At 41.1% G+C, this 144,179-nt stretch overlaps 2 protein-coding genes across 3 annotated transcripts in view; both read left to right on the plus strand.

Annotated features, from left to right (window-relative positions):
• The first annotated feature begins 13,938 nt into the window (after positions 1-13,938).
• Positions 13,939-71,686, plus strand: abcc12 (ATP-binding cassette, sub-family C (CFTR/MRP), member 12). Of its 2 annotated transcripts, XM_034233757.1 has the most exons (33): positions 13,939-13,961; positions 27,209-27,352; positions 27,885-27,945; positions 31,377-31,439; positions 31,674-31,825; positions 34,716-34,862; positions 35,249-35,396; positions 36,282-36,518; positions 45,692-45,865; positions 46,305-46,452; positions 48,615-48,763; positions 51,048-51,155; positions 51,494-51,724; positions 51,810-51,881; positions 53,277-53,401; positions 54,249-54,321; positions 54,814-55,017; positions 56,898-57,032; positions 57,294-57,390; positions 59,339-59,386; positions 59,646-59,738; positions 59,943-60,046; positions 61,203-61,385; positions 61,526-61,752; positions 63,613-63,750; positions 63,900-64,089; positions 64,178-64,267; positions 64,414-64,603; positions 65,193-65,352; positions 65,463-65,541; positions 65,669-65,782; positions 70,088-70,252; positions 70,333-71,686. In XM_034233757.1, the coding sequence occupies exons 2-33, from the start codon at positions 27,267-27,269 to the stop codon at positions 70,423-70,425; spliced, it is 4,284 nt and encodes a 1,427-aa protein (XP_034089648.1). In that variant the 5' UTR covers positions 13,939-13,961; positions 27,209-27,266; the 3' UTR covers positions 70,426-71,686. The 2 variants fall into 2 exon arrangements, with proteins under 2 accessions (XP_034089648.1, XP_034089649.1); XM_034233758.1 differs by lacking the exons at positions 13,939-13,961; positions 27,885-27,945 and having other exon boundaries at positions 27,269-27,352; positions 70,333-71,685.
• An 11,228-nt stretch (positions 71,687-82,914) lies between these two features.
• LOC117557817 (myocyte-specific enhancer factor 2A-like) overlaps positions 82,915-144,179 on the plus strand; it is a 66,635-nt gene continuing 5,370 nt past the window's right edge. Inside the window, 8 exon segments of the mRNA XM_034233762.1 lie at positions 82,915-83,039; positions 97,573-97,637; positions 111,272-111,459; positions 116,226-116,429; positions 137,045-137,179; positions 139,256-139,481; positions 140,066-140,098; positions 140,927-141,066. Coding sequence (XP_034089653.1) covers positions 111,406-111,459; positions 116,226-116,429; positions 137,045-137,179; positions 139,256-139,481; positions 140,066-140,098; positions 140,927-141,066 — 792 coding nt within the window. The 5' untranslated portion in view covers positions 82,915-83,039; positions 97,573-97,637; positions 111,272-111,405.

The raw sequence follows: 144,179 nt of genomic DNA on the forward strand, positions 1-144,179 counted from the left end.
TCAGCTAAAGAGACTGCTCAGGCGTTATTGACTCATGTTGTCCGTATTCATGGTATTCCCAGAGACATTGTGTCGGATCGAGGTCCTCAGTTTTCCTCCAAGTTCTGAAAGGAGTTTTTCACCCTCCTGGGAGAGTCCGTCAGCCTCACCTCAGGTTATCATCCCCAGTCCAACGGACAGACGGAACGGCTGAATCAGGAGCTGGAGACGTGCCTGCGCTGCCTGGTTTCTCAGAACCCTGCAACCTGGAGCGAGCATCTGACATGGGTGGAGTATGCACGCAACTCTTTGCCCACCTCTGCTACCGGTCTGTCTCCCTTTCACTGTGTCTTTGGCTATCAGCCTCCTCTATTCTCAGAAACTGAGAAGGAGGTGGTGGTGCCATCTGCTCACGCCTTAGTCAGAAGATGCCACCGTGTCTGGGCTGCAGCTCGTCGGGTCCTCCTGAGGAATTCGGCTCGGATGAAGACAGTGGCGGATCAACGGTGGCGGGCGGCACCTACATACAGACCGGGGCAGCGGGTGTGGTTGTCCACAAAGGATCTGCCACTCAGGGTCTTGTCAAAGAAGCTCGCTCCAAGGTTTGTGGGTCCATTTCCTGTCAATAAAATAATCAATCCTGTATCTGTCCGTCTCCGTCTGCCCAGGTCACTACGGGTTCATCCAACGTTCCACGTCAGTCGAATCAAACCGGTTCTGGACAGTCCCCTGGTTCCACCCTCCAAACCCCCCCCGTGTTGTTGATGGCGGTCCGGTGTACTCTGTCATACGTCTCCTGTCACTGAGAAATCGAGGCCGAGCTCGTCAATTTCTGGTTGATTGGGAGGGCTACGGTCCTGAAGAACGGTCCCGGGTCCCGTCCAGTTTTATCGTGGGCAAAGACTTAATCAAGGACTAGGCCTACTACAGGTGTCATCCGGAGGTCCCAGGGCCGTCAGGTGTCGTCCCTAGAGGGGAGGGTACTGTTGTGCGTAGACGGCTCTGCTAAGATTGTTCCCTAGTTTAGGTTTCATGTTATGTGTTTAGATAGGTTCCTGTTTTATTTTGATAGTCTTGTCTACCCTCATGTGTCTAAAGTACGTTTCCTGCCTTGTCTGTTTTCCCACGGTTGTGATTGTCTAATTGTCTTCACCTGGTGTTGTCTGTCTAGTATATATAGTTCTCGTCTTCCCCTGTCTCGTTGCCAGATTGTCTTGTGTGTTCCAAGCCTTCCAGCGTAAGATCCTTTTGTCATTGTCCATAGAGTTATCGTCCATAGAGTTAGATTAGTGTATTAGTAGTTTTTGTTTTGTTGCTTTATGTATTCAGTGTGTTATGACCTGTCTACATTAAAACACTTTATTTTGATACTTTGTTTGTCTCTGCATCGTGCATTTGATTCCACACCCTTGTACAGCCCTAACATTATGTTTGGTGATACTTTATAGATTGACTTCTAATAAATGGTGACATGCAAATATTTGTTTATTGTAAGTACTCTGATAAATTGCATATAAAGTACTATTTACAAGTATTTGACAATGAGATTTAAAAAAAATGTATATTTTTATAAATCAAAGCTTTATATCTCCTTATTTACAGTATTGTCATATATCGCTCTATACAGAGGGCGGCTGGTGGACTTTTTTCTAGGTAGGGCTGTGCCACATGCAATCAATTTCAGAAAACATCCCAGTATGACTTAATGCAAAAAAAACAGGAGTTTTCCGTGTTAATTTACCAGTCTTAAATTGTAATGGCTCCATAAACAATTTAAGCATTTGAGACTGAGGACTATTGAAGAAGATTGAAGATTCAACTTATTGTCATTACGTAGTACAGGTACTATGTAACGAAACGGTTTCTCTGCATTTGACCCATCCTAGTGTTAGGAGCAGTGGGCTGCCATTATGAACGGCACCTGGGGATTATGTACAACAACTTAAAAACAATGGCATTAGCAATACTGTGGTGAGAAAACGTGGATGTTTTTTTGACAGGAATGTTGTTCTTCTCTCCTTCTGGGTGGCAAACCTCTCAATGACCTTCTTATTAAAGTCAGGAATGTCCCTGACAAGTTTCTTCTCCATGGAGAGCATAGCCAGAGCATTGAGGCGATCCTGTGACATGGTGTTTCTCAGGAAGGTCTTGATCCTCTTCAAAGTAGAGAAGCACCTCTCAGATTCAGCTGTTGTCAGGGGTGTGGTGATGAGGATCCTGAGAAGACTGACAGTCTCTGTGAAAGTGCTCTGAAGGTTGTTCTCCATGAAAAACTGGCACAGCCTTGAACTCGCTGTTATCATAGATGACGATGAGGGAGGGACAGTTCCGTTTTGAGCTTGGCCTTGTTCAACATGGGGTACGCCTGCACTGTCGTTTCAAGTGCTGCATCAGGGAACTTCACACTGTGTTGTTGGAACAACTCTCCATGCTGATGAAGTGCTGGGTGAAGGAGAACCATCAGGATGGTATCACATACCTGTAAAAGATATATCATTATCTCAAATTGAAATAAAGCTGTGAAAGTAATGCTGAACACATATTTCCAAGTCAAGTATATGACTAGGTTTTAACACCATTACTCCTAATTGTACTTCACAGCATGTTTCCTTCTCCTGATCTTTAACTCTAGTGCTTTCCACAACAAAACAAGGTTTACAGTGGCATTTCAATAAATAAACCACATATTTTCTGTTACATGTGAGGATGCCTTATCCTTTTTGTGACTGCTCTGACATAAACCTGGAATCTACAAAAATATTAAACAAAAATATGAATGCCAATATATAAATTGCAGACTGCCTGCTGCATCATTCGATCATTGTGGCAATATGCCATCCTGTGCGCAGTGTATATATATATATGTATATATATATATATATATATATATGTATGTATGTATGTATATATGTATATGTATATATGTATATGTATGTGTGTATGTGTATATGTATGTATGTAGGACTATATGTATGTATATATATGTATGTATATATATATATATGTGTGTATATGTATGTATGTATATATGTATATGTATATGTATGTGTGTATGTGTATATGTGTATATGTATATGTATGTATGTAGGCCTATATGTATGTATATATATATATATATATGTATACAGTATGTATGTGTATGTATATATATATTAGGGCCGGGACTTTAACGCGTTAATTAAGATTAATTAATTACACAAAAATTAACGCGTTAAAAAAATTAACGCATTTTAATCGCACTTATTTTTGCACCGTGGAACGTTTCTCACTGGATGAGTTTCAGGCGTACCGATTATACTGGAGCACCAACTAACGTTCATGACTTCAGACAACAACAAACCACAGTGAACAACAGTGGGAAATGTTGTTTTAAAAAACGGACGGATGGAAGCGTCGATAAGAGCACGGTTGTGTGCAAATTATGCAAAAAGGAATTCGCATATCACCGCAGCACATCAAGCCTCAAGTATCACCTCAATGCAAAACATATAGCAGCTAGCGTGGAAGCTAGCGTGGACGTTAGCCTCTTTTATCGCGTTCGCACCAAAAAGAGCCGGTACTAAAATTAGTTAATGAGAACCTTTTTACCCCCACGAAAGTCCCTGCTAGAGAGCAGAGAGCTGCTAGAGAGCAGGGACTTTCGTACGGCTCTCTTGTGAGAAAAGAGCTATATTTCTGATTGGCTGGGCGGATTGCAAACCACGCCCCGTAAAACTCCCAAAAAGTTTTGTGAAGCCGCCATTTTATTATCCTCGCATTAGCATTATTAGCATTAGCATTAGCCCAGTGCAGAAACGCAGAGAGACTAACTTATGGCAACACAAAATAAAACATGGGAGCGGTGGAGATGAGGAGGTGTCGGCGTTCTGGCGATTTACTCGGAAGGCTTCAGTAGAAGCTGCTGGGACTCCCAGCAGCTTCTACTGAAACTCCGGGGACTTCCGGCCGGGGACTTTGGGCGGCAGTATACGCCGTGAAGTGGTTTGCGGCCTGCCAGTAAACCCAAAGCAGAAGAAGAAGAAGTGACGTCAGTGGCTTCATTTACCTAATCCACCCCCAGGTTCAAAGAGTTCTCATGAACTAAATTCTCATGAACCTTTGTGGGAAAAGTACTGCGGTGTGAATGCGCCTAATGGTATACTAAAATCCATGTGAAAAAAATTGCTTCTCACTGTTCTTAGGTCAAATATGTATATGCGATTAAAAATGAGATTAATTTCGATTAATTAATTACAAAGCCTCTAATTAATTAGATTAATTTTTTTAATCGAGTCCGGGCCCTAATATATATATATATATGTGTATATGTATATATATATAGGGCAAACACTGACATATCACAATTTACCTCCGTAGCCAGCCTCTGTTGTTCTCCTGCTCCCAGCGTCCTCCGTCTCTTGACGGGCTCCTGCGGCCGGTCAGATGCACTGTCCACACTTAGAGAGGAAATGGAGGCCCTGATCCAAAACATAAAGTTTAGGTTGCTAACTTGCCATGAAACTCATTAATGTGCAATTATATTCATTGTGTGCAATATAGTCATTGTTGTTTACAGTATAAATTATGTATATCATTAATTATAAACTATTTATTTTTGACTTTTGTCTGTTTAAAAACAAAACATATTATATAACATTCATGAGCCAGATGCAATGTAATTTCGTTCTGCAGTGCACTTGTCCTGTGTGTAGTATGTATAACAACTAGGCCTAAATTAACCTAGAATCAATAACAACTAGGCCTCCTCTAGAAATTGACCTGGTGGACACCTGAATAAGCCTGTTATTACAAACTTTGTTTATTAACTACTTTACCTGCATTATTATCCAAATCTGAGTGTCTTCTCTTTCCTTTTTAAATACTAAAACAAAATTGTGATGTGATACATGATGTTCATTCACTTTGATGACATGGCACATTTAGACATTTGGAAGTGAGGAACTGATCTTTTCTAAACGTTTTCTCAGCCAAAATATAGTTATTTACCTGAGCGTCGGCGTAGCGTAGTAGAAGCACCAGCTGGCAGTAGATGGAGACGTCCGTCGTCTCGTTGACTTGAATGGCGATACAATCAGCGCTGTTTACCTCCTCCATGTAATCCCTCCGCACTGACAACATGCAGTCCAACAGCTCGTTTTGTACCGTCTTTGAAGTGCCTTTAAAAATGGTGGAGGTCTTTAGGTGCTCCTCCAGCACATTGTCCAGGGAGCAAACAAAATCCACCAATCCCCTGAAAATTCCAGGGTTGACTGAAGAGTGATTGATTGATTGATTGAAAAGTTTATTAACAGCTTGTATATTGAGTAAAAGACTTCACACAATTGATTATTTTGCATAGAATATTCCTGTTTTTGTCCACCTCCTCATTGTGTTTCCTGACCGCAATCCTGTGGCGCTCATCCAGCTGCGTATGCAATGTTCACTCTGCCTAGCGTGGCTAGCTTCATAGCATTGTCCATGTGGGCGCTGGTGTTCTCATGCTTCCTCACTTTCTCAGACAGCCAGGTGCTTCATATCCCTCACTCCAGTTGTTGTCCATGCTGCATCTGTCCCTGTTGTTTTAAAAACCAAGCAAGGAAAGCAAAATAAGGCATTAGCATGACTGCATCCAGCTAGCCAGCTAGCCTTTCTCACTATCCTGCTGTTTAATGACAATATCAGGTTGATCTGGGCCCAGCTCTTTCACCTGAAGTTTGTCCGCCAAACTTCTTCTCTCAAACGACTCTTGGATGAGAGATTTCACAGAGTTAGGGTTGAGTCTTGGGGTAGTGCTCACGCTCACCATTGTCTTTGTTGTTAAAATGGCGCCCACAGAGACTGGTCCTGGTTATATCAGTTACTTGGGGCGATACAAGAATCGCCACTCCGGAAGAAGTTTTGAGGACGCTGATTGGCTACATTTTATGACACTCGTTAATATCTTGAATCAACAATTGGCTAACATGTTACAGAGACCCACCTCCGTGGGGCGATTTCTCCATAGCCCCAGCAAAGTACTTCAGTCATACTATACAGTGTATAGGAAAAGCAATTTAAATAAAGTTAAAAAAAAATAGAAAAGCATTTCCTTGTGTGTGGTTTAGGGAGGGCGGTGCCCTATCACCCCCTATGGGCCAGCCGCCATTGGCTCTATATAGAATCGGAACTCCAGCTCATAACGTATTGTCATATGCTAATTGCTAACTTGCTAATAGCCCTATAATATAACTGATTACCTGGAGCTAACAATGAAACGTTACTTAAACTTCCACCCAGATTTGTTGAGCAAAATCACACAAGTTATATATGTTCTAGATCTGTGTACAAAAGTGAAATGCAGGTATTGTTGGACTGGAGATGTTTTTATACTACTTTGACTTTGAGTTATGACACAGGCCCATCTGCATTGAAAGGTCAGCATAATTTACAGCAATAGTGCAAACACAATCAAACCAAATCATCCTCCAGACTCAGGTGTAAGAAATGTATTTCTAATGTGAGGTAGTGTGAGTCAAAAACATCAGAACTGTTCTGAATCAATAACACATTCTCCCATTTAACTTGAATGATGGGAATAAGGAACCTGTCTAAGTTGTCTGATTCCTTAATAGCGCATCCAACTTGTTCCCATGTGCAGTATTGTATATTCATGTGGTATCTTTTACCAGTTTATATGGGACCAGATCCACCCTGTAGATTTAAAGAAACACTTAAAAAATGCTTTTGATAATTAAGGATTTATAATGGTTTACACTGACTGCGGTTTAAAAAAAAAAAAAAGGTTTGCAGCTGCACCCAAAGATTTCTCAGGAGATCATAAGTAAATCAACTTTTAAGAGGAATTGATAATGGAGTCAGTATTGTTAAATGTTATCAATTTCCATTCCTATTCATGTTTGCCTTACAGTTCCTGCATATTTCCAGTTAATGTTACTATTATGATAACTGCACCTAAAATATAACACATGTTTAGCTAGTGGTTTAGGGTGTTATGAATGTGTTGACTGATGTGTCATTTCCTTTTTATTTATTGTAGGCAGGGCCCTGTCTGTGTAGTGTGTGTTTTTGTAATTACTACAAGTGAGCATTTCAATGAGTCAAATTTAAAAAAGAAAATGTATGCAGTAATACATGTGATAAGACGATTATGATAAATTGATATTATTCATTACATGACTTTACTTATTAAAGATTAGTATATTTCTCCTTTTCTAGTAGACCTGTGCCTTTCTTAAACTCAAAGTATCTACAGTGAAAAATGTTTTTGATGTGGAAATCCATGGTATGGATCAGATGTATAATTAGTTATCATTTGTAATGTGCTCTATCGTGCATGCTGTGATCTGCTTTCTGGACCTTGTTGCATGTTTTATTTTTTTAAACTTCAGCAGGAGCAGTTGTGAGCTTTTGTTTTTATAAGGGCACATACAAAAGCATAAAGAGATAAAGTTACCGTCTTAAGTCTTCCGTAATTCGACCCAGAAGATTTTTTTTATGATCATCTTCATTCCAGAAGACTATTGATGTTAGATAAAGATTATTTCCTCCCTCCCTGTCTTCCTTCTTCCTTTTAGTTCTATTGATTTGGTTCCAAAAGCTGACAATAGTTTAAATATTTGAAAACATGAAACTAGTGCCCCTCCTCCACTGACTGCTTGATGTAGCTTCACATTGAAGGACTGATATGGAAAAGGTCCTTTTCATCTAGCTTTGGTGAAATAACTTGTATTTCTGCACTGTCCCTGCAAAAGTAAACAATAAAGTTGTGCATTCATATTAAATAATGCCAGTTACTTTGGGCCAACAGAAGGATGTGTGAGTCTGAATGACAGTTTCCCAGCCAATTGTGATAAAGTGAGAACTTTTAGCAGACACTGAATTTCCACTCTTGGATGAGAGATTTCACAGAGTTAGGGTTGAGTCTTGGGGTAGTGCTCACGCTCGCCATTGTCTTTGTTGTTAAAATGGCGCCCGCAGAGACTGGTCCTGGTTATATCAGTTACTTGGGGCGATACAAGAATCGCCCCTCCGGAAGAAGTTTGAGGTAGCTGATTATGACACTCGTTAATATCTTAAATCAACAATTGGCTAACAGAGACCCACCTCCGTGGGGCGATTTCTCCATCGCCCCAGCACAGTACTTCAGTCATACGTATGCAGTGTATACGAAAAGCAATTTAAATAAAGTTTAAAAAAATAGAAAAATCATTTCCTTGTGTGTGGTTTAGGGAGGGCGGCGCCCTATCGCCCCCTATGGGCCAGCATTCATTGGCTCTATATAGAATCGGAACTCCAGCTCATAACGTATTGTCATATGCTAATTGCTAACTTGCTAATAGCCCTATAATATAACTGATTACCTGGAGCTAACAATGAAACGTTACTTTAACGTGGGTTTGCTATCCTGGCTCCAAAATGGTGGAATGAGCTCCCCATTGACATCAGGACAGCAGAAAGCCTGCACATCTTCCGGCGCAGACTGAAAACTCATCTCTTTCGACTCCACTTCGAGCGAGAGAATTACTAACAAAGAATTACTAACAAAGCACTTATATACTAATAAAGGACTGGCTTATCTATAGCCAGTTGAGTAGCACTTGAAATGTTTGGCTCTATGAAACCTGATGTACTTATATGATTCTGTTTTCTTCAAGGTTGTGTCTTCCTGGTCGAATGTACTTATTGTAAGTCGCTTTGGATAAAAGCGTCAGCTAAATGCAATGTAATGTTAACTTCCCCCCAGATTTGTTGAGCAAAATCACACAAGTTATATATTTTCTAGATCTGTGTACAAAAGTGAAATGCGGGTATTGTTGGACTGGAGATGTTTTGATACTACTTTGATTTTGAGTTATGACACAGGCCCATCTGCATTAAAGAGATAAAGTTACCGTCTTAAATCTTCCGTAATTCGACCCAGAAGATTTGTTTTATGATCATCTTGGGGAAATTCCAGAAGACTATGTTAGATAAAGATTATTTCCTCCCTCCCTGTCTTCATTCTTCCTTTTAGTTCTATTGATTTGGTTCCAAAAGCTGACAATAGTTTAAATATTTGAAAACATGAAACTAGTGCCCCTCCTCCACTGACTGCTTGCTGTAGCTTCACATTGAAGGACTGATATGGAAAAGGTCCTTCTCATCTAGCTTTGGTGAAATAACTTGTATTTCTGCACTGTCCCTGCAAAAGTAAACAATAAAATAATCGGAAAGTGTGCATTCATATGAAATAACGCCAGTTACTTTGGGCCAACAGAAGGATGTGTGAGTCTGAATGACAGTTTCCCAGCCAGTTGTGATAAAGTGAGAACTTTTGGCAGACACTGAATTTCCACTCATCGCTTCAAATATGAAAGTGACTCCTCTCTGTCTGTGATATGGCAGAGATCCATAAAGCACCAGCTAGCTTTGACTGCTCCACTGTCAACAACGGCACCGAGGTAAAGCCTAGAAATCCTGTATTTAAAAAAACACTGTTGCACAAAAAGGTTTCAAACAGTGAATCAAGCTAAACTAGTGTTGGATCCTCGGTGCAAGCCGAAGGGACTATTCAGTGGACATTTAAATTTCCGCAGCATCTGCAATAAACATGAACAACTAGAAGATCTCCTCCTTGAGTCCAATATTGACAGTCGTCACCATCCACTCTTGTATCAAATCAAATCAATCAAATCAAGTTTTATTTATATAGCACATTTATAAACGATTTTTGGTCGAGCCAAAGTGCTGTACATAAAATAAAAATAGCCTACAGTAGAGACACTTTACAGCAAATACAACAGCACAGATTGTTCAGAATATCATTATGAGGGCGACTGTGGCTGCGAGGGAGTGCGGTCGTCTTTCAACCAGAAGGTTGTAGGTTCGATCCCAGCCCGTGCAGCCAACATGTCGATGGGCAAGATACTTAACCCTGAGTTGCTCCCGATGGCATGGCCAACGGTGTGTGAATGTGTGTGAATGTTAGTTCCTAGAGCAAGTGGTACTGCTCTGTATGAATGGGTGTGAATGGGTGAATGACATGTAGTATGTAAAGCGCTTTGAGGGGTCGTAAAGATTGGATAAAGCGCTATATAAGTACGGTCCATTTACCATTTATGAGAAAAACGACACCCTCTATCCTTAGACCCTCACATCGTACAAGGAAAAACTTCCAGAGAAAACCCACAGTTTAAGGGGAAAAAATGGGAGAAACCTCAGGGAGAGCAACAGAGGAGGGATCCCTCTCCCAGGACGGACAGACGTGCAATAGATGCCGTGTGTAAATCGAAGAGATAATACATTTTACAGCATATAGACCGAATGTTAGGAAATGCATGTGTCTGTAATAAGAAGATGAATCCACGAGGATGTCAGCTACAATCCTGTGGAAGCCATCAGGGAAGCAGCATGACGAGACCCAAGGCAGGACCGCAGAGACAGGTTCAGCCACGACCCGAAGTCCACGACTTAATCCAGAACTCAGGATAGAGGATCCAAGACACAGGACTACAGCAAGAGGATCAGCCTCGACTCCGGATCCCGGCGTAGATATAGATACAAAACAAGAAAAAAGATTTGGCTGGGTTAATCGGAACAAGAGAATACACAGACACAGACAGAGAGGGAAAAGGTCATTGGATAAAAGTTATTCTTGATAACCCTCTAGAAAGATCTCATGAACTTCCCCACTCAATCTATCAAGACCCGAGCAGTTCTATTAGATATAGGATAAGAAACAGAGATAGGTATCTATGTCAGCCAGGATATAATGTGTTTAGGAAGGACAGACTGAAGGGAAAAGGAGGGTGTGTGTTGCTTTATGTGAGAAATAACTTTACCTGTAGGGAGATTGCACTCCCAGCTAATATTGAATTTGATTGTGTTGGTGTGGAAATCAAACTATCTGAGGAAATGTCCCTCACCATGATTTGCCTGTATCGACAACCCACCGCTAAGGTGGATTTCTATGACCAGGTAAAACTCCTGCTGAATTCCTGTGACTCCAACAATGAGCTAATTATTGTAGGAGACTTTAATATCAACTGGAATGACAAACAAAATAGAGCTTAAAACGGATCATGGATAAACACAACTTAATACAACTAATGGATCAACCGACTAGAATAACCAAAACCTCTAAGACTATTATAGATTTATTATTTACATCACACTACTCAGCCTCCCCGGGAAAGTTTACTCTAAGGTACTCGAAAGGAGGGTCAGGCCGATTGTCGAACCTCAGATTGAGGAGGAACAATGCGGATTCCGTCCTGGTCGTGGAACGACGGATCAGCTTTTTACTCTCGCAAGGATCCTGGAGTGGGGCCTGGGAGTACGCTTATCCGGTCTACATGTGTTTTGTAGACTTGGAGAAGGCGTATGACCGAGTTCCCAGGGAGTTACTGTGGGAGGTGCTGCGGGAGTATGGGGTGAGGGGGTCTCTACTCAGGGCCATCCAATCTCTGTACTCCCAAAGCGAGAGCTGTGTCCAGGTCCTCGGCAGTAAGTCGGACCCATTTCCGGTGAGGGTTGGCCTCCGCCAGGGCTGCGCTTTGTCACCAATCCTGTTTGTAATATACATGGATCGGATTTCGAGGCGTAGTCATGGGGGAGGGGGTCTGCAGTTCGGTGGACTAAGGATTGCACCACTGCTTTTTGCAGATGATGTGGTTCTAATGGCTTCATCGGTCTGCGACCTTCAGCACTCACTGGATCGGTTCGCAACCAAGTGTGAAGCAGCTGGGATGAGGATCAGCACCTCCAAATCTGAGGCCATGGTTCTCAGCAGGAACCCGATGGACTGTCCACTCCAAGTAAGGAATGAGTCCTTACCCCAAGTGAAGGAGTTCAAGTATCTCGGGGTCTTGTTCTCGAGTGAGGGAACAATGGAGCGTGAGATGGGCCGGAGAATCGGAGCAGCGGGAGCGGTACTGCAGTCGCCTTACCGCACCGTTGTGACGAAAAGGGAGCTGAGCCAGAAGGCAAAGCTCTCTGTTTACCGGGCCATTTTCGTTCCTACCCTCACCTATGGTCATGAAGGATGGGTCATGACCGAAAGAACGAGATCGCGGATACAAGCGGCCGAGATGGGTTTTCTCCGCAGGGTGGCTGGTGTCTCCCTTAGGGATAAGGTGAGAAGTTCGGTCATCAGGGAGGGACTCGGAGTTTAGCCGCTCCTCCTTCGCGTCGAAAGGAGCCAGTTGAGGTGGTTCGGGCACCTAGTTAGGATGCCACCTGGGCGCCTCCCTAGGGAGGTTTTCCAGGCACGTCCAGCTGGGAAGAGACCAAGGGGTAGACCTAGGACCAGGTGGAGGGATTATATCTCTTCGCTGGCCTGGGAGCGCCTTGGGATCCCCCAGTCAGAGCTGGTTGATGTCGCCAGGGAAAAGAAAGTTTGGAACTGCTGCTACCCCCGCGACCCGACCACGGATAAGCGGGAGAAGATGGATAGATGGACAAACAAAGCTGACAGAATAGTTCAAACCTACAACTTGCTGACTGGTCTTTCTGACCATAATCTTGTTCTTTTTGCCAGGAAACTCACAAAAAAAAGGTTCATGGCCATCCCTAAAACCCCTGCCTTCGGTTCTCGCTTCATCCCCAAAAACCTGCAACAACGTTTTATGGTGGCAGTGAAAATAATTGATTGGGGAGACACACTGTCCTCTGACGATATTGGTGAAAACGGTAATCTTTTTATATCCAAAATTAATGATGCAATGTCTTCCTTCTCAAGGAAAGAGTGCCTTAGGGACAGGAAGGAACATTATCTTCCCTGGCTGAATCTACAGTGCAGGAATCTCATGAAATCTAGAGACCAACTATTAAAGCAGAGCTTGAAATCCGGACTATCCACTGATAGACAGACAGTTCTCTCATGCACGTAACAAGGTAACACAAACAATAAGACAGGCCAAAGCAACGTTTTTCATCAACATAATTGAAGGTGCGAAAGGTAACAGTAAAAACGTTTGGCAAATCCTAAATAAACTATTAGGTAAACCAAACAGGAAAATAATGTTTTAGAATTAAAAATCAACGATGCCCTGATAAAAGACCCTGCAGTGTTGGCCAGCTCTCTAAATTAGTATTTTATAAATAGTGCTCTGGACATTACAAAGCTCTTCCCGCCATCTGAGGTCTCACCTAGCCCGACTGTGGATACATACCCCGTTATTGACCTGGAGGAAATCACAGAGGTGGAGGTAAAACATATAATCTTAGGGTTAAGAGGTTCTAAGGCTAGGGATGCAGATGATTTCGACACCAACTTTATAAAAACACATATTGATGGTCTAATAAAACCAATTAGTATGCTAGTAAATCAATCTATCAGCACGAGGGAAGTTCCATCATCCTGGAAAGTGGCCACGGTGACACCAATTTTTAAATCTGGGAATAAGGCAATGATGTCCAATTACAGACCATCAGCGTCTCTAAGATAGCTGTTAGAAAAATACCATTACTGTTTTCTCTGTACATTAATGACTTGCCTAATGTATGTCCTGAGTTGAATGTGCAAATGCATGCCGATGATGCGGTCATCTTTGTACGTGGGAAAAACACTGAAATGATCTCATCATGTCTCTCAAATGCTTTGGACAAGGTTCACCACTGGCTGAACAACATTTGCTTACAGTTAAATGCAAAGAAAACAGTATGCATGATGTTCAGTAAACGACCAGTCAAAATCGAAGGATCCAATGTGTCACGATCTGTCTGTGTTGTGTTTTGTCTTGTCTAGATCTGTCTTTGGTTTTCTGTCTACGTTGTGTCTTGTCTAGATCTGTCTTTGGTTTTCTGTCTGCGTTGTGTTTTGTCTGGTTTAGATCTGTCTGTGGTTCCCTGTCGTTAGTTTCCCTGGTGTGTCTAATTTACCCGATTGTGTTCACCTGGTCTCCCTGTGTTTTCTCCTCCCTCCTCACCTGTGTCTTGTTTGTATGATTAGTCTTGTGTGTATTTAAGTTCTGGTTTTTCTGTCTGTATTTTTCGGTTCGTCTGGTGTAATGACTTGGTCTGCGGTGAGTGTTCTGTTCAGTCTTTGTTAAATCGTTTAGCCTTGAAATAAATTAGATATTTTTGTCACTTGAATCTGCATTTGGGTCCTGCTTCCTACACACATCGTAACACAATGTGTTTTTAAACGGAGCAGCAATAGAACTAGTCCCCCACTCCAAGTATCTTGGAGTGATACTGGAGTCGAACTTGACTTTTAAGAAAGTATCCAATACCATTAAATTCAACTTGCAACATTTTAAACAAATTAGACCTTTCTTAACTGTCAATGCTGCAAAGTCATACCTCCACTGTATGATTCTATCCCACATTGAATGCTGTTTTACAAACTGGTCGTTTGCTTGTGCCACAAACCTGAAACCCATAGAACAGCTGTACAAGAGAGCTATCAAGGTTTTTGACAGAGCCAAATTCATACCACCACTGTACCATCCTGGAGAAACACAATTTCTTGAGTTGTGACCATTTTAAGTCTTTTAAAAGCATGTGCTTTATTTATAAATTTTTACATGGACTGCCCCTCCCTTAGGGGAATTCATCCACAAAAAACACACTGGACGCTGCACTAGGTCAGAAACCAGAGGAGACTGTGAAGTCCACCGCAGACGGACCACTTTTGGACAAAATGTCCTCTCCATTAAAGGCAGCTCTTTCTGGAATAGCCTCCCAACTGAGATATGGGATTGTCCCACTCTCAATAGTTTTAAAGGTCAACTCAAAGAATGGTTGAGAAACAAACAGACGTGCGATCACCGCTGCACTTTAACACAGGGGTATCTTCTCTTGCACTTTAATCTTCTCTTGCACTTTATATATCGTAGCTGCTATAGTGTACTGCCATGTGGTTAATGCTTGTATATGCTGCTCTTGCTCTTCCTGCATGTCATGTATTTATTTTTGCTATGCAGGGTTTCCCACACATAGACTATACTTGGGCGGGCCGCCCAGGTATATTAACGGCCCCCCAAGTATATTTCGCGACCCTTTCTTTTTTTTAATAATTTTTTTTTGTATTTATTCGTCCGTGACCACGACGCCATCTGCGATCGATTAACTTGTGGACAATGATCCCTCGCTCCCTTGCTCTGATCTCGCCTCGTTAAGTGGCCTGCCTCACACAGGGTGACTGGCTGTCTACATGATGTGGCCTGCCAACATGGCCACTGTCATACAGATCATAAATCAAAGCCCTTGATTGGTCTCTGTGTGTCATTCAAGCTCGGGATAACCTCAGCTCAGGTGAGGTAAAGGACTCTCTGAGTGTTTAGATAGTTAACTTAGTTTAAGTTCTCAGTGGGTCTCAAACGGTGTGGTCACCATTTATGTAAACACATATTTCCATTTGAGAGGGTAGTGATTGATCTAATGGATAGTGAGGTGGGCTGAAGATCGGAAGGCTGTGAGTTCAAATCCCGCCAGGAACACCTCCACTAGTGTGCCCTTGAGTGCCATCTTTACGCAAAATGATTATACAAAATGAAAACTTTTTTTTGCACACCCCTCTCATGAGTCATTCAACAGCCTGTGTGGGGAGGAGAATAGCTCTCCAGAGGCTAAACACATAGCACCTGGGGTCATGGAGCCTGAGGAGCTGGGTCTGCCCGAGATGATGACCGTGTACAGCCCGGAGCCTCCGCCACACACACACACACACACACACACACGCTCATTCAGCAAGTTATTTGTTTACAAAAGATTGCTCTTACTTTGGATGTCTTTTTAATATTCAAGGCTTCTGTTGAAACATTTCCAGTTAGCTTGACAGAAAAAAAGTTTGATGTTGGTTTATTTTTTTGTTTAATAGAAACAGATAGCATGGCAGTAGTAAAGATAGTATAGTATTACTTTGGTTCCTTTTTTCATATTTATGGCTTTTGTAGAATCATTAGCAGTTAGCATGACAGCAGTAAACATCATATATATATATATATATTCATTTGATATTAAAGGCTTTTGTTGAATCATTAGCAGTTTGGGGGAGAGTAGTAGAGTTTGTGTATTGTGTTTTTTTTTGTTTCCTTGTTGCCTCAAAGATAAAAAGATAGCACATTTATCATGAATTGGCTTGTGGAGTTTAATTTGGCTGGTGAGAGGTGTCAGGTGTATTTGCACAGGACTATGAATCCTGGATGAGCTGGTTAAAGTTGACATTTGACCTGTGTCTATATTCATTTGTCTGCAGCAGCACTGTGCAAACTCTGGCAGTATTTGTTTTATCTGCGTCTCACAACATAGGTGCCAACCTGGCATGCTCATATCACATTATGCACTTACACCTGATCATGAATTGTATGCTGTGCTCTTAAAGGAAGAAAACACAATGCCTCATTGGGAATTTGAGGAGCTTCTCTATAAGGAGGAGGGTTGTTCAAGATGTGCTGATGTACAACTATTCATTTATAAACAATGTTATCTTGTTAGTTGTCAGTATCAACAGGTATCATAACAAAAAGGTTTCTGTTCCTAAAGATGGTCAATCGTCCAAGACTCCCTGCATTGTCCTGAAACACTCCAAAAGTTGCACAGTTCACACAAAGTTTGGAAAATGTTTTAGTTGAAATATACTCCTTAAAGGTCCCATGTCATGCTTTTCCGGTTATTACCCGTGCCCTTGTGTGTTATGAAGGTTTTTCTGCATGTAAACGGTCTGCAAAGTCACAAACCCTCAAATTACACCCTGTAGAGAGTAAAACTCTAACCTAAGACCTGCCCAGAACGCCTCGTTGGAGATTTCTCTTTTTCCATTGTTTGCTTCCTGGGTTCTGTGATGTGTGAACACCCAGATCAACAACAAATGACCGGATTGGCCCAAATGGACCAATCCGCGGAGCACCTCACACACCAGGATCCCTTGGCTAACTAACAGGGAGTCCCCATTGACTTGCATAGAGCTCCCTGAACGCTGGTAATAGACAAGTTGGGATCGCAGAGAAATGCTCTCCGCAGACCCATGCTCACAGCGTTATAAACAGGGGTGCACATAACTTTTTTAGTGAGTTACTCAGATGAGTACCAGGAGACAGCGTTTGGTACTCACCCCACACGAAGTGTGGTCCTCCTCAGCGTCTCCTTCACTGTCCTCTATTTACACTTCTTGCATGCTAGATGATGAAGATGATGAAGATGCACCTCCCTGTCTCTTTTTAAGCCTCCGATATGCTTTCTCCAAAACTTGTTGCCAAAACTGTGAAGTCCTTGCATTTCCTGAGGTCAAATACTAAGAAATTATCACATGACTTGAAGTCATATCTGATTTCAGATGTGGGAACTGGGAAGTTACTAAGTACACTTCTTCAAGTACTCTACTTAAGTACAATTTTTAGATATTTGTACTTTACTTTGATCTAATTTGTAAAATTAGCTGCACCTTTACCAGCTTTGAGAACACTTTAATGATCAATCATTACAAAACATATCATATATATTATTCTGAAATGGACCAATCTGCACAATGACTACTTTTACTTTTGGTACTTTAACTATATTTTGATGATAATACTTTTCCTAATTTTACTTGAGTAACATTTTAAATGCAGGACTTTTACTGTAACAGAGTAACACTCTGGTACTTCTACTTTTACTCAAGTACAATATCTGAGTACTTCTTCCACCTCTGTCTGATTTCAAACTCTTCCATTAACATCCTGAGGAAGTTTGCAACTGTGTGTTTTACTCCACTTTGGTGTAAATCAAACTGCAGCAGCTTGACCACAGAGCGTGAACCTTGTGATCAGCTGATTTTGCGTAGTTCTCCAGTGTGTGCGCGGGGCACAGAATGTGCACAGGGGAGTCTCCCACTGCAGCCAGTTGGCGGAGTTTTGGCACAATTCTGTTCATACCGACGTTAACCCTAGGAGCTCCAACAAGCCGTGTAGGACCCACCCTCTGGAACTCTCTCCCCCCCGAAATCCGCAGCGCCCCAACCCTGGACATTTTCCAAAAAGCCCTCAAAACGCACCTTTTTACCAAGGCTTTCGCCACTGTATAGTTAGTTTAATAGGTTTATTTGTCCGCTACTTCCCCCCCCCCCACCCCCTTAACCTGTCTGCCTTTTTTTCCCCTACTCCCCCCCCCCCCCTTACCCGACTTGTAAAGCGACCTTGGGTTTCCTGAAAGGCGCTATAAAAATATTATTTATTATTATTATTAGAGAGAGTGAATACCTGGTAAATACACATACTAGAGATGCTGTATGAGAAACCAATGTGATTTTGGAAAATTGCACAATTTAAATCTATTCTAGTAGACCTCAACAATGGAAATATGATCAGTAGAAATGGCCATGACATGGGACCTTTAAAATGCTTGATTTTTAGCATAATCTTGCATTACATTAACAGAACACAATGCTACAAAAAATACATGATATTGTGTTCACTCGTATTTGATTTCTCTGTTCATCCCTTGCTATAGAAATTAGCAAGCAGTAAATAACCATGATTATGACTTGGTTTTAAAAAAATAGATTTTCCTATTCAAATCCATCCTCATATAAATGATCCAATAGCAATTCATAAAATCCAGAGATTGATCTCTTCAAATTGTATCCTTTTTCTGTTCTTTTGTCAAGCATTATTGGTATTGTAACTAAAATGACTATGATCAAACCAATAAAGATTTGTTTATGTTTAATTGAATTTTTACCTTATAAATCTGAATCAAATGGCTTCAGGAAATCTGTGGGGACACCCAGCCCTACAGTATGTATACTGCTGTGGTTACAATTCTGTAAACCTTATTTATTCATATTTATAATAATTTAGATGTGATGACGAATGTTTTGTGAGTTCTTGAATTGAACTTGTGAAGCGGCTGTTCAAACCGTGTTATTAAAGATAACATTTTCTGTGACGTTGCATTTTAACATAAGAGCACACCAACAAAACTGTCTAAACAGAGGTAATCCAGCAGACCTGTCAACAGTCTTTCTCACTTACAAATAGCAATGTCTAAACTAAAGTGTTGCTGAACAATGACGGCAAACAGTTAATGTCTTATGACACGCTCTACACCCTTGATATTCCTACTGTGGTGACATGACATTTAGTACAGTAAGCTCTTTATGTACACAATATTGGAAAGTAATCCTAAATGTCTCACTTAGCGAATGCAAATGATCAACTGCTGTTGGAATGTTGAAGTTGTCGTCATGACGAATTGTTATAGGCTCTTCATTTTACCACATATACATTTTATAATTCAATCAAATGTAGCCCTGTTTTGACTAATGATTTATATACACATATATCACTTAAATTATTCAATACATCCTTTGTACCGAAGTATTCAAAAGTAAAAAATAAAATGTTAATATAAATGATTTGCTGTGGCCAAATGTTTTCATTGCATTTACAGACCCTTGTTCAGGGTTCGTACGGTCATTGAAAACCTGGAAAAGTCATGGAAATTTAAAATGCAAATTCTAGGCCCTGGAAAAGTTATGGAAAACAATATTTTTCCCAAAGTCATGGAAATGTAACTAAAGTTGCCATCCATCCATCCATCCATCCCTGGCCACATCAACCAGCTCTGACTGGGGGATCCCAAGGCGCTCCCAGGCCAGCGAAGAGATATAATCCCTCCACCTGGTCCTAGGTCTACCCCTTGGTCTCTTCCCAGCTGGACGTGCCTGGAACACCTCCCTAGGGAGGCGCCCAGGTGGCATCTTTACTAGGTGCCCGAACCACCTCAACTGGCTCCTTTCGACGCGAAGGAGGAGCGGTTCAACTCCGAGTCCCTCCCGGATGACTGAACTTCTCACCTTATCCCTAAGGGAGACACCAGCCACCCTGCGGAACCCATCTCGGCCACTTGTATCCGCAATCTCCTTCTTTCGGTCATGACCCATCCTTCATGACCATAGGTGAGGGTAGGAATGAAAATGGCCCGGAAGACAGAGAGCTTTGCCTTCTGGCTCAGCTCCCTTTTTGTCACAACGGTGCGGTAAAGCGACTGCAGTACCGCTCCCGCTGCTCCGATTATCCGGCACATCTCACGCTCCATTGTTCCCTCACTCGAGAACAAGACCCCGAGATACTTGAACTCCTTCACTTGGGGTAAGAACTCATTTCCTACTTGGAGTGGACAGTCCATCGGTTTCCTGCTGAGAACCATGGCCTCAGATTTGGTGGTGCTGATCCTCATCCCAGCCGCTTCACACTCGGTTGCGAACCGATCCAGTGAGTGCTGAAGGTCGCAGACCGATGAAGCCATTAGAACCACATCATCTGCAAAAAGCAGTGGTTCAATCCTTAGTCCACCGAACTGCAGATCTCCTCCCCCACGACTACACCTCGAAATCCGATCCATGTATATTACAAACAGGATTGGTGACAAAGCGCAGCCCTGGCGGAGGCCAACCCTCACCGGAAATGGGTCCGACTTACTGCCGAGGACCCGGACACAGCTCGCTTTGGGAGTACAGAGATTGGATGGCCCTGAGTAGAGACCCCCTCACCTCATACTCCCGCAGCATCTCCCACAGTAACTCCCTGGGAACTCGGTCATACGCCTTCTCCAAGTCTACAAAACACATGCAGACCGGATAAGCGTACTCCCAGGCCCCCTCCAGGATCCTTGCGAGAGTAAACGGCTGATCCGTCATTCCACGACCAGGACGGAATCCGCATTGTTCCTTTTCAATCTGAGGTTCGACAATCGGCCTTACCCTCCTTTCGAGTACCTTAGAGTAAACTTTCCCGGGGAGAATGAGTAGTGTGATGCCTCTGTAATTGGCACACACCCTCTGATCCTCCTTTTTAAAAAGGGTAACCACCACCCCGGTATGCCACTCCTTCGGTACTGTTTCCGACTTCCACGCAATGTTGATGAGATGTGTCAACCATGACAGTCCCTCAACACCCAGAGCCTTCAGCATTTCTGGGCGGATCTCATCCACCCCCGGGGCTTTGCCACTGTGGAGTTGTTTGACGACCTCAGTGACCTCCCCCCAGGAGATTGGTGTTGATCCCCTGTCATACTCCAGCTCTGCCTCTAACATAGAGGGCGGAGTTGTCGGGTTCAGGAGTTCCTCAAAGTGTTCCTTCCAACGCCCTAACACTCCATCAGTTGAGGTCAACAACGTCCCATCCTTACTGTACACAGCTTGGATGGTCCCCTGCTTCCCCCTCCTGAGGTGTCGGACAGTTTTCCAGAACAACTTTGGTGCCGCCCGAAAGTCCTTTTCCATGTCTTCTCCGAACTTCTCCCACACCCGCTGCTTAGCCTCGGCCACGGCTGAGGCTGCTGCCCTTCGGGCCTGTCGGTACCTTGCAACTGCCTCGGGAGTCCCCCGGGATAACAAATCCCTGAAGTCCTCCTTCTTCAGTCGGACGGCTTCCCTGACCACCGGTGTCCACCAGGAGGTTCGAGGGTTACCGCCCCTTGAGGCACCTAAGACCTTGAGACCACAGCTCCCCGCCGCGGCTTCTGCAATAGAGGCTTTGAACACCGACCACTCTGGTTCAACGTCCCCAACCTCCACAGGAATGCCCGAAAAGCTCCGCCGGAGGTGTGAGTTGAAGGCCTCCTGAACTTAGGCCTCCTCCAGACGTTCTCAGTTCACCCGAACTACACGTTTGGGCTTACCAGGTCTATCCAGAGGCTTCCCCCGCCACTCGACCCAACTCACCACCAGATGGTGATCAGTTGACAACTCCGCCCCTCTCTTTACCCGAGTGTCCAAAACATATGGCCTCAGGTCCGATAATAGATAACAAAATCGATCATGGATCACTGACCCTGTTTTTTTTCTTCACAACACTGTGTCTCAGGGCATCTTAATATTTAAAAACCTATCAATGCGTTATACCAGATTAACGAGAAGAATCTCAGCTAACTGACGATACGAATCATTTTTACCGAAACAAAACACAACTCTCACAAGAAGCGTTAGCATTAGCCCTTAGCTAAAACGGGCAGATGCTACTTCCGGTGCTAACTATTCAAAACGATCTTTAAAACTTAATATTTTCTGCACAAACTACATATCACCTGAAAGCTGATACTCCACAGATTATTTTTGTTATAAGTATCATCACTGTAGGACACAAACTCACTGAGCTAGCAGCCAGAACAGAGAAGAAAAAAAACAACAGTTTTCAAAACCATAACAATAATTATGTTTTACCGTTGCTGTTTTGTGATCAAAGCTCTTGTTCAAGGGAATAAAAACGCTGTTTAAGGTTAATCCAATGTCTCTTAGTCACTTTAGAATTGTTCCTGATAATCTATCATTACATTCATGGCAGCAGAGTAGGTATAAAGTTTCGCAGTCCCGAGCTAATGCTGTCTCACGTGCTGTTTACGCAAACCTCTCTCTACTTGACGTAAGTGTTTAGCGGGATTTACTAACTGTCACTCGATTCTATTGGCTCTAACGGTTCAGAAAAGGTGTCAATCACCCAAATCGACCAATGGGTTCCAATATATGATCCTGCGTAGTATAAACTACGCCCGCTCCGGCTCCATTACGCATTACGCAGCCAGAAGGGAGAGCTTCACCACCGAGCACCTGTGCTAGAGATGCTAGCTGACGATAGCGGGGCTATGATCATACTAGATGACTCTTCGTCGGATGATGAAGATCTCCTCCAGCCAGACCTGGATCCGGACAGTAGTGACTCGGATGTTGAACTTCCACCACGGGAAAGGCATGTAATCTCTCTGTTTTTATATATTACTTATGTGTTTGGTGGAACTGCGTCACAGTGCTAGCTTAGCCAAGAAGCTACAGGAATGATTAGGCAAAATGCTAAATAGTGTTACTTGTCTTTTTGGAGTTACATTTTCTAAATGAATGGCCAGTGAATGAATATATACATGTGTTTACTTATTTATTTAGTGTAATATTATTCATTTATAGTCCAATATTATCCTATAAATATAAGCCAGTGAATTAATCTAATCTCTTTGTTTTTCCACATTTATTAGATGAGGAGTGACCCCAGCAGTACAAAGCCACACACCCAGAAGACTTTCAGGGAGCAGCTTGCTGCAGAATTGTTGGAGTTTGCTGAAGGCCCTGCTGAAGGCAGGGTTCGTACGGGTGCTTGATATCCTTGAAAATGCTTGAAATTTGACGTGGTGTTTTCAAGGTTGGGAAAGTGCTTGAATTTTGGGAATGGTGCCTGCAATTGAGATAAAGTGCTTGAAAATGTAAATGCTTTACTTTTATAATAAATTGCTGTCTGACTGAATAGTTCGCTTTTTAGATTAAAAGAAAAGAATTGCTTCGCTTCTACATAAAACAGCTCCGCTGCTGCCTTCCCGCGCTATGCGCGCGACCTGCAAGTGTTTGTGTTACGTGTGACCTAGGCATTCTGATGAGAGTGATAGATGACTGTGTGCCAGGAGGTTGCCGTTTCAACGAGCGTTGGCTAGTAGAAGACAAATACAAGCCATGGCTAAGACGAGGGTTAAGCCCACGAGTAGCCTCCTGCAAAGTTTGCAAAAATAACGATGCGAGAATCTGCGCTGACGAGCCACATGAAAGGTACGCCGTAGTAGAGCATTTTAGATTAGGCTAACGTTGCATGTTATGTTTGTTTAAGCTAACGTTAGCGAGCTGAATAGCGAACTCGATAGAGGGATAATAATAATTGCAGGGGACAATCATTTCAGAGGAGCGTACCTATGTTAATATGTGCGTTACAGTCGCCATCGTGTGGTGTTCAGAGGATGAAGCACTCACGGCATTTCGTGTTATAGTCACGAAATATAATCTATTGATTTGACACAGAGCGATTTTGAAAGCAATGTATTTCTACTGGTGTAAGGGAAACTTCTGTGTAGCAATGCAGTGGGAGTCACCGACTCAGGAAGGAGACACGGGAAGAGCAGGAGCTTTGATGTCAAACACTAATGGTTTATTTGGAGTTAACGGCCGGAGAGATTCACATCACAAGTCCAAGAGCCAGAGGTTCTGACTTCACGGTAGAGTTGCCACGTCAATTCTCAAGAACTCTACCTCAGACCCATGTATTTAACTAGTTCTGAGAGCATCATCAATCTGCTGCATAACAAGATAAAATCATAACACCTCTATCAGCTGACGTCAACAGGCAGGAACATAGAATCATAACACCTCTATCAGCTGACGCCAACAGGCAGGAACAGGGAGACAGAACACTGAGAGCACAGCAGCCAAGGTTTACGAGGTGCGTGTGCTCAGTCAGGACAGTTTGAACTGATAAACTGGGTCAAAGTTATGGGCCTTGGAAAATATTTCCACAACAACTGGTAGTATGTTTCGTGCCTAAACCAAATGTGACTTGCTCTATCGAAATCAGTCACATTGACCCGAAGACACATTTGTATTACTGGTCTGGGGGAAGGTCGCGAGTGTGTGCGTGTGTTTGTGTACCGGGGAAACACTCACAAGAAACACCGGCTGTTGTTATGCTTGCTGTGATGTTACATTAGTCCGTTCTCTGCTTGTAATTATGCCGTTACAAGTTTCAAAGTTGTATTTATCATCTGAATTTGCCGAAACAAGTTTAATATCCTTCGCGTCGAAAGGAGCCAGTTGAGGTGGTTCGGGCACCTAGTTAGGATGCCACCTGGGCGCCTCCCTAGGGAGGTTTTCCAGGCACGTCCAGCTGGGAAGAGACCAAGGGGTAGACCTAGGACCAGGTGGAGGGATTATATCTCTTCGCTGGCCTGGGAGCGCCTTGGGATCCCCCAGTCAGAGCTGGTTGATGTCGCCAGGGAAAAGAAAGTTTGGGGCTCTCTGCTGGAACTGCTACCCCCGCGACCCGACCACGGATAAGCGGGAGAAGATGGATGGATGGATGGAAGTTTAATATTCTGAAAGCCAATACTTTGTTTATTTGAAAACAGATGAAAACAAACTGTCTTTTATATCAAATTGAAGTATTATACAAGTAAAACTACATTTTGCTTTAATCCCATGTAATTGTAGAATGAACACAGTCTTCCTTTGCAGATGTATAAGTCAGGTGTCTTGAGTAGTCAGCATTACCTACAAATCATTGTACACATTTGTAAATATTATTTTCCTATTTTGTGGCTACAATTCAGACTAATACGCTACTAGAGGTGGAATAAGTACTCAGATCTTGTACTTGAGTAAAAGTACAAGTACTCAGATCTTGTACTTGAGTAAAAGTAGAAGTACCAGAGTGTAGGAATACTCTGTTACAGTAAAAGTCCTGCATTCAAAATGTTCCTCAAGTAAAAGTAGAAAAGTATTATCATCAAAATATAGTTAAAGTAGCGACAGTAAAAGTAGTCGTTGTGCAGATTGGTCCATTTCAGAATAATATATATGATGTGTTTTATAATGATTGATCATGAAAGTGTTCTCAAAGCTGGTAAAGGTGCAATTTGAATGACTTTGTATACTGCAGGGTAGCTAGTGGATTTACTCCAGGTGGAACTAAAGTCTGATTTAACACTTGGTTATATTTCACACCATTCATCCACATCTGTGAAGTAACTAAAGGTATTAAATACATGTAGTGGAGGAAAAGTACACCATGTACCTCTGAACTGTAGTGGAGTAGAAGTACACCATGTACCTCTGACTTATGTTCACTTCCAACCTAAAAGTACCTCAAAAATAGTAATCAATAATGTATTGAAAAGTTATTTGGCTGATTGTTTTATATTGGCTCAGCCAGGTTATATGGGATGTCCAGTCTACGTACAGGTCACTCATTTTGAAATATTAAACTTTGTTTTCTTTTCTTTAATTTTTCATCCTCGTGTAGAATGCTATCACGAAACACACATTTGGTTGTTTATAGCATAAAGAACATCTGATTTAATGTGAGGTAGGGAAATAATCATTTGAGTATGTGTATATTAATATGTAATTTACAACAGCTGTAAGCTGCTTGAAAATGCACCTTGAAAATGCTTGAAAAGTGCTTGAATTTGACTTTGGAAAAGGTGTAAGAACCCTGTGAAGGCCCTGCATCTCCACCACCCCCTCCTCCACCACTCACATGCATGCCCGAGTATTATGGGGAAGATGCCACCAAGGTCAGGAAGAACTGCAGGAGGTGCCTAGATGCTGGACTCAAAAGGGTGAAGACACCTGTGTACTGCAGGAAGTGCCAGGTCCCTCTGTGCTTCACTGTCAAAAAGAACTGTTTCAGGGAGTGGCACGACCTAAATACTGGAACATTCAGGTAGATATAAAGTTCAGGTAGGTATAACGTTTTGCGAGTGTTTATTTAAAAAAATAAAAAAACTTGTTGTTTTTATATACCTAGTGTGATTTTATTGTATAGTGTGTTGGTAAAATATTTGTTGTTTTTACAAACCTACAGTGTGGTTTTATTGTATAGTACGTTGGTAAAATGTTTGTTTTTACATGCCTATAGTGTGTTGGTAAAATGTTTGAAATAAATCTGCCCCAGTTGGAGTCAAATGTTACTTATGTTTCCGTTTTTTTTATTGTGCAAGTACACCTACACACAATGACCTACAGTGTAGTTTTATTGTATAGTGAGTTGGTACAGTTACATACACACAGTGCTTATAACTAGTATTTTATTGCATTCTATAATTGTTCATGATTCATTATAGATATGACATTTTTTAGGATAAAAAATATGACATTAGTGAACATAGGTAAGTGGCTCTGTGACTTTGCCTTGCTCTGGGTCAGGGGCTGTTCTGGATCACCCTTCTGGACTCTTCTTGACCTCTCACAGGTGAAGATAACACGTGAGGCCATATTGACTACATATTACCCAGCTGCTCCAGATTTTCCCAATTTGTTACGTATCACAACTCAAAACTGGCTGGTCAGAGGCTCCAATACTGACACGGGATGACTTTGCAAAGTGTAAAAGCTACAGAGAATATATGAACCGCAATTTTAACAAATCTAATGTATTTTGTACTGGTTTTACACATTTACAAGGCAGGGGGATAACTTCACCTTTTTCATGTATAGCTCCCACTTTAGTATATGGTGGTGTTTCAGGATGACTACACATTATGTGGAAATTAATGTCAAATAATTCAATTTGTAAAAAGTTGGTTAATTGAATGTGAGAATTTTCAGAATGTACTTTTTTGCATGTTGTTGTTATTTATAGGTTATTATGCTATGATTTTACTGGTCTGGCCCACTTGAGATCATATTTGGCTGTATGTGGCCCCTGGACTAAAAGGATTTTGACACCCCTAACCTGTCAGGCTCACCTCGCCGTCTTCAACGCTAATGTGTCTTCACAGCTGGCTGTAACTGTATGATTTGCGATAAGGCCAATCATAGGCCTTGTTGTTGTTCTTCTTCTTCTTGTTATCTTTAAAGGTATAGCCAAAGATCAGGCATGGGGGACAGAAACAGGATGACATGCGGCAAAGGACCACGGGTCAGAGTGGAACCCCACCCCACTGCACAGAGGACTGAGCCTTGGTTAGAACCGTTTTATATCCTTCTTTCTACCTGCACATTAAGCATAAACTTTGGCTTGATATTCCAAGCGAACAGTTACAGTAAGTACAGTAGGAATTAAACTAAAATAAAACATCTTAAGTGTATGCCCATCTGTAAGGGATAATCTACCCACTTCTTCTAAAGTTATAGGACAGCATATTTTTCACCTAATAAAACACACACCATTGTAGATTTTCCCAAATTAGACATAAAAGTCTCTGTTGACCCCCCTACAGACCGTGTGTAGACTGGGCTGGCTAGAGGCTCCCTGAAATGACATCAAATGGAATGCTTGTGCACTTTTATTTGTTTTATTATTATTATTAGGATTTCAACAAATAATATCACCCCACTCGTCTTGATCACTAAGAATCATTTTGCTGACTTGAAGAGGTGTTAGCAGGTTAACTGCATTGTCCTCCAACGTTAAAAGGAAGTTTACCTCTGAACAGGCAGACCTTTGATCCCATAAAAATACACTTATGTAACACAGGGTAACATGTTGCTGCAGTGTTCGATTTAGGTCCAGTCTCAACAAGCTGCCGAGGGTCTCCCTTCTCCTCCACACAGAGGTACTGTCTGCTACTTTATACTTTCACTAGACTCAGGTAGGCTATAATTAGTGTGAAAGACTTTTGAGTTGTTTAGTGTGTTTTGTATTTTAGTTAGCTGATATCAATGTAAGCTTTAGATGTGTCATTGAACTCCAGCTATAGCTGATATTCAGTTTAGTTTGAATCAAGCCTTATAAGAAATAAGTTGTTTTATTTACATACAATGTATTGCCGCAAAAGCTTGATTTTGTCAAATATCTTAACGGGTTTACTTTATATTTGATGATCTTGCCTGTTTTTGGGTTGTAAAAAGTCCTCTTTGCCAAATATGTTATGCGACAGCCAGGGATTTTGGGCCCCATGAAAAGATAATCACATTGGTTACTTAAACATTTTTTTCTTAATGTTCTAAAATAGTTTGGGCCCCTGTCAGTCACGGGCCCTTAGAATCGTCCTAACTTTTCACCCAGCGGTAACCGGCCAAGCGCCGGGTAAAAAACAATCTTCAAATAAAATAAAGTCACCGGATGAGTTAAAGGTGAGTGACAGGGAGTATGAGAAAAAGAGGGAGAGGAAGTTTCAGCCACACCGGCTTGATCGATGGATTTGGCTTCAATATGATTATGAACAAGGTCTTTTGTAAGAGTAACAAGTAAGTGAAGAGTAGAAAATATAAAGGTATATTCACTATAGGGAAATGTCCCAGCAGTTTAGGATAATCTACAGTAGGCTATTACATAGCCATTACATTTCTAACTCCTAATGACAGGAAGGCAGAAAGCGCATTATACAAATAATAATATACTCGTAATAATGATAATAGCAGATTTTAACAATGACCACAATATAATAATTTTAATAAACCAAATATGAACAATTGAGGAAAATTAGGAAGAACTGATGATTCAAATGTTGTAGTACAAGTAGTAATGTAGTTTGTGCATACATTACTATTGCAATAAATGTATTCATTTTCTTCATTATTAGAGTCGATTTTTTTGGACGAATGTTCTTGGGCTAGTGGTTACAATGGTGGGGCCGGTGATAATGAAAATCTACTGGCCCGGAGTGCCAGTGGAATTGTACCCTTAATGTCTACCCCTGAATTAAGGATTAGTACCTATGATTAGTAGATGGAGAGCCATTGGTTAAAACACTGGGAACTAAATATTACAATGTAAATATATTTAGCCCAGTTGTAAATTGTGGTTTACAAATAAATGGAGTTTCCTGGACTGCAAACAAATACAAAAAAAGGCACTTGGGGGAAATATAGCCCTTACAGTATTCACCCATCATGCAACACTGTAGCTAGTTTAGTACTAAATCTATATTATAAATGGACGTTTAAATAGTATAATTGTTTTTCTTTTGGAGGCTAAATTAGCTTAATATTAACAAAACACTTGGTGTGAATGATATTTTTTCACCTGTGAAAGTGATTGTTTGGTGGGAAAAAAAACAGTAATGTGCTTTAACTATTTTGTATTATTTCATCATTTACCTAATTATCTAATAGTATAAAGTAGTATCATCTGTATATATGTGGACGTCATGTGTTTCAAATATAGTGATGAAATATTTGATCAACATGGAGTGAAGTATTTCTGGAGTGGAGATTTAATATTTGAAAATGCACAGTAATGTGTTCTAAAGAAATGTCCCTAACAGATGTACTCTTCAATTTGAACTTGTTTTCAAGTGTTCACTGGACTTTATTCCCTGACTAAAAAGTATTAAGACACCTCTGCCTTCACTTGACCGTTGATAGTCAGTCATCTCAGGACTAAAAAAGCTGTGACCCCTACACATCCCTACAGTATAAATAGTACTGTCTGTGGCTTTGTGTGTTTAAGATTTGGTGCGTTTAGGTGTGACATAAATCTAACACACACAGCTGTTACACCTGATCAGAAATCCTTTATAAATGTTTCCTGTTTGTAAGGGATTCAGTATCATCAGCATGTTGTGGGTTTTACTGTGCAAGGGTCACACGGACTCATCTTCATGGAAATGCATTTCATTTTGCGGTGGGAACTTTGACACAGTGTTTATGGGGGGGGGGGCTCTGTAATTCATTGACACAATTGCATCAAAGACATGGCTTTTTGTCTTCGTTATGAATTCACAAGAAATATATAGAAGCATTCTTAACAATCTTTAAAAAAAATACTTATATAATACACAATGCAAATACAAAAAGGGAATATAAGACATAAAATAGTGCACATTTTAAATAAAGGAGTAAAATATAAAATGAATACAATATAAATTGTAAAAAGGTAAAGGCTGCTTTATTTGTGAAGCATGTATTATACACAGAGGTAGACTGGGGCTATACAGTTAGTACAAAAAACAACTCAACATAAGATCATACTTCATAAGTGACACAGTAGAGACAATGGCGGTGCTACAGCAGCAAAGGGACAGTACACCAGCAGGAAGAACATCTAAATATTATGAATAAGTAAACTAAATCAGCCGAGGTTATTGACCTGCTCTTTTGTTTTGAAGTGCCTTGTAAAGGTAAAGTGATGAACTGCAGAGCTCGAAATGCTCATGGCCTGCAGCCAAATGATTGGTCGCCGTACTATTGAGCAGTGATGGAAGAAGTATACTCGACTCAGATTCTTTACTTTTTTTTTAAATAACATTGCTAAATAGTAACATACAGAAGTAAGAGTCCTGCTTTAAAAAGTGTAATGTTTAGATACATTATGTGGAGTAAGTCAAAAGTAAAATATTGGCATCCAAAATGTAGTCGATTAGAAGTGTGCTACAAAGTAACATAAACTGAAAATACTCGTAAAGTATGAATAACTGAACATTTTATTTAGGTATTGAACTTTGGTAAATGTGGTATTTGTGGTATGTGCTTTTGGCAGTTCACTAAAAGTCTCAAACAGATACTGCTACAATAAAATGTTGTTCAGCAACTCCAAAAATCAGCCTATAGTATACGTTACGGTTTCATAGTCAACAAATACCTTCATTACATGGATCACTATCAGAACATAGCGCTATCAAAGCGCTACCTCTGTTTAAAAAGTGGCAGCATTTGTGTGCAGCTAATGTTATCTGCCAACTCGACGTATACTTCTTCACCTCTGTGTGCTACAGCTAGCAGGACGTATTAGCAGGGTGTTTGTATATTTGCACAGCATAACCATCGTCATAGGTTAAGGCAACAGTAGTTAGTACATCCATAGATACTTTCTGTGGTGAGATTTGTGCTGTCTCTAAATGCAGATACTTCCCTTAGCTTAACAGAGGAATATTAGCCCGCCATTGTTGAATCTCGTTCAACTGATCCAGCCCCCTGTAGCTCCTGTGCGTTATTCTTGGTCATCCAGTGCATAGCATTTCTATTACCAGCATTAATGCTTTTAGAAATATGTTAGGCTAGCAATGTTTCTGGTGACTTTACATGCTTACTGCCCTCAAAACAGGGAAAAATGAAGAATGACTATACTCTGGAGAAGGACATTAGGCCTGCTGGAAAAGGCTCTTCTGTAAGTAAACAAACAGAGCCCTCCTGGCCTCTTCAAATATTGCTTCCTTTGCCGGAGACCTTTTTCTCTCCTATTGTTTCTCCTGCATCCTGTGTTTGTGTGGCAGATTTGTTTGATCCACCTTCTGAGACTTTTTAGCCGAAATATTGACAAAAGGTCCCCTCTCTTTCTGTCTGTCTCTCCCCACCATCTCTGTTTCTCTCTCTCTGTCTCTTCGTATCCATGACTCTGAAGACAGAAGATGGTTTCCGACGGAGAAATGAATCTTCAGCCTCCAGTCAAGAACATCCTGTTGTGGACAACAGACAAAGAGCCCACCCCACCTTGTTTGGAAAATACAACCAAAGCATGCAGACCTTCAAGCCCTTCCGCTGGTCCTCTTCGCAGTAAGTGTTTTTGATTACATCATCCTGTTTTGATGCTCTTATATATCGTTTGATTCATTTTGCTAACCCTTTTTGTCAGGGTTGAGTGAAGCAGGCAGGACCCAAATGCAGATTTCAAAGAAAAACCTTTATTTCAAGGAGCTAAAAAAATACCTTTCTTTCAAGGCCAAAGTGTAAAAAACAGAACCCTACCCCGTGACACAGTCAAAGACAAACAATGAACCAACAATGACAGACAGAAAAACCAGAACTTAAATATATATACACAAGACTAATCACACAAACAAGACACAGGTGAGGAGGGAGGAGAAAACACAGGGGCACCAGGTGAACACAATCAGGTAATCAGGTAGGAGGGAAAACAGACAGACAGCAACAGGCAAGACAGGGGGTGAACACAATAAAACATGAAACCAAAGACAGAAAAAGACAAGACAAAACACAACACAGACAGATCGTGACACTTTTATTCATGGCACCTACGTTTGACCAACTAGTAACCTCAGAGTTTAAAAAGTGAAGTGCCTTAAACCTGCAGTCTCTCTTAAATTAACCAATGGTGCAAAAAATAATGACGAAACGATTGTATAGAAGTCTATGAGAAAATGACCGAACTTCTCACTTGATTTATTACCTCAGTAAACATTTTCCTGGTGAGTTTATGGTCTTCATGACTAGTTTAAAATCCTCTTTAATATACACTGAACACAAATATAAATGCAACACTTTTGTTTTTGCTCCCATTTTACATGAGATGAACTCAAAGATCTAAAACATTTTCTATATACAAAAAATAACCATTTCTCTCAAATATTGTTCACAAATCTGAAAAATCTGTGATACGTGCAGTTTTGCTTTATTGGGGGGGTCTGGGGGAGTCCGAAAACCAGTCAGTATCTGGTGTGACCACCATTTGCCTCACGCAGTGCAACACATCTCCTTCGCATAGAGTTGATCAGGTTGTTGATTGTGGCCTGTGGAATGTTGGTCCACTCCTCTTCAATGGCTGTGCGAAGTTGCTGGATATTGGCAGGAACTGGAACACGCTGTCGTATACGCCGATCCAGAGCATCCCAAACATGCTCAATGGGTGACATGTCCGGTGAGTATGCTGGCCATGCAAGAAGTGGGATGTTTTCAGCCTCCAGGAATTGTGTACAGATCCTTGCAACATGGGGCCGTGCATTATCTATCATGCTGCAACATGAGGTGATGGTCGTGGATGAATGGCACAACAATGGGCCTCAGGATCTCGTCACGGTATCTCTGTGCATTCACAATGCCATCAATAAAATGCACCTGTGTTCGTCGTCCATAACATACGCCTGCCCATACCATAACCCCACCACCACCATGGGCCACTCGATTCACAACATTGACATCAGAAAAGCGCTCACCCACACGACGCCACACACGCTGTCTGCCATCTGCCCTGAACAGTGAAAACCGGGATTCATCCGTGAAGAGAACACCTCTCCAACGTGCCAGACGCCATCGAATGTGAGCATTTGCCCACTCAAGTCGGTTACGACGACGAACCGGAGTCAGGTCGAGACCCCGATGAGGATGACGAGCATGCAGATGAGCTTCCCTGAGACGGTTTCTGACAGTTGGTGCAGAAATTCTTTGGTTATGCAAACCGATTGTTGCAGCAGCTGTCCGAGTGGCTGGTCTCAGACGATCTTGGAGGTGAACATGCTGGATGTGGAGGTCCTGGGCTGGTGTGGTTACACGTGGTCTGCGGTTGTGAGGCCGGTTGGATGTACTGCCAAATTCTCTGAAACGCCTTTGGAGACGGCTTATGGTAGAAATGAACATTCAATTCACGGGCAACAGCTCTGGTGGACATTCCTGCTGTCAGCATGCCAATTGCACGCTCCCTCAAAACTTGCGACATCTGTGGCATTGTGCTGTGTGATAAAACTGAACATTTTAGAGTGGCCTTTTATTGTGGCCAGCCTAAGGCACACCTGTGCAATAATCATGCTGTCTAATCAGCATCTTGATATGCCACACCTGTGAGGTGGGATGGATTATCTCGGCAAAGGAGAAGTGCTCACTATCACAGAGTTTTTCAGATTTGTGAACAATATTTGAGAGAAATGGTTATTTTGTATATAAAGAAAATGTTTTAGATCTTTGAGTTCATCCCATGAAAAATGGGAGTAAAAACAAAAGTGTTGCATTTATATTTTTGTTCAATGTAGATGGATAGATAGATAGAATCGGGAGGGATGAAACCCTCTTTAATGGTGACACATGCAGAGCACACAGCACACACAGTGAAATGTGTTCTCTGTATTTAACCCATCCTAGTAGTAGGAGCAGTGGGCAGCTATTGCACTTAGTAAATTATGTTACCATTTAGAAGAAAACATACAGAAAAGCAGAGTATGTTTCAGGGCGGGGCTACCTTGTAATTGAGAGTTCACTACCAGGGTATTTTCAGGTTTTTGTGCTCTCTTGTTTTCATCTTATAACGGCAACCCTTTCTGTGTGTTTTCAGTTCATAAAAAGTTAATTCTAACACGTTGGTCACCTTAAAATGTCTTTATTGTTTGGTTGTACTCAGCTCCACCCTTTTGTGACAATATGTCGGGTCAAAAATACAAAATGTCAGCAGTCAAAACTCTAGTCCACAGCCACTTCTTTTATACAGTTGCCATTTATGCATGATGTCTGCTAAAGTGGACAGATGAGTAACTCCTTCAAAATAAGGTATAAAAGAAGTAAATGACATCATTGTTTACTTTCACCAAACAAATTACAGTATGATTTAATAATCCAATAGAGGATACACGGTACAAATACAGTATTGGGCTAGTTGAGTTGGCCATGCAGTTCTACATATTTTAACCCATTTCCTCATGGATGGTGTGTCAATGTGCAGGTCCCACCCTATAGACAATGCAGGCTTCTTCTCCTTCACGACCTTCCTCTGGATGACCCCCATGATGTGGGCCTTGTTCAGGAATAAGCTGGATATGAGCTCTCTCAAGCTGTCTCCTTTGGATGTAGCCCACAGCAGCGGAGAAAGGTCAGACACTCTTCTAACTGATTGGGGGTTGGGGGGACGAGGGGAGACACTTCATGTAGATAGGGTAACGTATGCATATATATCAGATATCACCATTGTTTTGGATTACAAATTAAATATGATGTTTATATATGCAAATAATTCATTATCTGAGGAAAATTCAAGGCACAAATAGAAAAAGTTTGTAAAATAAACACTAATTTGTGTATTCTTTCCACAAGTCCAGAATGTTTTGGAATCAGAAAAGACCAAACCCCAAATTTGATCAATGTTTTTGTCTGAAGTCTCTCTCCAAAATAACAGGGAACCTCCACTACGTTGAGTGTTCCACAACTGTTTTAACTTGGTATAGAATCAACAAGGCTGATTGTTTGCATTGTGCTCAGGCTCCAGAGACTCTGGGAGGAAGAAGTGGCCAAGGTGGGCCTGGAGAAGGCCTCTTTGATCCGAGTTGTCCTCCGCTTTCAAAGAACCAGGATGATTATGTCTGTTTCTGTCGGCATCCTTTCCATGATAGCAGCATTTATTGGCCCGGTAATTTTCTTTACATTTTAAATATGAGCAGTACCAGTGCCTCCTCTATTTGCCATTGTCGCCTTCTTTAGAGTTTTCCCTAACATTACTCTAATTGTTAATGTGTTGGAAAGAAGCTCCGATCTTCTTCTGAAATACAAATACCAGTGAACACTGTAAAAAATACTCCACTATAAGTAAAGTCATTACAAACTTACCAAGTAAAAAGTATTATCTGTGGATTGAGTATAATTTGTCAAATGTTGGTTAATTGAGCCTTAAAGATTATATAAAATGTGAAAAGTTTGGAAAGTGGTCATGCTAGCAACACATAGACATCTTAAACATGAGAAGTATGGTGTGTCACATATGACAAACAATTTTAATAAATCACTGGTTTAATCTTAAAAAGCTGAAAATTAAAAATTAACTTCAGCTGCCAGAGTAAAGTCCAAATTCCTCTGACATTAAAGTTCAGAAAAACAAAAAGCTCAACAACAAAGTACCTCAAAATTGTGCTTAACGCCTTAAACAGGTATTTACATTTACATATTTTGAAAAAAAACGGATTTTCTTTTTGTTTTTTCAACATTACACCATTACTACCTTTACTCCTCTGTAACCACACGCTTATTACACATTAATACACCCAGGTTATACACATATTACAATGTTATTTGGCCCATATTACACCAATATTCCACCCATACTACACCGCCATTTTACAGAATATCACACCCATGTTACTCATGGACACAGCCTGTGAAATGACTTTCCCTAGGATACGGAAACACATTAAGTACAGTTCTTGAGTCAATCTATTTTTTTTTACCTTCCATAAAATATTCGATGTATATTCTTTGTCATGCTCTTATTCACTGTTACTTACCCTGTCTGTCCTCTCAGGCTGTCTTGATCTATGCGATCCTGAACTACACCGAGGCCCCAGAGAAACACCCAGTACTCTATGGGATTGGTCTTTGCTTCGCTCTATTCACCTCCGAGTTCTTCAAAAGCTTCTTCATATCCACGCTGTGGGCCCTGAATTTGCGCACTGCAGTCAGACTGAAGGGGGCCTTCTCTACGTTAGCCTTTCAGAAAGTCATCTCTCTGCGGGGGCACAGCGGCATTTCAACGGGAGAGGTAATGGCTGAGTTACACTGTAAAATATTACCATGATTTCACAATATTTAGCTGTAATATTTTACAATAAATTACTGTTTTACCACTTTACAGTCTTTACCTGTAGGCCTAATGTTCACAATATAATACTGTAATTTTCAATTTCACAGTGAAATCAATGCAGGCACAGTTAATTACTGTGAATGTATTACGAGTATTTTAGATAATAAGCAGAGTTGTGCAGCTCTATTTGTTGACCTATCCAAAGCTTTTGATACTGTCGATCATCGCATTTTGAAGCAAAGGCTGGTCAGTATAGGCATGTCCAGCCATGCAGTAGGGTGGTTTGTAAACTACCTCTCTGAAAGATCCCAATGTGTTCAGTTTGATGGGCTGTCTTCTGAGTGGTTAAACATCACTAATGGTGTTCCTCAAGGTTCAGTTTTAGGTCCGCTATTATTCTCTATCTATATTAATAGTTTAGGTGAAAATGTCGAAGGAGCAACCTTACATTTTTATGCGGACGAAACCGTTATGTACTGTGCAGGTCCCTCGATTAACGAGGCTGTTGTTAAATTACAGGCTGTTTTTAACATTATTCAGGCTCAGCTCTCTGAGCTTAAGCTTCTTTTAAATGTGGATAAAACCAAGGTAATGCTCTTTTCTAAAAACTAAAGCTAAAAATACACCAGACACTGCTTTGGATATTGTAACTACGCAAGAAATACAACTTGAAGTGGTTACCTGTTACAAATACTTGGGTATCTGGCTTGATGACTGTCTCACTTTTAAACTTCATGTCAATAACCTGCTTAAAAAGCTGAGGGTTAGGCTAGGTTTCTTTTACAGAAATAAGTCCTGTTTCTCGCTTGAGGCCAGGAAAAGGCTAGTCACTGTGACCTTTTTACCTGTGCTGGATTATGGTGATTTGTTATATATGAATGCACCTGCCAATTACCTGAGCAAGTTAGATGCTGCGTATCACAGTGCACTGAGATTTTTGACAAATTGTAAAGCACTTACGCATCACTGTACCCTGTATACCAAGGCGGTTATGCCATCACTTACTGTACGGAGGCTCAGTCACTGGTACTTTTTCATTTACAAAGCCATGTTGGATAAACTACCATCTTATATCTGCTCCCTGATCTCTCTGCGAATTGAAAGTACTTATTGCCTGAGATCGCATGCTGTGGTTTTATTAAATGTGCCAAGTGCTAGGACTGTCTTAGGGAAGAAAGCTTTTAGATGTGCAGCTCCACTAACATGGAACAGTCTGCAAAAAGAATGGAAAATTACCAAGCTAGTACCACTACATGTTTTTAAAGCTCGTCGTAAATCGATCGTAAAATACTGTATTCAGACCATCCTCTGTGATAACACAACAAATTAAGTGATTTTCTTGCTTTCATCGCTCTTGCTTGGCTTTAAATACTAATTTATTTCTTTGGTGCAGGTTTTACTTAAAGGAAGGCTCCAGTCATTAGATAGTTAATAACAACTTCAGTATTTAGTGAAACATTATGTTTAAACCATACCCTGAAGAAATCAGCGATATTCCCCGGTAAATAATGATTTTATAGCTCTTTTTTATCAAAACCTGTATATTCCGTCAGGCAGCTGCCATTTTGGCCATTTTCAGTAGTCACATGATCCGAAAAACTAGGTCGTGACGTCATCTATGCGTTCACTTTGTAAACACACGAACAGCTCATTCGACGAAAACATGGCGGAGTATTTGAGTTCGGACCATAGACTGTATGGACGTAGTGTCCGTGACGTCACCCATAGGATTCTGCAGAGTTGCCGAGAAGCCCTTAGAAGGCGGAGTCGGCCACTAACGGCTCGACTGTGACGTCAGAGTCTAATCCTGCCTGCTCCAAATAAGGGCAAAGAGGCGGAGCCGAGGCGGGACCTGCTGCCTCCGAACTGGAAGTAAACAGAGCTAGCTCAGGCTAAGAAGCTAAGCTAACATGAAATACATGCATACCTAGTTACTGCTAACAGTGTAGTTCCCCTATATAAACGTTACATTCCTAATCAAATGAGACAATCTGCAAGAGAATTAGCTATATTTTGTTATTCTTAATGCTTGTCATTCACAGGTTGAGAAAAGACGGACTCCACCGCCCGGACCTAACGGAGCCGCAGTGGGCTAGCTCCGGGACGCCGGCTGGAGCTAGCCCCCTGCGGCTCCGTTAGCTCCGACGGCCACCACTGGGATAATTGGGTCCCCTATTAACATTTGCTCCCGTTTAGCATTATGGGCGTCATAGCCATAGACTATAAAAGTCGTACCCAAGGCTGAATCATAAACTAAAATGTATATGTATGTATAAAGGGTTATGTCCTTAGCTGGCTAATAAGTAGCAAGCTAAGCTACCAAGCACACAAACACCTGCGAATTTTAGACTTCTTGGAAGTTCTGTTCGTACCAAGGGGCAAACTCTGGGGAATAGCCGGTACGCCAATACGGAAGTGCCACACACTGCAGTTCATATATTGGCCGATAGGCGAAGGCTGCAGAAAGGAGCAATTTCCATAGACCCCCATGTTAAAATGCCCAATTTTACAGCAGAAAAAAACATGTTTCTACCCCTGGCTCCATACATTTTATTATCGATATAGTGAGTGAATTGTTTTCTAACGCGACCCTTTTATTTATATTAGGTCTTAACGTTTTTGCATAAATTAGGGCGTGGTCACATTGAGTGACGGCTCTGTCAAGTGACTGCTGCTGCTAGCTTCTCGTCTCTCTGCTAGCTGCTCCGTGAAGCTAGCTACAGGGACTCTGCCTGCTCAGTTCATCCAGGAAACACAACTTGAAGCCGGCCGTGGTTGTTTGTTCTTCATGCTTATATATCAGACTATTTTGACTCGCTCTGCGGTTAAAACAGACGGTGAATGAATGCGGTTTTGCGGTAAGTGAAATTCGAGTGCTTTATTTATGTGTTAATGATTTTAATCAGCTACGTAATGAATGTTAAGGCTTGGGTTAGCGTGTGGTAGCTACATCGGTGCTAACGATGCTAATCGTAGCCTCCAAGTTAAAATAATAGACTGTATATATAAAGGTTAAAACGAAATAGACGTTAAGTGGGATAATACTGTTGAACAAACGGCTTCTGTTTGAGGTTGATAAAATAAGGTCATCCTTGTAAGGTAGAGAGATATTTTATTATGTAGGTAGGAGGAACTGTATGCATCGCTAAGGTTAATTTAAATTGGCTATGCTCAAGTATAGCCAATAGTTAACGTCGAAGTAGTGTATGTGAAATCAACCTCACAATAAGATGTTTATATTACAATTATTAATGTCATATTTCAAGATGATTACTTAGATGTTACAATATGGTTGGTTGAGCTGGAGTTCATTATTGAGCTTACACGTTAACGTCACAGTCATCTGAAGAACGAACCCAAACCTTGTTGTTTTTATTAATTGCATTACCAAATGGGTATCAAATAAACAGTAAGCATTGGTAACACAACTTCCAAAGTTACAGTAAAATAAAAAGGACCCTGACTCGGACAATACACAATCCAACATGTTCAACAGAAGATAATCAGTTATATTGTTTGTACACATGGTACTTTACATATATATCTGTTTGTTTAAGGTGTCCAGGTGATGCAGACAGGCTGGACCAGAGAGTGAGAGACAGAACTGGACTCCTCACAGCAGTGAACTTCAGCACAGGTACAAAGACTCTTTTTTTCATACTGTACAATAAATCAAGAAAAATATTGGTTTAAATGAATGAAGTATTGACTTGAATACACTGATATACATTCCATTAAACAATACTAAATACTAGATCACCTACACATCAGTTAAGTTGAGGGTTTTTTCCATGCAAAAAGTTACATTTTGATGTTAACAAGCACTATGATTTTGTCAGCTTTCTATTAATGTATTGAAGGCAAAGATATTTAACACATAGTGAGAACTGCTACTATTTATCTCTCAATATTGTCTGTAAAAAACGTGGTAAAAGTTATTCTTTCAGTGAGACAACAGAGCAAGCTTCAGTTGCACTACGTTTTGTAACAGTTCAATATTATTTTGATAATAACATATATTTCAATGTTGATGAACTTCATACTGTTCATACATAATCTGATTGTCTTTATAGCTCACTGTTGAAATAAAAAAAAAACCATTACAATTACAAAATAATTATATCTACAGCCCCTAAACACACAAACACCCCGCTTTCATAAATAACACACTTGTTCTGCAATAATGTGTTTTATGTTTCCTGTCATTTTTGTTAGGAAAGGACATGCCTGAAAGACACGACATTTTCTCCTTCTCTGAGGGTCAAGAAGAACATCCAAGAGGAACATTAAAAGCTGATGTTATGAGATTTTAAGACCAGTACACTAAGAAACTACTTTTATTGTAAAAACAGTCAGCTGATCGAATGCAGCTATTTCCACATCTACACTCCATCAGCTGATTATTTATATTTGCCTCACTTTATGAGCTTCACATCACTTGTGCCTTGTACCGCAGAGTTTGCAACGTCACAAATAAATGAGGCCAATCTTCAGTCAGATGTGAATGTGTAATCTAACATTTTCAGTAAGAATAATGGACAAAAGGAGTGCAAATACAAATACAATTTATTGAAATGTGAACCAAAAGTTAATCAAATGTTTTAAATAAAAAGCACATATGGACAGAAGGTGTAAACCTATTAAATGTATAAGTAAACACATTTAGTCAAATAAAGTGACAGACTAGGCCTGTGCAGTTGGTATCAGCTATGCCCAGCATGGGTCCTCCATCAGGCCTGGTCCTCCTCGCTGAGGAAAGACCCTCAGTCCTCTCCAAACCAACAGACTGGACGTCCATCACACGGAGGTTTCTCCCTGAAGTCTCTGCAGCTCTCTGGACACCATGCTGTCTCAATCCGTCCATACTGAATATGAGATTGGGAAAATGAAAATAATAAATGCTTTAGACAATAAGAAACATAAAGTTGACTGAGTTGCTCAGTTTTTTTAGATTGTCAATACGATTACTGTATAACTAATATCTCAGGTTAAGAGGCACATTCAAATAAAGATTGGTCTTTAAATACATGTTGTCTTTTGAATTGTTTGTCTAAAGTCAAGGATCTAGAACTGGTACTTAGTTTTAATGATACAGTCTGGTTATTATGCTGTTTGGAGGAGGCCTCACAGGTAAGAGCACTAACTAGCTACCATCACATGTACCTTAGCTTGACTTAAATGTATTAAACGTATCGTTAAGTGATGTCAAAATACAAATAACTAATGTCATGCAAACATATTAATATTTGCTTGATTCCAGTGTTGAATTTAGCACAATTGCATACAAACATTAAGGGGTTTTAAGATTCTGAAGTATTATGCTAAAAACTCAATAACTTAGATTATTATTTATAGTTTTGCTGAATAGTTTCATGTCCGCTTACCTTAGAAACGTAAAATGCGACGGCAGATCGGTGGCAGCAGGTCCCGCCTCGGCTCCGCCTCTTTGCCCTTATTTGGAGCAGGCGGGAGTTGAACTCTGACGTCACTGTCGAGCCGTTAGTGGCCAACTCCGCCTACTAAGGGCTTCTCGGCAACTCTGCAGAATCCTATGGGTGAAGTCACGGACCCTACGTCCATTTATATATACAGTCTATGGTTCGTACATTCAAGCGCACAGCACAACATTTTAATCGTCTGGTATTTGTAACAATATTCCCTAAAAGGCACAATCGCCACGAACACGGCTAAAGGGTCAAGTACAGTAATTACAACTAACTAACGTTGTAGCCTCTATGGTTGTAGCCTAGCAGAGTGGACAAGTTGCTGTTAGCTGACAGTGAGGCATGTACATGTCCATCAAAGTGACCACGCCCTAATTTATGCAAAAGCTTTAAGGCTTAATATTAATTAAACAGAAGGGGTGAAAAAAAATTCACCCCCCACACAGTAGTCATGAAGGGGGAATCTAACTATACAGAGAATATGGTTTTTTGAACCACGATGTAAACATGTTTATTTCTGCTGTAAAGTTGGGCATTTTAACATGGGGGGTCTATGGAAATTGCTCCCTTCTGCAGCCTGCTCCTACTGGCCACTAGATGAACTGCAGTGTGTGGCACTTCCGTATTGGCGTCCCGGCTCTTCCCCAGAGAAAAATAAAGTCCAGGCGGACTCACCTCTGGGTAATTTGGGAACCATCAGTTCCATTTGACCTTTTTCACTGTAAAAATCATTTTATTACTTTGAATTATCACTATAGGTATTCATTCCATCCAAATACAACGCGGTTCCGGGGCCGAAATCGCGTCATTTGCAGGAAACAACGTCTAAGGAACCTTAATATTGAATAAACTATGAATATTTTATATCCATATAACAGGAAAAAAACTAATTTAACTGATCTTTTTCATTTTTTTCTTCAAAAAAAACACACAATGCTAACAGTGAGCCTCTGAATTAGCCCCGAGCTAAAAATGCTAACCTATTACTGCACCGAAAATCAATCCTAGCTCCCTTATTACTTATCCTAGCTGCACATCCAACACATAGTTTATGATCGTAAAGACACAGAATCTAACGGTGCTCACCTCAACACTGAAAGATACAAACTCGCGACGTTATCAACAAAAACGTACATCAAAACAAGTGGCGCTAGGTACTAACATGAGCTAGGCTAACATGGCTTACCTTCGTCTTTGCCTGGTCTAAACTGGTCTTCAATGGCATTACAACGATAAAAACGATGATGTAGTTAATCCATAGTTTAATATCCAATGTGACTGTGTCCCCTTTGAAATGTTCTGATAATCTATAAACAATAAAACTGCAATTCTGTTATCTGCTGTCCGCTCTGTGCTCCGTGCGCTCTGGGTCCTGCAATTCCTGCTTCCTTACGTAGTAAACAATAAGTAAAGTCTGCTGCGTAATGTGCTTACGCTGGCTGGCATTGGCAGTGCACTGCATCCCCATTAAGTAATGGTTGATTAATAAATCCCATTTTATGTTTCATCATACTCTCAGAGTAGTCGTCCGGAAACTTGAAATGTTCGCTGCATACATGCGCCTGTGGATCTTTCGGTTCGGGCCGAGCACATTTCGCTAGCCACTGCCTCCGAACGTACTTCCTACGCTTACCCGTTGGCAATAGATGGAACCGAGCATTCCGTGGATTGTTCCTATCCGAATTGTGGCAATGTTTCGCGATACAATGAGGCATATTTCAATATAATTGTGAGAGTAACTAGAGTAAACAACATGAACAAAGCACATACGTCAATTTGTCCTCGACACTAAACGCATAGTTCACGTCACTTCCGGTAAAATAAGTCATGCGACTCGTCAAAAGGGCGCCGCCCACAGGGTTGATGTTGTTTCGGTAATTAATCAGCTTAAAATCACTGATAACGTCATCGGATTAAAAAATTAAATAAAAAGACTGGCAGAGACTGGTCTGTTTTATCGGATGATAATTATTTAAAAATGCGTGTCATGAGGATTGCCTCCCTTTAAATTGAAAGGGGCATCGCTGCATGTGCCTTAAAATAAACGATGCAACATATAAATCTATGTAAAATTGAAATGGTTGTCTTGGCTTATTGTTTTCAGGTGCTTCCTGGGCATTAATCCTGAGACGGGCTCGAAAGCCAAAAAGAGGCATGGCAATTTAAACCCCCATGTCAGCACATTCTTCAGAAAAATTGTTGACTTCGAGTGGATGTCTGTATACAAGTTACGTGCTCCCCTCCTTGTTTTCTTTCTGTCTCCCTGCTGCAGGTGCACCTGGTCTGCCCCTGGCTCCGCCTCTGCCCAGGTGCACCTGGTCTGCCCCTGGCTCCGCCTCTGCCCAGGTGTTCCAAATTCCACTCAGCCGTGTGTATATATAAAGAGAAGCTGGAGGAGAAGGATGTCTCGTCTGTCCTAACGCCGGGAGACACTCTCCTTAGAATACCTCTTTGCCATTTTGAGCTGTAGGCCATATTTTTGCAGTGTGTTTATGTTTAGCCTGGAGGACCCGGTAGTCCAGTTTTTGCGGCTTTATTTTGTTTCCCATAGGATTTATAATTGATTTCTGGTTAGGAGAGGGAAGTTCTGGGTCCTACGGCCCGTGGTGTCGCTGGCTCAGGTTCCCTCCTTCTGTTTGTTCCTTTTGGCCAGTCCTCCAGACCTCTTTTTGTTTCCCGTTTCGCTTGTGTGAGCAAACGGCTGATTATCAATAAATGCTCGTTACCAAGTACCGGTTATTGCGTGTATTCTTTCATGTTGCGGGTCTCAGCACGAGCCACTACCGTGGAGTAGAGGTTGGGGCCGTAACAACATGTCCAAGACACTGTGAAATATACTTTGCACTTCAATGGAGTAATACAAAGTAAAAATGGGCATTTTCTTTGTTTTTCTTTGTTGATTGAGCTGATTGAATTGTGGTAAAATCCCAGTGAACTAGTCAGATTTACAATATATTATCGTATTATTTACATTTTTATATTTACAGTAAATTACTGGCTACTGTGTTTTCTTTTTGTCGCTGCTTTTAATTGAACTATTCATATCTTAGACTGCACTATAACTTTTATCCATGTACTTTTTTCTTTTAATGTTTAATTGACTGCCATGTATTTTTTTCTTTTAATGTTTATTTTATTAGCTTTTCTTTTTAATGACTGATTTTAAATGCCATTTTCTTAATCTCTTTCATTTTTTGTAAAGCACTTTGAATTGCCTTGTGTTGAAAAGTGCTATATAAATAAACTTGCCTTGCCTTGCATTACTTCTACAGTAATAGTGTGAAAATAGAGGTAATTACTGTAATTGATGTACATCAAGGTACCATAATACCACAGCTCTGTACTGCTATATCACAGTAATTCCATTGGCATGGCAACTGTAAAGTCACAGTATTTAGTTGTACTTTTATTCTAATTTACTGTAAAATATCTACAGTAAATTACTGTGAAATATTCACAGTCAATTACTGTGAAATCCACGCAACTAGTAGCCAGTAATTTACTGTAATTTTACAGTCAAACATTTTATAGTGTACCGGTTTTCCGCCTAATTTAGTTTAAATCCTACTTTTTGTATCATTGTCATAACTATGTTTGACTCTACTACTCTGACCATTATAAACTTGCCCTGGTAATGCAATCTTGGCAAATGTGGATAACAGCCTCTCCTCTCCCTCTCTCGTGCAGATGATAAGTGTGTTGACCAACGATGGCCACAAACTATTTGATGCAGTGTTGTTAGGGAGCTACGTGCTTGCCTCCCCGGTGCTCTTCATCATTTCTGTTGTGTATGCCTGCTACATTCTGGGCTACGCCGCACTGACTGGAGTCGGCACCTACCTCATCTTCATCCCAATACAGGTGTGTGCTGCACAAGAACCTCAAACAAAAGACTCATTTTCATAAGAAGTGTTGATTTCGATCAGTTAAGATTGTGACTTATGTGTGGCCAGAGGTCTGGCAAAAGGTTTTTCTATTAGCATATTATACAACGATATATATATTTTTTGTTTACTGTCATCCTCACCAATACTGTGTTAATGGTACTGTAGGTGCTATTTCAAGGAATTGCCTAAGTCAACAATAGGCATAACAATGTTTCAACAATGAGTCTTTGGTAGCTAAGTTACCTATTTTTAATTAGCTACAAGTTGTAATTTCTTTAGAGCTTTCTCTACTCATACTTATGAGGTATTCTTTTTGACTTGTGCAAACCTAAATCAACAACTTTTTTTTTTTGTTGGCTTATTTTTAATTGTCACTTAGAGTATATTAATATTGGCTTTTTTTCTGCTTCCAGTTTGGCTTAGCCAGGCTCATTAACAGATTCCGGTGGAAAAGCATTCAGATAACAGACTGCCGTGTTCGCACCATGAATGAGATTCTCAACAGCATCAAACTTATCAAGATGTATGCCTGGGAGGATTCTTTTGAGAAGAAGATTGCGGGTATGCATGTTGAGTTTGCCCTACAGAAACAATTCTATTTAAAGGGGCCCTATTATGCTCATTTTCAGGTTTCATAATTATTTTGTCCATCTATTGGCGCATTTCCACTGCAACGGGGTAGCCCCGTTTAAGCGTCCCTAAGCGTCCTCGCTCAGGCCTCGGGCTGCCTCGCTGGCCGTCCGAGGCCGTGGCGCATTTCCATTACAGTTTAGGACCTGGGGTAGCAACGCAGTGTAGGCGGGGCGATCGGCTTTGTTTTTGTTCACATTTCGAGTTGTTCCGTCGAGCTCCCGCTGGATTTGATCATCCCCAATGAGATGTAGGAACGTCGTCACCTCCTCGGTCGACCACGGTGTGCTTTTCTTATTAGACGTAGCCATTTTTGTAGCTCATCCGTTTACAAAATGCTGTTTATAAAAATGCTGCAAGCTTGCTTCTAAATATATATATGCGACGCTAGGGATGAACTCGCGCGCGATCTTGTGACGATTCTCTCTGACCAATCAGCAGTCGAGAGTGTTGACGTCACTAGTTCAGCCCTGGCCCTGGTCTGATAGAACCACGATTTTATGGGGCTGGAAAAAGAGGGAAAAAGTACCCGCTAGCCGGTACTAGGCTATATGGAAAGACCACCAAAAACTGGCCTGGCCGCTTGAGGACGGTTAAGGACGCTTAAACGGGGCTACCCGCTACAGTGGAAATGCGTCATAAGTGACATGTTTCCATGCTGGACTGTTAAAAAAGTGCTTTATATTTCGCACCTCTTTTCACCATCTGTCTGAAACCAGAGCCCAGTCTGCTCTGATTGTAGATGTCCCGCCCCTTAGCCTATGATGTACAATGCGTTGTAGCGCTAGGCTAGCCAATATAAGTGCTAGTCTCACATAGTAATGTCAGCATGTTGTGGAAGTGAACAAAAGGGTCCAAGGCGTTTCAGGCAGGGGGGAAAGAAACTTCCTCACACTACAGGAAAGGGAAGCCACCTTGAGGTGAAGCATTATGTTTTTTCATTGTTTTTTTTATCAGTTTTGATGGAAATCACATGCTGCCTAAAGCTCGAGATGAGGCTTCCGCTGCCAAATTCTCTCCAGCTTTTACGCCACTGAATGATCTGAATGATCTGCCTCTCAAAATGCTTTTAGGAATGACCTCCAACGTGCCCTTTGCTCCGGCAGTCCATGATCTATGTTGGTGTGCATTCTGCAGCAATGTGCTTCCTGTTAAGAACCTTACAGACACTTGGACTCAAACGCACGACTCAAAAGAGAGTTTGTTCAAAAAAAGTCTTTACTTTGTAAAAGTATAAAGTTCAAACAAAAAATCACTCCTGAGAGGTAAAACATAGTAAAGCAAATTACAAACTAAATACAATTGACTATGGTCACAAAATACATTAATCTCTTGGCGAGACAAGCTGGCTCTCTAAATGGCACAAGGCACAAGACGAACTGGCACAGGACAAAGGGAGACAGGACTATTTATACATGAGGTAAGGGGGAACAGGTGGAAACAATCAGGGGCGGGGCAGACGCTGACGATGGCGGGAAAACACACAAAGGGAGGAAGTAAGGGGGCCTGAAATGAGAGACAAGAGGTAAGTACAAAATAAAATAGGAAGTGCAATGACAGGACTAGACAGGTGAACAAAAATACTTGACTAAACATAAATCTAACCTGGGCTATGAACTAAACGTGAAACAATAACATGAACCTGATTAACATGACAAACAATTTAGCAGACATGACGGGATGTTACACTTCCTGGCATTAAGCAACATATCGAACCTTGTGTTTACCTTTCAAGTACCATTCCTGTGAAGTTGCTGCAGCTGCCAAAGACACATATATACATTTTTGATCCCCGCTTTTCCCAAAAATATTAAAATATATATATATGTTATCAATGTAGCATGAAATGCAGCTCAGATGAAAAACAAACTGAAAAGATATTTAGCATATCGGCATTAATAACATATTTTGTTTCTGAATTAATGGTCAAAGCACATTCATGAACGCAGTTCTATTAAACTGATATTCTAATATGGACAGTTCTTGTGCTCACACTTAAATGCTTGTGAGATATACAATAGCATTCTGAATATCTTGTGTGAATACAGTCTATGTACCGATTCATCAAATATGTGATGTTGGCTCTTTTATAGAATTCAGGAAAAATGAGAAGAAACAACTGCAGAAGGCCAGTTACGTCCAGAATACCAACTACAGCATCATCACCATCATCCCCACCCTCGCTACCGTTCTCACCTTCATTGTTCACACATCACTGAAATTAGAGCTCAACACGCCTGATGTGAGTATGCAGCAGTTTGTTAACCATTATGTAGCGTATGTAAGTACCAACCTCCTTCCTATGTTTCATTTCATTTCAAACCTTTATTTATCCAGATAAATCCCATTGAGATCATTGAACTCTTTTACAAGGGAGACCTGCTCAAGTAGGTTCCACATGAAACATAAAAACATTAACAGAACAACAAAAGGACATCTTACATCATCATCACAGGGATTACAATTTACATAACTATCCACATGTACAGGTACCAACAGCTTCCGATTGAGTAGCATCCAACCGAGCTTTAAAAACATTTAGTGGCACCAGATTGCTCAGTGTCCATTTCAGTTGCAGACTATTCCAAGACAGTGGCGCTGCACATCTAAAAGCTGTCTTCCCTAAGACAGTCCTAGCAGTTGGCACATTTAATAAAACTACAGCATGCGATCTCAGGCAGTAGCCACTTACAATTCTCCGTGAGATCAGGGAGCAGATATAGGATGGAAGTTTCCCTAACATGGCTTTGTAGATAAAAATGTACCAGTGACTGAGCCTCCGTACAGTTAGTGAAAGCAAACCAGCCCTTGCATACAGGGTACAGTGATGGGTTAATGCTTTACAGTTTGTCACAAATCTTAGCGCGCTGTGATACGCAGCATCTAACTTGATCAGGCAATTAGCAGGTGCATTCATATAAATCAAATCACCATAGTCCAGCACAGGTAAAAAGGTCACAGTGACTAGCCTTTTCCTGGCCTCAAGCGAGAAACAGGACTTATTTCTGTAAAAGAAACCTAGTCTAACCCTCAGCTTTTTAAGCAGGTTATTGACATGAAGTTTAAAAGTGAGACAATCATCAAGCCAGATACCAAGGTATTTGTAACAGGCAACAACTTCAAGTTTTGTTCCTTGTGTAGTTACAATATCTAAAACATGCTCTGGTGTCTTTTTAGCTTTAGAAAAGAGCATTACCTTGGTTTTCTCAATATTTAAAAGAAGCTTTAATTCAGAGAGCTGAGTCTGAATAATGTTAAAAACAGTCTGTAATTTAACACCAGCCTCCTTAATGGAGGGACCTGCACAGTACATCACGGTATCATCCGCATAAAAATGAAAAGTAGCTTCATCCACATTTTCACCTAAACTATTGATGTAGATGGAGAATAAAAGTGGACCTAAAACAGAACCTTGAGGAACACCATTAGCAATATTTAACCACTCAGAAGTCAGCCCATCAAAGTGAACACATTGGGACTTTTCAGAGAGGTAGTTTTCAAACCACCCCACTGCATGGCTGGACATGCCTATACTGGCTAGCCTCTGCTTTAAAATGCGATGATCGACGGTATCAAACGCTTTGGACAGGTCAATAGATAGAGCTGCACAACTCTGCTTATTGTCTAAAATACTCGCCACATCATTCACCACTTTCATTGTGGCAGTGATGGTGCTGTGTTGCTTTCTGAAGCCTGACTGATGTTTAGACAGGATGTCATTTGTACATAAAAACACCTTTACCTGCTCACTCACTAGGCGTTCGAGCACCTTAGCCAGAACTGATAATTTTGAGATGGGCCTATAATTATTTAATAAAGTGGCCTCCCCACCTTTTAGTATGTACATTTTGGTGGTCTTTTTTTACTCCTGTCATAATTTCTACAGCCAGTAGAGGCAAACCTGCTTTTGCAAAAGTGATGTTAGAGAGTTACATGGAGGGTCATAGTTTGACGCATAGGGCCACTGACAGGGGCGGGCTGGGACTACAAATCAGCCCGGGACTCTTGACCGGCCCACTTCGGCCTTGTAAAAATGATTTTGGTATCAAATCATACAGTTTTGACCATGAAGAAACCATCAGGAATTACTCAGAAGCTTAATTTTTTACCATATCTATATAAGCCATATAAAGCCATTGCACATTTGACTTCCCAATAGTAAAAAACATATCATTCAATACCATAATCCAAAATTGTTCTAGTGGTATAAATTCTGTGGTAAAATGACGACTATCTTGGATAATGGTCGCCTTTTTTCTAAATTAAATTGGCTAACGTAATGTCCCCAGAGGGATGGCCATGGAAATGTTGGTGCTTGTATCCACTTTTGAAAGATTTGTAAAGCTATCACAAGTATGGATTAGACACTTAACATAATTGTGCGTACAAACATTTGTCTTTCAGTTTCTTTGTTTGTTTGTGCTCGCACTGAGCAATTTGGTTCGTTTAAAGATAATACAGATGTCCATGTGACAGTGTTGCATAATGTGGGGTAGTGTTTGAGAATCATTCTTTGTTATTTCCAGGCCTTTACCACCATCGCTGTTTTCAACGCCCTGAGGTTCTGCCTGGGTCTGCTGCCTCTGTCCATGAAGGCCGTGGCTGAGGCTGCTGTTTCAATAAAACGACTCCAGGTAAACTCCTCTCTTTGTATCATGCTTCTGGTATTCTTATAAGTCTTCACAGCATTCATTATTACACTAATATTACTTAATAATGCCACAACGATGCATCAAGCACTAGAAACTGAAAGGTTGAAATATTTAAACCTTCTAATGAGAGATAATAAAATGTGTATATGGCTTCCCCACCAGAGCTTATAAGCTGCAAAATAACATGTTTTATTTTGATCTTGAAATATATACTGTATCTTTTTTTTTATGTTGTTCCATTTCTATTGTTGTAGTATAATTTGAGGCATTTCCTTCTTAAACTTGAAAAGGCTTATACATGCGATGTGTGGCTGTTTCAGAAAATATTGCTGATCCAGAATCCAGAGCCCTACCTGAACCAGCAAAAAGACAGTGACTCGGCCATAGTGATAAAAAATGCTACACTTTCCTGGGCCAGACCAGCCAGCCAGCCGGACCCCACTCCCAGCTCAGCCAATGGGGTGACCGGACACAAAGTAGAGGAAGTGTCCAAGAATGGGGCGAGTGAAACCTTGCCGACCCTGAGAAACATCTCCCTCACTCTGCCTAAGGTGTGCTTTACCACTGGTAAGGATTATTTGGGTCACCTAGATTTGCTTAAACGTAATACAATGTTCTCTGTCTTATCTCCTGAAGGGCAAGCTGCTTGGTGTGTGTGGTAACGTGGGGAGTGGAAAGACGTCACTGATTTCCAGCATTTTGGAACAGGTTGGATCCTTCTCTTGTCTTTTTATTATCTTTTTGGCTTGTTTGCCCATTCTCTGGAATGCCCTGTGTACACTTTGAGGGAATTTCCTACAAATGTGGGACAAAGACCTGCTTGGACTCAATGATGAACTGATTGGAATTGGGTGATAAATAGTCAAAGGTCCGGGCCGTGGATATTATTATTACATGTTACTTGTTAGACGCTTTTATCCAAAGTGACTTACATACTCAATACTGTGGACAATCCCCACAGGAGCAATTTGGGGTGAAGTGTCTTGCCCATGGACACAACGACATGCTGTGGGACTTGAACTTGCTATCCCCCTGATTCAAAGTTCAGCGCACTAAGTTCAGCGCACTATTCCACTGAGCCACAGCCTCTCGCTGGGGAGGGCCTGGGTTCAACTCTGACTGGGGATTGTTTGTGCCTAATTTGTCAAAGGTTGCCCGTAGGAAACAATACAACCTTCGCACAGTGCATTTAATGGCCTTGCATCGCAATAAAAAAATGCGCATATCACTCAGTTGGTTAAATGTATATGAATTCTCTAAATAAATATAGTAGGCCATTATAATTCAATGGGGCCTTTTCCCCTGACATTTCATGCAGTAAAAACACAGAGAACCTATTTCCTGATATTCTACAATATAGGGATAAAGCAACGTGAGAATTGTGCATGTCACTCATTTGGTTGAATTGATATGCATTTTTGAAATAAAATGAATAAATATTGTAGGCAATTATAGGTCGATGGGGCCTTTTCACATGACATTTCAGGACCTGCATGTGCATATGAGTTATTTGGTTGAATTTCCATGAATGTGATATATAGTAGTCATGCAATGTAAAGCGTATGGCCACGGATTTTTCACATTAAGTCGGATACTGAATCTGTGAAACTTTCCTGGGTCCGCAACTTGAAGCTCCTCTGATTGCATTAAACACAATTGTTGCTATCGTGAGGCGACATTCATATTCGAAGCATTGTCTACTTGTCTACGGCTATAACTTTGTGCTCTGTGAAATTCAACTTTATTGGACAAGCCGTTGAACAAATACAAGGAATTTACATATACACATGATACAGCCGACTAAAAAAACAATGCTTACAAAATCAGGTGAATCAATTTGATTTATTTATCAATATATCACTAATCAAACAATTGCATGTTGGCTTCCCAATCTGTAACACAGTCCTTTACCCTTCAACCATAACATCTCATTAAATTCCTTCAAGGTCTTCGCTATATCACATGAGTCTTTACGTCGTTTTATTGCCAGTCAATTAAAGACAACGCTCCTTTTTTACATTGTGTTCCTCTTAAGTCTGATGTAACTGATGCCTTTTAACCTATAGCTTTTCATATGATTGTCTTCTCATTTCTGTATTTTAGATGCACCTTCTGCAGGGCTCCTTCACAGCGGATGGGACATTTGCCTACGTTTCCCAGCAGGCCTGGATATTCCATGGAACTGTACAAGAGAACATCCTGATGGGGGAACCATTGGACCAGTCCAAGTACGTAACCAGTTGTTAATGATATGCTCCTGCAGACCATCGGACATGTAAACAACAGGAGGTATTTCTCACTAAGGGGTTACTATTTGTCATGTTTCTCTTTGGTGCAGGTTCACAATGGTTGTTCTTATCTCACGTGACACATTCTTAACTGGGAGAAAGTTCCTCTTATCTCTGTGGGATTGCTTCTGACAAGGTAGTCAAACAAGAGCAGAGGTTATGGCTGTTATCTAACAGGAGTTTAATTAGGAAACCACCCCATGCTGTGGGTCAAAGATGACTTGAAGCGAGACTGTTGACCTGTGCCCAGTATTTTGATGAGTCATATCACTACTGCAGTTATAGGCCTATACATATTATGTAATCGGTTTTATGAATGAAGTTATCGCAGCAGGGAAAGTCGACTTGCATCAGACCATGACAGGGTTATCCAAAACTACATTAAGAAATACAAAGAGTGTTTTTTGTTGACTCTCTTTCACATGTATTGTCTGGGGTTGGTGTGTACGGTTACACTTACCTTAGTCAGATGTTTACCATTAACTGCCAGAGACTGTATGTCTGAGCAAGTTAAAGTATAATGTGCTCATTATAGTAATCAAACTTATTTAGATAGTACTTGACAAACGTTCCTGAATTAAACATAAAAGTAAAAGCAATAGTGACCAATCATTTGTATGAATTTGGAAAATCTATATTTTACATAATTTGTCAAAAATGATACATCACATTGAAGTTGTTTTTACTATTAAGGAGACATCAAATCATGTCTACAAAATGGCTCTGTTAAACACACTGTACTATATGTTGCTGTTCCTTGACTTCAATGCGTTGTCTTGCTTCACAGATACGACAGAGTTTTGGATGTGTGTAGCCTCAGAGCTGACCTCAATATCCTCCCATATGGTGATCAAACAGAGGTAGGAACTCTCAACTTGCCAAAGTAATGTTTTTTGTAATGATTTCTGTCAAGGAGCCCTGACAGCAAAGGCTCTGTCTCCTCTGTCTGTACCTGGACCTTGTAAGGACCAGCAGCGATGCCTTTGAGGATCTCAGGGTGCAGGAGAGGGGGCATAGGGCGTTGACAGATCAGATAAATAACTTAGGGCAAGGCCTCTGAAGGCCTAATAAGTCATCAATAAAAACATTTACTCAAGTTAAAGTTTGCCAGTTTAGAAGCGTTGCTCACTTTCATATGTCAAAAGTAACATGGATGAGGTTTAGTCAAAAGTCGTGAACATGAGCAAAAATAACACCGGACAAAAAAATGATCTACTGTTCAAATTGCAGTAAGTTTACAAAAAAAACTAAGTGTAGCAGAACATAAATGGTATTGGCTTACTGGTGGTCATTATTTACAAAGTGTTTTCTACCATTTTCGATTGTACATTTTTGTGTTGTTTTTTTGTCAGATTGGAGAACGGGGGCTGAATCTATCGGGGGGGCAGAAGCAGAGGATCAGCGTGGCCCGAGCTGTGTACTCTAACAAAGACATCTACCTCCTCGATGACCCACTGTCTGCCGTCGACGCCCATGTGGGGAAACACATGTTTGAAGAATGCATTAAGAAGGAACTTCAAGGAAAATCCATCATACTGATTACACACCAGCTCCAGGTGGGATATTGATATACAGTAATGCTGTATTCTTATCAGCATTGAGTGAATTCCAAATACCTAATTATTACAAATAACATAAAGAGGTTATGGAAGCCCTGAGAGGCCAAAGTGAAAAAAACATTCTGTTGATCCTTTTTTCAAAGTCTGAGTTTCTCTTCTGTTTAAGTTAATAAAAGGTGTAGATTGTTTTTATTAGGGCCGGGACTTTAACGCTTTAATTAAGATTAATTAATTACACAAAAATTAACGCGTTAAAAAAATGAACGCATTTTAATCACACTTATTTTTGCACCGCGGAACGTTTCTCGTACCGATTATACTGGAGCACCAACTAACGTTCATGACTTCAGACAACAACAAACCACAGTGGGAAATGTTGTTTTAAAAAACGGACGGATGGAAGCGTCGATAAGAGCACGGTTGTGTGCAAATTATGCAAAAAGGAATTCGCATATCACCGCAGCACATCAAGCCTCAAGTATCACCTCAATGCAAAACATATAGCAGCTAGCGTGGAAGCTAGTGTGGACGTTAGCCTCTTTTATCGCGTTCACACCAAAAAGAGCCGGTACTAAAATTAGTTCATGAGAACCTTTTTACCCCCACGAAAGTCCCTGCTAGAGAGCAGAGAGCTGCTAGAGAGCAGGGACTTTCGTACGGCTCTCTTGTGAGAAAAGAGCTATATTTCTGATTGGCTGGGCGGATTGCAAACCACGCCCCGTAAAACTCCCAAAAAGTTTTGTGAAGCCGCCATTTTATTATCCTCGCATTAGCATTATTAGCATTAGCATTAGCCCAGCGCAGAAACGCAGAGAGACTAACTTATGGCAACACAAAATAAAACATGGGAGCGGTGGAGATGAGGAGGTGTCGGCGTTCTGGCGATTTACTCGGAAGGCTGCTGGGACTCCCCCAACTCCGGGGACTTCCGGCCGGGGACTTTGGGCGGCAGTATACGACGTGAAGTGGTTTGCTGCCTGCCAGTAAACCCAATGCAGAAGAAGAAGAAGTGACGTCAGCGGCTTCATTTGCCTAATCCACCCCCAGGTTCAAAGAGTTCTCATGAACTAAGTTCTCATGAACCTTTGTGGGAAAAGTACTGCGGTGTGAATGCGCCTAATGGTATACTAAAATCCATGTGAAAAAAATTGCTTCTCACTGTTCTCAGGTCAAATATTTATATGTGATTAAAAATGCGATTAATTTCGATTAATTAATTACAAAGCCTCTAATTAATTAGATTAATTTTTTTAATCGAGTCCCGGCCCTAGTTTTTATATATCTTGAAATGTGAATTTCGGCAGTACATATCTACCCCCCTATCTAAAAATACTAGGCAATTTATTGTTTTGTTCCAGGTTTAATTTATTGATGAATTCTCAACACACGTTAAAGTCTAGCAAAATAAAGAAATCCCATTAATGTTATATTACTCTGCTGACACATAATATGTTTTTAGGCTGCATGAAGAAGTTCAAATTAACCTGGAAGAAACTTTTGTTATTATTATTTATCCTTATTTAGAACCTAGTGGTAAATGCCAGACTCTTCTGGCTGACATTAGTATAACAAAAACAGACAAAAACTCATTTTCTACCAGTTTCCCAAATAATAAGGAACTTGTAACGATTATTGTGAAATGTGAAACTAATTTAAGGGTTCTAAACCATACTGATCAACACTCCCAAAGTGAGTGTTGTCATAGTTCTGCCATTACTATTTCCTTCATCATGAATTCTTAGCAGTATTGTAAACAGCTTTAGATAAGAGTGTCTGCCAGTTACCATAAATGTTATTGTAGCCCAGGTGGTGTTTGGTTGACCTCTGGCCACAGTGCTGGGATGCTTTCCTTGACACGGTTTGCTCGTGTCTGTCAGTATCTGGAGTTCTGTGACAACATTTTGGTTCTGGAGGATGGCGAGGTGCTGGAGGTTGGGAACCACCAGGCTCTGATGAAAGAAAACAGACGCTACGCTCACCTCATCACCAACTACCAGATGGGAGAGTCTGAGGTAAAAAGCTGCAGAAATATTACGTGTTTTTCCATCATGTTTTACCACTGTGAAACCTTTCCCCCAGTTATAGTTTAATTAACTCCAAAACAATAAACTGCAACACTTGAGCTGTAAACCAAATAATGAGAGATCTCAGAAGTGTATAGGTTGCAGGAACATGTCTTTTAAAAGGGACAAGTTAACATCTATTCAAGGTGGGAAGTGACTTGTGACTCAGTGACTCAGCACTAACACTTTGTTCTTGCTTATCATTTACAGTCTGAGAATGAGGAGGAGGAAGTGACAAACAAATATGATACCACGCTGAAGGACGTTGAGCTAAGAGCCAGAGCAGACAGCGGCTTGGTGAACCCAGGTATGGACACCAGGAACACATTGAACATAGTGATATAAAATACATTGTGCTAACTCGTGATGCCTTCATTTATCACTATAGAACTTACAATGGATGGAAATAAGGCTGGAGTTCATTACAGAGTTTAGTAAAAGACACAACGGATGTATGGTACATAGTAACTCAATGCCTAAAAATAGAACCACTCAGAACATAGTCATTGGGATATTGCAGGATAGGTTCAAAATGTTGCTTTACTTTTGTGTTGTTTGTTCTCTAATGGATTCTACGGTGGCCGGCAAGTGCAAATGTGCTACAACGGTCCAACATACTTCCATAAGGAGAAACGTGCTGTAACTTCAGAAATGATGCAAATATAAAAACAGAAATGTGCGTAAACATATGCACACTCAAAACAAAATGGAAAGTAGGACACTAAAAAGGAGTGCTTGCCGATTATAAAGTTGGCAGATTTGTTTCATAATTGTATGTGTTTTGTCAGTATATTTGAAATGACTAGGTTAGCTACGTTAGCTAGCTAGCAGATCAGTAATAATATCAAAAGGAAAAATTTGATCACATTGTTAAAAATATGCCAATAAAACATACACTTTAGGTACCTTTCCAGTGACATGACAGTTGGCCAACTTAAAGGGGACCTATCATGCAAAATGCACTTTTGTACGTCTCTTATACTTGAATATGTGTCCCCGGTGTGTCAGGGAACTCAAAGTGTCAGAAAACACAACCCCCTCTCTTTTCCTCCATACCCAAATCTCTAAAAACGGGACTGCAACGGAGCTGATTATTATTTGAATTTTTCTGACGTCAGAAAAGGGGTGCTCCGCCTATATGGGCAACTCTCCACCTATCAGGGGAATGAGAGACCGCTGGAAAGCGCTGGAGATGCTGTAGTACATATGCCAGGCCTGTAAGTGGCGCCACAAAAGTCTGCCACAAAAGCAGAATCAGCCCTTGCAAAAACAGGGCTGAAAAAGAGCAAATAGAGCGAAATGAGGTATGGCTAAAATGCATGATCTGTTTGGTATTTTGAAAAGAAAACTTCACATACATGTTTTGTATAGGTATGGCCCTACAACATATGTTTCAAATATAGCATGATAGGTCCACTTTAATATTGCCCAACTATGTGCATGATTTTTTTATTGTCTCTAGTGTGTTTTTTCAGGCACACTAATGAGTATTTTATTTGCAGTGTTTCGTATATGCAGCGCTTTTAGCAAACTATGCACATGTTTCATTAAATTGCTGAATGTTTTCTAAATGCTGCACATATGTTGTGAAGTTAGTGAAGATGTTTCTGAATTTGCAGCGGGTTTCTCCTAATGGAAATGTTTTGGGACCTGCCGGCCACCGTAGAATACTAATAATAATCCAGTACTTTTAAAATAATTACTTTACCCATCACTATGCATTTGGCACAATAATCTGTAGAGCAAAGTGTAAAAGAAAAGTGACAGTCAATCAAGGAAAATAATGGACCTAGGCAGGAAAAGAAAAACCTATATGCTGTTAATATTGAATTATTTGTGCAACTGCATTTCTTTTATTTTTTTCAATCTTTATTCCAGACTCAAGGTCCATATCACATACAAAAAGACAAAACACACATCAATAAATAAGATAAAAATCTAAACACAAAACAGATAAAAAACAAACAGATAAAAACATGAAATCAGTCCAATCACAGCTAGCCACAAATGCTCACTGTCTGTAGAGGCTGTTAGGCCAATGTCTCCAAATCATGGAAGAGAACCGGGTAGAACTCTTCACAGGGTTAATTAAAATCGAGATAACATGATTGTCCGAGTCTTCTAGGCGACACATGAATTTGTACATTAACTTTCTTGCATGTGTATGTATTTATTAAAGTCTTCTGTATAGAGAGGACAACAAATCCATCCTGTAATTTAATTATATATCCCCCCCCCCACGTGCTTCTTTTCAGCATTTGTGCCGGACGAAGAGGATGATGGAATGCCAGCTGTTTTAAAATGTAAGTCTACATCACTCATTAAATCATAAAATGTAACATATCGAGTCTCTGGTAGGTTGTCTTATGGTTCAATTTTGAAAGAGGGGTTCAGGAATGAGTCCATAAAACCTGGAAATGAGTTCGTATTTTACCACTTCCGGTTCCCTCTTCTCTTTGCTACATGGCTAAAATGCAGTCTTTGGTTCAAACAAGCTGAAGAGATTGTCCGTGTTTGTCCGAAGTTGATCATGCTACAATTCTATGAAATCAAATTCTCAAGCTGCTGTGGGTGATCAGCTGGTCGTTAAGGAGGTGGCCATGGAAGGTGTTGTCCACTGGAGAGTCTACCATGAATACTGCAAGGCAGCTGGAGGTCTGATCACACACACACACACACACACACACACACACACACACACACACACACACACACACACACACATACACATACACATACACATACACATACACATACACATACACATACACACACACATACACATACACACACACACACACACACACAACTGGGACATTTGGACTGATGATGATGTTTGATGTGACTGTGTTTCTGTAGGCTACTTCATCTGCTTCCTCACCCTCCTGAACATTGTCCTGTTGATCGGAAGCACAGCCTTCAGCAACTGGTGGCTCAGTTTCTGGCTGGGGCAGGGAGACGGGGTGAGACCAACACACAGACACTTTTTCTGACCGTCTGAATATAAATTGTCATACTACCTAACCACAGTCACTGATAGGGACCTGAGAAAGACATTGACATTGTACAAAATGAGGGAGCTGTACTCTACAGGAGGGTTGAAACAGACAGACCAGGCTGAAAACAAAAAACAGGCTCTATTTTCATTGTGATAAGTGTGCTGGAGAGACAGAATTACGCCGGAAACAAACGTGAAGTGGCAAAGTCTAACCTTAAATTCTATATACCATAATTTTCCGGTTTGAGGCCAAACTGAAAATTGGTAATAGTTTAACATTTGAGAACAACCGCAGCAGGAGATCAACTGGACACAACAACAGGGACCTTCCTGGTCTTCATCAAAACATTTCACAAAAATACCACATACCAAGGAGGAGACCCATAATAACCACAAAGAAAAATATATACATAGAGACGCAAAAGGACAAAATCAGCCTAAAACAATCAATAGACTTATAGCCTGCCTAAAAGACTTCCTTATCTAACACTCCTGATGTTCAGTTACATTGTTAGAGAAAGCATTGGCTCTCTCACCAAAGCTAGACCACTCAATAGTTCAACCAAGCCGTTAAGAACAAACTAACTGTAGTGTGCAAGGCCAAAAATGCTTTGCAAGTTGTTGTTTTAGTTTCAATGCAATACGTATTACATACGTAGGCACACTAACCATCTTCTGAACGCAGCCTTAGTATCATATACATATGTTGATCTCACATGGCAAGACAAACAGATATGGATTCTGCTCATAAATATGTCCCTTTGTCTTCTAACCAACAAACGGACCATTTACACATTCCTTTTTGCGCATTGGGCCCCCCCCCCCCCCATAGGCGCACACACACTCTTCATATACACACATGTATGATCACTGCGAGGATTTTGAAAGTCTTACAAAAGAGAGAAACTACCCCACATCCTGAGGGGAAAGACATAATGACTAGTATTGTCAACTCAGTGCCACAACAAAAAATACTTCAAACCAGAAGAATATTGACATATAGACAGTTTTTGTGTTTATTTGTATTTTAAACTCTTTTAAAAAATGCTATTGTGTTGTTAAATGAACCATCTGGCCCTGTTTTTTTCTAGCATCATGAATTTTCTCTGATTTTTCCCCAGTCATCCAATAGGACATCTTCAAGCCAGGGTGACATCTCCAAAAACCCAGATTTGCAATACTATCAAACTATTTATGGCATTATGGTGGCCGTCATGATTTTGCTTGCCATGATCAAATGCTTCTTCTGGACTTGGGTCACATTGACGGCTGCCTCCAAACTCCACAACAGCATGTTCAAGAAGGTACTGCTGAAAGAAATATCAAACTACTGCTACTTTAACCACAAACAATGTGTTTGGTGTATGAAAAGGATGACTTCGGTAACACCTGGTAGAAGCTCTGCCAATTATAAAGTGTTCTTTTGTTTTGTTTCCTTCCTCAGATTTTCTCCAGTCCCATGAGCTTCTTTGACACAACGCCAGCGGGCCGCATTCTCAACCGCTTCTCCAAGGATCAAGAGGAGGTGGACTGTGCGCTTCCCTTAAACATGGACCCTTTCCTTCAGTTCAGTCTAATGGTCACCTTCACCATCATCACCATCTCAGCCGTCTTCCCCCTCATGCTGGGAGCTGTGCTTGTCATGGCAACCTTGTTCACCCTTATTCTCTTGTGAGTTGACACCAGTTGAAGGGGCCTTATTATGCTTTGTGGATGTTTCCCTTTCTTGCAGTGTGCTATACAGGTTTTTGTGCATGTAAATGGTCTGCAAAGGCTAAAATCCCAAAGTTCCCTCCAGAGGGAGTTTCTCTCCCACACAGACAGAGGGTGAAAATATGGGCTGCAGCACAGGCAGTATGAGAAAAATAAAGAGCATTTTGAACATTAAAGCCTTCTAACAACAGTAGAAGCACAAAATCCATATATGAACTTGATAAAGAGCATAATAAGTCCAACATGATAAAACAAATGTTCTACGAAGACTGTTGGAGAATAGGATCGGAACATTTGCTGATCCCACATTTAGTGAATTTTGTGAATTTGTGTCATTTGCAAGATTTTTATTTTTATTGAAAATGTTTCAAATCAAAAAAATGTCTGGGCACCTATGGCGATAAGCGTGTTTTGATGAAAAATATCAGTCAGCGTTAACATTTACTCAACACATTGCATTTCCTGTGACTGATATACCGTCATCTTGTATTTCATCAGTCAAATGTGATGCTACAGCAGCAGGATGTTCTGTTGCAGGAACCTAAAGCTTTTTTTCTTTCTTGAAATGACAACCAGTTAGTAATAGTGGAAATATATCAATGGGCAGTGGCGTTTCTATATGTACAAAAGTGGTGGGGCACAAAAAATTTAGATGTCTATATATAAGCTTCTGCAGTGAGGTTCATGGCTGGTGAGGCACTGACTCTTCAGGTTTACAAATATTATATTTTGACCTAAATCAAAATATAATATTATTTTCAAAAGCCTCTTTAGTCTGATGCTTCGATTAATTTTAAACAGACAGTTCAACAAAAGGATACAAAAAAATGTATTTGATCATTTAAATATTGAATTGTTCTCTCTTAGTAAGATCCCATTTTCAATAAAATTGTGGTCTTTGACTTGAAGATGAAGTCCATTTGCCTATCCTTCTGGACAAAAATCCCTATTACTTTTTTGTAAAAGTCCTCCTTATCTTCTTGTAGTTTCAAAAGTCTATCATAAATCTAAATGATGGATTTATGATTCGAAAATTATAAAAGTAGGGTAGACATGTGGATATTATCCGGCTGAACAAAACGTGCATTTATCTAACAGGTACGTTTCCCACAGATCTTATTTTGAGCTATTTTCTAAAATCCTATGGAGAAATCTCATTGCTTTTTTGTGGAGGGAACCCATGCGCAGCTTACTTCCTGGTTTTAGGACGCGTCTCTCTCCTGCTCTTCACCTGCTCTTCACACACCACACTTTTCGCGGCACACGTACTTACAGCCAATCAGCTCTGAATGATGTGAGATGACGTATGGTGGGGATGGCAGCACTATGCCCCTATGGTCATTATTTTTTGCCACACACATTAAATAGGAAAATACTCTGAGCATGCGCAGTGTAGTTTTTACAGTCACCGTTCACTTAGACAGTGAGAGGGAGGGGCATGATCGGGTTTTGTCCCACATGGCTCTAAATAGCTCAATAGGCACACACTGTAGACACTAATTAGAAGAACACAGACTAAAACAGCAATGTACAGACAAATCAGATGATTAAACATGATCTTAAAATATATTTTATATATATTTTAATTTATTTTTTGCATTTTGTTGTAATCATTATTTTAATACTTTCTGCTGACACTAGGTGGGGCTGTGCCCCTAATGACCAGTCGCCACTGTCAATGGGTCATCAAACCATTGTGTTTACCCATTCGATGATAGAAGGTTCACATTTATTTAGATGAAAGACTATTAATCTAAATGAAAATCTTCGAGAATGCTATTTAAGGTATGCTGAATATCCTCTGTGATTACTCTGCAGTATGTTCCAGAGGAGCGTCCGTCAGATGAAGAGGATGGAGAACATCAGTCGCTCTCCCTGCATCTCTCTCACCACCTCCACCCTGCAGGGCCTCAGCACCATCCATGCTTACAACATAAGAGAAAACCACATACAGCTGTAAGAGACCAGACTACTTTATGTATTCCAATAGAAAGTCTATTAAATGTGCTCTGCTTTCATGCAAAAGCAGCAGGTTTAGTTTGCATTGTAAGCACTGGTAAGGAAATGTGTTCACAAACACTCCCATGTCCTTTATCATGTTCCAGGTTCAAGACACTGAATGACATCAACTCCAACTACTACTTACTGTTCAACTGTGGAACACGTTGGCTCTCCTTCTGGCTGGACTTCATGTCTTGCACCATTACCTTGTTGGTGTCTCTGTTTGTGGTACTCAGCAGTAATGAAGACATCTCTCCATCTTTAAAAGGCTTGGCCTTGACCTACACTATACAGGTACATTCGAACAAGCAAGTTAATGAGCATTTCAGTAATTTCTTTATTAGAAATACATTACAAACTGCAACATGTGTGTGTTTTCCAGCTGACCGGCGTGCTTCAGTACGTAGTAAGACAGTCGACAGAGGTGGAGGCCAGATTCAACTCAGTGGAGCGCTTGCAGGAATACATCAAGGTGAGGAAAATGTACTCTTATACACAGGTCGCCTGGCTAAGACCACCAAATCACCCATTTAAAAAAAAAGAAACTTGCTAAAGCTATTTGTGCTAAGAACTTATTTATCTGCTGACACCCTTCTTTTTTTTCTTCATTGTTTACAGAGTTGCAAGTCTGAAGCACCGAGACACATAAAGGAGGCCCAGGTTGCACAGGACTGGCCAGAGAATGGAACCATCACCTTCCAGAACTATAAGATGAAGTACAGAGAGAATACACCCATCGTCCTGAACGGGCTCGATTTCACCATTCGAGGCGGAGAGAAGCTGGGCATTGTGGGAAGGACAGGCTCTGGTAAGATACTGACAGCATTAGTTAGCTGATGATTTTGTTTTATTCGTTTTATAGTTTGGTGTTAATGGTTAATTCCAAAAATATTGTGAAGTACTAAAAATGTACATATAAACACTTGCAACATCATCAAATAAAAAACCTTTTGTCTATATCATAACGTATCTTATATAATGCAATGTTGATAGCCCAGGTCCAGTGAGTAGCATTTAGTGACATCTAGAGGCGAGGTTGCCTTCAGGTGACGCAAAAACATGAAAGGGCCTGTAGAGACAGAGTTTTGTTTGTCCGCTCTTGGCTTCTCTAGAAACATAAACGTGCAAATTGGCAGACTCCTTGGATAGGATCCTCCCTATGTCGATATAAAGCTCATTCTAAGCTAATGCAAACTGAACCATTCTTAGTTTCAGGTGTTTATACACATTATAATGAAAATATAGTTGTATTCTTCTGCCTAAATTCATCTTACTACACAACACACTGGCCTTTAAAAGTGATTTGGTTGCCATGACTGTAGTTTGCTGAATTTAAAACCATATCTCTGTAAAGTGTTAAGGTTACTATTCCTAGGAACTATGCTCTGTGTCTGTAGGGAAGTCCTCTTTAGGCGTGGCTCTGTTCCGGCTGGTGGAGCCAGCAGAAGGAACCATCCTGATAGACGGCGTGGACATTTCCTCCATCGGCCTGCATGATCTGCGCAGCAAGTTGTCCATCATCCCCCAGGACCCTGTGCTGTTTATTGGCACTGTCAGGTAAGCCCAGCTTAGTTTGAGGTTCACATTAACACCAGCCCACACTTCTCCCAGTGTAGGGGCTTATTTACCGGCTCACCATCTGTGATACCGCCTGTGTTTGCCTACAGGTACAACATCGACCCTTTCAATAACTACAATGAAGAGGAGATCTGGGCAGCGCTGGAGAAGACCTACATGAAGGAGCCGGTATGTTCTCCGCACGATATGAAGCCAAGTACATTCACAATTCTGTCAGTCTCAGTTTATGTCACTCTTAAAAAGTGATAAAAGCTGTAGTAGAAGAAGTGCTATGAGTATTTTTTTGTTTCCTTAGATATCCAGACTGGAGGGGAAACTACAGGCAACAGTAATAGACAACGGAGAGAACTTCTCTGTAGGAGAAAGACAACTGATTTGTATGGCTAGAGCACTACTCCGCAACTCCAAGGTTTGTACATCCCTCTTCTGATTTATTTGTATTTACACATCTTTCAAATATACTTCTTATTAAAAGCAGCTGTATTTCTCCTGCCGCATATCTGTGTGTTGCAAGACCAATCAAACATGAAAATTGGAGCCATACAAGCTGACATCAAAGAAAAATATAAACTTTCCCATTTAAAAAAAAGCTTGCTAAAGATGCTCTTATAAGAACACCAGACCAAAAGCTATCGTTAGCTTAGCTGTTGGTTTTACCTTTGGGTATTTGGAATGATACCGTTATAAAGGTTAAGCACCACAAATGGAGAGACACCCTATCTGAAAGACCTAACAACCTCTCTGCATTTTCCTGTCTTACATGCGCTACGTTGCAAAAGCTAGTGCATTTGTTTGCAACCTCTACTTCTTCTACCACTCATCTTATTGGTAGAGGAAAAGCTATGCTTAAAACATAGCCTTTACTGCCAGTTTCTGATAAAACTGATCTTAATGTAAGACCATTCCCCCCCCCCCCCTCTTAACCAGGAAACATTCCCCTTTTGTAAAACTTTTTTAAATAGTTGCCTAAAATGTATCCCCAAACCCTTTCTTTTAATAGATAGAGCACACAGCACACACAGTGACATTTGGCCTCTGCATTTAACCCATCCTTAGTACTAGGAGCAGTGGACAGCTATTGCCCAGCGCCCGGGGAGCAATGGGAGTGGGGGGGAGAGGGGGTTGTCCGGTGCCTTGCTCAAGGGCACCACGGGGCAGGGCAGGAGGTGAACTGGGACCTCTCCAAGTAGCAGTCCACACTCCATATTTTAGGTCTGGTCGGGGACTTGAACCGGCAACCCTACGGCTCACAGTCCAAGCCCCTACTTTTTTTTTTTTTATCTTTTATTATCAAAAATAGACATTTAACATCTCATCACAACTACATAAAGCATTGCTCATAATACACACATTCAATATTTCATACCACTAGCTTAAAGGTAGTGTGCCTTAAGTTTTCCGTTCAAAGTTGAAGCACAATGCTCCCTCCTCATCCAGCTCAACTAGCCTGCTGCCATCCACAAAATCCTCGCAAAAGGTGTCCTTTTCCACATGTATTAGCACAAGGTTAATGTCCCTTTTTACTGTCCTCTTCATTATATGCCACACCTCTGACATTTTACCCTCGAAATGGGCAATGTTCCTCCTTATTTGGACCGCACGCCTTGCATGGCTCAGAACATAATTTAAAAGATTCACATTGCATTCATCCTTCTTCTCAATCACACCAAACAGCCACAGCTCCTTCCATTCCATTTATCTCACATACCATTCATTCCAACATCTACCAATTAACTCTTTCATCCTTCCAAAAAAAAACAACAAGCTCTTTACACTCAACAAACTCATGCAAACACGTTTCAACCTGATCCTTACACACATCACACTCTCTCTCAACAGTTGCATCAAAATGGCTAATGTTTTTCACCCGCTCCCTACTATTCCTTTCCCTCCACACATCCAACACCCCATTATTGTTTTGAGTGCACCACGTGATGAATCACTATTAAAACCCATATTCACATACACATCTAGCTTCGAACACCACACATTAAATCACCAACAATCATACATTTCCCCCCACATTTATCCTTCAACCCTTCAAAAACTCCCTCCTCCTCCTTGTCTTATTCGGTGCATAAACGTTTACTAAATTAAATGTTTCCCCCATACATTCAAACATTATCCCAACCATTCTCCCAACACCATCATCCTTAACTTTCCTTATATTCGTTACCACCCCTGTTTTAATTAATATTGCCACCCCTCTAGCACCCACACTCCCATTATTTACATACATTTCTCCCATCCATTCTTTCCTTACATCCTCCACACACCTTTCATCCCGATGTGTCTCTTGCAAGCAAATAATGTCTGAGTCACATATCATTAAGGCCTGCTCTCTCCTGTCCTTGGACCTCAGCCCATTTCCCTTGAAAGAGGAAATTGTCACCATTACAAGTGTTATTAAGGTTATTATTGTTTTCATTCTATTTATTTTTTGTCCGGACACTTTGCAACTCCTCCTGTCGCTTTCACCCGTCTTCTCTCCACCGCTTTCTCCTTATCGGCTTTCCTCTTTGCATTCAGCCTGCTGGATTCTCTCCTCATTCCTCTGCTCTTTAACCCAGCATTCGCCTCGCCAAAGATCTTCTCCTCTATAGGTCCTATCATCTCCACCTCCTCGTCCTCATACTCGTTCTCCTCGCCGTCCCCTCCCTCCTCCATGTCCGACACAACCGAGCTGACCTCCATTCCCTCAGCCGTCTGTCCTCCGCCTCCTTCTCCTTCTCCTCTTCTCCTCCCACCGACAGCTCCTCCTCCAGCCTCAGGATCAGGTTCAACTTCAACGTCCGCTTCAGCCTCGGTATCAATTTCTGCCCCCAGAATAACATCCACCACAGCCTCTACTTCAGTCTCAGCCAAACCTTCACCACTCCTCGCAGTCTGTCCATCATCCGCAGCAGCCGGAACAGCAGCAGTATTGGCTCTGCTACTACACATCTTTCCTTCGTCTGCTTTCCCCTTCTTCCTCCCTCCGTCTCCTCCACCATCCATGGCAGCCGCGTCAGCTTCTCTCTTTGCAGCAGTCGCCACAAACACCGCCGCGACAGCAGCCACAGCTTCCTCGTTTATCCTGCTCCCAGCCTTATCACGTATATCCTCTTCTTCACTCTCTTCCTGACTTCCACCCTCCTCTTCATCCATTCCATTCTCCACTGTGTTTTCCGCCTGGGCACTTTCTCTCCCCCTGGCTCCGCTTGCCCCCTCCTCCCGAGTCACACAGTCCCGGGCATAGTGTTCCTGCTTGGCACATTTATGGCATCTAAACTCAGGGCATTCTTTGTATAAATGCCCTGGCCTTATGCACATCCTGCAGACCGGTACCTGCTTGTCGTGAATCACCCTGAAGTATTCCGGCCCCTCTAGAGTCTCGAACCTTGTGGAGTACGGAAGTGACCGCACTTCCTTATTGAATTCCACTCTCAGAAACCTCGTCCCATCAACCACATCAGTGCCGGGCCACATTCTTCTCTTTATTGCCGAGACAGGCAAAACCCCCCACATTGCCAATCTGCCTTTAATTGTAGTGTCCAATATATACAAAGGTATATTTAGGAATGACACCGTGAGTTCTTTTGCCATGCAGTCTCTGCCCCGCACCAAAGCCCCATTGATTCTTATTCCATCCAACAGTTTATTTTTTCCTTTTTCTTCAGCCATTGTCACTTCATATAGCCATCTCCTTTAACCCGACATCCCATCACAATCCCACATTCTTTCTTAACTCCTTTTAGCAGATCCATAACAGTTACCACTGCTTTCCCACTCTCCACCGCCACCACCACCACTGTCAGCTCCTTTTTATATTTCTCCTCCTCCACAATCAACTCAAACTCCTCTCTCACCTCCTTTTGTTTTCCTACTCCTGTTTTTTCATTTTGTCCATTCGCATTTTCGTTGTCATTGTCCTTTCCTTTTTCATTCACAGTTGTCCCGTCCTTCTCCGCACTCTGCTGTAGTGTGTCAATGTCCGTGATCCGTGACGCAGTTGATAAATCCATTCCCGTTTTCTTTGCCAGTTTATCCATCCGATCGAAAAAACACACAGGTTGGGGGAAACCCCCAGCCAGCAAGGCTGTTTGGGGGGGACTCAGAACAAAAAAAAACACAACTATAAGTTTGACGAAACAAATAGATCCACAAAACAAACAATTCACTTCTTTCCTCCTGAGACCAAAGTCACGCACGTCCTCTCACATGCCAAGCCCCTACTGACTGAGCCTCTGCCGGACTTCTACCCTATGGCATCCTCACTCCACCTGTTTCTAGTCACTCATCACATATCTATATCTATCTCAGAAACCATTGGCTATCGTTTTAATGATGAATTAGCATCAGGGGGCTACGGCCATTATGTCAATGGTTGAGGTATAGCAAATGTTTATCCATTCCAATACTTCATTGTTCACCGTCCGATCGTCATCTTGAAGGCCGGAATGGAGATTGACTTAAAGGACGACTTCTACAATGGCATTGCTTCATGATGAGCCAATTAGCAGTGCTGATAACAAGCAAAATTGTCCTCAGGGGCTATAGTCATTGGGTTTCGAGACCATATAGACCAAACAGTTATGACGCTTTTGCTCTCAGTAGGTCTACAACGATAACCTCAACACTTCCCAGATCAAAATGTTGTCCTGTTGCCTTCATTAGCAGATATCAGTTTATAGAAATAAGGGCTATACTAACTGTCCATGCTGGTGCCCAACAGATCATTCTTTTAGATGAGGCCACAGCATCCATCGATGCAGAGACCGACGCCTTGATCCAGAACACCATCAAAGAAGCCTTCGAAAACTGCACCATGCTCACCATTGCCCATCGTATCAACACTGTCATGTACTCAGATCGAATTCTAGTCATGGACAACGGAGAGGTAACAGACAGACACAAAAACACAAAGGTAGGTTAATGTGAAAATAAACCTAGACTTACAGTAAGTGTTCTGTTCGACAGGTGGCAGAGTTAGACCATCCAGATGTGCTGAAGCAGCGACCAGACTCTCTGTTCTCCACGCTCCTCGCTGCTGCTAACACTATGAACCACTGAGGCCCTGGGGCTCCACCACACGTTTATGGCTGTCAGTCCGCTCATATTAAAATGTGGACTGGTTTGCTTGGATCATGCACAACTGACCAGTATAGACTGCGCTCTACGGAAGCCCTGAGAAGAAAATGAGACTTTTTTTCAGTGGCTCTGGTTTTTTTTTCTCTCCTGTCTTTATGCCAAAATTATGCATGACAGTAACGTCACATAACTAGCTTACACACCAGGGGCGTCGCCTGGACCTGAAAACATTCGGGGCTTAGCCCACAGTGGCTACAGTGGAATGTTCTATTGCAACACTCCTCACACGCACACACACAGTACACCCGCGACTGTTACAAGGAAGGCTCGATAATCAGCTCACGGCATATAGGCAGGGGTAAAGTGCTATTTTTTTATGAGTGGGGGGCGGACCTCTCCTCCTCTAGGGCGGTCCGGGGGGATCCTCCCCCGGGAAGATTTTTTTTTAAATATTGAAGTTAAAAGCATCAATCTGGTGCACTTTGAGAGCAACATTAAGAGATCTGTAGCTCTTTTCACGACACAGACACAGGTCGGTTCTTTAAAACGGGCGTTTATTTCTTGGAGTTTTCATCCTGTAGCCTCCCCTCTTCCGTTACGCCGTGAGAATTATAACACCGAATGACACGTATACATAGCCAAACATATTAGCATATTGTGCTACACATATGAATGAAAATAAGAAAATGAAAACATAAAACAAATACCTCGTTGGCCACTTGTCGTGAAAGGAGATTAATCTAGTTCCTTTTCTGTATAACTTTGTCACAGACTTCTTGTCACATTAAACGTTGTCACAGACTTCAGCAGAGCTTCAAACAAAGACGTCAACCCACGTTGAGTTGTATAGTGTAACAACAAAACACGCAGTACCAGCACATGAACAAACAATAGTTCCTAGGCACAACAAATACATACGCATATCGGTTTAACATGTAAAACAAACTGTATTAAGTCATGCTATATTTAACGATTATAAAATAACATGAAATAAAGTATTTATTTATCTAATTGAACTATGACTTTAATTGTGTTATTATTTTTAATTAAGGCAACTGCGTTACGTCATTTACAAGATCTATGGATACCTCTCTCAACACATTACATTACATTTCATTTTAGCTGACGCTTTTATTCAAAGCGATTTACAATTACCAATTACAGGGACATTCTCCCTGGAGTAACTAAGGGCTAAGTGCCTTACTCAAGGGCACACTAGTGGTGGTGTTCCAGGCGGGAACACCCATATGAAACAGAACTGTAAACAGATTTTCTTTTTCTTTATGGATATTTTACAAATCACTCCCCTTTCAAACTCTATTCTTGTTTTACTGTCATATAGTAGATTTCATAACTGATTTTCCTTTATTCTCTTATTTTTTGTATAACTATAGTGATCATATGAAGGTGTGCCGCGGAAATAATCTTTTGAATAATTTGTGACCTAACCGTTTGAGACCCACTGAGATAACTTAGACTATAGTTATCCAAACACTCAGAGAGTCCTTTAGCTCACCTGAGTCTCTCAGTCTGTCAGGAGAGGACTCTCCTCCAGCTTGTTGTGGAACAAACAGCTCCTTATGTCCGTTAGTGCAGCTAGCTAACCAGATGCTAACAACACGGTCCCTGCTGCTGGCACCGGTCCCCCTCTCTCCCTCTCTCCCTCCTCTCTCTCCTCTCTCTCCCTCTCTCCCTCTATCACACTAAATGCGCTATTTCCACACACACACAGAGCCGAGCTTGAATGACACAAGCACACGTTTATTTCCATGCAACTCTCTGATTGGTCTGGTGTCTTGCCTCTGTTGCATTCACTGAACACATGACTGTTCTTATTCCTGTGTAGCACATGTTTCTTTCAGCCTCTTGTGGCCAAAATATTAGTACTACAACAACAAACACCTGTCCTGATTTTCATCAAGCAATATTTTTCCACAAACGAAACAAAGAGAAGAAACGTTTTCATTTGTTTTTAAGCCACATTTGTAAATAGTAATGTATTTATCTCACCTGTCTGCTGAAACACATACCTGTACAATGTTATTTTATAGGCATTTTTAAGAAGTAAACATGAATGTATATTTATTTATTGATTTTGTATGACTTGCTGCCAAAGTTTTATATGTAAAGGGTTGATCTGGGTTACAATGCGCTACATGTGGAAAACCTTTTGAAATAGCATTTGCATTTCATCTTATAGAAATAGAAAATACTAATAGAGTTTACTATTGTAATTAAAGATCAACAGACTGAAGTAAATGTTGCTGCATGCACTAGGTGGCAATAAATGTTAGCTTCAATCAATGATCATGTTTCTTTTAATTCCCTGTCAGCTCCTGTAATGTGGATTCAAAATGTACCGTAGCCGACCCGCAAAAACGTGCTACGAAAGCCCAAATCACTTACGTACATTAGGGGAAACACGTTACACTTTCTAAAATGATTCAAATTTTAAAACCAGTGGCGAGCCGTGACTTTTATACCTAGGCCCTCTGACGGGCCCTTCCCTCTGACCCCCCCTTCCTTCCAAACAAAAGAAGATCACGTCACAGCGTATACTTCTGCGGAATATCAAAACAGCGGCCCGGGGTGCAAAACACATTGACAGCGACCCTCTACCACACAAAACAACACCATTTATATAAACACCTATCATGACAGGGCACCCACAGCCAAGTAACAATTATAAATGAATTAAGTCGGCACGACGGCCCGCATTGAAAATGACTACCTTTGATGATCAAATCACTGAAACACAAAGTCCATCCTCCTGTCCTTTTGGATGAAGCACTTGATGGCGGGTCATACAGCTGATCCTTTGCCACTCCAGTTTATCATTGTAACTCAATCTTGAAAATGACTCGGTTAATAATTTCGCAACGATGTCATCACTATCACTGAAGTGAGCCATCATGAACGAACTTATGCTAATTATAAATCTATCGATCATAAATCTATCCATCATAAATCTATCGATTAGATTTATGATTCGAAAATAATAAAAGTAGGGTATTATCCGGCTGAACAAAACATGCATTTATCTAACAGGTTCGTTTTCCACAGACCTTATTTCGAGCTATTTTCCAAAATCCTCTGGAGAAATCCCGTTGATTTCTGTCGAGGGAATCCGAGCGAAGCTTACTTCCGGGTTTTAGGGCGCGTCACTGCACCACTTGCATAGACCTCACAGCGGGCGGAACTTGTCATAAAGTCCGCGAAAATAATGCCCGCCCATTTAGAGGGAAGATATGATTGGTCAATTGTGCTGTCATTTGACATTACTCTCTCATTGAGTTACTATAGCGGGCCCTCTGTGAATGTAGAGAGGGACCAACAAGCTCTCCCGTCTTCACAGTAACTCGCAGAGACGGCATTTAACCCTTCACATTCTAACAGAAACTGAACAGGCAGATTCGAAGGATTTATTTCTTTGGAAATATTATTTTAAATACAATTAAATCAAGTTATTTTGGTAAAACTAATGAAAAATGTAACAACAAAAAAATATAAAAAATTATATTTAAAAACAAATGTTTTTTTTTTAATGTTTTCAAATATTATTTTTTAGAATATCTTAGGCCCTCACAGAGGGCCTAGAGGGCCCTGACGGCTCGCCACTGTTTAAAACACATATGTGCCCAACATCTTCAACAAATTGATGAATCATGTGCATTAAAGGAAATGCTGTAAATAATAAAACTGTGCAATAATCTCAAAATACAACAGAAACCAGGGGAAACTAAAGAGTGATCCACACAGCTGGGACCGGAGCCTTGTTGACATTCAGGGATATAAAGTTGGCCAACCATCACTTGGAACTCACCTCAAATGTACATTTTTGTTGGCTTATTCTAACAGTGTGATCCCTGTTTCCTGCAGATCTGCTGTAAGTTAGCTTGCTGGTCATTTCAAAATATACTGACAAAACCCTTACAATAATGAACCAGACTAACTTTGCCGACAGCGACAGTTGGCCAACTTGATAATCCCCGAAAGTCAACATTGCTTCGGTCCCAGCTGTGTGCTTCACTTTTTAGTGATGCAAATAAAAAAACGCTGCAAGAAGCTCAAAACACAACAGAAACAAGATTCTGTTGTGTTTTGAGCTTCCTGCAGCATTTTTTTATTTGCATCGTTACGTTTATGCAGCGCTTTTAGTAAATGCTCCGCATGTTTCGTCAGGTTGGTGAATGTTTTCTAAATGCTGTGCATGTGTTGTCAAGTTGGTGAAGATGTTTCCTAATTTTCATGTGTTTGTGTTTTTATATTTGCAGTGGTTTAGGAAGTGCAGTGTGTTTCTCCTCATGTAAGTGTTTGGCTCCATTGAAACGTGTTTACATCTGTTTGCCACCGTAGAAGTGTTCAAAGACATTTATAGCTTAGTACGCACAATCAACAGCTATGAAGCAGTGGTTCCCAACCTGGGGGGCGTGCCCCCCTTGGGGGGGAACCAAAGATCGCAGGGGGGGCGCCAGGCCTCAGATGATGTGAGGCCAAATATCATTTAGACTTTTTTTTACATATAATTGTAACGCAATACATGATTGTCACTAAAAGCCTTGTCTCTACATTACAATAAAATATAAAAAATAATTGATTGATTAATTTGAATAACAATTCAAGTTAGTATTAAAGGCATAAAAAGACAGAAATGTATCATTCTTTCTTTGATAGAAATGTTTCTTCTGCCCGTAAAGTGTCCAAACCGGGCTTTTCTGGATAAGCGCATTTTTAAAACATAGTCATTGTCCATGCCGGTTTCAGTTGGATTATTTGTCACAGTTGCTCCGATCAGATCGGTCTCCTCTATTTTGTAGATTATTTACGACTTTTGAATCCACATAAACACATCGGCAAAATCCGGCTTACTTTGAGCATGTGTTCCTTCCTGCAACTTCCAACAGGAGTCATTTGGGGGGGCTCTTGGGAAAAAAGGTTGGGAACCCCTACTCTGGAGTGACACCATCAGGAAATGTGGATTGAAGGGGGGGAGGTTAATGCTTGATAGTTTTGCGAAGTTGGTGAATTCTTCTTGAGGATCAGCTAAAACAGTAGAGAATGTTTGTTTAGCAGTTCCTTTAGAAGAGAATTTCACACATATGGGCGGCAAATCCAAGCGGTGTCTTATAAGGAAGAGGGTTTTGTGCTGTGAGATCCTGTTGAGGTGTGACATCTCTTTCATCTGTGCTCATTGTGTTGAGAGGTCTCGTCCCCTGCCTGCTCTTTCAATCCCTCCTTTATCTTCCCACTGTGTGACGGGGATACACCATATACATATTAAGATATATCATTTTCACACCTAAATATATAAAGGGATGCTGTGAATAAAAGCATGTTAAGAGCTAATCTAATAAGCACTTCACACTCAAGCCTGTTTCTTGTTGTATAGATATCCAACATAAGAAGAAGGTGAAAAATAACCAACGTTAAGTTTGAGTGTGTTTCTCGGATTTAGCTCTTATCACCGATTTTCTAATTGATTAATGTATGAAATTCAGGTTAGCTGATGCACACAACAACTTTTAGCTAAAGTACAAGAGAACTTGTTAACAAATACAAAGGGGCTGACGGGAATATTCAACACGAGTCAGGCACCTGGTAAAGATGCCACCTGGTCGCCTCCCTAGGGAGGTGTTCCAGGCACGTCCAGCTGGGAGGAGACCGAAGGGCTGACCCAGGACCAGCTGGAGGGATTATATCTCCACGCTGGCCTGGGAGCGCCTTTGGATCTCAAAATCAGAGCTGGTTGAAGTGGCCATAGGGATTTACTCCAGGTGTAACTCAAATGTTATCAGAGTGTTGACTATATTTCACATCATTAAACCCAATTAGCAAAATAACTAAAGATATTAAATGAATGTAGTGGAGTAAATGTACACTATTATGAACTGTTGTGGGGTAGAACATTTGAGTATCTCACAATTGTATTTAAGTACAGTACTTGAGTAAATGTACTTAATTACTTTACACCACTGTCCCCCGATACCTGGCTCTGGATAAGCGGTTCACGATGGAGGAATGTATGGAACAAATATTTGTTAAGTGCCGGATGATTTCACATCCACACTACCATCCTCTATGGAGGTCAAGTTGAAGGCACAAAAATGTCCACAAACATCAGAGAGTCAAAATAAGAAGAGTGGAATGGAATGCCTTCACTGTCCTTGCACACATTGTGCTACAACATTTGCACTGCAGCTCTTGAAACGATAAATGAAGCACATGCAGATAACCATACACCAATGCACACCTGCCACAGTAAATAAAAAGAAAGATATGATAGATTAGACTTGAGAGTTCAGTTGAGTGATGGATCTTGGGTGAAGGCTCATTTCATTCGTATCATTTTCACCTTTTATGATTTCAGACATCTGAAAAACACTATTTTTACAGTACCAGGCCAGCATATAATTGATTTGATTGTGACTGGTCAGAATTCCACTGAGTTCCATTGCATTGGGAGATTTGAGTTTTAGATATATTGTTAAAGACATGATGGATGTGTCAATTTGGATTTATTACAAGTCAAAATGTAGATGTAGATATCTGTAATCTCCCTCATGGACACATGATGGCACCAGAGGTGTTTCTCCTTGTTTTTAAGGCTGAACATGGAATGTACTTGTAATTTGTTTGCTTAAAGACTTAAGTTTCAAGTTAACCTTCACACAATATTTGACACAAAAATCTTCACCAACTTGACAACACATGCACAACATTTAGAAAACATTTCATAGCTTACTTTTTAGGAAACTCTCCAGTGACATTGGCAGCTGGGCTGGCCAACCCAGTTCCTGTTGTCTTGTGTTCTCATTCTAACCTTTGGGCTCTCAGCATACTAATATTGTATTCCTAAATAGACCAAATGTGGAATTTTGCTGCCCATTGGTTACATAATTAATTCAAAATGTACACAAACACAACTTTCAATTCTTGATACGCTAAATCAGTCCAATTAAAGGAATCTAATTCATGTTTTTATTAAGGAAGGCCTTTGAAAATCAAACGGTTATCTTAGTTTTGCATTACTTAAAACTTGATCAGCAGTTTGGTATACGCTCTGAGTCCGAGCACATCTTCTCAGCTGCTTCAAAAATGTTGGATTGTTTGCCAACCAGTCACAAGTTTTCTGCTCCTTCCTTTAGGCCAGTGCTAAATAAAATATATCAATGGATCAGTTATTATACTTGTGTTGGGGTAACCAGCTGGTGAGTATGATATCAACACTGTAAAATAGGAAGGTTTTACAAAGGTTTGTTATCGCATCCCAGGTTCATACTGTCCATCCTATCATCCGGCACATTCATTTTACTCCTGGGGACTTAACACTGAAGCCTTTAGGTCCGCTGCAACTCTGAATACTTTTAAATCCAGGTTGAAGACTTTTCTTTTTGTCGCTGCTTTTAATTGAACTATTCATATCTTAAACTGCACTGTAACTTTTATCCATGTATTTTTTCTTTTAATGTTTAGTTTATTAGCTTTTCTTTTTAATGACTGATTTTAAATGCCCTTTTCTTAATGTCTTTCATTTTTTGTAAAGCACTTTGAATTGCCTTGTGTTGAAAAGTGCTATATAAATAAACTTGCCTTGCCTTGCCTTTATTTATTTAAGACCCAATGCACTGAGAAAAAAGCGCATCATGGGCTTTAATAATGGGAACAGCAGCAAACAGAGCACATCTTCTCTCAAATAAATGAAATAAAGCAGTAATCAAAGTTAAAGATATTGATTCTGTTATCTTGGTTGTGTTTTATTTAATTTAGGAGGGATTGAAGTATGCAAAAACAATAGTCTAGAACTGTATTCTAATTATTTTTTTTGGGAACAGTGAAACTTGTTTCTTCTCATTTTCAACCATTTTCCATATTCCCATATATGTTTCAGGGGTCAGGCATTGAGCTGTCCAGATGAGTGTGTCCTGTCCCTTGGGAACCCAATGGTCACTGTGCCGGTCACTGGTTCAACCCCCCGCATGGACCAATAATATACAAAACACATAAAATATACATTTTGGGGGGATGCGAGTGGAGCCTCGCAGCGGCGACACCGTGCCGCACCACACTAATTGCGCCGCATAAACTCAGTTGAGGCTCCCTCCGCGAGGTGAGGCCCCACGCACTAAAACCTGACTTTAGGGGATTTATAAAGTATGCTATTTTCTCTCCGAGTTTTGCTCAATGTTCACATTGACTGACACACGTCAAACCATTACTTACACACGCAGTGCTTGAATTGGAATGAAAAAGGTGCCAGTACTCTAAAATCAGCAACTTTTTCAAGTCAATTTTATATATACAGCCCACAAACAAGAATTTGGCTACTATAATGCTGGTGGGTTTGTCTCTTTACTACTGTATATTTTAGAAAGGTTCACTGTACTTAACATTTTTTATGATAGGCAGCGGATATGGCTAAAGCTCAGTAAGGTCAATATTAACTGAAAATATAGCAATCAAAGTCTAGATCTTCTGCTGAAGACACATGAAGCAGAGACCTTTCAGGTGAGAGCCCCTCTGGTGGTGTTCAACATTAATGACAAGGAAACAAAGCTCTGGTCAGAAGCATTTTTTATAAAAAGCTTTAACAAAATTAAGTATTTCTGTACATTTTGAATGCAATCTAACTTTCCAACTCAGAAAACGAAAAACGAAAAAGTGCCAAAAGTCTTCTCACATAGCTGAGCTGCTTTGCAATATACTTCACCACTGAAGAATACAAATATGTATAAAGTAAACTATGATGCAATCTAACTTTCCAACTCAGAAAAATTATAAAGAGCATGAACAAAGAACATGTAAAAACAAATGCAACATTTGCACAATCTAAAATGAGAAACTGTAACTGCAAGTAACAAAGTCTGAGCCATGGTAAAGAGTTACATTGAACACCAAGCTGATCAGATAACTCCCTGGTTGGTCTGAAGTCCTTCTATCTCCAGGATCTGTACAAATCGGCACATTATGCCAAAAGTCTTCTCACTGGGTGAGCTGCTTTGCAATATACTTCACATTGTTAGAAAAGGCTCCAGAAGGCCTTGGGGACATCAGTATCAGGGGCTGGAGCTGGACAGGCTCTTTCATCAGCACTTCTCCTTCCCTTTGCCAGCCAGGACCTCACATACTGTTCCGGATTGAACTGTCCTAGTGATGGTCCATTACATTTAATGAAAACCAGGCTGGACAGTCGGCTGACAGAGAGAGCATTCCTTTTTGCAGTAAGGATATCGTTCATGCAGCTGAATGCCCGCTCACACTCACTAGTGGAGACAGCGATGGTTCGGACTGCTTTCAGTAGAGGCTCCATGGCAGCAGGTGTACGGGATGCCCTGGTTTCCTTGTATTCGCGAAAGCCCTGAACAGTCTCTCTTCTGTCCACTTTCAGCACAAACGTAGCACCTCTACGTCCCCATACTGTACGTCTAACTCCTCTTCAGGCCAACTTCCAGGATGGATAACTTTCATGTCCTGGATTAGCTGATTGTCCCGGGCCTCCCGGCCATGTAATGGGATTTCTCTTGTGCTGACATGAGAGGAGGTTGTGGAAGTCATTCTGTGTCTCAGATTTCTCTACCATACTGCGGAAAAACTGACCTGCATGAATATGTACAAGCCTGCCATTCTCACGCAGGGCAACACCCTTGAAGGACTTCTCAGCTAGAGCTGTATGAACTGTAGTCATGTGTGGGCCAGGCATGGTGACCATGGATTCAAAAACTCGTATTTCTCGAGTTAAGAGCCTATCTGCTGTAGGCAGTGTCATCTCTCTTTTTTGGAGTTGCCGAGAGAGGTCGCTGAGCTCTGTGAGCGCATCGTACATCAGTCCCAGATTGCTGACAAACGTTGCAGATGTGAGCACATCATCCAGGCCCTTGTACTTTGCTCTGTCTCTGGAATCCCTGCTCGTGTCGTTTGCAGCATTTGTGAAGTGATCATGAAGCACTCGGTAGTTTTCCCAGACTGCTCTGACGCTCCTTTCACTTGAAGCCACCCAGCGGATGGACAAAACACGCCCTATCACCAGGAGACGCTGTCCGACTGCTTGCGCACACTGCGCTAACTGCCTCTGATTTTTGGGGGAGGCATGGAACAAGGAATAGAGTTTGTCAAAAAAGATCTGGAAATGATTGAGCCCTGAGACCTCCTTGACCACATCCCCAACTGCCAGCTCTAGACGATGATTGGAGCAGTGCCACACAAACAGGCTTGGGAATTTACTACACAACTGGGTAGCAACGCCTGTTCTCTTCCCTAGCATGACTGAAGCCCCATCACATGCAAAAGAAACGAAACACTGACCTAAAAAGTCCTCGTTAAAATCTCTTCCAAGACACTCCATTAACGCCTTTGTGATGTCATCAGCCGTTGTTCCATCCAACTCGATCAGCTCCCAAAAAAAACGTTTCGGGCTCAGCATCAGCTAATGCTGAGCGTAGACACACAACAAGCACCGTTTTACCACTAATAGTGGTAGATTCATCGACCAAAACACCGAGTTTTCTTTGGTTTTCTGTAATGTCTTTTGCCATTTTTTTCTTCAGCTCATGAGCTATGTGGTCGATGATTTCGCCACAGGTTTTATTGGAGTGCAAAACCCTGCCCACGTTCAGCCCATTCAGTTTCTGTACATTCAAATCAATTGGCATGTCTGTGAATGGCCGGCTATGTTTGCCAATTTTATATGCCGTTCGAAAAACTCTGATAGTGGTGTCTAATTCAGATTTATGCATAGACTGCACTTGATGTTGAATAGTTTCACGTGAAGCAGATGTAAGGATGTCAGCAGCTTTTACATGGGCTTGTGATTCTTTATGTTCTTTGATTTTTTTTCTCAGGCTAGCTTGTTGTTTGCCCTTGTCAACACCGAAATGAGACACTGCACACTCACCCCATTCAGTTGACAGTTTCAGTCCTTGTCCAGTGTGTATTCCCACAGATTTGACATCTCTGCATATCCGACATCCTAGCTTCTTATCTTTAAGAAGGAGCCATGCATTGGTCTTGCAAAAATATTGCACCTGGTCCGTTGTCCAGCAGTCAGGTGCATCGCTTTGCCCGGTGTTGGTGGTGGCAGTTGCGCCAGCAGCAGCTAACGTTAGAGGCTCTGGAGGAGGCGGCGGAGCTAGTGCTAATGCTAATGCACTAGAACTTGGAGCAGGAGGATCAACCAAAGAAAGCTCCCCATCAGACACAATTTCCAACACAGGCACAGCATTCTCTGTATTTGAAGTTTCTTCGGGCGACAACCGTTGTCTTTTTGCACTTTTATTAATCCACGCTAACATTTTAGAAATGCTAATTTGTGACGTGACTTGCTTTCCTTCTCTCGGGGGGGGCGTGCCTGCTCTGTTCTATCACTCTACATAGCCACCCACTGGGTGGGAGTTGCACTGCATAAACACAACACACGTGCATCTAGGTATGTAAATTGTAAAGCATTAAAACATGGTTTTACTAACAGTTTTCAGTATGTTGTTACTTCGGCATTATTATTATTATTATTTTGAAACGTGTATTACTATTAAATCACGGTCAAATAGGTTAATTTTGACATAGTCGATTCCACCACAGTATTTACATGGAGAAGATAAGCCCCGCCCCCTCTCCAGCACGTTCTGTTTGAATGACAGGAGTAAACAGCTGACAGCCGCTGTGAAACTCCAGCGGTTAGAGCGATGAGAATGTCCGTTCGGCACCTCATGACGCATCTACTGAGTACCGGGCGGCTGTATATATATATATGGATGTATAATAAGAACGGCGGGAGAGTGTTCAGTACTGGCACGGTGCATGAGTACCGGAGTACCGCCAGCATGCCGGTACTGAGCAAGAAGTGCCGGTACTCCATGGGTCAGAACCAGAAGTGCCGGTACTGCGTACCGGTGAGTACCGACCCAATTCCAGCACTGTACACACGGTAATACACGTTTTTATATGTACAAAAGTGGTAGGGCACAAAAAACGTAGATGTCTATAAGCTTCTGCAGTGACGTGGTTGGTGAGGCACTGGCACTGACTCTTCAGGTTTACAAATATTATATTTGGACCTAAATCAAAATATAATATTATTTTCAAATCCTTTTTTTGTCTGATGCTTCGATTAATTTTAAACAGACAGTTCAACAAAAGGATACCCAAAAAATGTAATGTTATCATTTAAATATTGAATTGTTCTCTCTTAGTAAGATCCTCACTGTATACACTAATTAGAAGAAAACAGACTAAAACAGCAATGTACAGACGAATCAGATGATTACACATTATCTTAACATATATTTTATATATATTATTTTTTTTGCATTTTTTTGGAATCATTATTTGTAATACTTTCTGCTGACACTAGGTGGGGCTGTGCCCCACCTGCCCCTAATGACCAGTCGCCACTGGTAATACATAACAAAAATCACATACAGTTGGTTCTGTAGGATGAGTCAAGCACGCGCTGACGTAACTGCACGCAAACGCGGGTGGGAGGAGCTAAAGCTCGCGCGGCTGTGAGTTTGTCAGTTTCCTAAAAATAGCGGAGAGCTTCTGTCTCTGTTTGTCTGCGGGAGTGGCTTTGATAAAAAGCAGTATTTACAGAAGGACACAGAGGGGTAAGTCTTCTGCCTTTATGTGTGTAAAGTCTGTTTACTGTCTGTATGTCTGTCTGCTGTGGACACTCAGAGGGAGGGGAGCCACTTCGGATAATGTTCCGATATTCCTGTCAACACACAGCAACTTGTAGTCCGTTACATTGTTCCTACAAAATAAAAGTAAATGCTCTGTAAGCTATGGGTTAACATGAGTTAAGTTGAGAAACTTCTTAATGTGTTTTTGTTGAGCTTTTGTGGCTTAACGTGTCATTCCATGTGAGTACAGTACGCGTAGCCTATTGTACATGTTGTGATACACCGTGATGGAGCTTCATAAAACTTTGATTCACTCTGCAACGCTGTGCAAACCACTAGCTGTTTTTAGCCGGGAAGCTACTTTCTCTATTGTGTTCCTGGGATACTCCTGTGTCTTAATGTAATGGAACCTGCTGTTTCAGAAAGTGTGGTGTATAGATAATATGTTCTAAATGGTTTACTAGTGGTAGGACCAACAGCTAAAACCAAAACAAGTTCATAACAATTCAGAAACACCGTCATACTGGAAGTCCCTACTACAGTACAGGAATGCTATAGTACCATTACACTGACTCTTAATAATACATACACGAAGGTAATGGTCTTAGCTGTCAAAAAACAAAACGTTTATGTCACGCAGCACAACAAAGAGTTCTGCACTATTTCAATCTTAAGAGTTTTAGTCCAAAATGCTGTCAGTATAGTAGGCCTACCTAAAAAAAATACCAAACGTAGTATATCCCCTAAAAAAGGACTTGCCAGTTGTTTGGTCTCATGTCGTTTTGTTTTAGAAAAGAAGAACAAAAGGATACAGTTATCAGATTTTTAAAGTATAACTTCACTTTTTTCAAGTCTATCCTCATACAAAACTAACATTTGTACATTGAAAGGATAATCACGAGATCACTATTTATTTGTTTTGTTCATAGGCTACTGGCTAAAAAGGGATCCCTTCATGAAGCGATTTCAGTGTAAAATGACATGCATTGGTTCACGCTAACTTTACACTTCAGCGTTCAAAGAATGGATCTCTTTGTTGCTAATATTGACAATAGGACCAATTACACAATCCAATATTGTTTGAAAGTGCATATCAGCATGTGAGTATTGTCTTAAGACAGCATTGAAAATAGGCCTTAATGTCTCTCCCCCCCTTTGCCACAGGTTTAAAGGTTTTTAAACTCAAAACAAGTTGCATTAATGCTGTCTGTGTGGTTTCTATGAGAATTTAGACAATTCAAGACTAAGAAGGGAAGTAATACTCTTTCGTCAGTACATTTAAAACAAAAATGTCTTCAGTCTGGAAGGTAAGATTACTGAAATACAGCATCAAAACATGATGATATTTTATATTTGTGTTCTGTATGGTTTCCAATTGTAAAAAAACATAGAATCTGACATGACACATGTTGAATTTGTGATGTGACATTACCAGATTAGGGAACAATGGCCAAGCGTGGCTGACAGGAAAACATTACAATACATGACATGTTACTTGTTAGATGCTTTTATCCAAACCGACTAACATATTCAATACTGTGGACAATCCCCACAGGAGCAATTTGGGGTGAAGTGTCTCAGGGACACAATGACATGCTGACTGCAGTGGGGTTTGAACCTGTGACCCCCTAATCCTAACACCAACGCACAACCCACTGCACCACACGCCTCCCAAAACACATCTTTAAGATAAAAAAGACTTCTGAATCTTCTCACAAGACTTTTTGGAGTCTGTGTATCCCAAATCTCCCATATTTGATTGGGAGCTTTTTGGAGCAGTGGAGGGAGCGGAACATTATTGGCCAGTTTCAGTTGTTGCTTTACAGATGTTTTCTCATAAAGCAATTTAGCCAACTCATTTAGAAAGGTGATGAGCATTGGGCCCGGAACATAAGAAGAGGTTTCTATACACTTTGTGCCTCAAGACAAATATAGTTTCAGCATATCTGTATGTTGTTCTCCAGTATAATTCAATTTTTTGTTCAGTCAGTAGCCATTTCATCAGGTTTCTGAAATGTCCTACATTTGGTTTTATTATTCGAAGAGGACGCAGTTATGTTTAAAAGAGATTTTTTTTTTAGTATGTAACAGTAGACCTGTAAATCCAACTCCAGGTTAAAATGAAATAACTTCAAAAGGTTATTTAGGCATGTTTTTGTAATAGTCTAGACCAGGGGTGCCCACACTTTTTTGGCTGGTGAGTTACTTTTGAAATGACCAGCTCACCGAGCTCTACCAACCCAAAATAATATCCCAAATTGCAAGGGTTGCTGAATAACACGTTTTATTTATACATGGAACAATAGGGCTGCAACAAACGACTCATTTGATAATCGATTAATCTATCGATTAATGAAACGATTAATCGACTATTCGGACTATTACTGTATGCCTTGCACAATTTCTCAAACCCTCTTATTTAGCCATCAACTTTTAGATTTAGCTTGAGGTTGTTTTAGGCATGTGGAAACTAACAATGAAGACAATAAAGATGAATACTTGATTCAAAAATATATATATTATTAAATTAACTTAACAAATTGTGAACAAAATTAACATTGCTTTTTATTTAAATTAAATAAATAATATTTCACATCAAAAGAAACAACAGTGTTTTAACAAATCGTATTAAATAATCTGATGACAGAACTGTAAACAGAATAGCTGAAACTTTAACAAAAAAATAAAGAATAACTCCGTTACCTCTAATCATTAACTCATGTTTGTATCATGTAGTTAACTCTGTGTGTTGCTGCTAGCATACATAACACCTGACGTGGAAACGTTACTCGTGGATGGGGCTACAGAGCTGCTAGAAAGACAGTCGAGCCCGGTGCATTCCTCCGTCTGAATGTGGTGCACTTTTGCTAAATGTTTAGACAAATTGCTCGTGTTACCGCCCTTACATGCTAAACTCTCTTGGCAACGAGCATTGTCCACCTCAAGACGGGTAACATTTAACCACACCTTGGAGCGCTTCTCTCCGCCATCCCCGCCGTGTGTTGCTGCATGTAGCAGCTGCGTGTGTGTAAACTGCCCCGCCCCCTCGCACACAGACGGGGGAGAGAGAGATCTCGTCTGGATTGGAAAGGTCGAAAATACACCGACCATAGACGCATTTGTTTTGTCTTTTTGCATGTTAGAAACGAGTTGGCGACACTAATGCCCCGGCCACACGAGGACGAAAACGGTCGTTTGCGTTACTGTTTAGTGTCATATAGACCGTTCGGCCACACGAGGACGACCGAATACGGCACTAAACGACTGCGGAAACGATAACGGGTCCCAAGGTGGATAGAACGGCATACGCAACGCTCTGGGGGGTCCAACGGCTCTGTGTGTACGCCCTATACGATCATTTTCTGATAATGATGAGGCAATAGCCCCGCCTCTCCCCACCTCTGCTGCTCACCCCGGCGTCAAAGTAAACTGCACACTGAATTCAGATTATTTATCTTTCTCTCGATATGGACATACACGCGAGTGAAGTCTAATCTGACAGGACGGAGACACCTCTCAAACTACCTAAACCTAGTTATAAATATGTTTATTTTTACTGTCGGCCGGGTCACTCATTACTGGATCAGCTGCTGCATGAGACAGACACTGACGCTGTCCGAAGAGAGGGAGGAAAAAGAGAGGCTCCGTGTATTTTATTATTATATTATATAGATTCGTTTTGCATTTGTTTTAAAGCTTAATAAATAACAAAGAAGACCTTTGACCGGCACTTTTATAATTTTGTCGGAAGATTTAAAGTTGAATACACGTTGACTGGCGAAAAACTCTGCCCGGTTCCCTCGGCCCCCACCACGGAGAATAAACAGAAGGGCAATCATGACAACCATGCTTCTTCGCTGCTTTTGTGGAGGATGTTACAGCGCCACGTACAGGCTCCTGCATATGTACTGCAGCTTCTCCAGCGGTTGGAGCTAAACGGAGCTGTCTCGTGTGGACAGACACTATCCGGATGACTATTGCGTGTGGACGGAAGCTTTTTTTGCGATTGCGTTTGCGTTAATCCTATGCGTTTAGCCGTTTTCGTCCTCGTGTGGCCGGGGCCTAAGACTGCAAGATAATGTTTTTGTAGCAATAATACATTACCTTTCTCTTTCTCAACTCGCTACTCGGAGGGAAGTCGCTGTCATATGCCTTGTGAACACTCCGATAATGCCTCTCCACGTTACCTTTCTTTGGCAGAGTGACGCTTGCTTTACAAATAAGGCAAATAATCTTTGAATGTGACATCACAATAAAATATTCTTCCTCCCATTCTGGGTGGAAGTGGTATGTTTTTAGCTTCTTGCTCGGTCCCGCACTCATTTTGTTGTTTGTCTCTTTAACTTAATTTGAGTTTTCCCGGACTTGACTGATTTTGTATCGCTTTGCATTCTGGGTTAACAGACTGGAAAGCGATAGGTCGCTTTTTCTGTCAATCAAGTAAACTCCTGAATTAAGTGGCAGGGAGGCCAAGGGAGGAGGGATCAAAACCTGTTTTGTCTATTTTAACGGAGCTGGATTTTTTTTTTTATGAATGACTCGCGATCTACCAGCATTGCCCCCGCGGTCGACGTACTGGGCACCTCTGGTCTAGACTCTAGAGACTCTATGCTATAACTGTGGAACCAGGAGAGACAGAAATACATGAAAAGTGACTTGTCAACAGGCACAGAAAGGTCCTGCTCTGGGTTCAGGCCTCTTTGGCTCTTCACTGCCCGGTCCCTGCTCTTTGTTTTCATATTTCATTAGCGGGGGTAGCGGCATGGAGCATCACCTTCAATTATCTTGCCTGTCAGTGGACTGACAGCGGCTGTCTGCTGGCTTTAGTGATTACAGGCTTCAGGGAACAGGTAATCAGGTCATGGTTACACTGTCAGCCTGTCAGCCTGCTGAGACCACAGGGAGCATATGGGAGAAGAACTCTCACATCTACACTCAGTTATCTCCCACTTAGATATCCTGGATGCTGTCACATCTGAAGCAGATATACTTTCATTTTGGTTTGCTGTTTATATTTTTCTTCGTTTAGAGTTTTGTTCAGTTATCATTTGAATGGCATTAAGGATCGTAGGTTTCTATATTGAAAAGCGGGTCTTTTTTTTTTTCACGACACTGTCTCAGGGCTTCTTAATAATAAAAAAACTATGAATGTGTCATACCCTCCTAACGGGAAGAAACTCAGCTAACTGATGATACGAACTATTTTTACCCAAGCAAAAACACAAGTCTCACAAGAAGGGTCTAAATAAGCCTGAGCGAAAACATGCTAAAGCACTTTGGCACAGAACTCTAGCTATACCGATCGATATACTTATTGGATCTGCACAAACCAGCTTAGATAACATCCTGAGATTCCACAGATTATAGAAATATAAGTATCATCACAGCGATTAGAACTCGCGACAGGGGAAGCAAATACAGACAACACACAACGTAGCTTTAGGTAGCAAAACACGGAGATATTCTCACCTTTAGCTGTTATTCTGATCAAAAATCATGTTCAATGGCATTAATTAATTATTAGGTTAATCCAATGTGTCTGTCACTTTGAAAAAATGATTGATAATCCATAATTCCATTTTTATGCAAAAATCAGAGAATAAATATTAGCTGCTAATGGTAGCCACCAGAGGTTAGCGCAGCTTCCGGTTTTGCTACGTGTCACTCTCACTCCTTATTTGGTAACGTGTGTGTGTGTGGAACTTTCCCTCTCTAGCGGTTAAAAATAGATATCAATCATCAAAATCGACCAAGGGGGGCCATAGGTAAAATCCACCCAAATGACCCCAGAAGTGTTTTTTCTTTGCTAAATCTCTCTAAAAAGGTCAAATTTCACTTGTTTTGCATCAATCTTGATACAGGGTACTTATTATATGTTATAGTTTGGATTCCAAAATCTTTAGTCTACCATCCCATCATTCAAGGGTGGTTTTCACGATAAGTAATGTGTTTTTTTTGGACGGACACAACAATTTAATTTTTTTTACTGTGTTCAATCTGAATTTGCTTTAAAATACAAATAAATCTATATTGATTCTGACTCTTCTACATCCAACTCACAGGTTTATCATTGCTTTGAGAAAAAGATTATTAATTTTCCCCTTTTAGAAGTGAAGTTATGGTCATTTGTTCTGGGAATGTCGTTTTCGAGCCTGAGAGCTGAAAAACAGGCTCGGGGTTTAAGCCCCTGTCACACTGTCCCGAAATTGACACCCGATGGACACACGATAAAGGAAATGTTCAAATTCGGCTGTGATCGTAGCAACATCGGGCCATTCGTGAGGGCATCTAAGCCATCGTATGACCGCCGGTGGAGTTTCTCAGGCTCCGGCAGCAACTTCGTGAGCGGCAACTTCATAAGGCACTCGTGAGGGCATCTTGTCAAATCGTGTCATCTTCGTGTTATCATCGGTGCATTCGCCCTCACTCTGATCGGGGCGAATGCCCGATGGCACCGATGATAACATGATGCCCTCACGATGGCCTTACGAAGGGCAAAATTGACACACGAATTCAACACGAAAATGAACCTTCGCAAGGTCCTTCGGCAATTTTTTGGCATGCCAAAGATTTTGCCACCGCTCACGAAGTTGCTGCCGGAGCCTGAGAAACTCCACCGGCGGTCATACGAAGGCTTAAGATGCCCTCACGAATGGCCCGATGTTGCTACGATCACAGCCAAATTTGAACATTTCCTTTATCGTGTGTCCATCGGGTTGTTTTATTGCACAACAAAATCATGTAAATATATTATGTAAATAACCCAATTTGTGTTCTGTGAAACTAAAAAGGATATAATATATTATTTTGAAGGACAGTTGACAGGAAGTTGTTGTTGTTATGGAAACAACATTATGGAGAAAACGTAATATTTTCTACATATAACGACGGATAAAGTAAAGAACAAAGTCTGAAGATATCAGTACTGTAACATAATTGTTTTTGGTACTTTCATTGCAGTTGTATGTCTTAAATGTAATGTAAATGTTGCCTTCGTGTGTGGTTCGGGGCCATCTTCGTGCGAAATTCACAATTCCATATTCGTGTGTCCATCGGGTGTCAATTTCGGGACAGTGTGACAGGGGCTTTAGGGACTCCCTGGGACCCAAAGCTAGCCAATTTGCACTTTTTTCCATATCCTAGGCCAGTAATGAAAAATACGACATCTATCTTTGTACTTATCATTTGGATCTGTTGTAAACCATATTCTAAAGATACTGATACTAATGTATTTTTTGAGGACAACATAAAAAATGTAGCCGAAATGCGGGATTTATATATTTATATTTATTTGTTTTAAGAAGCGAGACATGTTTTTGCCCATAATCCAAACAGAAAGCTCTTCTATCTGATTTGATAAGCAGTGACCCTCTGTGTCTGGTGGAGACCAAAGTGAGCTAAAAAGAGAATATTGGACTTACATCAGGTGGCCAGAACAGGTCTTCCATGTAAACAAGCAACTGTTTGCTAACACGTTAGCCAAATCATCGAAAAATGTACAAGTAGAAAAGTGACCAAAAATGTGCAAACATTTATTGCAGTTTAAAAAATAGACATTAAGATCTGTCACCAATATGTTGCACTTGCAAAGCACCATAAACGCCTTCATGCATTTCAGTTACTGAAGGATGCATGAAGTCCAGTCTATGTCCTACTTTCATGTATGGATAATATGGCTATTCCAGATAATAAGGTCCTCCTTGGGATGATACCTATCCAGAACATCTTGTGTTTAAGTAAGTTAATGTGTTTTTAACTTTTGCGTTAGGTACCGTCTTGTGCATAATGGGTGTATGCATGCGCAGAAGGTTCTGATTACTTCAAATCGGATTAAGATATATGTCTCTAAAGAAACATAACATTTATCATTCTTCAACATTTAGGTCAGCTTTTTCACCTGACATTTCACAGTCATCTCTACATTAGTTAAAACAGGAAGCTTTCAAAACAAAACATTGTCAAGATGGTGAGCATGTAGATAACAAAGTAGATATCTTTTTTAAACCTGGCATTAAGAGACATTTACACTGTATGCCAAATGAAACCTCCAAACACTGATACCATACCTTCCAGTGGTTGGCTGGATTTCATATATCAGTTCATTAGAATGTCAATCGTTCACGTTGATGTGCCCTAATGTCATCTGGCTGGAGACGTTTCTGGAACCCTGCCGAAGTAATCCAAAGCACTTAAACAATGCGCTTTCAAGAGTATATGTTATGCATACAATTCTCTTTCTGGGGTGTGTCAGTCACTTCAGTTCTTTGGCATTATGGATACTTAGGTATTTAGTGAGCTCACATAAGGTTATTGAGTTTATTATAGGGGCCAGATATCTGAATATTTGTCTTTGTAGTGTAGATTTCAGTATCTTAGCAATTGGTTCTCCTCACATCGTGGTCTCTTTTGGCTTCTTTGTTTGTCTCACAAAGAAGCTTCTTCTTTTATACATCTGTATATGGGCAATTGTGGAAGTTAAAGTAGGTTACATTAGGGCTGCACAATATATCGTGTCGTGGCGATAATCGCGATATGCGCATGCATATTCACATCGCAGGACGTGCAATTTATTTTAATTTTTTTATTATTATTATTATTATTTTTATAACTTGCAATATTAAGTAAGCAAATTAACTCAAACACGTCATGTTACAATTATTTTGCTGCTTGCTACAAAAGGAAAACTTGCACGGCTCTCTTATCGGGGTACTTGAGTGAGTGACAGAAAACCACCAATCACAATCAAATCTCCAAAGCAAACGGACCTGGTGTTTAAAGGTAAAAACACTGAATAAAGGAGTTTCATGTGCTTCTCCAGGGCAGTTCGGCACTGCTAACCGAGCTAGCTCAGCTTGTTGCTCTGATAACTTAAGATCCAGACGTCCGTGACTAAAATCCTTCATCCGGTTAAATATAGTTAAAAAAATACCAATTGAATAGCATTAAAGTTCAAGAAAGGATGGTTTGCGGGGGAAAAAACGGTCTTTTCTTCAATTCCTGTATGTTTTCATATCGCAATATATATCGCAGGGGAAAAATAATCGCAATGTCAGTTTTTTCCAATATGGTGAAGCCCTAGGTTACATCAATTATACATAAATTGTAGGTTTGAGCAGACATTAAAAAACAACACAGGCACTGCATAATATGGAACAAATTAATAATTGAGATGACTTTGACTGATATTCAGTGGCGGCCGGCCCATAGGGGCGCTAGGGGCGCCGCCCCACCTCTTCCCACATTCAAAAAATGTTTTTTTTAAAAAGATTACATTTATAAAAAAAAATAAAAATAAAAAAAAGATTTAAAAAATATATATTGCATTACATTACATTGCATTTAGCTGACGCTTTTATCCAAAGCGACTTACAATAAGTACATTCGACCAGGAAGATATATATATTTTATATTTTTATTTGTAATGAACAAGGTAAATATCATACAATTGGTATCAGTAAATGTATAGTCTACAATAAAATCTCGTTTAAAATTGTGTTGCGATGTCTAAAGTTACTGATAAGTCACATGTTTCCTGCCTGGCCTTGCCCATGGCATTAGTTTATCATTACCGGGCGGAGCCCCCGAGACAAACAGCAGCAACCAGCACGTTGCAAAAGTCTCAATAGTAAACTGTGCCGCCGAAACATAATTTCAGCCAATCAGCGTCGTCAAATATTTTGGTCACGAGGGCGCTCACGTTGGCGCCCACGTTGCTTACGTGACGTGAGTTGTTTTTTATACTCGTGAGTGACCAAGGTGACGCAGTATTTAGAATGGTGTGCAGGTGGAGTCGCCGGACCTCGGTCCGCACCCAATTCCGTGCAAGAGCTACTCTCCAATCCTTTTCAAAGGAGAAGTTTGGGAGATAAATTGATACTTAAAGACCTTGGACCGGACCAACCCGATTTGTATATATCACAGCAAGCTCGTGAAAAAGACAAAACGTATCAACGAGGCTAGCTGGATGCAAACGATGCAAACAGGTAAATGCTATCTTTTGTTTCCCATACTAACCGGTATCAGTATGTTGTTACGTCGGCATCATTTAGAAACGTGTATTACAATTTAATCACGGTAAAATATGTTCATTTTGTTGTAGTTGTAGCTCCCGAGCCAGCGCGTCTTGTTTGAATGATGCGAGTAAACACAGCTGGCAGCCGCGGTGAAACTCGAGCGACTAGAGCGATGCGATAGGAGCGTTTAGAGCGAAGCGAATATTCGCATCACGTCCGGTCTGAACGCAGCATTAAAGCGAGCTCCGCGCTGCACTGGAAACGCGCCATTACATCACCAGAAGTCCTAATTTAAGGGGTCATTTCTCCCAAAAAAAATGTGTTTACTCACTATATCAAAAGCCCCACCAAAAATATTTTCCACCAGCCGCCACTGCTGATATTGCAATTTCAGTGTTTCCCCTACCATTGTCTTGGCCCGCGCCCCGCCTGAAATTCAAGGTGTTTTTGTTTTGTTTTTTTTTATTTAAAAAAAAATATATATAGCACCAAATTGCAACTGAAGTAATCTATCTACTGTACGGTTACTTTTCACATTGAACATGTGCTCTTTTATTAAATAAACTAAACGCCTATGTTATTTATCCAATGTATGTGCATGTTTCAGTGTCCACTGCTTTGCGTATTCACATTCTCCCTCCGCTCTGTTTCTGAAGGGCGGAGCTCCGCTCCCCCCCCACACACACGAATGCACACACTCACAATCAGAGACAAGAGCGGAGGAAAGGAGGAGAACAACAAAGTGTAAAAAAGTCAAACAAATCTGCATTATTGCCCCGAGCTCTGCCCGTTTGTGTCCCCCCCCAGTTTCAAATTAGTTTAATAGTATGTTTTTAACCTCAAGCCGTTATCGTCACGGGAGAAGGACACACACAGCCCGCCCAGGTGGACGCGCGCGAACGCTACAACGAACGTAGCGTGTGCATTCTAAAAATATTTCACAGATGGTGAGCATGTACCGCGGTTTTCAACTACAGTATTGAATTTGACAGAAAACAACAATGAAACGCCAGCAGAAGAATAGTCTAATGCAGGGTTTCTCAAACTTTTTCATACCAAGGACCACTTAACCAATAAAAAAACACTCGTGGACCACCTAACTCCGCAAATATAAAAAAACTAGGGCTGTCAAGTTAACGCGTTAATAACGCGTTAACGCATAAAATAATTAACGCCACTAATTATTTTAACGCGATTAACGCATGTGTCTTTTTTTTCCTCGGCCGCCCCGTAGTTTCAGAGCGCATCGAGTTTAAAATACCATCTACAAGCTGATGCTGACAGCCCCGCTCCTGCTGCCCGCTTGTGGCAGACCACACTTCCACGCTCACCGGCAGGCACCGACTGGCTATTGGGAGGACCGGGAGGGTGTGTGTATGTGTGGCCCGAGCGAGCGAGAGAGAGACCTTACGTGCATTGTTGTTGTTAGCATCTGGTGCTAGCTAGCTGCGCTAACGGATATAAGGAGCTGTTTAAATGAAAACAGAGGAGCGACATTTCGCCACAACTGCGCCGAGCACTTGACTTTATGCAGGAAGCCAGACAGTGGGACATTGTACGAAAAGTCAGCACACTCAGCATGGATAGTGCGTGCAACATGATCGCAGCGTCCAGGCAGCTCCCGTTAGAGCATATGCCTTGAGTTGCACATAGCTCCAACGATCCATCACACACACACACACACACACACACACACACACACACACACACACACACACACACACACACACACACACACACACACACACACACACACACACACACACACACACCATTTGTATTGTATTATTGTATGAGAGAGGTTCCAGGTTGAATCGAGGCGAATATTTGTAATGTTCAGAGGTTGTTGTGTTTAATATTCATGAGAATATTTGTCATTGTTCAAATGATAATAAACATTAGCATAAAGCATATTTGTCCACTCATATGTTGATAAGAGTATTACAAACTTGAAAAATATTCCTCTAAGGTACATTTAGAACAGATCAAAAATGTGCGATTAATTTGCGATTAATCGCGATTAACAATCATGCGATTAATCGCGATTAAATATTTTAATCGACTGACAGCCCTAAAAAAACACATCGTTTTTCTAGAACATATACAAATCGCCTGAAAATGGTACAAACAAGTGGCAACATGTGTGATGAAGGTGTTGCGCTGGGCTATATCATGCAATTGAAAGTGAAACTTAACCTCGCTCCATTGCGGAGATATTCCCGCGAGAGTGCGGAAAACTTAAATGTATTTATTTATTTCAAATGTGAAATTTTACCAATATACTCACGGACAACTAGGGGGCGCTCACGGACCACCAGTGGTCCGCGGACCACACTTTGAGAAGCACTGGTCTAATGAGTTGGGTGAAAAAAAAAGACAGGAGATGTGAGTTGGTTTATTCAGTAAATTAGCTCAGGATGATTGGATGTTCTGTCTACACCTGTTGATGTGAGGCTAATGCAGGATTTGCTAGCTTGATGCTACCGGCATTTAGCGGCAGTGACTCAACAAAATGCCTCTTAAAATGTATCGTCAGCAGTGTATGACAAGCAGACTGCTTGTTTAATGTTAGACTCACACCAATAGCTCAATATGATCATAACACGATTGCTTTCATATCAGAGATCAGATGAGGTGGAGCTGCGATATCAATACCAATAATCCACTGCTCCTCTCTGCTCCAGAGGATAAAAGAAATAAAAAAGAAATAAAAAAAATGTGTTGGGGGGGGTACCCGAGCAGCACCCTGCCAAGGCCGTAAACCTAGGGGAAACACTGAATTTTGATTGATGATTTATGATTGATTTACAATATATGAGGGATTGGTCATGTTTGCATTATAAATCTCATCAAAGGGTTTTTCTAGTTTTCAAGAAATATTGTGCTTTCTGTGATATTGAATGTAAGACTAGTCCATATCTATATTTTGATAACATTTCCACTTATTGTTCAGCCCTAGTAAAGGTACACCACATTCTGGGTCATTATAACTGTAAACATATCATTGACTGGATATAAATAGTTGGTGATAAAGATGACACAAAGCTGATGATTTCCTATGAGAGATCAAATATCACGTTTGAAAACATTTACATAAATGGACATGAAGCTGTAACCGGTAACATGACAGTCTTTGACCACTTGTCCCCCGGCAGTGAGGCTCCTCGTGCGGCTCTATGGACCTCCATGTGTTCCCAGTGGTATTTTCTTTCCCCCCTGGTTTCCCTAATGATAGAATATTTGGGGCCTTGTGGTAAACAGAAATAGCAACACTTCTGAAGGACAGGCTTCTCTTTTTGCACCACACGCAGAAGAAATAGACGCTACTGTGTGTGTGTGTGTGTGTGTGTGTGTGTGTGTGTGTGTGTGTGTGTGTGGTGTGGTGGTGGTGTGGTGTGTGTGTGTGTGTGTGGTGTGTGTGTGGTGTGTGTGTGTGTGTGTGTGTGTGTGTGTGTGTGTGTGTGTGTGTGTGTGTGTGTGTGTGTGTGTGTGTGTGTGTGTGTGTGTGTTGTGTGTGTGTGTGTGTGTGTTGTGTGTGTGTGTGTGGTGTGTGTGTGTGTGTGTGTGTGTGTGTGTGTGTGTGTGTGTGTGTGTGTGTGTGTGTGTGTGTGTGTGTGTGTGTGTGTGTGTGTGTGTGTGTGTGTGTGTGTGTGTGTGTGTGTGTGTGTGTGTGTGTGTGTGTGTGTGTGTGTGTGTGTGTGTGTGTGTGTGGCTATTTTGAGTCGCCCATGACCGACTGACTGGCTCAAGTTCTTTCTAGTCATTTAACATGGCCAGTTTTAGGCAGCCCGAGCTGATGCAGGCTGCTCCTGTGTGGACCGAGGCATTTCTTATCCCCTTTGATTAACTGTGACCATGTCTGGTTGAACCAATAACATGCTGAATCACGCAGGGCACAGAGGACGACATGTTTGGATGACTCTGTTTCGCTGTAGAGGCATGTTGTGTGTACCTGTCTGTGCTAATGCTAACATCCAGACTGATGTGATTATGGAACAGCACAGGCTCATATCAACTACTGTCAACTGCACTTAAGTCTGGGAGTTTTTCTCCATTCTTTTCTTTTCTTATATTTGTTTTGGAAAAATATATTCTTGTGTTTTCTCAAATCACATCCAGAAATATGGCTTCATTCATTACAGCTGGTCTACAGTTCTGTGCAAACAGATTTTTGGAGACAAGCTGTCTGCTCTGCATGGGAGAAGGGTGCTCTCATTGAAACTCCAGAATAACAGAACTTGGGCAAACATTTCCATCTTTACCTATTCAAACTGATTACTAAAATGTTTGCGACTTCAATGTATATTCAAAATGTCACCCGCCACATGACATACATGAGCCCTGAAAGGCAAGAGAAAAAAGTCTCTCCTCTGTTTTTTGTTTTTGCCAGGACAATCTTTTTAAGGTGGACCTACAGATCCTTGCCTTCATGGGCTTCCCTTATTTGACTTGGGGAAAAAATCTAAGATATAATGAAACTAAGGCTCTGTGTTTTTTTCTTTCAGTATCTGTCCTCCAGAGCTTCAAAAGGAGTGTATCCTCCTGCCTTGGCACATACTGACACGTTCAGGTAATATCTGGAACCCCTTTATACAATTGTACACAAGCTCTTACAAAACATTGCAAAAGTAATTTTCTGGCAATACTTAGGCCCTTTCTTTTTCCCTTTGCTTATGGATAACTAATAATCACAAATATGTGAGTTTTAATATTATTAAACCACCATTTCAGTTGGAAATAAATGAGTGAGCCCAGCGGATAACATTTCCTTAAAGTGTTACAAATTATGCAACTCTGGTTCTCTGTATTCAAATGACTTTGCTGAAGGCTCAGGGGAAATATAAAACGGTTTTAAGTGTATATTTTATAGGGAAGTAAGATTGCGATCATGTTTACTGTGTTGAGCAATATCTTCTAGTGAGGGCTTTCGTTGGGGCTCTCGCTGTGGTTTCTGGAAGAGCTCTTAATCTGCTGAACTTGAGAAGTCTTCCTGCTTGGTAATCAGGCCGGAGCTGCTCCTTCCTAGCTAGCCCAACCTCTGGCTGCCTGCCGTCTGACCACTGGGCCACACACCCGCACGTTTGATGCTAAAAACTCCGCAGAGGAGCTCATAAATTACACTCAATAAATACAGAAATCAAATCAAACAATTTCCAAATATTAGCCTTGCTATCTACTTTCTGGCAGTCATATAAAACCGTCTTTGTTATTCACAGTAAATAGGTTTCCCTCCGCCTTGCCAATTTAAACAGTCACGTTGGGTCAATGGCAGCGTGGCTCTGCCTCATTCAACTCAGTGTTGATTTGCTGAGACAGGATCTAGACCAGAGAGCGGTTTGGGTCTGCTCAGAGTCCTGACACTGTCTCATTGGGGCCAACACTTCATACATGCTGGCTGTACAGACTCTCACTGCTCTCTGAGTTATAGACTCATTAACAACTTCTACTGTATATGTTCAACTTACAGCACTTGTGACTATTCGGACAAATCAAATAAGAAATGATATAAAAATGGTTCTTGTAACTCATCTTACTATCAGTCTTCCAGTGCAAATCCTAAAACCAGGGTGCAGGATCACTCAAATATCCGTAGAAATGCAGTCGCTAAAAGGCAATTCTGGTTCAATGCCATCTGTTTCTTAATTTGCTTATTTGCTTAATGTGCATTAAATGATGAAAAACAAACCCAAAAGCAAGAGCACTGCTAGTACGATAGCTTTCACTAAACCAAGCCATTGTAAGAACTATGTTTAAAAGCGCATTTTTTTGCGAACCCAGTGGGTTTTCAGTCTGTGTGTTGATTTGTTGCTGTCCTGACTTTTACCAATCCTTTCTGTGCAGCTTTGTAGAACTCTAGCTTGCCTGTAGTCTAGTGTTATTGTAAGAGTTTTCCTGTCTGTCTTTTGAAACAAACAATTCCAGTTTGGTATGTGCATGATATCAGTTGGCTATTGAACATTGTTGGTATAGTAAATGTAGGCCAGTAAGAAAATATAATGTCAATAACAATTGGTTGGTTTGATGAGTGCAAATTGAAGTCAGCCTGTGTTGCTGCAGCCTGGTGGTTCCGGTTGCTGTCATTTCCCACACAGTTTGATCTCACACATGGCTTTAAGCAATACCCTCTAATCCCAGGTGATCTAATCCCAGATGTAATACCTCTTCTAATTTCAGCAATTCAGTGTAAAGGAGCGGTTTGTAGTATGGAATCTATTCCAGCTGCACACAACTACTAACACATTCTGAATCACATAAACATCTAGTCCCAATGGGAGATCTTCGCCGGCCAACTTTGCAGTATAGATAAAATAAGACAAAATGGACCTTTATTAATCCCTGTGGGGAAATTCAGGATCCTTGATGCTCAAAATTCAAGTTATTTCAACTTTGACCTTCGTTGCCTCCAACCTTTCAATGGGCAACTACTAAGATAACAGCTGTATGTGAGGTAGCCATTTGTATACTCCTACTTGGTGCTCTACCTCTGCTAGTGACTGCATTATGCCCTGTGCCGTAACTCTTGCTGAGCAAATTCTATCATGTGTCGGTAGCTTACAATTTCATTCTGATTAGGTTTGCACTACTTGTATTTCATTCAAGAGGTTCTTTTGTGTTTTTGGGGTTTTCCCATTCCTTTAGGTTTTAGTGCATGTAAATGGTCTGCAAAGGCTAAAATCCCAAAGTTCTCTCCAGAGGGAGTTTCTCTCCCACACACTCTCCCCTCTGCCATCAATTCCTCCATTGGACTCCTTTGTTTACTTCCGCAACATAATGACATCACTATGTAACACTCACACGATTGGTTAGCGCTATAACACATTGTACGCAAAGGGGCAAGACATCTCTAAGTGGTGGACCAATCACAACAGAGCCAGACAGCTAACCAATCAGAGCAGACTGGGCTCTGGTTTCAGACAGAGGGTGAAAAGAGGTGCTGCAGCACAGGCAGTATGAGAAAAATAAAGAAATGTTTGAACATTAAAGCATGGAGACATGTCACAGTAGAGGCACACATACAAATATGGGGTGCATGCCAAACCTTTGAGATTGTGTCAGTAATTCATCTTCACAAATATACTCACACTCCCCCTTAAATGTTGGTGTCGAAGGCTTTAGTGGCATATTTACTCAAAGTAACAATGTATCACACAACTGGTGTCAGATTGATACAGGCTGAATGCATGTGGAAACACTTATATAATGGCTAACCGAACTCTAGTTGTCCCTCGGAGAAAGGGTAGTGTTGGTGTGTGAGGGAATGTGTAGGGGGTTTAGGGTTGGGGGATAGGAGATTGCCTGAAGGACCCTAAGGATAGCGGCCTTAGATCTACTTATCATCGCTTCACAACAAAAGGATGATATCACTTTGCTGAAAGCACAGTTTTTCAATGAGAGCGGGGAAAAAACAATGTTAAAGAATTCATTATAATATAATTTAGTAGATCAAAGGCTAGAGATGCTTCTCTGTGATGAAGCTCTGCAGTGAGCATAGAGCAGGATGGGTTCTGTACTTCATGATGTGGGTGCTTGACTTACTTTGAGTTCTCTATAGTGTACCTCGATCTTTCGCTCACCTTTGTCTTAAGCACTACTGTAAAGACGAGTGCTTTCCAATACTTCAGTAGGTCAATGTTCCTGTGGGGTGAGGATCCTCAGGGGACATCAAGACTTTGTAGGGGGCCACATATTCCAGGGAAAAATGTAGTGGTGAAAAATGTGGAGTGGAACTAAGATAGAAATGGCTACTCCCACTTCACAATACTTTCAAGTTTCAGGTCGGCAAGATGCAAAAAAAGAAACACTAATATACATTTATATAAGAAATGTGTCAAAATAAATCTGATTAATCTGAGTTCTATTTGTTTCCATTGTGATATGTTAGTTATCAACAATTAGGGAAATAGCAAAAAAACTGTTCTGGTCATTCTGGAATATTTAGTTCTGCAGTTTTATAGTTTGAATTGATGAGGTTGTTACGATCTGTTTGAGATTTTTAGTCAAGAATACCAAGAAAACATGCTAAAAGTGCTTTCAAAATACTTCTCCTGTCGAAGTAGAGTTTGTATATGAGAGTGTGTTCGGGTGTCCTTGTCCTGGGAGTAGTTGTGGTTTGGAGTGTTATTTGATTGCATTGGCCCAGTGGAGCTTAAGCCTCTCTTGCCTGTTATAAGAATCCTACTGTACATGCCGCATGATTACAGTTGGGAAACAAGACGTTTTTACCCCATAGTGTCACTTTGTTTCAGTCCGTTATCACTTTTCCTCACAGCTGAAACATGACAATGACAGACTGCAAAATATAACGTAATGAGTCGGTATCGAAAGTTCAGCCGAAGACCAATTAGTGTTTTTATGAAAGGACCAGAGAGAGTACGGAAGCCATATTTTACAGGGCAGCTTGTGTTTCCATCTGTGTTGCAGCATGACATCAGTGTCTCTGTGTTGAGACAGGAAAATCTTATCCCACTGTCATAAAAGCAACACAATAATGAAATGACATCACAGCGGGTCGGTAATTAAATGAGTAGACTGCTGTCTTGGAGTTTTTACAAGGCTGGGAGGTCGAGAGTTACAGTGCAGCATACTGGAGAACAGTGTGTCAGTGAAGGCCTGAAGCTTCAGGCTGGTTGAGTACCACATTCATTTCATTTATTAGCATGATGATTTCATAAGAATGCTTTTTTTTATTGTCAAGAAATGATGCCTCGACATAGACCAGGGTTGCCTTTACCCTGGTACACGTGTCCGGAAAGATTTCAATGTCCCGGCCAAATAGAAGAAATTACAATCAAGTATCATCTTTGTTAATTGGGCTTGATTAAATATACTTTATGAAGAATAGCTACTTGTGTGCATGAGCCTTTTCACACAAATATGTCTTTTGTTTGTTTTTAGATTTTATCAAACATCCGCTAATTAGCCCCCTTTGCAGTTTACTTTTTAGAACCTCCGAAATGTTCAAATTGACCAATCAGAATCAAGTGACTAAGCCATGTAGTAGTCTTGTAACCTTACCTTGTCAGCTAAGTGTTTTTACTGAAGTTAAACTAAAAAAAGTGCCAGGTAGCAGGTAGTGTCTACATATTTCCCCAATGAAAAACCAAACAAGAGCAAGTCAACGCTAGTGGAATGCAGCTTCCACTGGCAGAAGAAGACACCTTGCCAATAGCTCATCATCATGTTGTGCCTTTGCCTCACACAGCCATACACCATATGTCAGGTGTAGCCAGTAAAAAGATACATCCTCCTAGTGCACATCTTCTGTTTCATATTGAATGTGGCCAAAGCGGTAATTACTCATCTCCTTACTGAAACTCATTCTTCACACAGTCCCACGGCATAGGCTTGCCAACTGACCAGGGGAGTCAAGTGTAATGACAGATGACTCGTTAAGCCATCCAATCTCCGTGGCCTTCAGCCTGGCTTTAAATGGCTGCACTGCTGGTGGAGGGAGATGAGTTTAATTATTAGAAAGTCATTAGCTCAGTGACCTGCAGGCAGCAGAGGCCAGGCGTCGATACTCAAGCTGCTTGATACCAGAGACTAGCCTGTCTGACTGGGTGATGGATTCATCACAGTCCGTGCTCCTGACGCGCTCTGGCATCAGACACCGGCAGGACATTGTTTCCTTGCTCCTGCCTTGCTATAAAGGACATAATAAGCCATAGAAAAGGGTGAAGGAGAACAATGTAGGATCAACTCTCAGAGTTACAAGGAGACTCACTTGCAAATAACTGTTGTTGCCAGTTGTATTAACTTCTGCTTATTCAAAGACTGTGTATCGTGCCGGAGCATCATTTGCATGAAAAATGCTAATTTCATCGCTGGTTCTTTTAAGTTGCTGCAACAGCATTATGTTTTTACATAAATTGTTATTCGCTTAACTTACATCAAAGAAAAGCCGTATTCACAACTGGGCATGTGGGGAGGGTCGGCACATTGAGTGCTACTCCAAACAGGGAAGTGTTAGACACTTCAGCCAGTAAACAAGCCGCATCTCACTCCACCTCCCTTGGGGAGCAGGTCCACCACATAGCCTGTCTGTTTACCATGTATAAGCCCCCCTTAGAACTTTTATAAAAACTCCGCTTATGAGGACTTCAAAGAATGTCCGGACTAGCGGGGGAGAAGGATCTTCTATCACTCTGCCTAGTTATGCCTTGAGCAGGAGAGCCTCTCCCTCTCTCCCTGCTGATGGATACGATGCAAATAGGATGCTGGGGGAAGAAGGACAAGATGGAGCAAAAAGCGAAGTTTAGGAAAGGAGGTGTATTAGCGCAGCTGCAGAGAAGGTGAAGACGGGAACGAAGGATGTGATCTATTTCATCAGTCGCTTCTACAAACACTGATGAAACGGAAACCCTTTCATCTTCCAGCAAACCACCATGAGTCTCACCATGGATGTTTCCATGGTGACAACTAGGCCCAGCTCTATGATCTATCAAATCAAAATACATTCAGTAGGGCAGGGCTATTAGTTGTTTTCTTTCAATTACTTTGTTGGCTTCCAATGACTATGAAAACAAGATAATCGGGATAAAGCAATCATTGTGCTGTATGTGTCATACATCCATCCCACTCCTTTCCTATACAGTGGTTAGCTTTAGCCCTGATTGGCATGATTCCTGGACGGCAGCTCGATGTTGGTTAGGGTTAAGGTCTCTTGGGAACGCTGGCTGCACCTGGCAGTACCTCCTCTGGTGGCGCTTATAGCTGGACTCGGTACTAGCTGCTCCTTTATGAGCTGGTTAGGGATGAACTACCAAAACATCTGTCAACAAGGTGTGCTAAGTTTGGCGTTGTCAGCAACAGTCCCAACCCCTCTTAAAACATGGGACCCGTCTTGTTAACCATGCCTGGTTATTTAAATAGTTTAGAAGAGCACAAAGTTGTTCATATATGTAGTGTTCATTATCTATCAAGTGCAGATTGATGTATTTAAGTTCAAAATTCAGCCAACAGATGTTCTTCCTAAATACAAACCCAATTAGTAATCATGTTAAATAATATGATTTCTGATTATGGGCAGCCCTACTTTTTACTCATATTGGTGACAGTGTTTGCTTTATTATAAAAGGTAGGTAGCAGAAGATTATGGGGTTACCTAGTGGTGCATGCTGGGTAGTATCAGCTTGACGCCTCATTGATTCACTGTTGGAGTGAGTGGAGCAGAGGTCATGGTGAGGTCAACACAATTAGAGATGAACCCAGGGTCTTTAATGAGGAGGGGGGATGAAAGGGTTGCTAATTACTCCGTGCAGCTTCGTGCGTAAAAACCATCCCAGTGATTAACCTTCAGCTGCTTCGACTCTGCTGATTGTTTACATGAGCAGCCGGTAACGAAGGGAGGAGGGGAGCTGTTCATTAGTGCTCATGATGTTACAACTGTTTCTCTTAAAACTCACCATTACTGTTAACCCCCTTTACTGGAATGTATTGGGTCAACAGGCCAGTGATTGAGCGTCACTGCCATGTTCTCTTGTACAATAGAGGCTAGTCAAATAAACGTGTTATTGTTTGGATGCACACATGGGGGATGGATGTGTGTTTTCTTAGTACCATATACACAATAGTTACCTGAGTTTTAAAGGTAACAATTAAGTACAAGTCAATTCTATCCAAAAAGCTTCCTGTATCACGAAGGTGCAGCTTGTTTGCCCTAATTGTTGTTAGTTGAGAAAGCACAAGAGGTTAAGAGCAACTGAGTGTTAATAAAGAGTCAGTATGATCTCAGAGGATGTGTGTGGTTTTGGTTGGGTTTGTTTTAAAGGAGTGCTTATGTCAAGTCTTGAGAGTTAGATGAGATGATCGGTACGGTGACAATGAAGCTGGAGCCAGCAGCCAAGAAGCTTAGCCTAGCATAAAAAGACAAACAAGGGAAACCAGATTGTTACAATATTAAATTGTGGTATTGTGGGGGTTTTGGTACAAATGTTTAACCTTATCTTATATGTTTTAGCGTAGCATGTAACAGACATGTCGTTTTGATCCTAACATTTAACTCTAAAAAGAAAGGGGGGGGAAAAAGCCTATTTTCTAAATGTTCAAATATTTTCTAAAATTCAACACAGCTTTAAAACAAATAGCTTTTGACATATATTAGTGTAGTGGTTGTTGTGTAAGCACTAAAGCCTTTGGATGATACATTCATGACTTGATGAGAACACGTTTGTGGGAGAAGGTGTTTGGGAGGGGGAATTCAACATTCACTGTCAGACACACAGGTCATGAAACAGGAAGTACTGGAGTTGTCATGGCTAACAGGAAGTGGGCTGTGTGGAGGAGTTTTCCTTTTTGTTCCTGCCAGTCCTGCTGTCATCGTTACGTGGCAGTGAATGTGTTTCTATTGCTTAACCATGTGCTGGTTTTAAGTCAGATGGATTTTGAATGTCTGAGTCTCAAAAGGGAGAAACCCCAGGCAGGCACATGTAGACAACATGCACACTCCACACATCCAGCCCAGCTGGACAGCAGGTTTAAACACTCTTCCTGCCGACAGCACTAAACTGCACAGCTGTGCCTCAACACTCCTACTGTAGTGCGTACACGTAATACACCGCCCATTATAATCAAAGGTTTAGGGTCTTTCACTGCCACAATGAAAGATCTTTGATAAACATGTTGGAGCCTTGGGGATTATTAATGAACCCTGTAAATGAACAATATATCAACCAGCCAAGTATCAATTTCAATATCAATTGTCCACAAGACAACAAATCCACAATTCGTTTTAATGTAATGGTTACACATTTTGGGACAAGCTTATAAAAATGTGGCCAAGCCAAGATAGCTGCTGTACCTTGTTTCCAGTCCTAATTCTAAGCTAAGCTAACCTCTATTGTTTCCAGGTTCATATTTAACATACAAAATGGGAATGTTATTGATCGATACCAAATAAGCAATTATTCCCACGATTTCAGCTCTTATTTTAAGCCTGCCATATTACTTATGCGCATCACATATCCTAATGTGAAGAATTCATTGACAGTTTTATTAGCCAATCAGACTTTCGGTTTTCAGCAAATGAACAAGAAAACATTTTCTGTATATGTTCTCATTGTTCAGTCATATACAGCATGCAGTTTACTTGATGTGTATAGAAATGCTAGATAGAAACCCTTAGGCTCTATTTACAAAGACAACAATACCTAAGAGACAATTTGCCATTGTATAAGCGTAACAGATGGGAAATCCAACCTTGGAAAAGTGAGTTTCACACCCTCACAAAGCATGGTCACGCTTCCAAAATTCCGCAGGAATTGGATTTCATGGGTGAGATAACGAGAAGAGCGTTTGAGTGCGAGTTTCGCTCGGGGGGCTTAGCACTTCTTGTTAAGGATACATCCAGAGAGGTGGGGGGTATATATTGAAGTTAAAGAGGGACGTTGAGAAGGTCAGAGGCAAGCATAGATTAAAAAGAGCTATTTCATTTAGGTTTGGTGTTCAATAATAAATGTAAACGTTTCTTTTAACAAGCAGAGGACCGAAGATATTTAAAAACATACAGATACATGCAGCATGTGATTAATATGTAGGTTAAGTTTCAGGCTATTGAGTTCAAAACCAGTTTTATTTCAAAATGTACAAATCCATTTTAATATATGCAGGCACTTGAACATTGCGAGAAGTTAACTAGTCCTGAATTACCATATTTATCTCCAAATTGTTCTTCTCATTGTATTAGAATAGCATGATGGTGTAATGAAATAACGATGCATAGCTGAGCCTTAGAGACGTGTGTGTTAGTGCTGGTGGCTGCAGCCCGTTGGCTCGTCTCGTGGGCTGTATCGATCTTCCCGTCAGCAGGATAGAGTTTCTGCCATAGTAACATATTACATCTGCATCGATCAGGACAAGTTGTCCGGGAAGTGAGATGTAGAACATGCTCCTTTGTTGCTCTACAAGCCTCTGCAGCATTAGACAGAGATTTACCGTCAAAGAGAAAACATTGTCTGCAAATTGGTGGTAAATGTCTTTGTTATATGTATTGTATTCTGTATTCAAGCTGCCATTTGTCACCAAAATTGCAAATAATAACTAGTTAACACAGTGTTACCCTGAAATTAAAGGTGTTTAATTTTTGTAACACCTTTTATACAATATCAAGCCACGATTATTGTTTTTAATTTTAAATCGTATAATGTCTGATTAGAGTCAAACTACTAGCTTATTGGTTATGAACAAGACTTCACTTTAAAATAAGGAACATGTTCTTAGATATAAATGAGTGCTGTCAAAATTATCGCGTTAACGGCGGTAATTAATTTTTTGAATTAATTGCGTTAAAATATGTAACGCATTTAACGCATGTGCAGAATGGCCCGCCCCATACGTGACACCCGTGGCAGCACCAGGGTATGGCTGGGGTAGGCTACACCCATACCAAGAAATGGCTTAGCCCCACCATGAAAAATGATGTTAAAGTAAGCAAAATAAAGTCTGCCAACTCGCGCGGAGTAAATTGCACAGACAGCAGTTAGTAAGATTGATTTCAGTAGCCACGGTTTTGAAAACTTTTGTCACGTAGTGATCGTCTTCTCAATAGAACATCTTTGATAACGGCGTGGTGTTGTTGCAGGAAGTCAATACTTTTGCTGTAGTACAGGGGTGCACATAACTGGTACGCAGGTTATGTGCGTAATCTCTCTGAAATGCGTACCGTCACTTGTGTCACAAAGCGCATTTGCGTACCGACGTACTTGTGAAGCTTTTCCAGAAGGCGGTTGGATCACCGGACGACAGAGTCGGTCTCCGTGTGCACAGACAGGGCTGCTGTTAACGTCGGTCTGTACAACGGAATTGTGCCAAAACTACGCCAACCGGCTGCGGAGGGAGACTCCCCCCCCTTCACTGGAGAACTGCGCTAAAACAGCTGATCACAACGTTCACACTCTGTGGTCACGAAGTACTCCACTAGCCGCCCCCCCCCCCCCCGTCGACTTTCCTGAAGTACTCCCCCGTTGATAGAAATCAACACTGTAATGAATTAAGACCCCACGGTTTGATGATTGATAGGTGTGTGGGTTGTCTTTCATTTTGACACGCAGAAAAATGTTATAATAAACATAGATACTGTATGTTAAATGGATACATCCGCCTTCTTTCATTTATCTTTCCATTCCCACAACAATATGCATAAATAAATGGCATATTTTGGACATAGTTCGAATGGTGATTAATCATGATTAATTAATTTTTAAGCTGTGATTAATCTGATTAAAAAATTTAATCGTTTGACAGCTCTAATATAAATACCTAATTTTTTGTTATTTAGACTTAATTAACACTTATGGTTTCATGTATTGTTACATAAGAATAGATCATATTTGTTAAGTGTTATCATGGGAGAATTACTATTCTTGTGGTACTACTGCCTTATTAGGCCCATATTGAGCAGAGCATATTAAGACCAAAACTCATGTACAACAACTTCCTTACTTGCAATAAATAAGCACTAATTAGAGGGTTATTGAGGACAAAATATGGTCATGTAGAATAAGGCATTAATAAGTGTTTTATAATGACTAATAAAGAGCCAATATACTGCTAATATGCATGTTAATTAACAACTAGTTGATGGTTAATTTGTGTACCTTAATATAAAGTGTTACCGAAGTTTAATAACTATAATTCAAAATCCTCTCTAACCAATTACTGCTGAAGCCAGTGCATTATGTCTTATGCAGATCAACACATGACAAATATAACCCAATTATTATGTTACAGTAGTCCTAGAAACCCCTCCTGCTTTTCAAGGATTCATCTAGAGCAGTGGTTCCCAACCTCAGATGATTTGAGGCCAAATATCATATTTAGACTTTTCTTTTCTTTTTTTTACATATAATCGTAACGCAATACATGATTGTCACTAAAAGCCTTGTCTCTACATTACAATAAAATATAAAAAATAATTGATTAATTAATTTGAATACAAATTCAAGTTAGTATTAAAGGCATAAAAAGACAGAAATGTATAATTCTTTCTTTAATAGAAATGTTTCTTCTGTCCGTTAAGTGTCCAAACCGGGCTTGTCTGGATAAGCGCATTTTTAAAACATAGTCATTGTCCATGCCGGTTTCAGTTGGATTATTTGTCACAGTTGCTCCGATCAGATCGGTCTCCTCCATTTTGTAGATTATTTGACTTTTGAATCCACATAAACACATCGGCAAAATCCGGCTTACTTTGAGCATGTGTTTTAAACAGTTTAATCCCTTTGTGAATTGTTTCCACTTCCGCCGTCCTTTCATTTCTTCATACAGCGGGAATCCAAATGAATGAATCCTGAGTCCAATAACCATCAAAGTCACTCCAATAGTGCTCCTTAATTACGCTTTCATCCTCCTTTAACACAATACTTCACATTCATCCAGTTTGTGACAGTAGTTGTAGCTTTTTTGAGACTTTTAAACTTTAATTACCGCTGTTCCCCAACAGGGAACTTCCAACAGGAGTCATTTGGGGGGGCTCTTGGGAAAAGAGGTTGGGAACCCCTGTTCTAGAGCCCTATGGAGTAACGTAACCCTGCTACAAAAATATTACTGAATCCGTACTGAAAAAACACAATAATTCAACCATAACTGTATCAACGTGCTAAAATAAAAGTCTCTTTTTTCATGGAATAGCAGCACAGGAGAGATGAGATAAGACCTTTTTTTATTTCTTTTTTATGTTTGTGTATTGCCATCAAATCATCTTGATTGTCAAAAAGATAAATCCTTGTGACCTTTAAATCCCAAATACACAAGGAGTCTTTGCACAGTGCGCACCCTGACCTGCCTTGGGATCTAAGCATGGTGATCTGGAGGCGTTATAGGAGAGCGTGCATCTCATTGTAAACCAATTGCCATTATATAAAACCTAGCTCCTAAATGTTTGAGGACAGAAATATATGAAATTCAATAGCGACTGAGAAAGCAATCACTAAAATGTAGAAGACCACAATACCATAAAACAACTAGATGTTAAATGCATTTCAAATCAACATAGGATTTTCTATTTCATCTTATTCCTTCTCATTTATCCATTGTATGGGGCATTTAAGGACACTGCCACTTCATTTGTATTAGATTTGAGCAAAGATGTCATTTGAATCAGTAAGTAATCACAAGTACATTTCCACTGGCGAATGACAAATGTATTTATCCCAGCCCTGTGAACTGGGTGTGCAGTGGGGGTGATGGTGGCTCAGCTCTGGGATTCACAGGCTGCAGTAATCCAGAGAGGGTTAGGATAAAGCCTGGCTTCGCCTCACTCTCTGCCTCCTCCCAGATCAGATGAGATTAGAAGAAGAGCGAAGGAACTCTGGGGGAGGGCAGGGCTCAGAAAGGAGGGCTGAGGAGAGGAGGGAGACAGGGAGGCAGGTGGCCACTCCTGCAGGAGGAGAGCAGGGGCGAGTTCACTCAAGACCTCTGGGCTGAATTGTCACGTTGGTGCAAGTGAAGGACTGCAGCAGTGAAAGGGAGTTTGGTGCCAGCTAAACAAGGTGCGTGATGAAGATTGATCAGTTACTTGAGTCCTTCTTGGTGTGTGTATTGTTCATCCATTGGTCATAGATTCAATTCCAAAGCAAAAGTCTTCTGAGACATAAATGACTTTGGGAGAGATGTTGAAGACGAAATAGCTTTCTCGCTGTGACAGAAATGCTGGTTTAGTCACCGGTAGCATTGTCTTTGTCCTGGTTAGGAGTTTGAAGGTGGGAGCGATCATGTCCTTGTCACTGGACTAGCTAGTTCCTCTGGATGGTAGTGGGTCTTCGTGCACTTCTGGTGATACTCATTGATGTTCATGCTTCCAGGAACCCAAATTATGAAAGGAAAGCCTGAAGACTCATTGCAAGAATGATCATTGTGGTTGTGCCAAGTTGACATACAGACTGTGTTAGAGGTGGTTGGTTGAATGGTAAAGTTTGTACAGAATTGTTCAAAACTAGAGTGAGTGAGTAAATAATGTATAGATGTATTTCTTAATCTGTCATATAAGGTACATATTATCTGATGCTAAGACCATCCCAGAGTTCAATGATGGTCTGCCAACTTGGATTTTTTGATTTAGCCTTCTTTCCTTCTTCTATCTGTCTTGGTGCAAGGAATCTAGGACGTTTTGTAAAGTAATGCTCTTGTAAACATTCAATCTTTGTTTTATGCAATCAATTAAATGTATTTACTGATTGTTGACCCTGTCTTTATCTTGGTATTTTTCAGTAAGCCATGCCAAACTGATACTGGAGTAACCCAGCTGCCAGTGGAACTATGTGTTGAGGACTGTCTGTTGAAGTCTTAACTACCTGGAGCCCTCTGATATTCTTCTTTGGCTGTTGGAGGAATTCGTTTTGACAATGGGGAGGAGGAAGATCCAGATCGCCCGGATCGTGGATGAAAGGAACAGACAGGTCAGTGTCCTCTGCCTTGTTGTCTCATTTCAAATCTTTAGCCATTTAATTGTATACTATATTCGAAGCCCTTTACTGTACAACAGCATATCTTGAGAAGTACTGTTGAATTGCTATACCATTGTAATGGCTAAAGAGGGGGTCATTTGAGGTTGCTTTATTTTTTAACCTCAAAAAACGTAATTTCTTCCTTGTTTTTATGTTTAAGTTATTAATAGGGACACATTTTATTGAAGTTGCTCCAGTATTTAAGGAGAGCAAGACAGCTGGTCAACCCTTCATTTACACACAGATGCACATCCAATAAAAGTGCTTGTCTTTAAATCTGACATTCTCTGATGAGTATCATAAGTGAATGGGGCCCAACCGAAATATACAATGTTTTCCTTCCCTTTACTTGATTTTGGCTGCTGCAGTACTTGACTAATTTCAAAAAGTGTTGTCCCCATTTGTAACTTAGACACAAAAACATGGAAACAAGGTTAACAAATAACCATTTTAAGGAGGGCGGTCACCAACTAAAAGTGCATCCTCTATAGAAGAATGTTGCCTTTTTTGTTTTTGGCAAAAAAAACCATAGGGTAACAGACGTTGTTTACACATAAACATCTATAATCCGTAGGCTCCTTCTTTTGGAGACTACTCTGTCTAACATTTAATCTTCTGTATCACAACAAACATCCATACTGAAACACAGGGTATATTTATGCTTTGGTAAACATTATGTAGAAGTAGCTTTGGTTTGCTTTCATGGGATGTGATGTGTTGATGTGCTGCTCTGAATCACGCAAAACCACTCTCCAAAAAATGGAGCTCAATTTTAAAATATCCAAAAGTTGACATATTAAATTAAGCCCTATTGAGTTTCTATTGAAGTAACACATGTTAAATGCATGTGAAAGTATTGACAGCTTCATTAACATTTCTCGAAGGGATCCCTCAAGGTGCGTTCTTTGGGTCCCATTCGGTTTCAATCGAAAGAGCGATCAAAGATCCCTGTAAGGAGTTTCTGCTTATGGAGAGTGCAGCGGTCACAGCTGGTGGCGAGGGCAGTCATTTGGGGTTAGCTGGGTCCGGACAGCACCCTGTCATTAGCAGGGTGGGTCAGCGTTAGGGACACACAGTGGCCTTCTCTCCTCACCGTCTCCTCACGCAGCCACACTGCTGCCCACTGGAATCTCTTTCTGTCTGTCTCCTCTATATATATCACCCCCAACAGCACAACAAATACCGGCCTGTCTGGAGGCAAGGCGCAGGCTCTGGAAATAGGGATGTGGCTGGAAAATAAATATCTGGGATGATGTGTATATTTGATGTTTGGATGTCTTGGCAAGAGCCTTTTTAGATAGACACTGCTTTAGCTGTCGAGTGTGCATCGCTGGAGACTTCTATATATTTAGCTTCTTGTACTCTATTTTTGGGAAGTTGGCTTATGTGTCTCGTTTTATCTTACAGTAAGAAGATGAACCAGCGATACACCAACCATCAGCAGTTATACGTAGATCCTAAAAGAGGAACAAAGTACTTCTTTCTTATCTCTTTTCATAGAAATCTGTTTGCAAGTCATGCTCAAGTAATAACCATTATCAATGTTAATAATACAATGTTAGACCATTGTTTAACATCAGGAAAAAAATACAACTTGAACTGCCTTTGGAATCGTCAGAGAACTTTAGCGTCCATTTGACAACATTATCTAATCTAATTTACTTTAATGAGATGCAGCATGTATTCAGTCATTACTAATGATGCAAATGCTTCTGGCATTGTTGCAAATGTTCAGCTTGTTGAACATGAGCTTGGTTGGCCATCTGATGTAGTCAGAACATTAAACTACACAGGAGACTAATATGACATTATATCACCCAATTGGGAAAATGTTTAAAGAAAATATACTTTTATGACCCAATAGAAGACTACATCACTTATCAGCGGCACATTCCTTTCTGTATGTGGCTTCCTCTGCTATAAAATATAAAAAAGCCACAGTGCTTTCATGCATATAATGGTACTCCCCGCAGTTCCCTGGTTAAAAGCCTCCAAGTTAGACTGGAAGTGGAGAGCTGCTGTAAGTCACCAGGTTCCCCACATTTAACCCAATCTACTGACTCATTAAGGTTTCAGTTTCCACTCTGTCAAGGTAGAATTCATTCTTACAAGTAGGGCAACGCTCAGGAGTTACAGCAGATTGACAGGATATTTGTGGACCAGGGAATTCCCAGTGAAGGTGAGGAGGTGCAATGGAAATTGATAAGATGTAAGATGCAATATAGAGAAATGTGTCTCTGGTTTTTAAAGGATGTGAGAGGAGGAGAACAGTGTTGGAGAGGTTTAGTAGTTATTCTGAACAGATTCAATATCTCTGCTTGAAACACCACTGCAAATGTCAGTTTGAAGAGATCCCATTGTCTTCTGTGGAGGGTTTTCCAAATGAAGCCTAACCTAACCCTAGCCCTAAACATTTTTAGTAAATCCTACATTTGAATAAATATCATTATTCAGTGTTGCCTCCCTTTTGTGTGCAGCAATAAGGATGCCATTGTTTTTTTACCATATAGTGAAAGTGTTGTTTTTGAAAGGCTGAAGCCCACAAATTGGGTTTGATAAAAATATATATTTGTGCATGTCACTTGGACTTTGAATGCTGTGGAGCAATCGTTGAATGTTTCGAACAAATGAAAGCCCTCAATCCTACAGCCACCACTGAATCTAATTCTACAAAATGATCTGCAATTGTACGGGAATACTGGGTTAAAACAGATGAAATGATCAAACAGGAAACTGAAACGCCACCTGAAACCATTGGGGACATTGAAAGTTTAAGGCAGGGGTGTCAAACTCAATTTCATCGCGAGCCACATTAACATTATGGTTGCATTCAAAGGGCCGGTTGTAACTTTAAGACTATATAAAAATATAAATATTTAATATATATAAAATAACGTATTATATTACATTATTGCCTCTGCATTGGATTATTTTCGGATAGGGTAATAACTTCATAATTAACATACGTCTGAAAGAAGAAGTCTAGGGCAAATAATTGCAAGTCTTTTCAGTGAGAATGTCACAAAATGATTTAAAAAGAAAAGCCAAATTCTGGAAAAAAAAGGAAGTGACATTTTGAAAAAAAATGTAGTTTATGGACAACATGCTTCTGTAAATCGGCATGTAACCGTATAATACACATATTATATTCTTTGCAAGCTCTTGTGGGGCCACAGAAAATTAAGTCACGGGCCGGATTTGGCCCCCGGGCCTTGAGCTTGACGCCCCTGGTTTAAGGGTACCCTAAACCTCACCCTTAAAGCTTTTTATCAATTAACTGTAGTTAGAGTTTAAGTCTGATTAGAACCCAAATGACTGTGCTCTGATCCATTTGTCAGTGCTAAAGTTTCATAGTATTTGACTGTTTGTATTTATGTTTCTTGTTGGTAATATTAAAGAAGCAGGACTCTTCTTCATCAACAGTTTCAAGTGCCTGAACTATTTAAGGCTCTAGTAAAGCTGCTCAACAACCAAGATCAGCTGTGTTGTGAATGGCCAAAATCCAGGAGCAGCAATGACCAATACACCTGATACTTTGCTTGGCTGGAGATGTTGAGGTGTGGAGGCAGCTTCTAGATATGTGATGACATGTTGTCATACTCAAAGAGGCCATGATGGAAGGAAGACAAACACAGATAAACACAGTTGACTCAATGCAGGCAGTGAGCTGATATGTTCGACAGATGTCACTGAACACGACATGTGACTACATCAACAGGGCTTGGGAGAAAAGAGCTACGTAATATTTGGCAAGATTAGACCGACTAAAATGTTAAAAACCATACTTAAATAGTTGCAATTTGATTTGACTAAAGTAGATAAAACTAAAACGGCCACACTTATAGACTAATATTTACTGAAAATCAGGTTGAAGTTTTCTGCGTCTAATTGCAAAATAAAATGACAGTGGACATTGCAAAAGGATAAAATAAAAATAATAGTGTTAAAATGAACTCTATAAAAAAGAGATGAAATGATTATCAAAACAATCCTTTATGCCTTACTGAGGAGTTGGACTTAAGTAAATATGATAAGATCAAGGCTGAACACTTAATCGTTACAGGAGGGGAAACATGACTCAGTTGCTGTCCCCACCCACTCAATCAGTGGCATTCCAGTAAAAGCCAGATTTTAGGTTATTGCCACCCTGTTTTAGTCAACTCCTCCTCCTCCTGTGACAAAGAGACATTTTGACTCACTTTTATCTCTCTACAATACAAGGTTATGTCATTTGCTGACTTTGTATTTTGGCGTCTTCTGCTAATAGTGTGTTAATTAGCTCATTATCAGTTTGTCTTGGTTAGAGCAGCTGTCGACTGTGAGGAATGTTTACTGTGATTGAGGGTATGCATTGACACTTGTGACAAAAAATTACTTATAAATACATATGAAATGGAAAATATAACCATGAGCATAAGAAATCAAGTTAATATCTTTGATTATAGATTGGAAAAATATGTGACGTATACAACCCAAAATATAATAAATTACTATCTGGTTAGATATGATAATTAAGGTTCTTAAGAGGGTTGATGTATCTATTTTCTCTTAACTTATTTATTTATTTTTAACCCTAACCTAACACAGAGTTCCTTAAGATAAAAATACAAATGCATTTAAAGAAGACAAAACGTTTATCAAACAAATTAACAAATGGCAACAAGTGAGTGGATTTTGGATAAACAAAATAGGTTGATTCTTGATTTGTATCCTTCCAGGTGACTTTCATGAAGAGGAAGTTTGGTCTGATGAAGAAGGCCTATGAGCTGAGCGTTCTGTGTGACTGCGAAATCGCCCTTATTATCTTCAACAGCTCCAACAAGCTGTTCCAGTATGCCAGCACCGATATGGACAAGGTCCTGCTGAAATACACCGAGTACAACGAGCCCCACGAGAGCAGAACCAACTGCGACATTGTAGAGGTGAGTGCCAGTGGCCTTTAGTTCAAAAGGTTTTCTCCATCTCATGTCATAATGCCAGTGCTAGTGTTGGCATTGGAGAGCGTGGACCTGACAAAAGCCCGCCCCCCTTTACAGTGTTATTTATGTTAAGTCTGTGTTTGGAGAGAAAATGTGAACTTTCCATTTCCACTTCGCTGTGATCGGGTGATCTATTTAACCCTTTATGCTGTTACAGTCAGTTAAAGAAGTGTTTTGAGTGCCAGATAAGTTCCTAATCCCAAATATTCATCACATGTTCTGCATTAATACTTGAAAGATATTTGACTGATTTATAATTGGGGAATTGAGACCCCAGACCCCCAGAGGAGAAAAAGAGAAGAGAAAAAAGTAGAATGTGAAAAAAAGGGATACAAATTAGAAAAACCACGAGAAGGAGAGAGATTAACAGAGACTTGCCACTGTTACCTATCAAATAAAGGAACACATTCTTTACTTTCCAATGGGGTTCATATGCCAATATGTCTTTCAGAAGGTTCTGAAATTGTTACCATTCATTTAGAGAATTGGCTCTATGACTAGAGTTTGAGTTTGAGAAAGAGGAATTCCTAGAAAGTGCACTAGCAGAGAACTTGGCAAATCTGGTTGAACCGCTTCTGCCTTCAGTGTGGTCTTACTTCTTTAACATTTTGGGGCAGTATAATATACATTTTGAAATACATTTGTTGTATTTTCTTGATTCAAGGAAACACATTCATGCTTAATTATATTCAAAACACTCCAAGAGTAGCTTTAACATTGAAGAGGCAGAAGAGACAAAACAGGAATGTCTCTGTAACAGCTGAAGCCATGAAGTCATTTCTTTCCGACTTACATGGTACCGAACATAAGGACCTCATGAGACAATGAAGACTTAATGTAGCAATACGGATTGAAACCCTGTGGGAAAATTAAGTCCTTATATTGTATAAAGGTAATTACAAACTAGAAAGGCACTGGGAGAGCACAGACCTCCACCAAGAGAAAAATAATGCTTGTATCCACCCCGGGATTTTTGATCTGTTCCCTTGGCCTTTGCTTAAACCTCCGAAAACATTGAAAAACAAGCCGACTTTTCAATGGAGTAGAACATACCAAATGTTAAAAATAGAATACATAATAATACAAATTGCCGAATCATTTTTTTTTTTTATATATATATATAGTTGTATTTTTCCATAACGACCTAATGAACATGTAAAAAGCATACAGTGAACAGGAAACATTTTGTCGTTAAAATCCTATGGATTACACATACTGGAAATGTTGGTTTCATATTGTAAGAATTATTCGCAAGATGGAAACATTACCTACACTTTTGAAACGTTTGAGTCCGTCAAAGAGGATTTTTTTAGCCACAAGTTGTAAGGAGTTAAAGGGAATGTATATCAACTGTCAGAATGTAGGATTTGTTCTCTTTAAAGACCGAGCATGGCCGGCCTGAGTGGGTGAAAAGAAAGGAGAAACCACTATAATGGCGGAACACCTGCCTTGTCAGACTGTCATTGCGTCTTGATTTATTTACTCAGGAATTGACGCACAGTAAGATTTTGCGCTCAACTAATAATGAAGACTGAGATTATTCCACAATGAATTTGCTGGAAATATTTCAAATGATCTGTGAGACTTGTAACGTACACAAGTCGTGAACTGGTCTACTGGCTGCATACTAGATGTTTTTAAGGATAAGAGCTGCTCGCCCGCTCCGTGGGGCCCTCCTGTTGCATCATGGTCCCTGAGCAGCGCTGTCACAGCACGTACTCGTTGCGGCTGCCATTAAAAATGAATGGCCATCGTGACTCACGTTCTGGCTGTTTATGTAAGCTTCTAATGCGTGTTTGCCTTGCTGAGGACATGCATTTACTGTGAAAACACACACACATACACACACACACACACACATACACACACACCTATCCGCTGTAGAGGAAACTAAACTTCCCAAACAGACTGTGCTTATTAACTAAGTGCTAACACCTTCGTGAAAAGCGGGGAGTTTAAGGAGAGTTCAAGTTTTCCAACTGCTCTCCGTCTTCACTTTGTGTCTTTCTACGTTACCAGGTATACACATTTCAACTGTACCTTACTCAATAAATGAAACCTTGATTTTCAAGGAAAATAAGACAGTTATAGAACTGCAAAGAACCTTTAAGTAAAATAAGCAATAACGAAATGAAAAAATATTGACTTAAAGTTAAAAACTCTTAAAAGTAAAAGTCCTTCATGGCCAATATTAAATTACGGGATTATGATTATCTATGGATTAATTTGTTCATCACAGCTGGTCATGGTTGAGATATAGCAGTGGGTTCAAACCCCACTGCAGTCAGCATGTCGTTGTGTCCCTGAGACACTTCACCCCAAATTGCTCCTGTGGGGATTGCCCACTGTATTGAGTATGTAAGTCGCTTTGGATAAAAGCGTCTAACATGTAATGTAATATAGCACATTTGAATTAATGTGTATACTGCTAATAGATATCTTAATCTATAATTAAATGTTTATTGATTTATTTTTTGTTTAATGTATTATATCAATCTATAGTAACATATATGTCTGTCAAATAAATGCAGTGGAGTAAACACTAACACTACAATATTGACTTCCAAAATGTAGAAGTATAAAGATTCCAGGTTTTTAAGATACAAACCCTGTGGTAGCATAATGTCGAAACACTCAAAATGGTACTTACTGTAGGTAGAGCATTTGAGTAAATGTACTTCATAACATTTCACCACTGAGTAGAGGTTGTTATAATGCATGATTAATATTGCCCATAATAGAGAACCGCAGTGACGCATCCTAAAACCCGGAAGTAAGTTAGCATTTTTACCACGTCCGGTTCCTTCGACAAAAAGCAATGCAATTTCTCCATAGGATTTTGGAAAATAGCTCCAAATTAGGTCTGTGTTTGACACAAATTGAAGAGACGGATCACGTTTTGTTCTACGACATTAAATACATCAGCAGCTGGTGATTTTTGAAGAGTTTACGTGTCTGAAAAACGATGGTTGTTACCGAGTGGCTGAATAGGACTACAGAAGTTGTCCAGGACGTTTTACGTCATTACACCGAACACGTAAACACTCCCGCTAAGTTTGTTTGCCCTGTTCTGCTTGAAAGCAAGTCCCTGCCTCCTGCAAACTGTTCAAACAAACGCTTCAACTTGTACCATTCACAATCTGTATGTTTGAATATGGATCTTAACGTTGGCGTGACGTTGAAGCAGCGACCCTGCTGTAGTTCGTTTATAGCATAACGTTAGCATTTTGCTTCTGGCGACTAGATTTATGATTTATAAAATTATAAAATTATAAAAGTAGGATAGACATGTGGATATTATCCGGCTGAACAAAACGTGATCCGTCTCTTAAATGTGTCTCAACCACAGACCTGATTTCGAGCTATTTTCCAAAATCCTATGGAGAAATTGCATTGCATTTTTGACGAAGGAACCGGAAGGAGTTTACTTCCGGGTTCTCTTTGATTCTAAACAGCATGATAATGTTTGTTCTGCTGCTGTAAACCACAAACAGACACCTGTGTGAGCCATTAGTCGGCATTGTTTTGCCTGCTTTGAGTCCTTATTTGCCTTTTCCTGGAAACTGAGAGGTTGGTCTTTTACATATTGGTCAGTCCATTTGCAACATGAAGCAAGACATTTGCCTATGTGTAAAGGTAATACCCCACTGGCTGCTACAGACATCTCGTGTTGCAACGAAAGCTTGTTTGGATTCATTGTTGTGTGTTGGAACGTGATGTTTGCTGATGATTATCTCTTTGCCACAAACAGCTTGCAACTTTCATTTTCACACACAAAGAGCATACTCCAGAGGTCTTTCCTTTGTTTGGTATTGTCTTTTAAAGTCTAATTAAAATGTGTTATCTCCTCACTTAGTTAGAAAGCAGCGATTAGCAGGGTTTTTCATTCATTTTCAAAGGGGAAAGAAATCATTGTTGGGAGTATCTGTGGAATAAATGGATGCATAATGAAACATCTGTCTTAGCTGTTGACTCCGTTGATGTGATGGGTTACTTACTTTGTTTAGCTTGATTGTTGCTCGAATACTTTTTTTAACACGCCCACCTTAGTCAGCCATCCACCATTATTGTGCCACAGATCTAAGAAATTAATTTACAATACCACCATGAATTCCCCCTTATTTTGCCCGTCTCAAGGTCCGATTCAATAAAAATAAAAATACTATATTAAATGAGATATTTTCATTTTTTGCAGAGGTAGAGGAAATAAATAGTGTTTATAAAACACACTTATTTCTCATTTTTCTTTTTTTCATAGAGCTTTTTATGCCTCTTAGAGTTTTTTTGGTTTGGTTTAAAAAAGCGCCTAGCGACAAATCTTGTGACTTTACTCATCAATAGTAAACGGTAAAGAGCCTGCTTTTATGTATCGCTTCTCTAGTCTTTGAGTCTCAAAACACTTTGACAACAGAAGTCAGCATTAAAACCCATTCATACACTGCTCATCATGAACCTGATGACCGAACATTCAACTGCATTGTTTGTCTGGAAAATCGTCAGGCGGATAAGCAAACGGTCTCCTTTGTTTTTTACACAGTGTTTCCAAAAGTGGGTGTTTTCCACTTTCTGGATCTTTTCTATTGTCATGATACCTCAGTTCAACCTTTTATAATAAAGGTTACATTATTTTTGGGTAGATACAGTATGGGTGCTTTTTGATGAGATGATAGCAGAAATATATGAGGATGGATGTGTAATGATTTATAGTCAAATCTGAATTATAATACTTTACTTTAAGCAATAACATTCAAATCTATCTCCATACAGAGGAAATAAAAGTCAACCTAATATGAAGTTGGATGCCAAGAAGATTCTTTTTTGGTTAAATGATGAGGGTCTGCCAGCTAAAACAACTCCACAGCCAGTCCACTGGTCAGCTAATCTCACTGACAGATTACTTTTGTCATAATAATGAGCCAGGTTTGTGTGTAGCAGAGTTGAGTTTCAGCAATAACAGAACGGCCGTCCAAGGTATGCAATGATGTATGCGCCCCAGATAAATGAGAACCATCACAGAAAGTGAAAAAACTACAACCCACTAAAACCTGACACTTTGGCATACAGCAGAGCAAGACTCTTCATGAAAAAATCAATCTTCAGAAAGTGCTTGGAAGTGTCGAATCACATCTCCAAACAATACTTGGCCTTCTCTAGTCGTTGCCTAAAGGGCAACCACCCAACTGGAAAGACTTTCTTAGAGGGAAAGAGGCGGGCTTCTTTTTATCTTTGATGCAGCCCCAACAGCAACAAGACATCACCATCACATGTTATGATGCTTAACGTTGCAGCTCGTGCCTCTGCAAAGATCCACATGCCTCTGAAGATCCACTAAAGCCCACTTTGACATTTGAGATGATAAGGAGACACACACTCTCACAGTGTCTAAGATAGTCGTCAGTGCTCAGACATGATGTAGTGGTTTAAACCAGCATCTGTGGAGGTGGGAGGTGTGTTGGACCAAATCCCACTAGACATGGGACTCATGGGACTTCCCTGTGTCCTTCTGTGCCCTCATGCTGTCCATTCTCCAAAGAAAACAACCTTTCCCATAAGAGTTGTCCCGCCCCCATGTTTTAAGATGAATTGTAAAGCTACCTGAGCATGGTGTACAACATTAAAAGAGTGATCACATTATTAGAAACAGCTGTCCCTTTCCCTCCGTTTTGTAGTGAAGAGGTCAGGCAGAGTTCACACCTGAGTCAGAGAGAATGACTAGAGCAGAGCTATTCAACTTCATTAGCAAGTGGGCCAAATAGGAAAATCACTGGGGGTTTGTGGGCCACACAATACTTTGTCAAGGAATCACTACAAATAACTCTTGCTTACAGTAAGTAGTGTTAATAGGTACTAATACATTAAATGAACTAGTCAAGTGCATCCCTTTTTTTTTACTTTAATTGTATCAACATAAATCATTACAGAAAGCAACCAGTCCATAAAAAAGTAGGAAAGCTTCGGTTACAAGGCTTGAAACAAAAGTGCAAAATGTTGCATCTTTAAAACTAAGGAGACATGAGGTGTTTTCCCCAACAGTTCCATGTCCACTAATGTACAAAACAAGATGAATATAATAAAACAGTATTCATCACATTAACAGTAAGTAGCCCTGTGTATAATATCCTCAACACTTCCAAGCATACATAAGGTGCATTGAAGACAACACAAGTCCATAAAATGTAATAAATAGAACATAGTAAAACAATAGCCATCAGACTCACAATAACATTAATATCTTGGAAACATTTTTACCATTTTCGAAACAGTAAGTAGGCTTGTTTGAATGACCATTAAATGAATGACCATAAAAACAGATCTGCATACATACCATAAATAAGACTTCTGTCATGTTTAGCCTGTTTAGCTATTTCAGCATAGTTTGGCTGATAAGTGGTAAGAGCAATCCTGAGACACTCATGCAACTTCTCATTGGTCATGGAGCAACGTGCCCTTGTTTTGATGGCATTCATATAAGAAAAGCTAGACTCACAAGTATAGGTAGATCCAAACATTGTCAGTATAAGCAAGGCCACCTTCCTCATTGTTGGCCATTTGACTCCGTTCAAATTATGCTAGCAGTCCCTGTACTTTCCTTCTCCCTTCCTCTGAGCCCACGGGAAAACTGGCAGAAAACGAGCCGTGATTTGAGTTGTAGTGTCGCTTTACGTTGTATTCTTTCATCACGGATATACTTTCGTTGCACAATAAACACACCGGTTTATTACTTGTTGCGGCTGGCAAAGTAAATACATATTTGTCCGTCCATTCTGGAATTGGCGATTTTCCAAATCAACTTTACGTTTCTTAGGCTTGGAGAGAGACATCTTGAAGCTGTTGTTAACTAAAGTACTTTCTCTGTGGCCCGCGAACCTAGTGTGTAACGTGAGTTTGACTGAGCCAATGACAAGTGCGTTTTTTTTTTTTTTAATGAGCAGAGCAAAGCAGGCAAAATAATGGATTCAAAATAATTCAAATGAATGGAAAAACCAGCGTTTTCGCCGCATCGTCGGATTTAGTGTGATCAGACATTAGTTTTATTTATGCTATTACACATATGCCATTTCGATTTGCAGGCAACCTCTTGTGGGCCAGAACAAAGTTCTGAAGGGCCTGATTCGGCCCGTGGGCCACTAGTTGAATAGGCCTGCTGTAGAGTAACAAACTCCTGATGCTGAGCAAACACAGAACTTTCCATTTGTTGTGATTTGGCTCATTTCTCCTCATGTCATTAATAAATGATTGCCAAGTCATTATGTGTTAAATATATAATTGTTGGAATGTGCTGGAGCTGTGTCAACTTACAGCGCATTCCAGCATCCCATGTACATCCCATTTACAATGTTCTTTCAGATATTTACAATGTTATGATTGCAATCACACAGCCAGATTTTGATCAGTTTCTGGTCATAATAATTCCTGTTTCTGTAAATATGTCAGTTTTAGCAGAATCTCTACAAAGGTTTATTTTCACAGGACAGACATTGGTGAATATTTAATCGCAATACAGGCTTTCCTCTTTAGACAAGCACATTCCAGTGTTAGCAAACTTTAATGTGAGGATCAATGCAGGTTATGTACTTCCCTGCAATGAGCTGGGAACTGACATTACAAACGGCAGTGTGTTCCTGTTAAGCCCCAAAGCCCTCTTCGGCGGGGGATTTTTTTTTTCTCACGACACTGTGTCTCAGGGCATCTCAATATTTAAGAACCTATTAATGTGTTATACCAGATTAACGGGAATAATCTCAGCTAACTGACGATACAAACCATTTTTACCAAAACAAAACACAAGTCTCATAAGAAGCATCTAAATGATCCCTGAGCGAAAAATGCTAACGCACTTTGGCACAGAACTCAAGATAAATGATACCCTTATTACTTATCGTAGCTGCACATACAAGATATCCGATTAAAGCTGAGGTTCCACAGACTATTTAGGTATATATATCATCACTGAGTGATCCGAACTCGCGACAGGGGAAGCAAACACAGACATCACAACACGTACCTTTACAGAGTTTTTACGGAAGCTGTCAATCTGTTCAAAAGACTTGTTCAATGGCATTAAAACGAGAAAAAACGCGGCTGAATCGGTTAATCCATAGGTTGATCATGTTTCTGTGGAATATTTTTTTTAAATTTATAATCCATAATTCCATTTTTATTAGGGATGCACGATAATTATCGGCCCGATAATTATCGGTCCGATATTAGGAATTATGACGTCATCCCGATAAACCCGATACCAGTATTAATAGCCCCGATAATATACAATATATTTTTGGGGTAAAAAAAAAGAAAAAAATACTGCGGTGTGGGTGGATTGGGATGAGGGGCGCTTGTTTTTCACTCGGCTCCTCCCGTTTTGCCAGTACTGTGGTATTAGTGGTTTAGGAAGAGGGGAGTTCTTCACAAATCCAGCGCTCCCTAACTCATGCCTGGCTGTGACGTAAATGGTGTGCGGCCGTGAAGCCAGGACAGTAAACAAACATGTCGTCGGTGGTATGGGCGTTGCAGCTATGTGCAACTCAAGGCATATGCTCGAACCGGAGCTGCCTGGACGCTGCAATCATGTTGCGCACTATCCGTGCTGAGTGTGCTGACTTTTCGTACAATGTCCCACTGTCTGGCTTCCTGCATAAAGTCAAGTGCTGGGCGCAGTTGTGGCGAAATGTCGCTCCTCTGTTTTCATTTAAACAGCTCCTTATATCCGTTAGCGCAGCTAGCTAGCACCAGATGCTAACAACAACAATGCACGTAAGGTCTCTCTCTCGCTCGCTCGGGCCACACATACACACACCCTCCCGGTCCTCCAGATGGCCAGTCGGTGCCTGCCGGTGAGCGTGGAAGTGTGGTCTGCCACAAGCGGGCGGCAGGAGCGGGGCTGTCAGCATCAGCTTGTAGATGGTATTTTAAACTCGATGCGCTCTGAAACTACGGGGCGGCCAAGGAAAAAAAAATACACATGCGTTAATCGCGTTAAAATAATTAGTGGCGTAAAAAAATTGTTATCGGTCTTGAGAAGCAGGAAGTTATCGGTATCGGTATCGGTTTCAAAAAACCAATATCGTGCATCCCTAATTTTTATGTAAATATCGGAGAGTAAAAGTTAGCTGCTAATGGTAGCTACCAGAGTTATCGCAGCTTCCGGTTTTGGCTATGCGTCAGTCTCACACACACACATTACCAAATAAGGAGTATGTGGGAGTTCCCCTCGATTCCATTAGCTCTGACGGTTAGAAAGAGATGTCAATCAGCAAAATCGACCAAGGGGGGCCAGAGATAGGTCAAATCCACCCAAATGACCCCAGAAGTGGGTTTTTTTGCTAAATCTGTCTAAAAAGGTCAGATTTAACTTGTTTTGCATCAATCTTGATACAGGGTACTTATTATATGTTGTAATTTGGATTCCTAAAGCTTTTAGTCTACCATCCCATCATTCAAGGGTAGGGTTGGGTATCGTTTGAATTTCCACGATTCTGATTCCGATTCCGATTCTACTTTTCGATTCCGTATCTTAACGGTTCTCAATTCCGATTCTTTGAGGGGCAGGGTAAAAAAATTATACATGCTTCTTCCACCAAAATAAATACATTTATTCAAGAAACTTTTACACAGGTTAGTTTACAGTAATATTCACATTAATCAGTCTGTTTATATTCACTGCTATGTAACTGTAACCTGAGAACCAGTCCAACTTTTAAAGGACCCCCCCCCCATTTAAAAACAGTTCTTGTTGAGAAAAACAAGCCTTCTCAGGCATACCGGGAAAAAATGTTTGAACATTTTAAAGTAAAATGCTTCAATCTGGTGCACTTTAAGCAGAATTACTAGAGACTAGATCTAGGGGGTACAACTCTAAACACTCATATGAAAAAGATCGGTTTACATTTTAATAATTAAATAAGTATGTGAACATAACCAATAACCTACCATAGCCAATAACAAATACATTTAACGTATTTTATTTTTGTTGTTCATTCATATCTTATTTTACTATTTTATTTATGCATATTTTGTTATCTCTCCAGTTTAAAACGATATGTCTGGTTTACTGTCCTATAGTATACATTGGAATGATTTTAAACCTGTTTTATCCCAATAATTATAAAGGAGTGCCTTGGAAATATGTGTTTACATAAATTGTGATCAAAACGTTTGAGACCCACTGAGATAACTTAGACTAAAGTGAACTATCTAAACACTCAGAGTCCTTACCTCACTGAGCTGTAGTTATCAGCCTCAGTCTGACTGGAGAGGACTCTCCCTCCACATCATTGTAGAAACATATTCTTCTTAGAGCAGCTAGCACCAGATGCTAATAACAACAGCGCTGTCCCTTTCTCCCTCGCTCGCTCCCACGCTCGCACTTTGGCTGTGAGCTGCGGGTGCCAGATAAGCCAACATCCCCCATTTTCATCACTTGCAGCGCCCATCGTACAGGGCGAATGAAAAGTGTAACCGGGAAGAAAAGGGTGTTACATTTACTTAATTATGAATGTTGTTACATCAAGGCCGAAAATTAGGATGAGCACCAACGGTCAAAACATTTTTTTTTCCTCCCAGAGCTGTCAGCGCAGCGCCTCCACAGATCTGGCGCCCTAGGCGAACATCTATAACGCCAGTGCGACGGGCCGGCCCTGGTCTCAGGTTACGCTGTAAGAAGTGTAGGTACAACGCTACATTTCCCGCCCCGCCGCAGTCATACAGTAGGCTACGGAGAGCGGCGAGAAACATTTCCTCAGGCATCGAAAAGAGGAACCGAAATTCACATTTCTAATGCCCCGGCCACACGAGGACGAAAACGGCTAAACGCATAGGATTAACGCAAACGCAATCGCAAAAAAGCTTACGTCCACACGCAATAGTCATCCGGATAGTGTCTGTCCACACGAGACAGCTCCGTTTAGCTCCAACCGCTGGAGAAGCTGCAGTACATATGCAGGAGCCTGTACGTGGCGCTGTAACTTCCTCCACAAAAGCAGCAAAGAAGCATGGTTGTCATGGTTGCCCTTCTGTTTATTCTCCGCGGTGGGGGCCGAGGGAACCGGGCAGAGTTTCTCGCCAGTCAACGTGTATTAAAGTTAAAATCTTCCGACAAAATTATAAAAGTGCCGGTCAAAGGTCTTCTTTGTTATTTATTGAGCTTTAAAACAAATGAATAACGACTCTATATATTATAATAATAAAATACAAGGAGCCTCTCTTTTTCCTCCCTCTCTTCGGACAGCGCCAGTGTCTGTCTCATGCAGCAGCTGATCCAGTAACGGCCCGTCCACACAGCGGCGTGCGTTGAAGCTTCCAACGCTTCTGCCCATTCACTTTGAATGGGGTGACGTCACTTTTAGCCGAACTGCATTTTGGGAAGCGACGTGGAGCGTTGCTGGCGTAGCTGGCGTCAAAAGTTGAGCAATGTTCAACTTTTGACGCCTCGATGGAGGCGTCAGCCAATTAAATCCCGTTTATGCAAATATGCCAGTACAAGCACTAGCCAATCAAACCGCGTGTATGCTGGGAGAGACTACGCAGGTCATTTCCTCATATTCAAAAAAATGGAGGGAAAATTCATTATAGCGGTAGTGAATCACCCGGTGCTGTATGATCAGTCTCTGTTGATCTACCGGGATACAAACCGGAGGAGCGAGGCATGGAGGGAGGTGGCAGAGACAGTGGGTGAATCTGGTAGGTTTTCGCCTGTTTGGGGATTTTATATCCAGTTTACTTCGTTTTAACATTGCTATTTCTTTGTATGTCGGGGGCAGGAGATTCATGTGATTGGTTGTTGGTCGCGTTGCTCGCAAAAAATCCCCAAGCTTCAGATACGCCCACCTCCAAGCGTCAACGCACGCTGCTGTGTGGACGCTCCGTAATGAGTGACCCGGCCGACAGTAAAAATAAACATATTTATAACTAGGTAGAAAGATAAATAATCTGAATTCAGTGTGCAGTTTACTTTGACGCGGGGGTGATCAGCAGAGGTGGGGAGAGGCGGGGCTATTGCCTCATCATTATCAGAAAATGATCGTATAGGGCGTACACACGGAGCCGTTGGACCCCCCAGAGCGTTGCGTATGCCGTTCTATCCACCTTGGGACCCGTTATCGTTTCCGCTGTCGTTTAGTGCCGTATTCGGTCGTCCTCGTGTGGCCGAACGGTCTATATGACACTAAACAGTAACGCAAACGACCGTTTTCGTCCTCGTGTGGCCGGGGCATAAATGATGCCGTTGGAATCTAAATGTTGGAACCGGTTCCGAACCGGAACCGGTTCTCGGTACCCAACCCTATTCAAGGGTGGTTTTCACTATAAGTAATTTATTTTTGTTGGACGGGCACAATCATTTACATTTTTTTACTGTGTTCAATCTGAATTTACTTTAAAATAAAAACATCTATATTGATTCTGACTCTTCTACATCCAACTCACAGGTTTATCATTGCTTTAAGAAAAAAGATTATTAATGTAACCCTTTTAGAAGGAAAGATATGGTCATTTGTTCTGGGAATGTCATTTTCGAGCCTGAGACCTAAAAAACAGGCTCGGGGCTTAATTAATGTAGCAGGAGCAGGTCCAGTAAACCACTGGAGGGAATACATATGAAATGTTATACAGTACAACCTAACTATCTCTGCCAAGGAGGTGATGTTTTCAGTTTGTTTTTATTTGTCTGAAGGATTATGGGAGAACCAATTGTCAGGAAACTTGGTGGAAGGGTTTAGCATTGGCAAACGAAGAACCCATTACATTTTGGAGTGGATTCAAATGACTAGGGTTAGGGTTAATTTTCCGAAAGCTCTTCTGGTTTTCCTCTGTTTATTTTCTGTTCGTCTGCAGGATTACAGAAAAGCTACGGATCTGATTGTAATAATACTTTGTGGAAAGATGTTGCATGTGCCAAGGAAGAACTACAACTATTCCAGAGCAAAGACATAGAACAAGGCTGATACATGCATATCGTTTTGACATAACAGAAAAATTGCACATAAAGTTTCTCTCAAAATGCTTTTCTAATTGATACATTGGAACACTCAACTCGTCTGTCTCTATTGATTTACCATTGGCATTTGATGTCTGCAAATAATCCAGAAAGAGTATTATATCTTTGTGAAATAGTCATTGCTGATGATGGAGCTCGAGTTTTGGCACTTCTGCAAGAGTTTGATTTTTTCTTAACCATATGTTTCAGTGCAATATTATCTATGATTTATAGATTTATTTTAAAGCAAGATAAAAAAAAATCTTTGGCACCTGTCATTTTGACTAATAAAAACAAATTGCTGCCACTGCTACACACCAACTCACATAATGTACACTCCCATGATTAGACATAATTGTCAGAAAAAGGATCCACCAAACAAACAGTTCTCCTAAGTTGACCAAGCCAAACATTATGTGTGCCCTAATTCAAACCAGCCAGCTTGATGTTTACTAGTGTGGAAATCAGCAGTTGTTGAACTGAGCAGGCCTTGAGCGTGAGACTTCTGTGGTCACCAGTTGTTAAAATGTAGTTTAAGGCCTGTGGTGAAAATAGACATGCAAGTGTGTGTTTAAAGCTCCTAATAACTACCAGTGTCTGGGAATGCAGAGGACATGTGGTGGACAGACAGACAGTCAGCTGGCTGATGTGTCGGTCTGTCCTTTTCACGCTATGACGTGTAATGTAACGAGGAGCAGAGATGAGATGATGGATACCAGAGGAGTGATATCATCTCTCAGGCTTGCATGTTGCCCGTATGATTGTATTATTTTACAGTGACGGCTGTATCGAAGTCCAGGTGCTGTAAATTACCAAACATCAATTAACTTGTCTATGTTCTGAACCAGAGTGGTGAGGGATGACATATTTGTATAGGCGGACCCAGAAGTAAAAATGGCAAGGGCTCTCTTGACTGAAAGCTAATGTGATTTATTCTGTGACGAACAAACGCTTATAATACGTCAACGTTTTTTACAGCAGAAACATTTTCGCATATTGATACCACTTTGTTGAAGTGTAAATGCAATCGGCAGAATCAATAGCCAACCATTGGCTATAAAAGAAGTTCTTAAGAACTACATGGTTGTTGCATGACTTCACATCACAATCACTAAGCTAAAGGCAGACTTGTAATGGACTCGAGAAGATGACGTTTAGTGGTCTCATCTAGTCTAGCAACCGCCATGGTTATGATACTTAAAGGCTCCAGACATTTACGAGTAGGGTATTTACTGAAGATTTTATGTTGTAGAAACTAAATGTCAAAATCATTTATTTCACACATCTTACCAAAAACACGTTAAAATGGCTGACTTTGAGACGAGGGAACTGCCAAAAATGCTAACTAATTTCTGGGTTTTAGGACTCGTTCCTGCACCCCTCCACCACCTAATCTTTCTAAAACCCCTAAACAAAGCCATGTCCAAGAAGTCAGAGTGATCAAATGGTGGTTATGGTAAATGTATGTTGCAGTATATTACAACAGGATACAAAGTGACTGTGGCTGTTTCACATCAAAGCCAGTGTGGTTTCAAGTTCCAGATGGTCTTATATACTGAGAGGTTTCAGTTACATATGCCATTTTACAAAAGTGTTTGCATATATCTGGTGGTTTGTGTGTCCATGGCTTATCTCAGACCATCCTGAACCAACCTGCCTCGTATTCTTTGTGCACATTATTGACTGTGTGTTGCGGTGATTCACATTGTGTTATTGACTGCTGACTTCTCACTTTTCGTCACGGGCAGGTCAGCAAGTGTTTAACAATGCTGTAATAGCAAAACACATTTCCGGTAAGCCTTACCTTGTCTGTCAGGCAACACTTAAACAAACCTTTGTCGTAGCTCAAACTGACATCGATAAAAAAGAATTGGAAAGCATTTGTAGATACATTTCATACCCAATTACGATCCACTAAAGTAAGGCATAATACAAGATGAATAAATGTTCTGGTAAATTCGGCACCATCTGATTTTAAGATCCGGTTCTTCTCACATTGTTTTCGCCTCTCTGCAGCGCTGTGGATATTTGTCCCAGCTGTGCTGCTGACAGTAAGTCGATCCTCTACAGATTTGGTTGTGCTAATGAATCTCATCTGACGGCTATATCTCTGTGGTGTTAGGGACGCATCAGCAGCCAGTGTATTTGCCTCATATTTCCCTGTCTCTCCACCCTACTACACCACTATAAACAGCCAACCAAACCCACAGTTGTTTCAGGCTGGCTGTAAAAAATATCTGCTTACTCTGGTGTTAAAGAGGCGGCTAGATGAGCAGGTCTGTGATATGGAGCAGCTTCTCTAGGGGAACACTTCTGTTATCACTCCTCAGACCAGCTTTGTGTCTGCTTCAGAGCTCATCAAGGCAAACAAACTGTCAGACACTCCAGGGAAGAAGAATATATGCTCTGTATACGCAGATTGTATTTGGCATTTTTAAAGAAGACACCAATTGTATATTGAATTTGTAAGTTTAGGCTATTATTATTATTATTATTATTGTCATGATGGCCTGAGATCAGTAACTCACAGAGAAAAATCAATAAGGGCTCCAGTGTCTTGCTTAGGAGCATTTATCCATTTGACCTTATTCAAATCGTTCTTATTGAGTGTCACATCCTCTGTAGATCAACATCTCTATTTTAGTGTGATTGTGCAGAAAGTAGAGAGGAGATTAGTTCCTCATTGCAGAAATGGTAAGAAGGCCTACATAAAAAAAGGTTCCCTAATATTATAGACACACACACACACACACACACACACACACACACACACACACACACACACACACACATACCATGTATACATTACTTCAGGGGACATTACATTGACTTACATGCATTTCCTGGAGACTTATCCTAACCTTAACCATAAACTACACATGCCTAACCCTAACAAAGTCTTCACCCTAACATTAATGATTCGCCTTATGGGGACCTCCATTTTGTCCCCGTAAGGGAAGCCAGTCCACACACGTGACTGTGTAAACAGATGTAGGTCCCCACAAGGATAGTAATGCTAGGCCACACACACACACACACACACACACACACACACATACACACACACATATTATAGACCCTTTATATTTTCAGAAATAGGATAGTCAGTCCTTCACTGAATAAGTTAAAATAGTAAATACTCCATTACACGTCAAAGTCCTTAATTAAACATGTTACTAAGGTAGAAGTACAGTATACAAGGGTTACAGTACAAATATTATCAGCAAAATGTAATTCAAATATCAAAAGTACACTGTAGGCAGAAAGCCTCTTTCAAGGTATTATAGTGTTAAAGAATTCATGTCATGTGATATCATTTTTTATGTTGAAGTTTGTCATTCTTGAGGCAATTATAGCTTGTTTAAGCTTAAACACTGTTTATCAATCAATCAATTATTCAATCAATCAAAATACTTTATTAATGCTAGGGGAAAATAATATGTTGCCACAGTTGCACCATATACGAATGAAATAAATCATCCATCCATCCATCCATCCATCCATCTTCTCCCGCTTATCCGTGGTCGGGTCGCGGGGGTAGCAGTTCCAGCAGAGAGCCCCAAACTTTCTTTTCCCTGGCGACATCAACCAGCTCTGACTGGGGGATCCCAAGGCGCTCCCAGGCCAGCGAAGAGATATAATCCCTCCACCTGGTCCTAGGTCTACCCCTTGGTCTCTTCCCAGCTGGACGTGCCTGGAACACCTCCCTAGGGAGGCGCCCAGGTGGCATCCTAACTAGGTGCCCGAACCACCTCAACTGGCTCCTTTCGACGCGAAGGAGGAGCGGCTCAACTCCGAGTCCCTCCCTGATGACCGAACTTCTCACCTTATCCCTAAGGGAGACACCAGCCACCCTGCGGAGAAAACCCATCTCGGCCGCTTGTATCCGCGATCTCGTTCTTTCGGTCATGACCCATCCTTCATGACCATAGGTGAGGGTAGGAACAAAAATGGCCCGGTAGACAGAGAGCTTTGCCTTCTGGCTCAGCTCCCTTTTCGTCACAACGGTGCGGTAAAGCGACTGCAGTACCGCTCCCGCTGCTCCGATTCTCCGGCCCATCTCACGCTCCATTGTTCCCTCACTCGAGAACAAGACCCAGAGATACTTGAACTCCTTCACTTGGGGTAAGGACTCATTCCCTACTTGAAGTGGACAGTCCATCGGTTTCCTGCTGAGAACCATGGCCTCAGATTTGGAGGTGCTGATCCTCATCCCAGCCGCTTCACACTCGGTTGCGAACCGATCCAGTGAGTGCTGAAGGTCGCAGACCGATGAAGCCATTAGAACCACATCATCTGCAAAAAGCAGTGGTGCAATCCTTAATCCACCGAACTGCAGACCCCCTCGCCCATGACTACGCCTCGAAATCCGATCCATGTATATTACAAACAGGATTGGTGACAAAGCGCAGCCCTGGCGGAGGCCAACCCTCACCGGAAATGGGCCCGACTTACTGCCGAGGACCCGGACACAGCTCTCGCTTTGGGAGTACAGAGATTGGATGGCCCTAAGTAGAGACCCCCTCACCCCATACTCCCGCAGCACCTCCCACAGTAACTCCCTGGGAACTCGGTCATACGCCTTCTCCAAGTCTACAAAACATATGTAGACCGGATAAGCGTACTCCCAGGCTCCAGGATCCTTGCGAGAGTAAAAAGCTGATCCGTCGTTCCACGACCAGGACGGAATCCGCATTGTTCCTCCTCAATCTGAGGTTCGACAATCGGCCTGACCCTCCTTTCGAGTACCTTAGAGTAAACTTTCCCGGGGAGGCTGAGTAGTGTGATGCCTCTGTAATTAGCACACACCCTCTGATCCCCCTTTTTAAAAAGGGGAACCACCACCCCGGTCTGCCACTCCTTCGGTACTGTTTCCGACTTCCACGCAACGTTGATGAGACGTGTCAACCATGACAGTCCCTCAACACCCAGAGCCTTCAGCATTTCCGGGCGGATCTCATCCACCCCCGGGGCTTTGCCACTGTGGAGTTGTTTGACGACCTCAGTGACCTCCCCCCGGGAGATTGGTGTTGATCCCCCGTCATACTCCAGCTCTGCCTCTAACATAGAGGGCGGAGTTGTCGGGTTCAGGAGTTCCTCAAAGTGTTCCTTCCAACGCCCTAACACTCCATCAGTTGAGGTCAACAACGTCCCATCCTTACTGTACACAGCTTGGATGGTTCCCTGCTTCCCCCTCCTGAGGTGTCGGACAGTTTTCCAGAACAACTTTGGAGCCGCCCGAAAGTCCTTCTCCATGTCTTCTCCGAACTTCTCCCACACCCGCTGCTTTGCCTCGACCACGGATGAGGCTGCTGCCCTTCGGGCCTGTCGGTACCTTGCAACTGCCTCGGGAGTCCCCCGGGATAACAAATCCCTGAAGGCCTCCTTCTTCAGTCGGACGGCTTCCCTGACCACCGGTGTCCACCAGGAGGTTCGAGGGTTACCGCCCCTTGAGGCACCTAGGACCTTGAGACCACAGCTCCCCGCCGCGGCTTCGGCAATAGAGGCTTTGAACACCGACCACTCTGGTTCAATGTCCCCAACCTCCACAGGAATGCCCGAAAAGCTCCGCCGGAGGTGTGAGTTGAAGGCCTCCTGAACTTGGGCCTCCTCCAGACGTTCCCAGTTCACCCGAACTACACGTTTGGGCTTACCAGGTCTATCCAGAGGCTTCCCCCGCCACTCGACCCAACTCACCACCAGATGGTGATCAGTTGACAACTCCGCCCCTCTCTTTACCCGAGTGTCCAAAACATACGGCCTCGGGTCCGATGATACGATAACGAAATCGATCATGGACCTTCTGCCTAGGGTGCTCTGGTACCACGTACACTTATGAGCATCCTTATGTTCGAACATGGTGTTTGTTATGGCCAATCCATGACTAGCACAGAATTCCAGTAACAAACCACCACTCCGGTTCAGATCAGGGGGGCCGTTCCTCCCAATCACGCCCCTCCAAGTGTCTCCATCATTGCCCACATGTGCGTTGAAGTCTCCCAGCAAGATTAAAGAGTCCCCTTCAGGAGCCCCATACAGGACTCTTTCCAGGGTCTCCAAGAAGGCCGTATACTCTGAACTGCTGTTGGGTGCATAAGCACACACAACAGTCAGAGTTTTCCCCCCCATAACCCGCAGGCGTAGGGAGGCGACCCTCTCGTCCACTGGGGTAAACTCCAACAACGAAGCACCTAACCGGGGACTTGTGAGTATCCCCACACCCGCCCGGCGCCTCACACCTTGAGCAACTCTGGAGAAGAATAGAGTCCAACCCCTATCCAGAAGTAAGGTTCCAGAGCCGACGCTGTGCGTAGAGGTGAGCCCAATCAGATCCAACTGGTAACGCTCCACCTCCCGCACAAGCTCCAGCTCCTTCCCCCCCAGAGAGGTGACGTTCCACGTCCCCAAAGCCAGCTTCTGTCGCCCGGGTCTGGTCCGTCAATAAATAAAATAAATCATATTAATATAAACATAAGTTGAAGTGAAAATGTGCAGCTAAAGTCCATGTAGCCACAGAGTCTTTGGACATATGAACAACTATGCTTTTAGATAATTGCTAAAGTCAGTGTGCTAACATGCTCACAACTACTTTTTTATATGAGTTGATAGTTAATTCAAGTTGCTAGTATGAAATGTTTAAATGTGATTCCAAGGTGATTAAAGCATTAGAGGCTTCTTTCCCAAAGGGTGAAAAGGTTCCTTCTTCTGGACTGTATTTAGAATCACAGTAAAGAAACTTCATTTGAAGACATTCAGAAATACTAATTTGGCCTCAGTGTTTGGGAAGTAAACTTGACTGTAACCTCGAGAGGTTCAGGTCTGGTTTCTAATTGTGTCAGTGGTTGGTTGTCCTTCCTGCTCTTTAACCACATGTTAGATAGGAGCAACCTGAACCGTATATCCTGTGTTCTGCACTATCTCTGCTTTAGACTTAAACACATGTTTTTGTTTTGTGATGCTGAATAACAAAATAAATGTTAAGTATAAACTGATCAGCTTGTCTATTTGATTACCTTTGTGTTTATCTGTTTGAGTTCTGTGAAAGAGAAACACTTAACTCATGGTTTGTAATATTTGAAACATCTTTGTCTGTAATGCAGGACTTTTCCACCAGGAAGAATTCAACTAAATATGTAAATAATTCTTAACAAACTCTGCTCTCAGTAGTCAGCTCACCACTCTCTCTGTGGAAAATGTGGCTTTAAATGAATTTATTACATGGCTTAGTTGAATACTCTATTCTGATTGGTCAATTCAGAACACGTGACATGTTGTTAATCCAGAACAGACAGGCCGCTGTCAAGCACTTGTTGACCGTTGTTAAGGACGCTCACATCTGCACAAAGAAGTCTGTTCGATTTAACTGTATACAGTTTGGCTGAAAAGCAAACTGCATGCAGCTTCGGGTCGGGATCCTGATCTGCCTGTCGGGTGTTCTTTTACCCATAATGACCGCCTCGCTGCACATTATCCCTTACGTCAACTACGGCCACTGTAAGCTGAGCCAAAGGACTATTGATGTTAGGGCTGTTTCTCATTAAAACCATACAATAATTATGAATACATTTTTGTTTTGTCTATCCAGGCCCTGAACAAGAAGGAGCACAGAGGCTGCGACAGCCCTGACGCTGACGCCACTTACGTCCTCACGCCCCATACTGAGGAGAAGTACAAAAAGATTAATGAAGACTTTGACAACATGATGAAGTGTCATAAACTTGTAAGTTGCGCTGTGATTTATTGTGTTCATCCAGTACCACCTTGCTAAATAAAATATGTTAAAGGGATCATTTGGATTTGTTTAAGTGATGTTATATGAGTAAATGATGATTTATGTTCCCTCAGTAAGGAGAATAATCTCACAATCACTCAAACAAACGTATGTATCGTGTTGGGGGTTTTTATACCATCCACCAAATTCCTAGGCCCCTTAGACTTCAAGGATATCTTTGTTCTTAAAGGTTTAGCAAGGGTCTATTCAAAGCGTAGCACCATGGCAGGTGATTTCCATTCAAAGTATATCTCGCCCCGTCCATCTCTTACTTCATCATTTGTAATACTGCAGTAACTAACTAAAAATGGTTACAAAATTACACAAATACATAATAACACGATTCTATATAGTCAAAAACTTGAGATCCACACTTGGACTTCCAGCATCGTAGTCAAACTCTTTTGCGCACTGAAAGCTGCGCTATGACACTATCGCCTATCGTAGATCATAACAGAAACATAACCTTAGCATAGTCCATCTAAATATATATATATATATATATATATATCCCTTTAAAACAGTGGTTCCCAACCTGGGATATATATATATATATCAATATTATTTTTATTTTTTATTTTTTTACATATAATTGTAAAGCAATACATGATTGTCACTAAAAGCCTTGTCTCTACATTACAATAAAATATAAAAAATAATTGATTAATTAATTTGAATACAAATTCAAGTTAGTATTAAAGGCATAAAAAGACAGAAATGTATAATTCTTTCTTTAATAGAAATGTTTCTTCTGCCCGTAAAGTGTCCAAACCAGGCTTGTCTGGATAAGCGCATTTTTAAAAACATAGTCATTGTCCATGCCGGTTTCAGTTGGATTATTTGTCACAGTTGCTCCGATCAGATCGGTCTCCTCCATTTAGATTATTTACGACTTTTGAATCCACATAAACACATGGGCAAAATCCGGCTTACTTTGAGCATGTGTTTTAAACAGTTTAATCCCTTTGTGAATTGTTTCCACTTGCGCCGTCCTTTAATTTCTTCATACAGCGGGAATCCAAATGAATTAATCCTGAGTCCAGTAACCATCAAAGTCACTCCAATAGTGCTCCTTAATTACACTTTCATCCTCCTTTAACAAAATACATCATTCATCCAGTTTGTGACAGAAGTTGTAGCATTTTGAGACTTTGAAACTTTAATTACCGCTGTTGCGCCCCCAACCACTGCTTTAAAAGACTACCCCTTTCCCACTGGCACTAAAATCGTATTGGTTTTTCCGTTTTACATTATAATTAGCTGACACTTTTATCCAAAGCAACTTACACACACGTACGTACCGCAGACAAGACTGTGGAAGCTGTCTGAAGAGGCCCTATTGTGCTTTTTTGGTGTTTTCCCTTTCCTGAAGTATGTTATATAGGTTTTTGTGCATGTAAAGGCAAAGGCTAAAATCCCAAAGTTCCCTCCAAAGGGGACCACTCCCCCCCCCCTGCCTGAAACACCTCCATTGGACTCCTTTGTTTACTTCCGTATCATAGTGACATCACTATGTAACAATGGCACTTCAATTGGCTAATGCCCCAACACATTGTACATGGTATGCTAATCACAACACCGCCGGCCAGCTAACCAATCAGAGCAGACTGGGCTCTGGTTTCAGACAGAGGGTGAAAAGAGGTGCTGCAGCACAGGCAGTCTGAGAACAATAAAGAGCTTTCTGAACATTAAAGCATGGAGACATGTCACAGTAGAGACACAACATACACATATGAACATGGACATGAGCCTAATAGGGCCATGTTAAGTATCTTTCCCAAAGACAATTTGTTGATTGCAGGGCTGGGGTTCAAAACACTGACCCTCCAATTGGCCCATTAGTCCCCTGATCCACAGCCACTTATTCTGTGTCTACAGACCAGATTAGTCAGTTATTTATCTGATGATGATATTGTTGATCCCTTCAGTTTGGTTGCTGATAATACAAACACAGGAAATATAAACAAGTATTGTGTTTTTGTATTGATTATGTTGACATGTCTCTATTGGTCACTTCCTCTCTAGACCACCAACCTTCCACAGCAGAACTTCCTGCATGGCAGCATGGTGTACAGCCCTGGTGCAGGAGGAGGAGGAGGAGGAGGAGGGGGAGGAGGAGGAGGAGCGACCTCCCAGGCTCTCGCTGCAGCCACAGCAGCTCTGGCTGACAGTGGGATCCTCTCCTCACCTCACACACACCTCCAAAGAAACATTAACCCCTCACAGAGACCTCCCAGCAATGGAAACACAGGTGTGTGTGTGTGTGTGTGTGTGTGTGTGTGTGTGTGTGTGTGTGTGTGTGTGTGTGTGTGTGTGTGTGTGTGTGTGTGTGTGTGTGTGTGTGTGTGTGTGTGTGTGTGTGTGTGTGTGTGTGTGTGTGTGTGTGTGTGTGTGTGTGTGTGTGTGTGTGTGTGTGTGTGTGTGTGTGTGTGTGTGTGTGTGTGTGTGTGTGTGTGTGTGTGTGTGTGTGTGTGTGTGTGTGTGTGTGTGTGTGTGTGTGTGTGTGTGTGTGTGTGTGTGTGTGTGTGTGTGTGTGTGTGTGTGTGTGTGTGTGTGTGTGTGTGTGTGTGTGTGTGTGTGTGTGTCAATGGAAACAATACAAAGTTATGCACAGTAAAGTTTACTTTTCATCTGGATGGGATGTAAAATGATGGGAATACCAACAACTATGGGGAAAAAAACAGCGGGCAATACGTATTAGTTCCCAGAGAAGGGAAAAATGACACATGAATGATCACTGATGAGCACATCTGATGAAAAATCCCCACCCTGCTGTAGAAAATGAAACTCAGTCTTAAAGAGGCTAATGTCTACATGTATTGATGTGCTCCTCAGGTGATATGGCTCTACAAAATGGATCTGGGTCTGGTATGTATTTCACAGGAGTGATCCAAACACACACAATGACAACACTTTACCCATAAGCCTCACAGTCACCTACACGAGTACATATAGCTGTAGATCAACTCATTTTACACCAAGGAAGTACATTTTCTACTACTACCTCAAAGGATGTCATCCCGAAAGTTTAGTTAATTATTCTTTACATTTGAAGTCTCCCTGTAAAAGACTCAACCGTTTTGTCCTCTCCTCTCCCATCCTCTCAACATACCCTCGCCACTTTGTGTACCCAGCATCCTTCGTGATCAGACTTTACCTGCTGTAGAGTGCTACAGTTGTGACGTATTTCTGTGGGCCAACCCAGAAGTGAGAATCTCAAGGGAACTAAAATCAATAGGATTTGTCAATTGGATTTGGGATTATTGCAGGAAATAAGTTCTGTGGCAAACAAACACTATTTTGATCCTGGTTTATGTCATCTGTGTTTCTCTATAATGTTTTGATCGTCAGCCCTGGTCACAAACTGTCCTCTCTGCAAACTGTCCTGCCTGTGGTGTACTGCTCTCCCTCCCAGAACAGCATGTCTCATAAGCACACTGCCATTATGTAATGTCAAGAGCAAGACAATATCAATTATTCAATATTATCTACTGTATAATATATAGCTGTACTTTCTCCATTCAGAGCATAGTGGAAGACAGGTTTATTTAATGGATCTAACACGTGGGACTGTAACCTCCCCCTGGTTTTGAAAACAACATTTAGTTGCATTGTGCTTTTATACTAAGGCTCTGAAAATCAAACCAATATCCTTACCATCACTTCCTAAATGTCTTTCTCCATTTCTGTGTTCAGTAAACGGTTTTGTGGGCTCCCCTGGTGGAGGCAGCTTGGGGAAGATCCTACCACCCAAATCTCCTCCTCTTCCACACAATAGCTGCAAAACGGACCTCCGAGTGGTCGTCCCTCAGTCCAAAGGAATGATGCACACACTCGTAAGTCTGACAAATATGCCTTTTTGAAGCTGTTTGATAAAAAATAAAAAAGCTGCATTATTTTGTTAGTGGTCACTAGGGGGCAGCCATAAAACCAAACTGACAGATGGACACCGCCCCCTTTAAAGGGGCCTATTATGCTCATTTTCAGGTTCATATTTGTATTTTGTGTCTCTACTGTGACATGTCTCCATGCTCTAATGTTCAAAAAGCTCTTTATTTTTCTCATACTGCCTGTGCTGCAGCACCTCTTTTCACCCTCTGTCTGAAACCAGATTGCTCTGATTGGTTAGCTGGTTAGGTTAGGTTAGCTCTGTTGTTATTAGTCAATCGCTTAGAGATGTCCTGCTCCTTAGCCAATCATGTACAATGTGTTGGAGCACTAGCCAATAGAAGTAGTCTCTCAAAAAGTGCACGCTACAAGAGGTTTTGGTCATTCGATGCAGGAAATCTCTCTGCCTCAGTCTTCTTTCTTCCTTCACATCCAGCAGCTGAGGTTATCCCAATTATTGATTTGCCCTTAACTCCCGTGCTGTTGCCCTGCCCTCCCAGACTATACTCAAACATGATGTAACAATCAGCAAACAAGGGAACGTAGATTGATTTGTAATGAAGGCATAAACAATAACATGCTAAAATGTCCACAAAACAGAAGAGGGTGACGGCTGTACAGATGTCACAGTAATGTGTATGCGACCTTGTTGAAGTCATTACCGTGTTAGCTCAAACTTTAGTTCTCTACTATGGTATTTATTATCTAGGGACAGGAGTGTGTGTGTGTGTGTGTGTGTGTGTGTGTGTGTGTGTGTGTGTGTGTGTGTGTGTGTGTGTGTGTGTGTGTGTGTGTGTGTGTGTGTGTGTGTGTGTGTGTGTGTGTGTGTGTGTGTGTGTGTGTGTGTGTGTGTGTGTGTGTGTGTGTGTGTGTGTGTGTGTGTGTGTGTGTGTGTGTGGTGTGTGTGTGTGTGTGTGTGTGTGTGTGTGTGTGTGTGTGTGTGTGTGTGTGTGTGTGTGTGTGTGTGTGTGTGTGTGTGTGTGTGTGTGTGTGTGTGTGTCATTCAGAGTGAAGTCATTGCAGACATTATCAGTTCGGAGCGGCTACAGCCCAGAGAGAAACAACACACACTTGTAATGACTGTTAGAAATATGTAGTAAAAGTTTAAAGAGCAGCTTTACCAGCGGGGCTTAGAGTGTGCCAAACCAATGTATCTTAATGTCTGACTGTGAGTAATCAGGAATGAATTGCCCACTAGTATTTAGTGTGTTTTTAATGAATTGTTAGAGCACTCCATCAAGTGAATTCCCACAGAGGTTGAAGCAGGACCTGATTACATTCCCTAATGAGACCGCTACCAGTTCCAATGCAAAATGCTTTGTCACGTAAAATAGCTCAAATGTTTATAATGAACTATTAATTGCTTTATTGATATTTGACACCTCCATTTGACTCCTTTGAAGACGAAGGCGAACAAATATATATTAACATTATTAGCACAGAACAACGCATGGATGACAAAAACAGTGAATACAGGAAATCAAAATGTTGTTTATATTGATAACAAAATGTGTTTTTTTTAATTAAAAATAAATAAACAAATACATAATAATTATCAATATTATTATTATTATTGTACATGTTATTATTTTAGATTTCTGACTTTTTTTGCCTCATCTCTATAAACATGGTGTATTATTATTATTTAATAGGACTAAGTCATTAAGGGGATCAAATAGCATTTTAGCAAAGAAACTAGGCCCTGTATTTTTTGTAATAATCATCATCATCATCATCTTTTATTTAAAGAGACTCTTGGTCCATTATTACAAAAAACATACAACACTCAAATATAAATTAAAAAAGGCAGTTATACCAATGTTTCCACAGAGGTGACTGGTATCGTACAGCACTGAAACACGGATTTGAAAGCAGCATAATGACAGAGTTATGAGAAACATTCAATCGACAGATGAATTTGTACATCAGATTTCTCAAGAGAGCATGGAACGTGTTGACTCGTGCGTTACAGAACATTTCACTTGCACTGCACCACCTTGGTTTTCTAAGCAGTATACGCAAACAGTCATTATATGCAACCTGGAGCTTCTTGAGGCTCGCCTTATTATACTTGACCCACAAGGGGGCAGTATAGAGAGGAGTGCAATAAGCTCTAAAGAGGTTCACCTTAACCTTATCTGAACACCAAGAGAGTTTTCTAGCCAACATGTTGGCTTGCATATATAAGACACGCCGCTGTCTATACATGTCATCATCATCAGCCATTTCATCTGTGATGATGTGTCCCAGATACTTAGTGTCACAGCAAACAGACAGCACCTGTCCTGACAGGTAGAATGTTGGAAAACAAAGGTTCTTATCCCCTTTTACTCTGCAGATCATTACAGCGCTCTTCTTAGCATTGTATTTAACATCAAATTTGACTCCGTAATCAGAACAAACATTTAGCAACTGTTGAAATCCAGCACTGCTAGGAGAAACAATAGCCAGATCATCGGCATACATAAGATGGTTTACAATCACATTACCAATCACACACCCTGTTTTACAGACACTTAAATCATCTGATAGATCATTCATATAGATATTAAAAAGGCATGGTGAGAGGAGCCCCCCCCTGGCGGACTCCATTACCAACACCAAATGGCGCAGAGACTGCATTCCCCCATTTGATCCGCATGCTCTGGTTGGCATACCAATAAGCCAGGATCCTAATTATACTGTTAGGCACACCCCTTTGTCTCAATTTTAAAAACAGTTTATGGTGGTTAACTCGGTCAAAAGCCTTAGAGGCATCAATGAACCAATCAGAACAGTGGAATTCTGTCTTCTATATGTTTCTACCATTTCCTTCAAAGCATAGATGCATAGCTCAGTACCATGCTTAGCCTTGAAGCCAAACTGGTTATCTGAGGTACATAAATAGGAACATAGTCTATCTAACAAAATTATTTCCAAGACTTTGGATAACACACTGGCTAGAGCAATTGGTCTATAGTTATCCAAGCTCCCTACCTTGCCCGCTTTGTCCTTAATGACAGGGACCAAAGTAACAGTCAACATGGGTGACCCTAACCCAAATGGCAAGAAGAACTGCAAC

The sequence above is a fragment of the Gymnodraco acuticeps genome, unplaced genomic scaffold (assembly GCF_902827175.1).
Source record: "Gymnodraco acuticeps unplaced genomic scaffold, fGymAcu1.1, whole genome shotgun sequence".
In the NCBI taxonomy this organism is placed as follows: domain Eukaryota; kingdom Metazoa; phylum Chordata; class Actinopteri; order Perciformes; family Bathydraconidae; genus Gymnodraco; species Gymnodraco acuticeps.

Coding starts and splice junctions, on each gene's coding strand:
- abcc12 (XM_034233757.1), top strand. CDS start 27,267: ATGGGGGACAGAAACAGGATGACATGCGGCAAAGGACCACGGGTCAGA. Junction 27,946..31,376: donor CCCTTCTCCTCCACACAGAG/GTACTGTCTGCT, acceptor CCCTCAAAACAG/GGAAAAATGAAGAATGACTA. Junction 53,402..54,248: donor GAACCATTGGACCAGTCCAA/GTACGTAACCAG, acceptor CTTGCTTCACAG/ATACGACAGAGTTTTGGATG.